Genomic DNA, 144,179 nt, shown 5'->3' with positions numbered 1-144,179 from the left:
TTAGAATTTAGCACTTGCTTCAAAATAACTAAAATCGAACTGAAAAAAAATGGTCAACAGCCTGTAGATTATTACTCAGACTGAGGAGTTGTCAATCATCAAACAAGATCATTCAGAATTATTTCATTCCTTTAAAAACCTACTGGTTCTTTCTCAAGGTTGCTAATTATAATCATCTCTGTAACTGAAAGGGATATGCATTGCAGTATGTTGCTGTTGGCAGAGATGTTTATTAGGTCATGCGTGGAGAGAAGATGATTGAAATTTTCATCTGGTGTGACACTTCCTCAATGTTGCATCATGGGTAGTGAGCTGTGTTTCCTCAAAGTAGCAAATGTGTATATAATTTCATTTCATAAAACTTAAAACTTGCCAAACAATTAAAAAATAGCTAAAAAAGAAATATCAGAAGCTTATTATTTTAAAGGGATTGTAAGCAAAGGTACAATTATTGGAATATGCTTCATAGCAAACACAAATAAGAAATCAGGTCAATATTTTATGATGTTAAGAGTTCACCATTTTGTTTGTAGTGCAGTAAATCTTGCATGTGCATTAAGATTAAGGTCAAGTTTTGGGGATAAAAGAATTTCATTCCTTGAATGTTAACAAATTTCAAATGTTTCTAACAAATTTGATGAATGGGATTCCAAAAGGCTGAAATATTTGATAAATCAAATGCTGCATGTACTTTCAATTTACTAATCATGGTCTTGTCAGGTGTTTTTTGCACAAGAGTCACAAGCTTCTGGATACTTTTGACAGATGAAGACTGGAAACCACACTGTTGAAAAATCAAATGAACATACATTAGCATTTTACATTATTTGCAGGTATGTGCTTCAACAGGACTCAGAGTCACAGTTAGAGTCATAGAGAATTACAACATGGAAAGAGGACTTTCAGCACATCATGTCTGTGCCAGTCATGAAGCAGCTATCTATTCTAACCCATTTCTGTGCACTTAGCCCATATGCTTGTGTGCTATAACGTTTCATGTGTTTGTCTAAATATTTCTAAGATGTTGACATGGTTTCTACCACTTCACTGTATCAGGCAGTAAGTTCCACATAACCACCATCCCCTAGGTGAAAAAAATTTACCCTAATTCCTCAATTTAAACTTAAAATCTATGCTTCCTGTTAATTTACCTCTCTGCTCAAGGGGGGGTGTTGGGGGTGGCAGAAAAAGCTAATTCTTATTTACCATAATCGATGCCCCTCATAACTTTTTAAACCTCACTCAGATCCCATTAGGACTCAGTACAAGCTTCTCCCCTCAGGTTCTAGTTCCATGTAATCTGACATCATTCAGCATTAGTAATGATGCGCTCTAGTTATCAATATAACAGCAATTAACCCTTTAAGCCAAGCTACCCCACAAGTCATTCATTCTCCTCCGCTTTATACTTTCCCTCAACTCAAGTCTCAAAGTGTCTTTTGGCTAGAAGTGTCAATCTTGAACAGTATCCTCAACTCATTTTGAAGAAGAAAGGGGCATTCGCATTTCATTATTTTCTCCATGGAATGCAAACACATTGACAGACTGGGCTGTTGGCCTTCTGACAACAGCTGGGCTCTGCTGCTGATGGCAATTTGCAGTCAAAAGCAGTGAGGTCTGATCAAAGAACTGATTCAAAAGGGAAATCTTGAACAATCAAAAGTCATCAGGAGGACCACAAACTGAATTCCTCTTTCACCTTCTGGTTTTTCCTTCCCCTTTACACACTGGGGAAAGTTAAAAATGCTGGCTGGCGAAAATGAAGGACTCTCAGCTCCCATGAAAATCTTCACAGCTGTATCGTTTCCCAATTACTCCAAGAGCGGACATTTCTCTTCCTGTAGGTAGTGGTACTATTACCACATTCTCTTCACACTGACACTGCTCTTCTGCAGACAAGGACCACTCTGGAATTCCAGCAGAAAGCAGGATTTCATCTGTAATATCAACAACAATAGAATAAATTGAAGATTTGAGGAATTTAAATGCTCTTTGACAATTGTATCAGGATTGGGAACTATAGGAAGCTCCTCTGTGGTGTTCTTACTTGATGTAATTTTAATGTTTGCATCAGACATTTTCTCCACAAGAGTTAAACTGTTGAGAGAACGAATATCCTGCTTCGGTACTTTTGATACTTGGTCTATAACCAACATTAAATTGATGTCCTCTTAATTTCACTGCAGGAAGAATGGCATTTACACACTCCTGTACTGCACCTTGTTTCAAGGATATAAGAGGGCTAAAAGGGGTCACGAAATATCTTTAGCAAACAGGGTTAAGGAAAATCGCAAAGCCCTTTATTCATACACAAGGAGCAAGAGGGTAACTAGAGAAAGGGTTGACCCACTCAAGGACAAAAGGAGGGAAGTTACGCAAGGAGTGAGCGAAATTCTTAATGAGTATTTTGCGTTGGTATTCACTGGGGAGAGATGTTGAGGTTAGGCATAGATGTTTAATTACTCTAGGTCAAGTCAGAATTGGGGGATGGGGGAAGTGTTGGGTATGCTAAAAGGCATTAGGGTGGACAAGTCCCCTGGTCCAGATGGAATCTATCCCATGTAACTGAGAGAAGTGAGAGACGAAATATCTGGGGCCTTAACAGATATTTTTGCAGCATTCTTGAGCACGTGTGATGTCCTGGAGGACTGGAGAATTGCTAATGTTGTCCCCTTGTTTAAGAAGGTTGGCAAGGATAATCCAGGTAAATACAGACCAGTGATTCTGACATCAGTGGTGGGGAAGCTGCTGGAGAAGATACTGAGGGACAGGATCTATTTACATTTGGAAGAAAATGGGCTTATTAGTGGTAGACAGCATGGTTTTGTGCGGGGAAGGTCATGTCTTACCAACTTGATAGAATTCTTTGAGGAAGTGACAAAGTTGATTAATGAGAGAAGGGCTGCGGATGTCATATACATGGGCTTCAGTAAGGTGTTTGATAACGTTCCCCATGGTAGGCGGATGGAGAAAGTGAAGTTGCATGGGGTACAGGGTGTACTAGCTAGATGGATACAGAACTGGCTGGGCAACAGGAGACACAGTTGTAGTGGAAGGGAGTTTCTCAAAATGAAGAACTGTGACCAGTGGTATTCCACAGGGGTCCATGTTGGGAGCACTGTTGTTTGTGATATACATAAATGATTTGGAGGAAGCTATAGATGGTCTGATTAGCAAGTTTGCAGATGACATTAAGATTGGTGGATAGCAGATAGTGAAGGGGACTGTCGGAGAATGCAGCAGAATATAGATAGATTGGAGAATTGGGTGCGGAAATGTCAGATGGAATTCAATACAGGCAAATATGAGTTGATGCATTTTGGAAGATCCAATTCAAGAGTGAATTATGTGGTAAATGGAAAAGACCTGGGGAAAATCGATGCACAGAGAGATTTGGGTGTTCAGGTCCATTGTACCCTGAAGGTGGCAACACAGTTTGATAGAGTGGTCAAGAAGGCATACTGCAAGCTTTCAATAATTGGATGAGGTATTAAGTACAAGAGTCGGCAGGTCATGTTACAATTGTACACGACTTTGGTTTGACCACATTTAGAATACTGCATACAGTTCTGGTCGCCAAATTACCAAAAGGATGTGGATGCTTTGGAGAGGGTGCAGAGAGGTCCACCAGGTTGTTGCCTGGTATGGAGGGTGCCAGCTATGAAGAAAGGTTGTGTAGATTATAATTATTTACATTAGAAAGACGGAGGTTGAGGGGGGTCCTGATTGAGGTCTACAAAATCATGAGAGGTATAGACAGGGTGGATAACAAGAAGCGTTTCCCCCCGCCGAGTGGGGGGCTCAATTACTAGGGGTCACGATTTCAATGTGAGAGGGGAAAAGTTTAAGAGAGATATGCGTGGAAAGTTCTTTACACAGAGGGTGGCACGCACTGCCAGCGGAGGTGGTAGAAGGGGCCAGACAGCGTCATTTAAGATGTATCTAGACAGATGCATGAATGGGCAGGGAGCAGAGGGATACAGATCCTTGGAAAATATGCAACAGGTTTAGATAGAGAATCTGGATTGGCGCAGGCTTGGATTTTCTTTGTTCTTCTTTGTTTCTTCCATACACCATTACTAACGTGTGGTGGCTGATCTCTTTCTTGATAGTGCTGTGTGACTACCAACTTCTGTGGAGGCACGTTCCTCTTGCACATGTTCCAACCAATCTTGCGGTGAAACAGTGCAGATTTTCTATAGAAAAGCTTTTGCTTCCTCTTCAATTAATGGGTGCAGAAGCTGTTGCTCAGTGATTTCCTGAAAGTCTATCAGTTCAGCGGAGAACATGTGACACAGAATGTCATTGGTTTGGCCAGCTGGGTCATGAAGCAGAACCATGTCACATAGTGGTGTAGGCAAGTTATTTCAAGCAATCTGTCTTCTGCTGAATGTCTATTTCTAGTTGCAGTAAGTGCTCTGAAACTCAAAGGAGCAGTGACACTTTGTAATTCAAACTCTGTGGACCAGAGGCTATTGTCAAATCAGCGTGTCAAACAATAATGTAATGAAGGCTTCATACTTAATTCTTTTAAAGATCTTGAGTTCTGAAGGATTGTGGAAAAATTAAATTAATTTTAAGTTCTTGGGATTCTTCTTTTGTTTTAGAAGTTCACTTTAGACATGGAAATCGTTTCTTAGCAGGGCATTTCTTGAAACCACATGGTATCATCGGATTACTTGGATTGATTTCTGGGAAACACATGGCTGGGTTTATGACTAGGAGAGAGAGTTCATTTCTGTTTGAACAGTGTTTTGTTGTTGGATAAGACTCAGAGAATGTTTGGCTCTCAGTTCGAGAGAAGCACTCTGAGGGAAAGTCTGCCCAGTTCAGCTCTCTGCCTTTCTGAAACCTCCTTGTGTGAGTCCAATGTAGAACTCAATTGCCCTCTTGAAGACCATCTGAAGACTTCTGAAAACTGTGTTTTCAAAACAAGCAATGTCTTCCAACTAGTGGCATATCTATGCTTTCCAGATTGCCAGATTAGAACCTTTCTGAATAATTCAACTGTTAATTTTTTTTTCCCTTCAAATACTGATTGAAGATAGCACTAATGTTCATGACTTACTGGAGGGGGAGCTCCTGCATCTTGCTTCACTCCTGGAAGATAGCAGAGATCATGTCCATAAAAGCCATCATGTCTTGGTTTAGGAGAGAGAGTTTCTTCCACTCTTTCCTGGATGAACAAACTAATGTCTAGCATGTCACCTTCATCTTTGTGCACCTCTCTTCTGCCTCAGTTCAAAATAATTCAACAATGCACAATGACCTCCTGGATTTTTTTTTGATAAGGCTGATTCACAGTATACAGAATCAACTTGAAATTCTTCTGGTGCTGAATAAGGAAGGTCGAAAGCCACACAAAAGTCTTTGTTTAATAAAATGGTGATTAGAAATGACTTTGATATTTTCTATGATCTTGCTTCAATTGTATTGAAATGTAGCGCATATCTGTCTTTTCTCCTCCTTAGTGGAATGGAATTGAAAGGAAGATAGTTGGAGAAGCTCAGGCTACACGGTATGATCTCAAAAAGAATGGATATTTCTGTGTGTATCCTGTTCAAAATTTGTGTTTCTGCCATTAACAATGATGCCTGCAAACTAGAAACACCAGTGGATCTACTGCTTCCAGTGATAAGAATGTCTTTTGCAATTCGGTATGATCTAGTCTTGGTCTCTTGCAGATTGGAGAGATTGAATTTTACATTTCTGCAAGCTTTCTGCTGCTCTGGCAAACCATCCTGAAGGCATGATGATGCTCAACATTAATGGCTGGGAAGCCAATATGGCATTTTCATACCACAACACAGGCAAACAATTGTAGTGGCTGTACCCTCTTCCTACTCGGTCCAATTTCTTATTGGCATAATAGCAGCCCTCTGATTGATAAACTGGTCTAAGTCGGAATTGACAGTTATGACCCAAGAAGCTATCCTGACCCTTATATTTAAAAAAAACATACAGTTTTGCTTGATTTTTAGTTCATTTCTAACTATCTCTAAATATTCTGGCTGTAGTGATTGAGCTTCATTCAGTCTATTATTGGGTTGTGCTGCAAACCAAAATAAGGTCCAAATTCTTAATTAACTTCTTCATATTTAGCAGTTTCTTCTGTGATCAGATGACTAATCAGAATGGCATTGGAGCAACTGCTGGCTGTGCAATGTAGCAGCACACTAGCCTAATCTTTGGCAGCCTCTGAATGACTCTTGGAGACAGTCCAGTATCCACTTAAATAGTGCTGCCAATTGATCCAGCATACACAGTTTGTTCAAAGCTGTCAATGTGATTCAGGGAGGAATATGGCATTTTCTTTGGCTCTGTTGGCTGCTTTGGGGCTCCAATAATGATTAGTTGAACTGATAAAATTGATATGGATATTGTCCTGAGTGTGCTTTGATGAACCCACGATTTTTTCACTTTCCCCCACTTAGCGGCTAGGATCCTCTGTAAATGGTTTGTAAATCATTTTTACAGTTTATAAATGTCACAACCACGATTCTGAATTGTTTTGCTGCAAGGCTGGATACCTTACTAGTGCAAACGAGTGAACACTTCTTAACCATTTACAGAGACATAGTTCAGTTGGACTCCATTAGAAACTTCTTTCCTTAGCTCCTGATTCCATGAGATCTGACATCTGGCGATGCACTCTAGCTATTAACGTAACAGCTCTTAAGCTCTTAACATTTTTAAACAGCATAGGGAAAAAAAAAGCACTCTCATGTAAATGTATTTCATGGCTGCCCAAAATAAAAAGAAAGCAAGTTACAGCACAGGTTCCAGTACTGCATGAAAATAACTAGTACACTATATAAGATAACATGGTGTGAAGCTGGATGAACACAACGGGCCAAGCAGCATCAGAGGAGCAGGAAAGCTTGACGTTTCGGGCCGGGACCCTTCTTCAGAATTTCTGAAGAAGGGTCCCGACCCAAAAAGTCAAGCTTTCCTGCTCCTCTGATGCTGCTTGGCCCGTTGTGTTCATCCACCTTCACACCGTGTTATCTCAGATACTCCAGCATCGGCAGTTCCTACTATCTCTAGTACACTGTATACTTGGGCAGATCTCCAAACATCCATCTTTTCACAAAAAAATTGCATGTCTACTAATTGTAACTACAAGTTTCCATAATACTCAACATAGATGGTCAAGAAAAATCATCATTCAGTAACAAAACGATGATAGTTCTATCCGTCTCGCTTCCATTGGTCTCAGTTCATGCATTCCATCTATTATCTCTAAAGCATCCATAGCTTTTAATGATATGCCTACAAGCTATCGTCTGGTATCTTCTTTTTCCTGGAGGGGTAATGATCTTTCCTTAGGAAGTGCCACACCAAATGGGGTGCATGCTTGATTAGCACAATATTCTTGTCTTTTAGATCCAGTATCTCTGCAGAACTGATGACTTCCAGAGCATGTTGAGCTGTACTTTCTCATTAAACCTAGAAGATTTCATTGTCTGTCTTAGCATCCTCAGCATTTTTCAGAGGAAAAGTTGCCCCTGGCAGCATATCAGTAATGTGTATTTTTTTCTCTTGTACATCAGTCATGTCTGCTGATATATCTGCAAATAGAATAATATCCTTTCAAGACTCTTTGGAGAAGACAGAAGATGATTTGACATGGCATTTTGTCGAAATCCACTGTTATTCTACAGGAAAGTGAGCTTGAGGATTAGCAGATAAGCTATGATCCCATTGAAGGGTGGATCAGACTAAATGAGCTGCATGGCCTACTTTTGCTCCTAGGTCTTTTGGTCTTGAGCATTCATAAAATTCCAAAAATATTGTCACTTCCTAATTTTCTTCCCACCATTTTAGATACAGTTAGACACAAGGGTTAAATACAGTGCACACATCATGCAAGTGTGAGTATTAAAATAATAAATAATACTTGTTGAATATTTGATTTATGTTTCATTTACTAATAGAAATGCAATTAGCTACATCTGGATTCCAAACTCCAACCTCCAGGAATCTCTCTCCCACTGCAACTCTCTTGTAATCTCCTCTCCACTTATATTCTTTTCTCTCCATCTTCGGTCCGCCTCTCCCTCTCTCCCTATTTATTCCAGAACCCTCACCCCATCCCCCTCTCTGATGAAGGGTCTAGGCCCGAAACGTCAGCTTTTGTGCTCCTGAGATGCTGCTGGGCCTGCTGTGTTCATCCAGCCTCACATTTTATTATCTTGGATTCTCCAGCATCTGCAGTTCCCAATATCACTGATACAATTTTAACCTCACTGTGAAGCATCTTCCAGGGATGCCTAACCTGAAGAAGTTACCCTCCTCCCTCTGGACCAACCTCAGGGAATCTCTCTCCCACTGCAACTCTCTTGTAATCTCCTCTCCACTTATCTTCTTTTCTCTCCATCTTCGGTCCGCCTCCCCCTCTCTCCCTATTTATTCCAGAACCCTCACCCCATCCCCCTCTCTGATGAAGGGTCTAGGCCCGAAACGTTAGCTTTTGTGCTCCTGAGATGCTGCTGGGCCTGCTGTGTTCATTCAGCCTCACGTTTTATTATCTAAGCTTTTATTGAATCGGACAACACTGGTAAAGATTGCATAGATCAAGTGGACAAGAAAGGGAAAAACAAAAGAGCTTTGAATGTTATTTCATGTTGATTAGAAGATTGTGGGTTCAAGCCCCACTTCAAAACTTGATTGTATATGTTTGGATGATACTCCAATTTAAAGCTGTATGTTGATTATCACCAATTCTGCCATCTGGAAGGACAAGGGCAGCAAATACTAGGAGCACCACCATCTGCAATTTCCCCACTAAGCCAGTCACCATTCTGACATGCAACTATATCATTATTCCTCCAGTGTCACTAGTCAAAATCCTAGACCTCCCTCTCCAGTGGCATTGTGGGTCCATCTACAGCACATGATTTAAGAAGGCAGCTCACCACCAGCTTCTCAAGGGCAATTCGGGAAGGACAATAAATGCTGACCCAGCCATTGATATTATCATTCCAAGAATGAATAAGAAAAAATACTGGTGTGACCAGAGATCATAATTCTGGATTACTTATGTACATTTGAATATTTAATTGCAATCTGTTTTAATTTTAAGAAAAGACATACAGCCAATGCATTACTGTGGATATGAATTCAATGGCTGTCTACAGAGGAATCCTGAAATGTCACTTCTGTACAGATTCAGGCAAACTTTAATAGACAAAAGCTGACTCCCAAAAGCAATCTCACATGCTGAGCCCTCTCCAAGAGACATTTGTGTTTTACCCTTCTAGGGACTTAAAAAACATTTGGTTTAAACCCTGTGGTTTAAACCCTGGTCTGTGTATGTTAGAGACCCAATGTCCAAGTGTATGGACTAGTATGCTATGAAGTTTGCAGGTTTGTGAACACCAAGAAAGCACCCCTGCATGCAGGTAAAGAAAGGTAAAATTCTCTCATTTTGAGTGCTGCCAACCAGTCACTATCAAAATTAATCAGGAAAGAGGAATTTCAGTCAACCTGCAAAGTTACAAATCTTGAAATCGACTGTTCAACAACCAAATTAACACTGAGAAACATCCACTGAGCTACTTCTCATTCTAATCTGTGTGCATCTGTTGCATGATTATTTCTCCTCGTGGTAAGCAACTAATAGAGTCAAACTATTGTTAACTCAAGAAAGCTTGATTAAGTGGTGTAGTGGTAGTGTCTAGGTCATAAGATCCAGGTTCAAGTCTCATCTGCCCCACGCATGTGTTATAACATGTCTGAACATGTTAATTTAAAACTAACAGCCTGGTTAAATTGGTTCCCTTTAAAAAATAAATTAACTTGGTCAAAAAGAAGGGGAAGGAATATTTTTGAAATTAACTTTGTTGCAACCAACTTAGGAGTCAGCTGGATAAACAGGAGCCAGTTAATATTTTTTCACCAAGGAACTTAATTACTTGAGCTACCACATCTGGAACTGTAAAAAATTGGGGAACCTGGTCCAGGGATTGGCTTTAACAACACTGAGTTCTCATCTTCCTATTTCTTTGGTTCAAATTAAGGTTAATGCCGAAATCACAAATTTGTTACATGTTTCAAGTCAACTTGATGAACTTTGCCACAATACTTTCTACATAACAACTGAGTTTGGATAAAGTACTATATCAATGTAGGTTACATTAACACACTTCAAGACAGGACGTTTAAGCTTTGAATCTTCATGAAATAAACTCATCTGTGTAATGCTCACTAAAATGGAAGGAAGTGAATTGTTATGAAAAATAGTTTCAGTCTTACCAAAAAGAATTTGAGAATGTTTTGCTGATTGATTCTTGAAATACTTTGCCAACTGATCTTGAGATTTATTTTTAAAATCTAAATTATTGGTTTTCTTTTAAATACTACTTGGGAAATTTATTTCGTTTCAATCAATCAGGTCATTAAAAATTCCAGTTCACTTGAGAGAAAATTCCCCAACTGTAGTAAAATGTAGCCAGGATTAATGTGGTCGCCTTTCTACTTTCTAATAGGTTGAGTGCTGACTTGGCCGACACAGGGGAAAGTGTCGGGAAATGCTCCAGATGAGATGACTTTCAATTCAACAGCCTCCAGTTTCATGTCAGACAAAGGCAATCATGATACGAGCAGTGTGGGGCTGTAGGCACGTAGTGTCCCAGAGTGACTGGGGCAGCCCCAACACTGACTAACAGCATCTCAGCAGCCTTTGAACATCTCAGGGGCAGAACCAGGGGATTTCACCCAGCTACAACTGACGTATTAAAAGCTTGGATGAAAACTGCTCATAGAGACTGATGTACAGGAGAATAGCAGACTGGCTGACGGCTAGTGAAATCATGTTGCACAGAAAGACACATGACAGCATCTCTGCTGCCTCCTGCTCTGCTCTAAATAAGGCTTGTTTGCATCTACAGAATAGTCTATGTTCTGAGTTTAAAGCTTGCCTAAAATCTGTGAAAACTCTAGCAACTGTTTCACTGAATGCGAACAAAGCAGTTCATCACTGGTGTCAAGAGTGAAGATACTATCTTGAGGTGAAGACAACTAGCCCTGAAACAGGTACGTTTCGTGGTTAATACTATTTCAAATACCAAACATTGTTAAAAAAATCTATAAGTTAAAAAGATGCATCCAAGTTTTGGTAAAAAAAGTGAGGCTAAAATTGAACTGGTTTATGCTGGACTGATCAGTTTTGTCTCACTATAGCAATTTGCTACATTAGTAATAGACTTTCTATTTGAGTTGCATGAATATAATTTTTAGCTTAACTGCTTCAGAAGTAATGTTTGTTCTGCGCAGAATGCTGTTCAGTCAATATAGCCTCTGCGTATTGTACTGCTTAGTCCAACACCTCAATTGACATACCTTTTAAATTGCTTAGTTCTTCAATATAACACTTGTCAGAAAATATCACTCCTTTGCAAAGACACTTTCCAATCAACACAATTACCTTTCCAATGAATTTTCTTTATGTTTGGGTGCTTAGCTTTATTATATCAATGAATGGCTCATTGCTTATTAAGGTGCGCTGATTTGGCATACGTATAAAACAGTTAACAATATTGGTACAGAATTAAATCAAACGAGTAAACATGGGCAGCTGTTTTTTGTTTGTGCAGCAAGTTGAGGAAACAGAAGGGAAGCATTTTCAATGAAAAGCTATATCACACGTCTGCCTCAGATGGCCACATAAACCACAAACAGCATCTCAACACCTGCTGACATAAACAAAGCATTCAGCAGGCTTGCTTCGTGCCTGATTAATGAGATGCTGTGCAGCCATGTATCAAAGTAACTAGAGTGCAATCTACTGTCCCTTCAAAGTATACGCTTAGGCACGCAGCAAGTTTACAGTTAAGGAAATATAGAAATTTCATCATTGATTGAGAAATTCCACTACATCAAATTGTGATGACACTTTGTGACTATGAAAGTTAATCAGCAAAATTGGGCCAATAAAGGATGATAAAATGCTAAAAAGTGTTTCTGGAGATGCACAACGATGGGGATCCCACATTGTTTAAAATCAGGAAAAGGCTTTTTAACAGTGTATACAATTATTGTTTTACTATATAATAAGTTTTGTTGATAGAATGCTGTAAGTGACACGAGATTCCAAACATTGGCAAAATATTTTGCCAGAACAACTGCTTTTGACAATTTTCTCTTAAAGTAAAGTAATTCTGTTAGTCTTACATTGAAATGTACTGGATGTTCTAAAAGAAAGAGGTGTTAAATTATATCTTTCAGAAATATTTGTGCTGGTTTTATTTACTTGAGTATTTTTTCAGTGTGAGAAGATTATTTTTATTACAATGTTAACTAGTCAGTGGGTAACAACAGGTTGAAACTCAACACAACCAGCTCAGGGTAACATTTTTCATCTATGCCTCTACATCAGACTGGCACGTCCTATTGGGAGACATTTACATAAAAGAACAGTTTCCCAAAATGGAACAAAACCATTAATTGCAGTATTAGGGCAAAGATCCACGGGATTCTGATCAACATTTTCATCTTTTTGTGGCATTCCCAGAGGAATGAGACACGTCAAACAGAACAATACTTCCTGTATTGTGGGGATTTCAGGAGGGTCTGGCAGTAGGCACAATGAGTGATGGTGGAAGTGGCAGATAAAAAGGGACGCCTAAATGTTACTTTTAGCTGAATAAGAAATATAAAGCTGTTTCAGCCTTTCCCTGTTCACACTTACAACAGTTTCCCAACTGAGGCTAGTTTTTAAATTGTCTTTGGAGCTCAATGACATCATCAGACCCTGTGACCAGCATATTCATTGACAGTCCCTATAAGCCCCTTTGGCCGCTAGTTAAAGGAAAAGACTGGTTAAGTCTCGTGATGGTTTAACAACCTGGGTTCATAGAGTTAAAATCACTCCTGTAATTACTTTGATCACTTTCCTTTGTGCATGGTTAAATCATCAATGAGAGGAACCAGCCAATACACGCATCCTGTTTTCATTTTCTATCGGCACTTTAAACGACATGTTATTTTGCAACTCATATGTTTTTGATTTGCAGTGGCTCATTACCAATATTGCATTTATGCCCCAAGAATTTCCTTTGCAACATTTCCTGTGGTAAAATTGGTTCCTGCAAATAAACCAAAGCACAAATGAAGGAATTGATATTTGTTATTTCCCATTAGAATTAACTGGGTTTCATTAAAACAGAAAGTGATGCAACAAGTGAGTAGAACTATAAACTAAGAAAAGGAACTGCTGTATTTGAATTTTGGAGCTAACAAGATGCTCAAATTGTCAGGCAGTTCTTGGCACTTTCCTATTGTCATCCTGTGACTCTGGAGGGGGATTCAACTTTCACAGCCTGAATGGCTGGTTAATGTTTGTGAAGTTGCTCATGTGTAAAGTTTGAGGGCTTATTTTGATCGTCATCTTCCAACTTCTGTTGGATTTTGACTGAGATGATCTTATTTGGCCAACGGGCTTTGGTTTCCTACACCATATTAAATGCAGCTTATGTATGTTTTATTCTATTACAGGATGAAATGAAACTCCAACCTGATTCTGCAGAAACCACAACATGACGTTTCCTAATTGTTGGATAAAAGATGTCAATCAGTTGCTCAGTAGCTAGTGTAGGATCTGTTTCACAATCGCTACAGCTACATCTGGTTACTGGGTCTCTGATGACATTATCAAACGGCAAATATTGCTCATTAGGATTAAGAAATCTCACAACTGTACGGCTGTTGGACAAAGGACAGTGTCATGCTGATTTAAGTTGAGTTTTGTAACTGCTTTTGCTACTTTGAGAACATTTAACTGCAATTCTGGCATTCATTTTATAACAAAACTGTCCAAACACCAGTTAATTCTAATTATCCCATGCACTTTGTTAATTATTGCAGACTTTTGATATTACACAAGCTACCAGATATTATTACAGCAATAATGGATTAAATTAATCAATGCAGGCAATGGAAAGTAAGAATAAATTGAGAAAAGTATGGAGATACAGCATATGAAGACAGAAATAGAAATATTCCAGAAGGGTGAACACAAGTGAATATATTTGGATCATTCAGTGTTATCTACTTCATGCTGAGACCAATATTTTCACAGGATGTTCAGGTATAGTTCATGAAACATATTCACTTTTATTTTTCTCTATTCATTTATGGGATGTGGGTGTCACTGGCTGGCCGGCATTTCTTGCAGATCCGTAGTTCCCTTGAGAAGGTGGTGATGAGGTGCCTTCATGAACCGCTGCAGTCCACCTGCTGTGGGTTGACCCAAACTGCCCAGGATTTTGACCCAGTGACAGTGAAGGAACGGCGATATATTTCCAAGTCAGGATGGTGAGCAGCTTGGAGGGGATCTTAGAGGTGGTGATGTTCCCATATATCTCATGCCCTTGTCCTTCCAGATGGAAGTGGTCGTGGGTTTGGAAGGTGCTGTCTGAGGATCTTTGCTGAACTTCCACAGTGCATCTTGTAGATAGTACACACTGCTGCTACTTTGTGTCAGTGGTGGAGGGAGTGGATACTTGTGGATGTAGTGCCAATCAAGCAGGCCTCTTTGACCTGGATGGTGTCAAGCTTCATGAGTGTTGTTAGGGCTGCACTCATCCAGGCAAGTGGGGAGTATTCCAATACACTCCTGACTTGTGTCTTGTAGATAGTGGACAGGCTTTGAGGAGTCAGGAGGTGAGTTACTTGTCGCAGTATTCCTAGCTTCTGGCCTGCTCTTGTACCCCCTGCGTTTATGTGGTGAGTTCAGTTGAGTTTCTGGTCAATGATAACACCCAGGATGTTGATAGTGGGGTATTCGGTGATGGTAACACCGTTGAATGTCAAGGGATGGTGGTTAGATTGTCTCTTAATGGTGATGGTCATAGCCTGGCATTTGCGTGGTGCAAATGTCACTTGCTGCTTGTCAGCCCACTTTGTCTTCTTTTGGGTGAGGAGCTTTCAACCATGTCAAAAATAAATCAACACGAAATGCCATTCATAATAAAACAACAAAGAACAAAACTGCAAATAATTTGATGTTGGAATTATATTAGTATTGTTGGAATACAGATGATTTATTTGATTCCTTCAATGCTGCACTGATCTCATTAATCCAATGTGTTATTGATGCAATACAATTCTGCACTGTGCTCACTAACACCTATGGCATTCCTAATGCAAAGCAATCTTGCACTTAGCTCTCTAAGCCATTTGGCATCACATCATACGTCAATGCATCAATTTGATTCTAAACAAAAACCAAAACCCACGTAGTTATCAATGTTCTCTTGCATCAGACTTGCTATATTCTGCAATAACTTTGTGTCACAGTAATCCAGAACTAAGTTCTCATAATACCCACATTTTAACTGCATTATCTGCAATATTGTACAAAGCTCCCTCACTGCTACCATTAAAGCATCATTGCAGTGCTGTACATATGTATTAATTACCCATGTTATGCAATCATTGTTACTGTGGGCACAAACGTCTTTGTCTTGCAAGCCCATTAATGGCCATTAGACCTCGGGAGTATTCCCTGGATAGACCTATCTGATTCCTCCCCAGTGCTTACTCCTGAGTTCTGATGGAATGACTCTCCATGTTATTGGGCAACCTACATTCTTGGGCTTATGACCCTTGATATTACTAGATAGACACACCACTTACATACAAACAATAGAAATTAAAACTCATGTGATGTAAGATTTACCTAATAACAGCATTACGTTCTGGGCTACCACTGTATATGTACAAACAATCATTCTTTGCTGATAAAAATCACAACTTCCACGTATATCATGGTAAGGAAAACATTTCAGTGGTGAGGTGAGGCAATGTTTGTAAGGAAATATATTCAGAAACATTTAAAAAACTATATCCCTCAATAAACTGAATATGCTTGGTGATGTTCATTTTATTTGGAATAAATTTTTGAAAATTCCTCACTTTCAGTACAATTCAGTAAAATTCTTGTCTCTGTCAGTTTTTGTTTCCATTTGGCTCTCCCAGTTTTACAGCGGATGCAGGCATAATGGAACGAATGGCCTTATTCTGGATTATAAGACTTCTGAGATTTTTTACTCATGTTCATTTTCTGCAAAGTGATAACATTGTTGGAAAATAGCGCAAAGGCCTATTAAAATGCATTTATTTCCGAGTGCACATTACTGCAATGTTCACTGGTATGCCTGAGGTTTCAAATCCAGGGAAAAAGAAATGATAGAAATGAGCCATCTCCACAACATAATCTAATAACCAGAAACAGGTGATAGTGAGCTGCCATCTTGAATCTCTGCAGGCAATGTGGTTGACCCATAATGCTGTTAGGAAGGGAGTTCCAGGATATTGGTGCAACAGTGAAGGAACAACAATATATTTCCAAATCAGGATGGTGAGTAGCTTGGAGGGAAACTTGCTGGACATGGTGGTCTCAAGTGTCTGCTGCCCTTTCCCTTCTAGATAGTAGCACTCATGAGCATGAAAGTTACAAAGGAGCCTAAGTGAATTTTTGCACTCCATTTTGCAGATGGTATACACTGCTGCTCCTGTCTATCAGTGGTGAAGGAAGTGAATAGAACAAAGAACAATATAACATAAGAACAGACTCTTTGGCCCTCCAAGCCCGCGCCCACGCATTTTGCACTTCCATACTAAAATGACAGGATCCATATCCCTCTATTCCCTTCCTATTCATGTATTCATCCAAGTGCTTCTTGAATGCTGCTGTTGTGTCTTCTTCCACCACCTCCTCTGGCAGCACACTCCAGGCACTCACCCTTGTATCATCTGCAAACCTACTAATTAGACCACCGATGTTTTCCTCCAAATCATTTATGTAGACCACAAACAGCAGAGATCCCTGGACTGATCTCTGTGGAACACCAGTAGTCACAACCCTCCATTCCAAAAAGCATCCTTCCACTGCTACCCTCTGTCTCCTATGACTAAGTCAGTTCTGTATCCACATTGTCAGCTCGCCACCAATGCCATGTGACTTTACGTTTTGTACCGGTCTGCCATGACGGACCTTGTCAAAGTCATTACTGAAGTTCATGTAGACAACATCAACCGCTTTTCCCTCATCATCTTTGTCACCTCCTCAGAAAACTCAATCAAGTTAGTGAGGCACGACCTCCCCGCACAAAATCATGCTGTCTATCACTAATATGTCAATTTGCTTCTAAATTCATATAGGTCTTGTCCCTGAGAATCTTTTCCAATAATTTCCCTACCACCAACATGAGGGTCATAGGCCTGTAATTTCCTAGATTATCCCTGCTATCCTTCTTAAACAATGAGACAACGTTGGCTTTTCTCCAGTCTTCTGGGACTTCACCTGTGGCCAAATAGGATACAAAGATGTCTGTCAATGCTCCAGCAATTTGTTGTTTTGACTCCCTCAACATTCTGGGATAGATCCCATCAGGAGCTGGGGACTATTTTACCTTAATATTTTTAAGATGCACGACACCTCTTGCTTTTAAGAGTACCAGTCAATATAGGGAAAGTTAACATCATCCACTGCAGCAACCCAACTGTTTTTACATCTTTCCAAACTCTGTCTACATGTTCTCTCCTCCATCTCTTGCTGGCTGTTGGGAGGCCTATAGTATACCCAAAGCATTGTGACTTCACCTTTCCTATTCCTGAGCCCTACCCATATTTTCTCGTTACATGAGTTCTATGGTGTACCCTCCCTCAGTACAGCTTTGAGATACTCCTTTACCAGTAATGCAACTTCCTCACCCTTTTATGTCCCCTTCTATAACACCTGAAATATCTAAATCCTGGGACATTCAGCTACCAGTCCTAGCTCTCTTTCAGCCAAGTCTTTTTAATCGCAAAAATGTCATAGTTCCAAGTACGAACCAAAGCTCTAAATTAATCTCCCGAGCCTATTATACTTCTTGCACTGAAACACATGCATCTCAGACCACCTCCCCTGTTCCTTTCAGCAGCAATTCCTTGTCTTGGTTTCTCCCTCAATTTCTGCATCTACTGTCCTATATATCTGGTTCCCCTCCACCCTATGAATGTTAAGCTGGTAGATTGTATATCAGTCAAGCGGACTTCTTTGTCCTGGATGGTGTCAAGACTTTTGTACATTATAGAAGCTGTACCCATACAGGGAAATGCAGAACATTCCAACGCACTCCAGATTGTACCTTGCACAGTCAGTCATTTACTCATTTGTAAAGTTTATCCTTCAGACTACATTACCAAAATTTCACCTTTCGTCTATTCAATTTAACTATTCAAAAACTCTCAAAAGTGATTAGTAATAATTTATTTGCATTTTGCTGATTTGTTTAAAGTCAAATGTGTTCGTGCAGAATCCTTGTAGAGTGCCTTTGGTGCACCTTTATTCCAAACCAACCTACCCCTTAGGCAATGGAAATCTCTAATGAAATACTATCAGTCTGGGATTCCTAAATATTGAAGACAGGAATGAAAAATACAGTTGGGCAGTACACTAATTAAGTCTGATATTCTTGTGAATATAAATGTTAAGACATAAGAGTGGAAGTAGGCCATTCAGCCCATCAAGTCTGCTTTGTCATTCAATAGCTGTTCCAATCGTTCTTAATTCTATTTTAATGCCTTAATTCCCTTCCCTTGAATATAGTCAAAAAATTAGCCTCTGCAGCCCTCTGTGGTAGAGAATTCCACAAATTCAATAACTTCTGAGAGAAGAAATTACTCCTTATCTCTGCCTTAAATAGGCAAATGGTTTGCACCCCAATCCTAGATTCTCCCAATAGGGGAAATATCCTTTCTGCATCTACCCTCTCAAGCCCCGTAAGAATCTTGCATGTTTCAACAGGTTTGCCTTGTTTTCGTTTAATGCTCAATGAGTATAGGCCCAACGCATTCAACCTATCCTTGGAAAACAGTTCCTCCATACCTGGTGTCACTCTTCTGGACTGTCTCCAATGCCAGTATGTCTTTTGTTAGATAAGGGGCCCAAAATTATTCACAGTATTCAGGTGTGGTCTGACTAGTGTTTTGTATAAGTTCAGCAAAGCTTCTCCACTTCCTTTGAAATAAAGGTCAATACTGCATTTGATTTCCCTATTATCTGCTGAACTAGGATGCTAGCCTTTTGTGATTTATGCACAAGGGTTCCTAAATCGCTCTGTGTTGAAGTTTCTCGGAAGCCTTTCTCTATTTAAATGATATTCAGCTGCTGAATTCCTACGGCCAAAGTGCATAACCTGATATTTTCCCACATTATAGTTTGTCTGTTAAATTTGTCCACCCTCTTGCCTACATCCCTCTGTAGATTTTTTGCATCATTCTTACCACTTACCTTCCCACCTACTTCTGTGTTATCCACAAACGTGGCTACATTCACTTCCCTCATCCAAATCACTGATATGTACTGAAAGTTAACTATGGCCCCATTTTAAAAATGTCCTCCTTATCCCAATTCTATGACTTCTGTTAGTTAGCCAGTCCTCCACCAATGTTGAAATGCTGTCTACAACACCATGGTCGCTTATCTTGTTAAGTAGCTAAGGCGTGCTACCTAATTATGTTCAATAAGGCTAAGAGAATTACTCCAAGACTAATTTAGAGCCAGATGTGTGAAAACAGACCTGCAGTCATGTGGCTCATAGCACAACCTCGGAACTTCCAAAACTTTTGACAGTCAAAAAGTAATTCTGAAAGGAGGTCACATTTATAACCATTTGTAACATTTCCTTGTATGTGTCAAAATGCTGCACACTATTTTAATTAACATGAGCAAGGCTACATACAATTTTCCAGGCTGCTGTGTATTGGTCGTGATATATGCAGCACTGAAAATGATGTTCAATATGAAGGTCCCAAACTCATGAGAGCAGCCAGAACAGCTTTTCTGATGAAGGGTCTAGCCCCGAAACATCAGCTTTTGTGCTCCTAAGATGCTACTTGGCCTGCTGTGTTCATCCAGCCCCACACTTTGTTACCTCTGATTCTCCAGCATTTGCAGTTCCCATTATCTCAGAACAGCCAGATAATCTGTTTTACTCATGTTGATTCAGGAATAAATGTTTACCAGCTAGAGAGCAAATGAAACATTGCCAAAATTTCTTGTCTGAGAATGGGACAATGGAGATGTTAGGAGGGGAGTTACAGGATTTTAGACTTAGCATCGCAGGGGCTGAAGTGTTTCATGCAGGCCACCAACTTCTCAAGAATAATTGGCAATGAGCTAAAAGATAGAAGAAATGTAGAGGACACTGGCAGCAACACCATGGACCCTTCTGTGCAATAGTATTCCTTTATAAATATTATAAACACCATGATGGACCACAAGAATACCAAATGTCCTGAAGGGTGAGGAAACATTTAATGTCAATTTTCATAATATGTATTACCGTAATATGTCTAGTATGATTGTTTTTCAGTACTGAGGGCAGAACTTTTGTTTCAGCATCCACAGTATTTTACTTTTGTTTAACTATACATGATGTACCTTGCCACTGATACTCACATTCCCAAAATGAAAAGAGGAAATAGTAGACAATGCTGCACTGTCAGGCCATTTCCAGTTCAGTTTTACTAATGGATAACTCAATGTGGGACTGGAGGAACACAGCAGGACAGGCAGCATCAGAGAAGCAGGAGAGTTGACGTTTTGGGTTGGAATCCTTCTTCGCAATTTTCCTAATATTTCTTGACATCAAATTTGGTTATTTGCTGTCATCTTGTCAAAGACAATTACTTCAATATCACAATGTTCTGAAGAAGGGTTACTAGACCTGAAATACTAGCTTTGCTTTCTCTTCACAAGTGCTGCCTGACATGCTGAGTTTTTTCCAGCAATTTCTGATTTTGTTTCCAATTTCCAGCATCTGCAGTTTTTGGTTTTTTTTTACTTCAATGTCACCTCTGGAATTCAGCTCTTTCAGCTATTTGAGATCTAGAGCTGTAAAGCTCCCTACAGCAGCGTATGTTAGGTAGTTTTTGATGAGTAGGTGCAGCTTTGCACTTTCATTTGATGACACATTCCATAAATCTGGTAATGACTGAAAGTAGACTGATGGGGTGTTAACTGGTCAGACTAGACATGTGCTACATTTTTGGAGGCAGAACATACCTAGGTAGTTTTTGATTGCGTAGTATAAACCATACTTGTAGCTATAGAGGAGCAAGATGGCCAGAAGCATGATTAGATGTGGAGCACAAGTCTATATGCTGTCAGTACTCATAACCTTTGTTTTATCTAGCCATCTCTTGATATCACATGGAATGTGCCTACTCATCTGAATTCCAGTAACTGTGAGGCTAGGGACCTTAGGAGAGGGCTTATATAGGCCATTGAATTTATATGTCTAAATGAAGTCGGTTGCAAACCTTTCAACCTTATCTTTTGCATTGAATGCTGGACTGTGCCATCATGAAGTTTGTGGCGTTATGGACACTTCTCCAGTTAGTTGTTCAATTGTTCATCACTGTTGACGACTACAAGTGGCAGTACTGCAGAGTTTGAATCTGAACAATTGATTATAGAATCATTTAGCTCACTTTTTAGCCTGTGTCTTTTGCTATGTTGTAAGGCTGTAGCATCAGCAGGCTGGCACCTTATTTTTTGGTACTCACGGAGCCTCTCCTGGTATGCTGTCCAGCATGCTTTCTTCATCAAGGCTTTGTTCCTTGGCTTAATGGTAATAGCAAAAATGAGGGGTATGATGTAACTTAAGATTGTGGTAAATACAAATCTGCTGCTTCTACCAGTCCTAATGCTGGTTTTGAACTGTTAAATCTGTTCTGAAACCATCTCATTTAGCATGGTGGTCATGCTATATAACTTGATGGCACGTGTACTCAGTATGAAGAAGATTTTGTCTTGAGGATCAATTGATAATATTACACAACACAACATTTACTGAGGATGGTCAATTGGCTTTTTCTCTTTTAATAGTACCATGACCACCTGCTGCAGTACTGAGCTGGTTCAGTTAGTATTGGTACTGAGGCACTGTGAAATTTGACATTAAATGTTTCCTCACCCTTGAGGACATTTGCTGTCCACCGTTGTATTTATAATATTTATAATGTTGGAATACTATTGCACTGAAAGATCCATTGCGTTTTTTTGTGCTCACGAGGTTCTTGAATGCATTGGACGGTTAGTCTGCTTAATGCAGATCATGACTTTTTTCTCTTAATCAATCTGTTCAGACATTATTACACACTTCTGGAGCAGGTCAGGGAACTTGATCCTGGTCCTCTCGGTCCAGGGATAGGGACTCTACCACTGTCCCACAAGGAAGCGATCAGTTTTGCTAAAATGGCTAGATAAGCAGACAAAAAGAGGTATAATCACATTGGTTGAGCACCATCTATTTTCAAAATGTGATCAGCTATATGCTAAAGCCTAACAATTAAAATTAACAATTTTCAGTGAAAGAGAAGAGGGAGTGGGTAGAGTGGACATGCCCTTGGAGAGTTAAGACCAGAAGACTATAAGACATAGGAGCAGAAATTAGGCCATTCAGCCCAACTAGTTTGGTCCGCTGTTAAATCATGGCTGATAAAATTCCTCAATGCTATTCTCCCACTTTCTCCCTGTAACCCTTGACCGCGTGATCATCAAGATGTTCATGACGTACATTAATATTTTGAGGTTTATCAGATATTGATGTGTAAGTAATGCACATAATTACAGTTTTCAGCACTAAAGTTGAATGGCCACTTTCCCTACTGTATGCAATTTGTTTATTGTTCAGAAGAGGAGCAGGTCCACCGCAACTGCTCTAACAGAAGGCTGTGGAGGCCAGATGTTTGAGTACATTTAAGACTGAGGTAGCAAGGTGTGGAGCTGGATGAACACAGTAGGCCAGGCAGCATCAAAGGAGCAGGAAAGCTGACGTTTCAGGTCTAGACCCGTCTCCAGAAATCGGGGAGGGGAAAGAGACCCTCAAATAAATCGAGAGAGAGCGGGGACGTGATGACAGCAGGTGGATAAACCAGCAGATTGGTGCAGAGAAGAAGGGCAGGTCGAGGAGGGGGACGAAACCAGTAAAGGCGAGAGTGGGTAGGGAGTTGGGATGGGGGTTGGTGGGAGAAAAGACGGACAGGTGAAGGAGGCAGGGGCGAGAGGGGCTGCTCCTATGTCTTATGGTCTTATTAAGGTAGAACTAACACCAGATCTTAATTTGAATCAAGAAAATTGTATGTATATCTTGCAGTACTTATTAACAGAGCACACACTTACAAATTATATTCTTCTTTAACCAAAATGTACTACAAGTGATCATTTACAATCAACGCCCGTTGCACCACTGCCTGCACTTGAATGATTGACATCGCACCAAGCACGTGCACTCAGTTACATCATTTCCGCTGGCTTCGAAGGACTGTTTCCGGGTGAGAGGACAGGGCAGGATGGAGGAGGCGAAAGGTAAGTGTGTTGGAAATTAATGTTTGTCAGGCAGGCAGCGAGGGGGGCGAGAGAGGAAGAGCGAGCGAGCGAGTCTGGGGAGAAGCGTTAGACAGCGGCGGCAGGTATCGATCGAGAGGAAGGAGGGTAAGAGCGTAAGAGTGAAGTCAAGGTTAACACGGGCAGGCTGTCTGTTATCAGGGCTGGTGGGAGGGCCCACAACAGTGCCATCGCTGAGTGGTGGCGTTTATTATTGGATGAAAACTGTACGGTCATGTCAATATCCATTATAATTGTTAATGTTTTGTAATAATGTCAGTGTACATTCGTGTTTGATGTACAGCAAGTGTCAATGATGTATATTAACATAAAAAGGCTATACAGTAAAGTCAGTCTTTATTAGTGCCTGCTACTGTAATTATGCCAATGATGTCCATTATTAATAAAATCTACAGTAATGTTAATATATGGCATGCAGCCAATGTGATTATGCCTTTTTGTCTGCTTATCTATCCATGTATTTTATCAAAATTTATCATTTTCCTTGTGGGACAGTGATAGAGTCCCTATACCAGGACCGAGAGGACCACGCTCAACATTGGTGTCTATTAATAAACACTATTACTTGTCTGCTATACTATAATCATGTCATTGCCCTTCATTAATATAAAACACTACAGTAATGTCATTGTCTGTTATAGTGCATGGTGTAGTGTAATCAAGTCAGTGATATCCTTGTAGACAAACAGGAGGCAGGAAGAACACAGCAAGTCAGGCAGTATCTGGAGGAAAGGAGCTGTCAACATTTTGAGTATTACCCTTCTTCAGGATCACCTTGAGGGATGAAGTGGTGGCCAAGACAGGAGCTGAGGAAGGACACGTGGCTATATAGTAGCAGGTTTGTTTCATGGTGTGGTCAAATAGTTGAAGGGCTGAAGAGGCTGCAACAGTGAGAAAGGGAGTCACTGAGTTCACCTGTGAGGGGAGGCAGGGGACTTCTTCAAAGTGGACATCTTTGCAATTGTAAAACTTAGTCAGAGACAAAAAAACTGCAGATGCTGGAATCCAAGTAGACAAACAGGCTGGAAGAACACAGCAAGTGAGGCAGCATCTGGAGGAAAAGAGCAGTCAACGTTTCAGCTATTACCCTTCTTCAGGACCTTGCATGCTACAGTGATATCCTTCATTAATTTATAAGGATTGTCTCATAATTTCAGTGTATATTATTTTGCCTGATATACTGCAACAATATCAGTGACGTCCTTTATTAATATATAGAGACTATACAGCAAACACTTGGCAGATGAATTTCCAATGCAGAGGAATGTGAGGTAGGAGAAAAAAGATGGAGACAATACAGGCTCAATTAGACAAGTTTGAGGGGAGCACATAAGCAGAGGGACCTCGGAATTCATGTGCATCATTTTTGGTGGCCAGGCAAGTTGAAACAGTTGTGAAGAAAGCTTACAGGATCCTTAGATTTATAAATAGGGACATAAGAGTATAAAAGCACAGAAATGATGCCAAACCTCTGCAAATCTTAGGAGAGCCCACATTTGGAGTATTGTGAACAGTCTGGGCACCTTATTTAAGGAAGGATGATAAAGCTGTGGGGAGCAAAGGAGATTTACTGGAATGAAACCAGTAATGAAGGATTTTAGATACAAGGAAAGATAAGAAAAATTGGCCTTCTCCTTGGAGCAGAGGAGATTGAGGTCGCCTTATTGAGGTTTTCAACATTGTGAAAAATTTTGACAGGGTAAAGAAATATATTCTGTTCTCACTAGTTGGTATGTCAGTAATTAGGGGTCACAATTTCAAGTCTGTCAGCAAGACAGCTAGAAATAAGTTGAGGAGAAACTTCTTTACTCGGAGAGTTGTTCAGATTTGTAATGTGCTGCCTGGAAGAACAGTGGAGGTGTCATCTCTAAGAGGTCATTTTTGAAAGTGTTGAGTTTAGACGGCTGTGGATGTAAGGCTGGAGGATAGGACTAGCTGGGTAGCTTTTTTGGGAACTAGTACAGACAGTGAGTGGAATTAGCCTGCTCTGTATTATAAATTTCTATAATCTGGTAAGACTATAGCAACTTTATTTTTATTTTTACCTTTACCTCTCTCAAGTGGTGTTCAGTGTGGAGGGTACTGCTTTTCCAGATGAGGAAAAGTAGCCAACGTGAAATTTCCTTTCCCATATTTGACTTCATGGCATCAGAATTCAATGTTGGGGACTCTTTGGGCAGCTCTTCCTGACACTGAAACTATTCTGTTGTCACTTGTGGTGTATCTAACCTGCTAATGGGACAGGATGTGCCCAGAGATGGTGATGGTGGCCGCTGGACTTGTCAGTAACGTATGATTCTGTGAGTATGATGATGTCAGTCTGATGCTGGATGGGTCTGTGAGGCAGCTGTCCCTGTTTTGGCCCAAGCGCCCAGACTTTTGTTAGGAGGATGTTGCAGTGTTGATAGAGCTGTGTTTGATGTTGTCATTCTTGCTGCCCAAGTTGATATCAGGTGGTCCGTCCATTTTTCATTCCTTTGAGAGTTTGTAGCTACTTCATAAAATGCAATGGCTTGTGATGCCATTTCAGAGGTCAGTTAAGAGTCAATTGACATTGTTGAGAGTTTGGAGTCAGAGTCTGACAGCAAGACAACAGACCTTTTGCTCCAATTCATTCCTGCTGACAAAGTTTCCCAAACTAAATTTGTCCTACTTGCCTGTATTTGGCCTATATCCCTCTAAACCTTTTCTATTCATGTATCTCTCCAAATGTCTTTGAAATGTCGTAACTGTACAGGCATTTACCACTTCCTCTGGTAGTTCATTACAAACATGGACCACCATCTGTGTGAAAAAGTTGCCCCTCAGGTCCCTTTTAAATCTTTCTCCTCTGACCTTAAAAGTATGCCGCCTAGTTTTGAACTCCCCCACCCTAGGGAAAAGACCTGTAAATCAGGAACAACAACAAAGTTGTTGGAAAAGCTCAGCAGGTCAGGCAGCATCTGTGAAGGGAAAAACAATTAATGTTTCGTGTCCAGTGACCCTTCCTCAGAACTAATGGTAGCTTGGAAAACGTATGCAGAGAAAAGGGGAGGGAAATGGGGTAGGGAGTAAATGACAGGATTCAGCCTAAAGAGAGAGAAGAGCACTTGGACAGACAGAGTTGATAACGATCAGACTGGGAGGGTGAATATTTGTTGACATGGACTATTAGTGACCAACAGACATGTTGGCCAGGGAACAAGGTGGTGCGTTAAAGTAACAGGCAGTGGGTAGTTCAGGGTCTTTTTTGCGAGCAGAACGCAACACCTGCCCATTTACCACCTCCCTCCCCAGTATCCAAGGGCCCCAAACATATCTTCCAGGTGAAGCAACACTTCACCTGCACTTCCCAGAATATATTTTCGCAGTCAATTATTAAGTCATTATTTTGACATTGCTGCAATTTTAAAAATGTACACATTATATCCTCTCAAATTTATACATTTGGATGTTTCACTTTCAAAAGTTCCCAGTGCTTTTTGGATACAGGAACAATTGTGCCCGGACATGAATGTAAGTGTCTTTGTGAAATGTGCTGTGATGGAGTGAGAAGAAAGAAAGGCATGAGTAATGTACAGGTTTTATAATGCTTGTTATGTTCTAAAATGTCTGATTCATTAGGTAAAATGCTCTTACAGGTATTTCAATCCAAAAAATATTGATTTTTTTTTCCCAGAAGTATTTCAAATCTGCACACCATGCCGCAATAATTAAGATTGTACCTGAGGAGTCACATCGTCACATTGTGGTTGCTTTATTTGTTCAGAATGACTGGCAAAATAAGCAGTGGTACTATTTGTACCAATGATAAATGTCCATCCAAAATTAGTGTCATAAGATGGCAATTATCAGTGTTGCTCCATGTTGATTCTTTTTTTCTAATGACTAGAAAAATATACCACAGATAGTGGATTACATATCTGGATAGACTCTATTTAAAAATGACTAAGGTCTTTCTTTCCAGACAAAACCAATGATAATGGCCAGTTTGAGGTGTTGGATTTAGCTGAGTATGCCAAACGACAAAGATGGTGGAATCGATTCTTTGGAAGAAATTCTGGACCAATTGCTGAAAAATACACGGTAGCAACACAGCTGATGATTGGAGGAGCCAGCGGGTGGTGAGATTTAACTTTTGATTCACTTTAAGCAGAGATTTTTTTAATGCTGTTTACAGGAATGGACAGAACTTGGTATTGGAGATCGTCTGAAAAAACTATCCTCAGTTATATGATTTACATTAGCTCATTTTAAACATGTATCATTGTAGCCAAGGTTACTTACTTTTCAAGAAACATTGAGACAACCTATGCAAATTCAATCTCATGACCTGAATTGGAAAGTTCCTTTTCTACTACAATATCCCAATGAATGGATTGCTCGTGTAATGTAGTAGCATATTTTTAAGTCTATGCAAGGTTAAAGAAAAAAACCTAGAATTTAACATTCATAATGAACTATACCAATTGAAATGGTCAAAGCATTTCAAATCACTATTGGCTACGTGAATAAAAAGGAAAAAGGATATTTTAATTAAACCAAGACTCCATATTTCCGGAGAGTCCCTGACTGTTCCTTAAACCACTTCTAATTACTAGTTTGTGTTCAAAGATTTCATTAGCGAAAGTGTTTGGAGCCAAGAGACTCAAGTTCAAGGTCCATTTACTCTCAAGGTATCATAACTTGTCTGTACAGATTGATTAGAAAATATCTTTAGAACAAGTTCCAAATCTTCAGATAAGGAGGAGCAATTTCAGTTACTTTTGTATTTAGTATAAGCATGAAGCTTCCTCAAGTCAAGTTCCCAATAATGTGATAGTTTTAACCAACCAATCTTAAGACCTCTGAATAAGCCTTTGAATTATTGTCAACCTTTGGATAGTAGTGTGAATTCATTTGGTTGTTAGGAACTAGGTTGTTTCTATTCAATTCATTTCTCCCAGGATCTTTATCACTGTTGGGTAACTCTCAAAACGTTATAAAAGCAAAATACTTGAAGTTTGAGGAAGCTCAGCAGGTCTGGCAACATCCGTGGCGAGAGAAACAAAGTTAACATTTCAGGTCTGATGTGACAATCCTGAAGATACATATCCAACTGAAAACGTGCTGAATTACCCCAGCATTTTCTATGTTTGTTTCATTCATGCTGTTAATGTAAGCTGCATTCATGAGAGCAGGAGTAAGCCATTCAGTCCCTTGAGCCTGTTCCACCATTCAGTGATATCATTGCTGATCTATGGTCTAACTTTGTATCCCTTTATACCTTTGCTTAACAGAAATTTATCTATATCAGATTGATCACTAACAACTGATCCTACATCTACTGCTATTTGTGGAAGTGTTCCAAACATCTACCACCTTTTGTGTGTAGATGTGCTTCCTAATAGTCTGGTCCAGATTCTCAGACTATGCCCCTTGTTCTAGAATCCCCAACAAATAGAAATAGTTTATCTTTATCTATCCTATCTTTTCCTGTTAATATTTTGAAGACTTTGATCAGTTCATGCCTTAACCTTCTAACTTCTACAGAAAACAGACCTAAATTGTATAATCTCTCTTCATAACCTAACTTCTGAAGTGTGGGTTATCATTCTTGTAAGACTACGTTGTACTCTCTTCAAAGTCAGTAAATATTTCCTAAAGTGTGGTGCACCATTCTGCTGTCAGTACTCCAAGTGGGATGTAACCAAGGGTTTGCATAACTGCTACATCCTTGTTCACCAATCGTCTAGATATAAAGATCAGCATTCCATTAGATTTCTTAATTATTTTCTGCACTTGATATTTTAAAGACGTATGAACCTGAACCCCCAAATCTCTGGGCATCCACTGCATAAAACTTCATACTGTATAGAAAGCAGCCTTTTTTGGTCCAAAATGGATAGTCTCATCCTTGCTTACATTGAACTCCATGAGCTACAGTTTTGCCTATTCACACAGTCTACCAATCTCCCTTTGTAATTTTACGCTATCGTCTACAATCTTTGCAATTCTGCCGAATTGAATTGAACTAATGTGAATAATTGAGGCCCTTGCACAGATCCTTCAGGGACACCACTGGTCACTTTCTGCCAATTTGAGCCCCAACCCATTCTACCCACTTCCTGTCACCTGCTGCTTAACCAATTTCCCAAATTCACTTTTAATTTTATACCCTGTAATATACGGACCAATATTTCATTGGTTTCTTTCGTAATTATTCATTGTCAACTGAATCTAAGGAAAGCAATCTTGAGGAGAGAGGTGAGTGAATCTGTTGATTTCTCTATCTGTCAATAATTTTAAAGATTAAATTTCTGCCATTTTGTTGTAGGTGTGCAGGGTTCCTGTTTCAGAAGGTTGGAAAATTAGCAGCAACAGCAGTTGGTGGAGGTTTCTTTCTGCTTCAGGTGAGAGTCAGTTACTGAGTTGGGAAATGTAAAGTCTTTTTGAGTGGTAGAATGAGAGAAGAGCTTTAACTGTAGAGAGGGACTTAAAGGCTGAGGTGGCTCATCACGATCTGTGCACCAAATCTATGCACATTTTGGGGTTTATGTATGTATTCATTAATTTAGGGATTTAATCCTGTAAACAAAATTCTTAACACTTTAATAGTTTTTTTAGAATGTGTTAAATTGATTTTGAGCTGATAATTCAGCAGATGTAAATGTAAAATGCAGCAGTTAGGCATCATACATTCATTTGTTCATCCCTGGCTGGTAGTGTATGATAAGTGTGCCGTTTGTTCACCTTGCTGTCTTTGAGCATTTTGCAATCAAGTGAGCTGCCTGAGTAGATGAACTAAGTTAGTCTGATTAATTGCTAAAGTATGATCCAAGTTATTGATTTCATTAGTTCACGAGTTTTTGCATTTGTTTTATGTCCCAACTGTCATATACAAAGGGGGTTGCACTGAATCTCTATATACAAGGGACTATATAAATATTGGCGAGTTTATAACTAATGTCCAACTGCCCCTCCCTAACCCCATTAATTCAAAATTACTACTCCTTGTGTCTGTATTCTGTTTCATTTCTCGTGTTTGATCTTACAGTTTTGTTGCTGTTCATTGGCAACAGCAATTCCAGTGTTCTTTCTAAAAAAAAACTGCATATTTTTCTTCATGCATGATGAACTGTTTTTTTGCATGCTGTAGTGTTTGTGCGGAAGCAAGGATAAAAAATGATACTGCTAGGGACCAGAAAACGGAGAGGCCAGCAAACTGAAAACAATAGTCTCTTACACACGGAAGGCCATTTAGCCCATAATCTCAATATTAGCTGTACGAAAGAGTTATCTGATTAGTTTTAGTTCCATGTCCCCTATCTTGCTGTTCTGCAAAGTTTCCCCTTCCAAATATTTACCCAGTTTCCTTTGTTAAGACCCTTTCAGGCAGTGTATCCCAGATCAGGACGATTCATTGCTTTTTTTTAAAACAAAACTAATCTTGCATTTGAGATAACACGATGTGAAGCTGGATGAACACAGCGGGCCAAGCAGCACCAGAGGAGCAGAAAAGCTTGATGTTTCGGTTTGGGATCCTTCTTCAGAAATCTTGCACTTGGTTCTTTTCATTTACCTTGAATCTTTGTCATGAGGTTGCTGACTATTCTGCCTTTTAAAAAGTTGTTCCTTATTTATTAAAACGCTTCATGATTTTGAAAATCTTTATCAGATCTCCCTTAATCATTAATGCTTTAAAGAGTGCAATCCCAGTTTTTCCAGACCTCATAACAGTTTTGGTCCAAATGCGGATAAAAAAGATCTTATTTCCTGACTGCCCGTGACATCAAGGTAGCTGGCATTTGACTTGAATGTGGCAGTACACAACTCTTGTATAATGTAAATCCATGGGAATCAGAGTACTCCCACTAGCTAGATGGTGTCATGCCCTAGCACAAAGGAAGGTTGTTGGACCCCACTTATCATAACCTTGGAACATTTTCTGCAGAAGTTTATCAGACTGTAGGCCCAGCCAATCCTCAGCTGCTTCATCAATTACACCCTCCCCCGCCCATCACAAGTGGAAATGTTCACTGATGATTATATAGTGTTTAGTTCCATTTGCAACCTTTCAGATTTTGAAATAATTCTTATATCTGCATTCAGTAAGGCTTGGCCAACAGTCAGACTTGGATTGATCAATGACAAGTATCATTTCTGCCGCACAAATATCAAGCAGTGACCATTGGCATCAATATTAAATGACATTACCGTCACTGAATCTGAAATTGGGAAAGGGGAATTTGCAGGATAATTGTACCATCGAGGAGAAGCTGGGTTACAAAAGTCAGTTAGATTATTCTGCAGTGTGTCACTCACCACCTGACTTTTGATTAATTTTCCACCATTTACAAGGAACACTCTCAACTTAGTGTAGCTCTAACCATACCCTGGGGGCTTGACACCATCCAGGACAAAGCAGCTCTCTTGACTGGCATCCTATTCATTTCTTAAACATTCACTCTTTCTGGTGTACAGTGGCTACAGTATGTATTATCTACAAGACGCACTGCAGTAACTTGCCAAGGATTCTTGAACGGTACCTTGCAGCCCCATAACTTCTACTACTTTGGCAGCAAATTATGGGAATGCCACCACCTACAAGTTCTCTCCCAAAAGGCACAAAATTTATCAGATGTTTCTTCTTCACTGAATCAAATGCTTGAACTGTCTTCTTCACCAACACCTGCTTGAAGTTCAATTTCAGCTGCTGATTTAGTCCAGTTTGCATGAAATTTCTATTGTGTGGTGATTATGCATGTCTGCATTCATGAATATGTACAATGTGTATACTGTCTACGCTGAATGGAGAAGTTAATCCAATTTCTATAATGCAAGTGAAAAGAGCTGTAATTTTGCTATTGCTGTGGAGATAGTGATAACCAATTTCCTAAGAACATCAGCTTGTTTCCACTCATTAGTGGGAGGAAGAGAAAAGCTATTTTGACAATAGTGTTTAGTAAGAAACATTTCAGATGATTTACAACTAAACAGCATATCCATTAGGAGAAGATACTGTAAATCATAATACAGAATCCTGTGAAAAGTAATGACTCTCAATGTGGATGGAGTGATGTTCTAGTTTTTCTTTCAGATTGCCAATCATACAGGATATATCACTATTGACTGGAAACGAGTGGAAAGGGATGTAAATAAGGCAAAGAAACAATTGAAAATTGGCAAGAGTAAGGTTGCTCCAGAAGTACATGGTGCAATTGATGAGGTAGGAAAATGATGACATGGTGGTGTACTTGTGTTATTAGTTATTTTCAGTTTTATTAACCAAATAAAAGTCATGGTAACGAAAACATATTATTATCTTGGCACATTTTTTCCGTTGGATGATATTTGAAGGATTTATTTCATAATTTAGACATGATTGCTGACAAAAAAAATTGAACATTCAATAAAACTGAATGTATCATCTTAACAGCTGTAGAGACTGTCTTATTAGATTTATGGTTTGCAGTGATAGTGAAATTCTGTTTTAGGAACAATTTAAACCAGACAATTCTGTAATAAAAATAGAGATCGCTGGAAAAGCTCAGCAGCCTGGCAGCATCTGTGAAGAGAAAACAAGAATTAACATTTTGGGTCTAGTGACCCTTTTTCAGAACTTTGAGTGGATCCGAAACATTAACCCTAATTTCTCTTCACAGATGCTGCTGGGCCTGCTGAGCTTTTCCAGCAGTCTTTAGTTTTGTTTCCGATTTACAGCATTCGCAGTTCTTTTTGGTTTTTAAACAATTTCGTGCCATAGGTTATCCTTTGTTCCCCCACAACTGCTGTGAAATGGTAAATGCTAATTATTCTGTCCTTTCCTTCTACCCCACACAGGTGACTGTGTTTGTGAAGAAGAACATTGTCCTTACTGGGGGTTTTGTTGGTGGATTCCTACTTGGACTTGCTTCATGAGGATTGGTTGAAGATGTTACTACAGTTGATGAATTACAGTCCGTTATTACTTCTCTCCCTGCCCTGAAACCCTTGATAGATTGTACATGCTTCTAAGTTGGGTTTGCGTGCCCCAAAGACATTGCTGAGCTAGTATCTTCAATTTTACTTTATTGGAAGGAATTTGCATCACTGAATTGACTCTGTGACCTCAATCATCTGAGTCAGCATTACTTTTGCCCTGCTTTATAACGATAATTAAAATGGTGGTACAATGTTTCAGTATGGTTGGTTGCATTGTTTGAGATGTGGGTCTCACGTTTTAACTTGCTTCATTATGCAATCACAGATGTTCATCTTTTTGTGATACTTCATACTTCACATCTTACCATCTTCATATTTTACCATCATATGGAACTTCTGAGCTGACATCGACTCTGTTTGCATGTTTTTGGGCTATATGCTGCACATTACTAAGAATAAGTATTTCTAAATGTTAAGATTTTATGAAGGCTGGACACTCCCCTTAATGACACTTTAAATGGACTGGAGCTTATGCCATTTGTTTGTGTTACATCACATGCTGTAGTTGCCAGCTTGACATAGATATCGTGACAAATTCAGTGTGACATGGCATTACGAAAACTGGACGTGAGTGTTTTTCAAAGTTAAAACAATATCTTAAGAGATCAGGTGACTTTTTATATGCACTGTTTCTTGTTTTGCTTTGTCCTTTGAGAATCTTTATTATATTTGAGGTTTAAAAGTTACTTGCAGATGTTTTCTAACTTATTAATTACATTGCCATAAGTATTCTGAGATCATGTTGCTTATGAGCATAGCCTGAATCATACCTTTCCCGTACTTCATGTTTATGCTTTAATTACTGTAGTATACCCAGGGGTTAGAACTTGTTTGGCTTCAACAGTTGGCAATAAGAGATTCATCGTGTTGGAACCTCAAGAGCCCTGGTGTCCCAGTAAAAAAGAAAAGTCTCTAATTCTGTATGTGCACAGTGTAGGTAGGCACGACATAGTACTGATTTTTATGATGCCTTGTCTTTTCATACTTGAGCTGTTACATTATTACATCTCAAGTAATGATTTGCTTTTAAGTCAGAAGATTATAAATTCAAATCCTCCCCCATTGAATTCAGCATGAAATCCAGGTTCATACTAATGCCATATTGAGGAAGTGCTGCATCGCTGAAGGCAATTATTTTCAGATAAGGTGTTAAATTGGGACCTTGTATTCCTCTTTTAGGTGGATGCAAAAGATTCTGAGATAGTTTTCAAAAAATAAAGGAGAGTCTGATATTTGACTGTCAACTGGAATCATGAAAGCAGATGTCTGGTCACTATGAGACTTCAATGTGTGCAAATTTGTCTATTATGTTTGACAGTGACGACATTTCAAAAGTACTTCATCAGGTACGAAGAGTTTTGCAAAATGCTGAGAACATCAAAGGTGCTCTATAAATACAAGCTTATCTTAAATAGTATCTTTGAAAAGTGAGCTATCTAGTCATTGGGCAGGCTAAATTGAAATTTCTATTCACGAGTAAAAATGAAAAGTCGGACAGTAACGTCATTTTTGATGTATGTTTGTAAAACTTGTAGTGCAGTTATACATTTACATATCTAGCTTTCGGACAAACTGGTGAATTTGCTATTTTTTAATAAAAAGTTGCTGTCTACTAAATGCAGACGGGCATTTTTACTCCAAACATCACTCTCAATTGGTTTAACTTCTTTAGATCTGTTTTATTGAATATCTGTTAGTCTTTGGTGTTACATGTTCGCTAACTGACAAAAATTTAGATGGTCACTTTCATCATACAACGAATAGTACATTTTCTGTCCTTACTTGACTCTTTGTCCTCCAGTCTTGCCATGATCCTTTACAGACCTTGCATTGAAATATAAGCTCGGTCATGGGATGCTTGATTGTTTGTTTGTTTGTTTGTTTATTTATTTATTTATGCTTGTCTGTGAATTATGTCTTCAGTTTGAAGAAATTAAGTAAGTAATTAAGACCACAGAATAATTCTATCTGTAGCTCCCTCTTGTCCACCCAACAAATTGCTTACAATATTTGCAGTTAGTAAGTTGAGGACATTACCCTAACATAGAATGAGAAGATTACCAACAATACTTAGTCACTGCAATACATGATCTGAAATGAGAAGTCCATATATCTTAAAAATTGATGTACCTGGGCTCCTGGTTTTTTGGTTAAAAGCTCTGAGAAGGGTAATGATCACTGTAGCAAGGGTACAGAATGTGTCCTAGTCTTCAGTCACTGATTCTAAAAATTGTAATGGCTTTCAGATTAGTGTTAAAAACCTGTATAAATATTATTTTCTTCTCCTACCCTACCACTACAGTTACTTTTCTGTCCTATTCACAGATTAACATAATGGGAAGTGATTTTTATTTGGGTGGGAGGGAGAGAAGGGAAACTGGTATAGCAGCTTTCTATATTTTCATTCAGTGGAAATACCGTATAGTTTTTTTTATTGTTAACCGGTATTTGCTTGTTTTTATGGCCAAAAGGCAATATTTTTAAAGGCAGTTTTTGGCTGGAAAAGTTAATTTTGTTGTCTGTTTGATTTGAAGAAAGCATCTGATGTCTATATGTTGCAATTGTGTATTGTATTTAAATAAATTTATAAGTATACTAAGATGAAGGCCTGCAATCTGATATGTATTGAGAAATTTGATAATTTGCATTAAATTCTCGTGTATATAGATTTATATTTAAATACACAGTTACTTCACTCACTTAGTACAGTTATCTGCTTTACGGAATATTTTGCCAATTTGTGCCTCCTGTTTATATGTTCACTTTATGATTGTACTTTAGGTAAATGTATTGTTTCTTGAAAATTAATGCATTACTTTGATCACTTGGTATGGAGTAAGTGCTGCATAAAAAAGGTTTTACCAGATCTTATGTGTTTCATTGCCTTTTGTATTAATCCTCAGGCATGGTGACATTTCAGTGTGGCAAGATCCCATGTCCATTTTTAAACACAATATATTGCTGGGCTTTATCAGCATCACCAATGGGAAATCTGCCTCTTATCAGGTGCGACCTCTCAGCTAATGTAGACAGTAACCAAGCTAAGTTAATGTAACAGTTCCATATGAGGTTTTTGGACTACGGTGTATCAGGATGTTCTGAGGGATTTGACAAATTGGCAGAAATGCTTATTTCAGTCTTTTTATTGGTGATCCCTGTGAGCTATAAGGAATGTCAGTAAGCGGAGTTAATCCTTGAATGGTAACAAGGTAGCCATAGTAAAGTCGGGAGCATTTGTAGTAAAAACGCACACGTACCTCCCTCCCAGTGGGGAGGGGTGGAGAATTATAGAATAGTACACCACAGAAGGTGGCCATTTAACTGATCATATCTGTGCTGTCTCTTTGGTACTGCTCACCAAATACCAGTAATCTTTTTAGCCACTGCTTTAATTCTTCTTTCATGTATTTGCCCCAATGTGCTCAGGAATATATAAGCAATCCTGATTGCATTGGAAAATTGCATGTCACTCTGTTTTTTTAAGAAGAGTGAAAGAGGAAAACCAGGAGATTATAGACCATAGATAGTAGGAACTGCAGATGCTGGAGAATCTGAGATAACAGGGTGTACAGCTGGATGAACACAGCAGGCTGAGCAGGAAAGCTGACGTTTCGGGCTTAGACCCTTCTTCAGAAATCATTTGTAATCAAGGATATCCTGAAAATAATTTCAGTTAGTGTGCATGGGTTCATGACAGAGAAGTCGTGTGTGACAAACCTTATTGTATTTTTTTTTTGATGAGGTGACCAAGGTAATGGACAAGGGGAATGTCTATGGATGTATTTTATATGGGACTTGCAGAGTGCATTTGATAAAGTCCCACAAACGTGGTTGATTTAAAGTAGAAGGCCACTAGTGACATGGCTGAGAAATTAGATGAGCATCAAATATTAAACTAGGGATGACGGGTAAGCACTCAAATTGCCAGGAAATAATTATAAATAAATAATTGGGATAAAGTAATGGGCTTTGGCGATGTGGTAGGTATTAGAAAATAGAAATGCAATATAAATAGTCATTTGGTAGTGCAGAACTTGAGTATGCTGAAAAATGACACGTTTTGTTCAATTTTCTTTGTATTGATCTTATCAGGACAATTCACAAGAATTCAATAGGAAAGCTCCACCTCATGGCATTGCCACGAATAGTCACAGTCTATGTGCTAAACAATCAGTGCACTCCCCTCAAGTAGTACTTTTTTTTTGTTATTCATTGACAGGATGTGGGTATCACTGGCTAGACCCGCATTTATTGCCCATTCCTAATTGCCCAAAGGGTTCTTAAGAATCAACCATGTTGCTGTGTGTCTGGAGTCATATGTAGGCCAGACCTGGTGAGGATGGCAGTTTCCTTACCAAAGGACATTAGTGTGTCAGATTAGTTTCTCTGCCAATCAACAATGGATTCATGGTCATCAGTACACTTTTAATTGTAGATTTTTACTGAATTCAAACTTCACCATCTGCCTTGGTGGGATTCAAATCTGGGTCTCCAGAACATTACCTGGGATGCCTGCCGATTAAGGGTGGTGCTGTTGTAGTTTAACGTACTGACCTTCCAACTTGCAGAGGCCGAGTGCGTAAAAAAGGTTTTACCAGATCTTACGTGTTTCATTGCATTTCGTATTAATTTCTTCAAATTGAAGGCATAATTCACAGACAATTCTCATTTACCTCCTCCTACCTTCCCCTGAACCATGAGCCCCATGGCACATCAGGCCATTGTATCCACTACCGTAACCGATCTTGTTTCATCCACACCCCACTTCCTGTAAAGACTCCATCCCATTCTCTCAGTTCCTTCGTCTCCATTGCATATGTTCAGATAAGGCCAACTTCGACAGGGAGCCTCTGAAATGTCCACCTTCCTCAACTGAGGATTCCCCAGCTCCGTTGTTGACAGGGCCCTCAACCAGGTCTGAGTCATCTCTGTACTTCTTCCCTCCCAGCAACAGTAATTGGGTTCCTCTTCTCCTTACCTACCATCCCATCAGTGTCTACATCCAGAAGATCATCAGATGCCATTTCCACCAGCTACAGCGAGATTCCACCACCAGACCCATTCCCCTCCCTTGTCCGCCTTCTGCAGGGACCGTTCCTTCTGCGATACTCTGGTCCACACTCCCTTCACCCACAGACCTATGGCACCTGCCCCTGTAACCAGTGAAGGTGTAACACCTGCCCATTTATCTCCTCCCTCCCCAGTAGCCAGGAGCTCAAACATACCATGCACTTCCCAGAATCTAGTCTTTTGCATTTGCTGCTCACAATGTGGTCTCCTCTACATTGGGATAACAAAGCGTAGACTTGGCGACTGCTTCGCAGAACATCTAGTTCTGCTTGCAAAAAAGACCCTGAACTGCCTGTTGCTTGCCACTTCAATGCACCACCCTGCTCCCTGGCCAACATTTCCATCTCTGACATGCTGACGTATCCCAGCGAAGCCCAATGCAAACTGAAGGAACAACACCTCATTTTCCACCTGGGGACCCTACAGCCCTCTGGACTCAATATGAGTTCAATAATTTTAGGGCTTAAACTCTCCCATGCCTCAATCCCCTAACCCACACACCAGGCCTTTTTACCACATAGCCTGCCATTACCACCCACTGTTGTTAGTCACTAACAGTCCCCATTAACAACTATTCACCCTCCCAGCCAGATCGTTAGCAACTCCTTTATCCAACTGTCTTTCTCTTTGGACCCTATCCTATCGTTTACACCCTACTCCACCCACTTCCCTATTTTCTGTATATAATCTGACGTTTTCCCAGCCACTGTAGTTCTGAGGAAAGGTAACCGGACCCTAAACGTTAACTCTGTTTTTGCCTTCACAGATGCTGCTAGACCTGGGCTTTTCCAGGTTTTGATTTACAGCATCCGCAATTCTTTTGGTGTTTTTTTTCTGGATTAATAGTCTAATGATAACACCACTAGACAAATGCCTCCCATGAAATATGCTGATGAGTGCAAGATGAAAAGCTTTGACAAAACGTCGTTTCTGCAATCCCCAAGAAGCAAAAGCATTCTGTTTTCATGGTGGAGAATACAAAAATCATTTCAGTAATAGCTGTGGAAGAGAGAGAGAGAGAGAGAGAGAAATTTAGGGAGGAAATTACAATCACTAGGAAGTGGTACTAAGCAAGTTTGTGATCATAAGACCATTCTACTGGAGGAGAACAAGTAGGTCATTTGCCTATTGGCTCTGCTCCATTATTCAAGGAGATTTGATAATCATCAACTCCACTTCCCTGCCTTTTCCCCCTATAACTCGATTCCCTTAATGATTAGGAATCTATCTGAGCCTGAATATACTTAATAAATCAGCCTCAACAGCCATCTGTAGTCAAGAATTCTACGGATTCATGACCCTTAGAGAAACAAATTCCTCCTCATCTCTATCTCGAATGGGTCACACTTGACACAGATTATGTTCTTTGGCCCTCGACACTTTAACCAGGGGAAACAACCTCTCAGCATTAATCCTGTCAAACCCCCTTAGAACACTATTTATTTCAGTAAAGTGGTCTCTCATTCTTGTAAACTTCAATGAATACAACCCAACCTAGGCAGCTTTTCCCAAAAGATGTCTGTATACTGAGGATCAACCTAGTGAACCTTCTCCAGGCTGACAAGTCTCTATCTCTGGATAGACATCATCCTTCCATCTTAAGAGGTTGTTAATGAGGTAGTAGATGCAGTGGTGTTAATTTTCCAAACTTTTTAGATCCTGCAAAGGTTTAATCAAACTGAAAAGAAGCAAATATAACCTCTCTCTTTAGGAAGGCAACAGGAAACTATAGGCCAGTTAGCTTGATGTCTGTTATGAGAAATATGATGTAGAAATGTAGGAAGTAAGAGTAGGAATAGACTATTTGGCCCTTTGAGCCTAACCACCATTCAACTGAATCATGTCTGATCATCTTAGTACCCTGTTGCTGATTTCTTACCCTGTACTTTTTAATCCCTTTAGGCCTAAAAACTATATCTCCTTGAAAAGCATTAAATGTTTTGCTTTTTGTGACAGACTTCCACCAGGTTCACCAGTCACTGGGTGGAGGTACTTCCACTTATCTCAGTCCTAAATGGCCAAACCCATTTCCTTAATTTGTGACCTCTGGTTCTGGACTCCTGGTCATCGCATACACCGTTCCTGTGGTTTACTCTGCTCACTCCAGTTAGAATTTTATGGTTTTTTTTAATGAGTTCCCTCTCATTCTTTTAAACTCCAGTGAATATAATCCTGACCAATCCAGTCTCTCTTCATCAGTCCTGCCATTTTAGGAATCAATCTGGTAAACCTTTGTTGCCTTCACTTCACAGCCAGAACTTCCTCAGATGAGCATATAGAAACTGCTCACCTGTACAACTGCAGTGAGACATCCCTTCTCCTGTATTTAATACCTCTCTCCCTATGAAGGCCAACATACCATTTGCATTCTTCACAACAGCTGCACTTGCATGCTTACTTTCAACAATTGGTGTGTTGGACATCTAGCTTTTGCAGCTTCCTTTTTCCCAATCTACCACCACTCAAATAATCATCTGCCTTTGTGCGTTTGCTACCAAAGGGGATAAACTCTCATTTATCCACATTATGCTTCATCTCTCATGATCATTCACTCAACTTGTCCAAATCATACTAAAGCATCTCTACATCCTCATCACAGCCCACCCTCCCACCCAGATTTGTGTCACCTGAAAACTTGGACATATTATATTTAGTTCCTTCATCTAAATCATTAATATATATAGCAAATAGCTAGTAGCCACCTACCAAAAACCTTCTGAAAGACCAGGTAAATTACACCAACTGGTTCTCCCTAATGAACTCATCTTCAAAAAATTTCAGATGAATGAAGCATAAATTCCCTTTCATAAATTAATGCTAACTCTGTCCAATCCTGTCACTGTTTTCCAACAACTCTGCTATTAAATCTTTTATATTGGTTTCTAGCTCTATTCCACATCCCCCGCCCCCGCCCCCCACCCCCCACAACCATGACGGATGTCAGGTTAACTGGCCTTTCTTTCCCCTTTTCCTTTCCACCTCTTTTTTTCAAATAGTGGAGTTACCTTACCTACCGCAATTCATAAGAACTGTTCCAGAGTCTATAGAATCTTGAAAGATGCAGACATTATTGTAGGGCCACTTAACTACTCTAGGATATTATAGATTGTCAGGCCCTGAGGATTTGTCAGCCTTTAATCCCATCAATTTTCCAAATGACATTGTGGTCCTTAAACCAAAATACCTATTTAACTAGTCTACCATCTCTTTCTTCCGCAAATTAACTTCTCCTGTTTCTGATCGTAGAGGACATACATTTATCTTAACTAACCCGTTTCTCTTTACATACCTATATAAACTCTTAGAATCGTATGTATGTTCCCCACTTATTCTCGCACTCTATTTCCCCCATCTTAAATAATCACTTTGTCCTTCTATGCTGAAATCTAAATTGATCCTAATCCTCAAGTCTGCTGCATTTTTTTGGCCACTTTTGTTTGTGCCTCTTCTTGGATATAATACAATCCCTAATTTCCATCATTAGCCATGGTTGGGCTACCTTTCCCATTTTATTTTGTGCCAGATGGGAATGATCAATTATTACATTTCTGCTGCAGCGATATCCTACAGCTATTCAGAGATGTTAGAACTGTTGTGAATAAAAAAAAATACAGATTCCAAACAGAGATAGTAAGAACTGCCAATGCTGCAGGAGGAGATAGTAAGGACTGCTGATGCTGGAGTCAGAGATAACACAGTGTGGAGCTGGAGGAACACAGCAGGCCAGGCAGCATCAGAGAAGCAGGAAAGCAGATGTTTCAGGTTGGGACGCTTCTTCAGAAAACGCATGGCTTGTTGGTCTAGGGGTACAATTCTCACTTAGGGTACTATAGAGCGTGTGACATGCGAGAAGTCCCAGGTTCAACTCCCTGACAAGCCCAGATTTCTTGCTTCACTTCAGGGCAGCACAGTGGCTCAGTGATTAGCACTGCTGCCTCACAGCACCAGAGACCCATGTTCAATTCTGCCCTTGGGCAACTGTCTGTGTGGAGTTTGCACATTCTCCTCATGGGTTTCCTCCAGGTGGTCTGGGTTTCCTCCTATAGTCCAAAGATGTGCAGGCTAGGTGAATTGGCCATGCTAAATTGCCCACAGACATCAGGGATGTGTAGACTGGATGGGTCTGGATGGGATGCTCTGAGGGTCGGTGTAGACTTGTTGAGCCGAAGGGCCCGTTTCCACACTGTAGGGATTCTATGATCCAGGATGATGATTACAACAGGTGGATACATTCTTGTTAGGCAGGGGATCAAGGGTTACCAGGGACAGATAAGAATGTGGAATGTGAAGCACAGCCAACTCAACCATGATCTTCTTGATTGGCACAGCAGGCTTGAGGGGTCAAATGGACTACTTCGACTCCTCATGTTCTATGCTCTATTTTGTAAGTTCATATTTGTGCTCTCAATTTGCATTCAAATACATTAGTAGCGCAGATAACTTTTCTTCTCCATTTCATCAAATTGCATGATAGCAATGAAACGCTTGTGCCTGTTGAAGAATATGAAAGTAACTAATGGTAGGAACAATCCCATTTTGCCAATCTGTCCTTGCAAATGAAGTCAGAAATTGTTGGAGCCATTCTCGAGAATCTTTTCTGAACAGATCTGAATGCCTTCAAATCTTTCCTGAAATGTGGTGCTCAAAATTTGTCACAGTTGAGACCAAACTAATAATTTGCAAAGGATTCCCCACAAATAAAAGGAGCAGGAGTAGGCCAGTTAGCCCTTTGAAACTACTCCGCCAGTCAATGTTATCACAGCAGGAAATTCCACAGGCTCACTGCTGTCTGTGTGAAGAAATTTCTCATCCCAATTCTAAATGGCCCATCCCTTGCTTGGTTTTGTAGTCTATGCCTCCATTAATGAAGCCCAGGATCCTGTATGCCTTATTAACTACTTTTTCTTCCAGTTCTGCTGCCTTCAACAATTTATGTACACATATTAACAGGTTTGTCTACTCTAACACCTTTGTGAGCTCACACTGTGTTTGATCAAAATTAATAGATAGTCTCATTTTCATTTTTGCTAACATTTAATAATTAAATATCTTTCTATTTACTGAATCTTAATACTGTAAAAGTCAACTAGACAGTGAATGACAACATTCTGGCAGTACGTTACCAGACTTAATTAGAAATCAGAATTACATAATTATCTATTTATGGATTGATACTAACAAAACAAAACAAAAAAAAGTCAGTCAATAAATTTCTGATGGTCTTGTACATTATGATGTGTGGTTTGTGACAATAGTGATTACTGCACTTATTGCATCCCTGACCACATATAAATAGCTAATTATGTTGCTTAAATACCACACACAGTCTGCGTCTATTGTGTTTCAAAATTACATTCACATCCGAGAATTAAATAACTGATACCATTACTAGCAGTTTACCAAAAAAAGTTGAAAGCCAGACCATCATCCAATGTAAAATTATAGTATGTTATTTAATTCACATTTGTGCCATTCTGTATTCTTCAGATTTAACATTTGCCCGAGAGTAGATTTAAGGACCTCACTGTGTTTGTTATATCCTCTTTCCAAATCCTCATGGTTAATAGTGATACAGCCAGAATCAAGGTCTGATGCAGTACTTTGGCAATCTTTAAAAGTAAGGTATAACCAAAGGGTTTGTATTCACTGACAATTGTATATCTGTAAGCTTTTTTTCTCTTCTTCTTTCAAAAACCCTGAACAACAAACAGATATTTTTGCATATGTCTTACAGCACTTGTGCATTTCTTCAATTACATGCTGGCATCTGCTTTCTTGATAATGGTGAGCTGCAAAGAACACACAAAAAATGAGAAATCAGTCAAAGGCCACTCGTGTTCATCCAGTTCAGCTTTCATACAGGACCATCTGCCACTGACCAAAGCTGGTCCTTTTTGGCAGCACAGAATGGAAAGCAATAACCACTTTCCTCTAGGATTTAATTTTTCAAGTATCATTAATGAACTGAACTATGTGATGGAGGTGAAAAGTGTTCTCTTAGTCCATTCTTATGAAATTACTGACTTCAGATTTTAGAAGTGCAAGTGGCCAGTCTCAACATTATGTAACAGGCTACTGCCATAGTGGGGAGTTGAGTGGGTGGGGGAGGTAAAGAGACAGAGAAAGAACTGGCTAAAATATGCAGGGAAAATTTCAGGTAAAACCCTACACAACATAATATTCAGTTATTCACATTAGCAATTCCAAATATTCACAGTAGCAACTTCTCTTTTTCAAAAACTAAAAATTATATTGTGAAGTATAAAAGAACTTTATGCTATTTATCTTTTGGAAGCTGAGTCAGCTTCAGATTTTTGCTGATAAAGACAAGGCACAAAAACTCCAGTTCAGAGTTGCTATATTAATATCTGGAATTGGCAGGTTAACTTATGCAGAAGGGTTGGACAAGCTGAACTTGTATTTGCTTTTTAGATATTGAAGGTGTCAAAGTGTATGAAGAGAAAGTAGGAACAGGCAATGAGATAAAGGATTGGCCATGAACATACTGAATAACTGTTAACCTGTTCCTGTTCCTTGTTTCTATGTATTGTATTATAATTATAAAATATCAAATACTGTGTGAAGCTGTTTAATAACAGTAGCAATCAAGTTGCATTACTTTAGTGTCTCAATAAAATTTAACTAATTCAGAATAGATAATAAAGGGCAAATAATGAGTGTCAGAGATTTCAAATTAAGAACAGTTGAAGGAAAATGTAAACTTAAATTTCACCTTGTAAGCACTTCTGTATTTCACAGGCCTGTTTCTGACAAGGGTCCTTAGTTGACATAGCAATGTTCCTGAAAAAGAAATGAATATATTGGCTTTTCTGTTTGCAGTTTTACATGGAATGGAACTCTGGCATCAAAGCAGTGGGATATTTTTAAAAACCTATGTGCAGCTAATTTAAATATTTTAACAACTGACAGAAAAGGGAACATACAGAAATTTATGCTAGGCAGCAAAAACAGAATTAATAATTACAGCCATACATTTTCATTGTCAGCAAACTAGGGATAAACTTGTTTTATTTAGGGAACTTGTCTAAGTTTTTGAAGACATTCTAAATTCAAAATTGGTACCCCAATTTTACTTCTTAAAATACTTTAATGTCTTGTGCCGATAAAGACATTAATTTTTCAAATGTTGAAAAGAAATCAGAGACAGAAATATTAAATCCCAACTTCTGATCCTTTCCCTGTTTACCATTAGTTTTGAATGCGGCATAAAGTTTCAACTCTGTTCTGAATTCAGATTCCTAGAACAAGCACTTTGAAATCTATGATAGGCCTAATGCCTCAATGTTTGGTCAATCCCTTCCATCGATGAAATTCTACTCCCAAATATTTGTTTTAAAGATAACCATTTTGGTGTCTCTTAGATGTTACAGATTACAGGTCAGCAATAATCAAGATTAATGTTTTGTTCTATTTTATTTGTACAAAGCTTCCTTAAAGCTCAAGGTACAGACTTAATTCGGCTTTTTCAGGAACCTAATCAAATTGGTGTGGACTAAGTATAATAAAAATAGCCACGCGGATGTATTTTCTCACAAAAATGACCAGCCTGTCCTCAAACCTTTACCTGTCCTGAAAAGGAGAGCCGGTGTCACCTCCTAAACTGCTCGGGTTCAGCTGCCAACGAACTGATGAAAATTAAATATTGACATTGTCAGCGTTGCGCTGTTACAATCGATACCCACGTTGCGAGTTCCCTCTGCCCGAAATTTTAAAACTGCTTTTATCACTCGTAATTTTATTTTCTCTCTCTCTGCCACTGCCACAATTTTAACTCGGAGAATTTTCCGGAACCTAGTTGCGACGCGTGCGCTTGTCGCCCGGCGCCGGTTGTTGTCCCTGTTTTTGTCGGGAAGGGGAGAGGATCCGGTTCGGTTAAATCGGGTTTTAGGTTTCACTCCCGACCGTTGAGCGGACATGGCGGTGTGTGGGGTTCATCTGGACTCGGATGCGTTCCTCGTCTGTTTAAATCACGCCTTGTCCACGGAAAAGGAGGAAGTGATGGGACTGTGTATCGGAGAGGTACCCGCTCGAACCTTCCCTTAGCAACCGGGCCGGAGACCGTCACCCTGACAACACCCCCCCCCCATCTCAGCAACGGGGCTGGGCACTGTTACCCCCGGCAACCAGGCCTCATAACCCTCCCGGCCAGTCCAGTCCGTGATGAGGAAGCCTCAGCTTGTCCCCTCTGAATGGGAATTGGTGCATTGCCTCAGGAATCAGGTTTGGGGCTGTCATTCCAGAGATTGCTCCATTCTGTCACCAGCACAGGTTCAGCTGGTACTGCCTGCTGTTCTACTGGAACCTATCACTTTCCACAGAAAAGAGTTGAGTCCACGCCAACACTCTAAAGAGCACCCGACCCTGACCCACCACTTGTCCTATCCCTGCATTTCCCACCCTAAACACTATGGGTAATTTAGCGTGGCCAATCCACCTCACCAGCGCATCTTTGGACTGTAGGTAGAAACCAGGGTATCCAAAGGAAACCCCATGCAGAATATGGGGAGAACGTGCAAACTCCACACAGACAATTACCCGAGGCTGGAATTGAACCCAGGTCTCTGGTGCTGTGAGACGAAATGCTAACCACTGAGACCTGTACTTCCGTAGGGTGATGCTCTTTACAGGCTGATGGAGCACAACAAACGTCCCTTGCTGTGCTGAGGCATTGAGAGAGTTGATCTAATGAATCCTGAGTTAATTGTTCTCTCAACAAAACATACCTCAACTCAATATAAATCCATTCTGTGTGGAATTGTTACTTCAGTTTCAATAGGGTGCCCCAGCAAGAAAATGGAATCATCTTATTTCTTTCAGAAAATGTTGGTATACGGTGTATGTGTTATCTGCATGTGCTAAGTGTAAGTTGTTTAGGAAGACCAAATATCATTGGACCTATACTTCCCCAAGTCTCCTCTACTTGGATTTTGCCTGCATCATCTTATGGAGTAATTCACAGAGTTGCTACACTGCAAGAGGACTATTTGACTCATTGAGACAGTGCTGAGTCTCTATTGGAGCAATTTGATGAGCTCCACATCCCATCTTCTTTTCATGGTTCTGCCTTAACTTTAGAATTGTACCCCTCCTTTCATATTGTCTCTTTATCTTCATCCTACCACACTGAATCACTTCAGACTTCTTTGTATTAAATTTCATTGTTTGCCTGTTCCGTCAACCTGCCTGTTTTGTCCTGTTGAAATTCTGCTGTATACTTTTCACAAATCCTCGTTTTCAAGTTTTGTATCATCAACAAATTTTGAAATCACTGACACTGACTCCTGGAGAACTTGACCGCTAAACCCTTCTCCAGTTTGAGAATCATCTATTACCCACTACTGTTTGTTTCCAGTCAGTCTGCATCCATGTTGTTACTGTCCCTTTTACTCTATGAGCTAATTAATGACATCACATCATTAATGACTTATCAGAAATAATGTACAAATTAAATAGGCTACCCAACTCCAAAGGTGTAATCCAAAGTAACCACTGAAAAATTCAGAAGAAGCTTCTTAATCTGCCACAAGGCGTGTTGATACAAATAGCATCGATCTTCAGCATTTTAGTTCCAGGAAATGGATTTGAGTCACCATTATGTCAACAACAGGTCAAGGTGCTTTTTCCCCCATTTCTAACTGAACTCCACAAATAAATAACTCAACCCAGAAACTATTAGTTAGGCCCTCATTGGTCATAATTAACAGAAGGGAGAACAAGCGCAGTCACCTAACTGTTCATCTGTCTGCTTCTTGAATCATCTGGAGTAAATCAGCTTTTCCTTAGCTATTTGCAATTCTGTACTTGTGTGGATACTTTCATGTTTTGAAAGCATTCAGATATTTCACAAGAAAATGCAGAGTTGACTGTGAAAGCTGTGTCTTTTAAAGATGTGAAATGGATTATCAGTTGTCTGTTGCAGTCCAACGGTAAATGAGCTCTGCTGTCAATAGCAAAAACAGTTTTAGGATTAGGGTTGGATGGAGGTTGTTGGAAGAAAATTAATGCTTTTACTTGCACTTTATGTTGTATTAACAATTCAATTCATATTTAGGCCCCAAGGCAGATGCCCATCTGTTTTTAAAAAGAAAACTGATTGTTAGTCAAAACACAATGGTTTCTGGAGACACACCAAAATGTCCTCCATTTGATAATGTTTCTGTAACGTCTTGTTTTGTTTTAGTAAGGTGAAGCGTGTTATCAACAGAGAAACTGGACATTTTCTATCTTGTTATTCAGTGTCAGCGATTTGTGACAGTAACATGTTTCTCTATCCTGGAATTAATTGATCTCTAGGCAGATTGTGTTGTATTGCCTCACTGATATTTCTATTTCCATATTGGTCTCCGTTTCAGCATTACTGGGCAAGGACACTTTGTTGAAGCTTTTCATCTTGTACTCATCAGGGCATTTCACAAGAAGTGTCAAAGTAAAGGGAAATTAACCGTTATATTGTATAAGTGGAGGTGATATTTGGTTGGCAAATTGCCTCTGGTAGCAGCGCTGCCATGGAGAGGGTCTCAATTAATGACTAAACTTAACTATCAAGCTTTGTTTAAATTTTAAACGAGGAAGGTTGACGCTGATTAATTAAGGCATTGCCGTTAGAAATAAACCAGAGAATGAAATTACCCGTATTGTTGATTTGATCCTTACAGTTCATTGCGTCCACAAATTTATGGCCTCATAAGGACTCTCAAGTCATATCCCTTTATGCCGTAGCTTTATGCAATTTCCTTGTGTGTCTTCATGAACTCTAATGTGGTGCAGTTGTGTAGTTACTGAAGTTAACTGTCGGCCATCATTAACAGTAGCCTGTCTAGAGGAGTTATCAAAGTCTTCTTGACAACTAATCAGAAATATCCTCAAATGCAATGTAAATATTGTCCTGATGGATGCGAGATGAAAAGCTTCAACAATGAAAATACTCAAGTTTTGTACTGCCAAACAATTATGCTTAGTTTGATGAAAACCACACCTTTAAGGCCCATTAAAGCCAGCAAAAAGAGATATTAATTTGTTCTGCCCAGTTGGATGTGAGCGTAGAGAACCCCAGCAGTGTGGGAGCAGGCCAGTCGTCCCACCAGGCCTCCGAAGATCATCCCACACAGACCTGCCCCCCTACCCTATCAACCTGCAATTCCCAAGGGTAATCCAAATAACCTGCACATCTTTGGACTGTGGGAGGAAACCCTTGTATGCAAGGAGTGAAAGTGTAAACTCCACACAGACAGTCCTCAAGGGTAGAATCAAACCCAGGTCCCTGGTGCTGTGAGGCAGCAGTGCTGACCACTTAGCCACCGTTCTGCCAGGTTCCAGAAATAAAAATTAATGCCCGAATCCAGTCTGCCACCAGTTTATTTTGACAAGGTAGGAAGTAAATGAAGTCAATTAACCTCTCATATTTTTCTTAGGTTGACACAAGCAGGATTGTTCATATCCATTCTGTCATCATTCTCCGCCGCTCAGATAAGCGCAAAGATCGAGTGGAAATTTCTCCAGAGCAACTTTCTGCAGCATCTACTGAAGCTGAGATATCCTTTCAACTGAGATTATTATCAAGATAGGTTGAGGAATTCACATATTGTCATCTTATTGTTAGCAAGCAGCTGCAGCATTAGCTACTTGAAAAGTTGTCAGATAATTGTTTTCATATTTTATCAGGATTGAGGCATCCATGTATGGGAAAGGAAAGTGGATAGTAAGTGGAGTGTAAAGTTTCCTCCCTCATCAGCTTGTGATGTCGACTCACATAACAGCATGTGTTACTCTACCTGGCCATGTACAAAGCAGACAACAATTTCCACACAAAAAATCCATGACTTCTGCACAAATTCAATGCTGTAATGTCAAAAGTTCCTTATGATCTGAATTTGCTCTTTCTTGTAGGTTGACGGATCCACAAGTACATTGTCTCTCATTTGCATTTCATACAGTACATTTTCATTAGTTTATTACTCAACTCCAATACTGTTGTGACAATGCAGTGACTTGATTTTGATGTTGACTCCTGTTGTTGAATTTGTATTTTTCCTTGTGTCTGTTCTGCTGGCTTTCAGAAAATCAGAATCAAAAGCCTTGACGGGGAAAATTGTCTTTAAATATCTCAGCATTGGAGTAGCAGTGCAGTGCTGACTGTAGTTGCTCAAAACACGTTATTAAAAAATTGCCAAAGTCCCAGATGGGCTACTCATTAGACAGAGAAAGCCGGTGATGAGCTTAATCAGAGGGTCACCATGACCCAGGCAGGACCTTCATGGCAATCTCAGCTGGCATAGGTATTGAACCCACACTGTTGCACCACTGTGCATTGCAATTTAGCCATCCAGCCATCTGAGTTAACCTACCCTCTAATGTATTATCATTCTGGTGAACTTAGAAACATAGAAGATAGGAAACAGGAGGAGGCCATTCGGCCCTTTGAGCCTGTTCCACCATTCTTCACAATGATGGCAGCTCATCCAACTCGTAGCCTATTCCTGTTTTCTCCATATAACCTTTGATCCCATTCACCCTGAGTGCTATATCTAGGCGCCTCTTGAATATATTAAATGTTTTGACATCAGCTGCTCCCTGTGGTAATGAATTCCACAGGCTAACCACTCTTTGGGTGAAGAAATGTCTTCTCATCTCCATCTCAAATGGTCTACCCCGAATCCTTATACTGTGACCCCTGGTTCTGGACACACCCACCACCGGAATATTCTCCTTGCATCTCTGCTGTCCAGTCCTGTTAGAATTTTATAGGTCTCTATGAGATCCCCCATATTTGTCTGAACTCCAGCGAAAACAATCCCAACCTCATCAATCTCTCCTCATACATCAGACCTGCCATTCCCAGAAACAGCCTGGTAAACCTTCACTGCACTCCCTCAAAAGCAAGAGCATCCTTCCTCAGAAAAGGAGACCAAAAAGTGCACACAATATTCTAAGTGTGGTCTCACCAATCCCAGTTTAACTGCAACAACACATCCCTGCTCCTGTACTTGAAACCTGTCACGATGCCACCACACCATTTGCCTTCTTTACCACCTGCTGCACCTGCATGCTTACCTTCAGCAATTAATGCGCAAGGACACCCAGGTCCCATTGCACACTCCACCTTTCCAATTTACAGCCATTTAGGTATTAATGTGTCTTCTTGCTTTTGCTTTTGAAGTGAATATATATCCAAATTATACTGCATCTGCCATTGATTTGCCCAATCATCCAACCTGTCGAGATCATGCTGAAGGATCTCTGCATCCTCGTCACAGTTCACCCTTCCACTCAACTTAGTATCATCTACATTTTGTTCCCTCATCCAAATCGTTAATAATAATTGTGAACAGCTGGGGTCCCAGTCCCGATCCCTGTGGCACCCCACTAGTTACTGTCTGTTAATTTGTAAAAGACCCATTATTTCCTACTCTTTGTTTCCTCTCTGCCAACCAGTTTCTTACCCATCTCAATATACTTCCTCCAATCCCACGCACTTTAATCTTGCACATTAATCTTCTTTGTGGGATGTTGTCAAATGCTTTCTGAAAGTCCAAATATACTACATCGACTGGCTCCCCCTTGTCAACTGTACACCTTCATAGAATTCCAATAGATTTGTCAACCACGATTTCCCCTTTATGATTACATGCTGACTGTGTATGATCCTGCCACTACTTTCTAAACGCTCTACTATAAAATCCTTGGCAACAGATTCGAGAATTTTTGTCTACTACCGACGTTAGGCTCACCAGTTTATATTTCCCTATTTTCTCTCTACCTGCCTTTTTGAATATTGGGGTGACATTAGCCACCCTCCAATCTGCAGTGACTGTTCCAGAGTCTATCGAATCCTGGAAGATGACCACCAATGTATCCACAATTTCTAGAGTTACTTCCTTAAATCCTCTGTGATGTAGATTATCAGGCCCTGGGGATTTATTGGCCTTCAATCCCAACAATTTTCCCAGCACCATTTCTCTTCTGATATTGATCTCCCTCAGCTCTCCCCTTTTAGTAAATCTTACCTTCTCCAACAATTCTGTGGTATCTGATTTGTGTCTTCTTTTGTGAAGACAGAACCACAGTATGTATTGAGTTCCTCAGCCATTTCTTTGTGCCCTGTTACATATTCCCACATTTCTGTCTATAAGGGACCTACAGTTGTCTTTACCAATCTCTTCCACTTCACGTACCTATAGAAATTCTTAGCATCAGTTGTTATGTTCCCTGCAAGCTTGCTTTCGTACTGTATTTTCTCCTTAATCAATCCCTTGGACCTTCTTTGCTGACTTCTCAACTGCTCCCAATCCTCAGATTTATTAATTTTCTTAGCTAATCTGTATGCTCCTTCCTTGGATTGGATACTATCTCTAATTTTCTTTGTAAGCCATGGATTGGCCCGCTTACCCATTTTGCTTTTGTGACAGACAGGAATAAAAAGTTGTTGAAGTTCCCTTATGTGTTGCTTGAATGTTTGCCATTGCCTATCCAGTGTCATCCCTTTTAAGTAACTCTCCCCAATCTATCAAGGCCAACTCATCCCTCATATTCTCGTAGTTTCCTATATTAAGGTTTAACACCCTAGTCTCTGAGTCAACAACCTCACTCTGCATCTTGATAAAAAATTCTAACATGTTATGGTTGCTGTTCCCTAAGGGGTCTCACAGAGCTAGATTGGCAATGATTCCCTTCTCATTTCACAGCATCCAGCCTAAGATGGCCTGCTGTCTAGTTGGTTCCTCCACATATTGGTCAAGAAAACCATCTAGTATCCACTCCAAGAATTCCTCCTCTGTCGCATTGTGACTAATTTGATTTGTCCAATCTATGTGCAGATTAAAATCACCCATGATCACCGATATTCCCTTATCAAATGCATCTCTTATTTCCTGTTTAATGTCATTCTTGACATCACTGCAGTTTGGGGATCGATTCGTGATACACACTAATGTTTATTGCCCCTTGGTATTTCTCGACTCTACCCATTCAGACTCCATATTGTCAGAGCTAATTTCCTATTTTACTATTGTGTTAATTTCCTCTTTAACCAGTCATGCCACTGTGCCACCTTTTCCTTTTTGCCTGTCCTTCATAAATACTGAATACCCTGGGACATTCAGTTCCCATCCCTCATCACCCTGCAGCCATGTCTCCGTAATCCCAATGATATCTTACCTGTTTACATCTATCTGCGTGAACTGTTAAACAAACAGTGATATAAAGATAATATCACTGCGCTAGTAACCCATAGCCCCAGACTAACATACTGATTGAGGGAGAGGTGACAGCTTTGTGGTATTATCATTGGACTGTAAATCCAGAGATCCAGGTTCAAACCCCACCACAGAAGATGGTAGAATTTGAATTCAGTAAGAAAAAAGTCTGGAATTAAGAGCCTAATGATGATCACGAAACCGTTGTCAATTGTCAGGGAAAACCAAATGATCCACTAACATTGTCTAAGGAAAAAAATCTGCCATCCTTACTTCGTCTGGCCTACATGTGACTCCAGATCCACAGCAATGTGGTTGGTTCTCAACTGCTCTGTGGGCAATTAGGGATGGGCAATACATGCTGTCCACATCTCATGCCTGAATAAAAAAAAGTTACATGGGTTCGAATTCTACTACAGCAATGGTAAGATTTGAATTTAGTACAAATCTGGAATTAAAAAGCTAGCAAGTATATAAGTGTCATAACTACCCATTTAGTTTACTAATCCCTTTAGGGAGGGACAACTACCATGTTCACTTGGTCTGACTCCAGTGTCTCAGCCATGTGTTCAGCTCTTAACTGCCCTCTTGAAGACCCTAGCTGGCCACTTGGTACAAGAACAGTTAGGGGCACACAAGAAAAGCTGGTCCAGCCAATAATGCCCGCATCCCATGAACTAACTTTCTTTTTTAAAAAAACATTGTCTTTAGTAAATTTGCTTCACAAGGAGGAAATCAAATAAGAATATTTTCTATTTATATCCCACCTCATCCCTGTCCACTCTGCCACCCGAAATTCATGGTTCTAGATATGTACATTAAATTGTTAGCTCTATACATGAGCTTTTAAGTTAGATGCAAAATAACATTTGCTAGGAGGCAAAAAGCAAATTTCCTTCTTTCTCAAAAATGAAACTGGCAGATTTAAACATTTCTTTGTTCATTCAACTGAAAGGTACTTGGGTGAAATAGGAAAATGCTTTTTTAAACAATCATAATATACTTTCACAACATTATTTTTCTGTATTATTTAGATTAGGAGGAGTTCAAATGTTTTGGTGGTTTGATATCAGAGAATTCTGGTGAGGATTGCAATTTATTGACTTTGTGGGTTTGCAGTGTTCTGGGAAAAATGCATCACCTGCAGATTATGTACTAGAGATTTGAATTACATACAATCTTTGACGACTTGTACAGGTTAGCTGAAATGACGGGTCGCCCAATGAGAGTGGTAGGATGGTATCATTCTCACCCTCATATCACTGTATGGCCTTCACATGTAGGTAAGTACATGACTGAATTGGGTGAGCATCAAGTAATAGTGAAGTTAACCTGACTTATGTGAGCAGTTATGACTTTTCTCCTGTTTGTCCCTGATAGTCAAACATGAGGAAAGATCAGTGATGTGTAGCGAATGGCTTCTTCAACATGCAAGAGATTGTAAGAACTGCCGATGCTGGAGTCAGAGATAACACAGTGTGGATCTGGAGGAACACAGCAGGCCTGGCCAGAACTTCTGAAGAAGGGTTCTGACCCGAAACATCAACTTTCCTACTTCCCTGATACTGCCTGGCCTGCTGTGTTCATTCACCTCCACACTATGTTCAAGATGCCATCTCTTTTGACACTTTCCAGTGTGTTTTCAGGTCAGTTGACTGTCAAAGGCATCATTTCTGACCTCTGTTGTATTTTCACGTGTTGTCTATGGCAGCTACTGTTGTGATTGTAACGAGGTCAGTCAGGTGGGCCGTACAGAATCTGGAGCTGTTAACCTGGACGAATCAGGAAGCCCTGGCTGACTGCTAAGAACAGGAGTGTCAAGTATTCTTTTCACTCTGAGACCTGGCTCTGAGGGAGCTGGATCAATGTCAAGGACTCGCCATATGTAAATAAGGGCTGTCTTGGTGACAGGATACCGTGCTCTTAGCAGCTTGGATCTCTGTAGGAACTCTGGCTGGCATTTTTAACTTCTCCCCTTCCCCCTTGGTTTTGTGCTTTAGATTCCATTTGGAGCATTCTTGTTTATTTACTAGACTGGAAAAAGCAGCACAGAATCTGGAATATTGCCGTCAAAAGGCGTCAAGTTACTAAAGAGATATTTGAGTATTGTTATAGGGGAGCTATAAGCTCCACAAATTGATGGGCCTTTCACATTTCTATTTAATATTTTGGATGATTTGCACTTCCCCGTAAGCTGTCAGAGAGTTTTGTTTTCCATTTGTCTAGATTTTGTAATCTAGTATTTGCATGATATATGTCTATCTGTGACCTCCTGTTGTTTTGTTTAAATCTGCTTAAAAAAGAAAAAAAGATTTTTTACTGTTCACTGTGTGTGCAATAGATATTTCTACTTAAGGCTTTTCCAGTGATTTTCTATGGGAGGTATACCTACCTCCCTGTTATATTGGCTAATGGGATCTTGTGTTTTTGGACAAAATAAGAGTGCTCCTTGCTGTTAAAATTTGAATTATGTCCAAAAGTATCAATTTAGATCATCAATGTTAAGCTCTTTCCATTGGAAGAGTTTGGAGTCTGTTTTACTTTCCTTGCTAGTGCATTTAACATGAAGTAGTTTGTTCAAGAAGTAAAGCTTGATCAATGCCATTCTAAATCTGCATTATTTCTGTCAGATGTCCGTACACAGGCAATGTACCAGATGATGGATCAAGGCTTTGTAGGGTTGATCTTCTCCTGTTTCATTGAGGACAAAAACACCAAGGTCTGTACCATCTCTTTATTGTATTGTGTGTTCATTCCTTTGGTGGCATTTAGTAGTGGTTTACTGCTTCTTCTTGGTGTGATGAGAAAAAATCTCTAGGGTGATTTTCCCCTTTTAGCAGTTGTTAACAATTATGTGCAACTTTTATGGGACAGACCAAAATGATAACTCTGTCAATAATATCCTGTAATGGAAGTATATTACCATTCCTTCACTATCACTGAAATCACCAACCTAACAGCCCTCTCTGTGGTTGGCTTAAGAAGGTAAATCGCCAGCATATTGTCTAGGTAGATAGTAATGGTGAAAATACATACCTTGCCATGGTTATCCATGTACTTTGAATGAAGTTTTAAAAATCCAAACTAAAAAGACTACTATCTGCTGCAATTTTTCCAATTCCAGACAATGCTGCCTTTTTGCCATGATGACTGTAATTGCCAATTTGCTGTGACTTATCAGCAGTTTTGTGCTGTATGCATAGGTTGCTACCGCATCGAGCTCATTTTATTCTTGTCAGGAGGAAACGTCACATTTATCCCTTTAGTCTAGTTTAGGTTTAAATATCAGGTTTCAGTGCTTCATGACAGAGTTATTGCAATTTTAAGAAACAGCATACTTATTTGAATAGTTAATTATTATATTCCACCCAGATTTTGTAGTAGTTCCTATCATTAAAGCACAGTTTGAAGGGCTTGCTGGTTATATTAAGAGGTCATTAGAAAATTGGGAAACACCATTAAACAACTACATTTTGCCTTTTTACGTCTTTTCTTCAGACTGGCCGAGTTCTGTATACCTGTTTCCAGTCAATTCAGGCACAGAAAGGTTCTGAGTAAGTATAATGCAGTCTGTTATTCTTGTGAAAACAATATAAACTAAGAGTTTTTTTAATATGAGGTGATTAATTTTGCTATTATACAGAAATGGCAAATGGAAAGTTTGCAAAATTGTCCCATCCATGCATATGTCCTTGCATATATTTGAGTACTTTTCTCATAGTCTGGGAACTGACGGCAATCCTTCGCTGTCGTGGTTTGAATTTTGTATGAGTTAATTGGTTGGTGGAGACTCGTGCTCAAAATTAATAGATAATGGGTAGGCCTCTAATTCAATCTGGATTATTAAAACATCATAGCCTAAGCTTATCGTTTAGGAGGTCATCTGAATGTCATTAACATTTTGATAACTTTGTTTCAGGTATGAACGAATAGAAATCCCTATCCATGTCGTGCCTCATGAAACTATTGGTAAAGTGTGTCTGGAGTCTGCTGTGGAACTTCCAAAAATTCTTTGTCAAGAGGAGCAGGATGCCTATAGAAGAATTCACAGGTAAAGTAAGAAATGAGGTGTAATTTTGTGTTTGATGCATTAATTAAATAATGAATTGGTTGAAATAGTGAAGGTCCAATGAGACTTTGGTTTCAAACTATACCCAAGTCAGAAAGTCATGAACAAATACAAAAATTAATCAAAAATGCTAGTGAAATGCTGGTCTTTACACCTAGAGGATAGAGGAACAAGTGGATAAAAATCATGCTTCAATTTTTTGAAACTCTGGTTGGATGACATTTGGAGTACTCTGAGCGTTTCAGGGCATAAAACTTTAATATCCATACATAAAGGCCATGGAGGGACTGCAGCATAAACTTATTAGAATGATATCTGGATTGCAGAAGTTAAAAATCATGAGGAGATATTATACAAACTGTTTGTGTTTCCAGAATTTAGAAGGTTAAATGTTGATTTGATGGAACTTTGCAAGATATTAAGAGGACCAGATAGAGTAGGTTGAGAGTAACAAGTTCTGCTATTTGGAGAATGTTGAGCTGGGCATTTATCTTAAAACCAAACTTTTCAGGCATGAAATCAACAAATATTTCTTTGCGCAAAGGTTGATAGAAATTTGCTAAATGCTATTATGCAACTGCTGTTGATAGTGAATCAAGATAATTCTTCATTGCCCACAGGGGACCATAGACATCTCTCTATGTTGGAGAGACACAATTGATCATATAGCTCAAGGAAACTACTCTGCATCAAGAATTACCACAGCCCTCAAAGGGAATGAACCTGCACCATTGGTATTTAGCTAACTATGCCAACCAATCCTCACAAGCCAATTCCATATTAACTTTAAATCTGAAATTGATCAATTTTTGGTAACCAAAAACATTATATGATGTAAAGGTGTGCTGTTGTCAACGAAGTCATGGAATTTTGTTGCCACCATTTTCTCCTTTGAACACGTGATCATTGTAGATGAAAAACACTGAGGTCATAGCAGTAAAGGAATCTGCATTCCAATGCAAATTGAAGGTAATCAATTTATTCCTTCCCCATGTAAAATTGGTTTGCATCATGCTTTTGTTTGTCAAGTAGCTCTGCTGATTTGATTTTTTTTAATCTAAACATTCGTATTTAAAATTATTTGCTTTCCTTTTTACAGTACTGTACTTGACAGGCAGGTGGCACAATGCCAGAATATTAATACTTCTGCCTTTGGCACTGGCATCACTATCAAGAACTTAAAAACCATGCACTATATGAGTTAGATACAGTTATTTTATCCCAAGTGTGCCAAACCAAGACTTAAAGAGAATGATCTATGACATTTTTGCAAGCTATTCATTTGTATAAGCTACTTTAAACTGAAATTAGTCTGGAGTTGAATTCAAGTCTATGTCAGATTTTGCATTTGTTTGGCTGAACCTAAGTATTTTTTTTCTCAAGCTTCATGCTCACATATGGAGTTGAAATTGCCAAACCCAATTTATTTAAGACTTTTGAAGATCCTCAGACTGATTAAAATTTGAGTCCCTCTGAGAGGTGAAAGAGCAGCCAGCAGTTCTAGTTTTACATCCAATCTTTGCATTTCTCATGATGATCAATGTTGCAGCATTTTTGTTTTAAATGATGTACAAGCAGTTCTCCTATAGTTGCGTTCATGTGTGACCTCGCGCAATGGAAAATCACATTCCGGGAAATTGCTGTGACAATGGCTATACCTGTACAGCAGAAAGGTTATGTTATCCAAACACTCTTCATCAATTACATTACAGCTAATTCATGTTAATGAAATACATGTTATAGCATATATGTTGTGTTATACCTATAATCACAACCAGTATATTTTAAAGAAGTACTACATGGCTGTAACTAACTCATTGTTGTCCATGTTAACAAAGCATTTTTCATTATGAAATTCCTATGCTTTTCTCAGAATACTTTTATTGAAGCCATTATTTAGACACAGTTCTTGTTCTCATACAGTGGCATTTGACCTTAAGATATAGGAACAAAATTAGGCCACTCAGCCCTTGAGTCTGATTTGCCATTTGATAATGCCTGATATGTTTCTCACTGTCATTGTCCTGTCTTATTCTTGTAACCTTTGATCCCCTTACTAATCAAGAACCTATTTATCTCTGACTTGAATACAGTAATAATGCTGTAATGGACACGAGCACCAGCTTTGTTTATCGTCTTGATATATACAATTTTTAGCATTCCTCCACCCCAGAGGCTGAAAATTCAGTTAATTTACTGATACTTATTTAAATTCTCAACTTAAGTTTACTTTTTGTTCATTGGCATCGTTTTTATTCATTAATGGGATGTGGGTCTCACTGGCTGGCCAGCATTTATTGCTTAGCCCTTTGTGGGAGGCAGTGACATGACAATGTCACTGGGCTAACCGAGAATTCCAAGACGAACTTCCAGGGGACATTTGTTCGACGGCAGATGTTGAAATTTGAATTCAATAAATATTTGGGATAATAGAGCTGTTTAATGGTGACCATGTAACTACTGTTGATCGCCTTAAAACACGTTGGTTTCATTAATGTCCTTCATGGAATGAAATCTGCCATTGGTACCTCATCTGGCCTACATGTGACTCCAGACCCAAAGCAACAGTTCTTACCTGCCTTTTGAACTGTTAGGGATGGCCTATAACTACTACCTTATCTAGCAATACCTGCATCCCACGAACACATTTCAAAAAATGATATTAGTTGCTCCTTGGTTAGGTACTTTATTGAACCCTCTGCAGTCTATTTGGTGTAGGTACCAACACAAAGCTGTAGGGAGGGAGTTCCAGGATTTTGACCCAAATTTGAATGACAGGTATTTCTGCTATAGTCTGTGTTTCATCGATGTGAGTTGGCTATAATGTGATTGATGAATCATGGATGCTGTTTGGGTAATGCAAACTTTCGGCTGTACAGTATAGCGATTTTCTATAGCATGATGTTGCACCAGAATACAACTATCATGTTAAAAGAGAATTACCTGTTTTGGAAGGAGAATAACCATTGTCTAGTGCTTAAGTAGATTCATCTGTACTCTTCTCTATTCTTTGCGAGGATAAGATTTGTTAATCTAGTTCACATCTTGTTAACAATGAATGTTTGTATTCAACAGAAGGTTGAAATAAACATAATCTGTGACATTTTATCTTTGTTTCAGCCTTACACATCTGGATCCTATAACTAAGATTCACAATGGATCAGGTAGATGATGCCTCAATGTTTTAAAAGCCCTATTTGTAAGAAAATAGTATGTACGCTAAGTGACATACCAGAAGAGTAGAGTTGAATGGTTACATTTATGATCCTGATGAGTGCTGGTGAAACAGAGTTAAAGAACAAGATATAGAGAATTCTGTGCAAGACAAAGATACCTGTTTCATGAGTGAACTCCTTTTCCCACTCTTTATAAAAGGTTTTTGCAAGAAATATTAACTATGTGTTTCACCCGTGTAAAAGACATAGAATTACAGACAACAGCACAAAGTTGACATTTAACACTTAAACATTGGTGACCTTTTGAGTTTTGTATTGGTAGAGGTGGAAAATCTTTTTGTGTGGAATACAGAAATGAAGTTTTTCAATGGAAGAGAAAAATAATTAAAGGGAAAGAGATTTCAAAGATTCAAAATTTTCCAGGATATTGTCCTTCCGGGTTGAGTGCTTCACCATCCCAGAAATGCACATGCCAATAATGAGGTTGGCATAGGAAAATAAATTTTAAATTTTTTGTATACCACCTTGTTAAATTCTATTTTGTGAATTTTGTACAGCATTGGAAAAGGTACGCCTAGAAGTAACAAGCACATGGTTAGGGGTTTCAATGGCAGTTTGACCAGAGAGATGACAGAGGAGGAAATATTACCTGGAATGAAATGGGTGCTTTTTGTGATTGATGGGGAATGTGGAATGTGATAAGGTTCTGAAATTGTGTACCATAAGGTGCAAACTCTGTGTATTGTGAAATGTATGATCTTATTCCCCCGTCACAAACAAATTGATTCAGTAAATTTATTTGATTTTAAAGGGCAGCATTACCGAAGTTAGCTTTCTGTTAGTTTCAAACAGAAAGAAGGGTTGACAAACCTGTTTGGGAATTCTGAAATCTGGCTGACTTTCCTACTATCTGCTTTTGAACAATTTTTTCTGCATGCCTATTATGTAATAAATTGCAATAAGTGAATTAAAAGAGAATAATGGGAAAAGGGAGAGGTGTCTTATCCGAAAATGGAGCATTTATATCATACCCTAATATTCCCATTCAATGTTTACAATTATTTGTTCAAATTAAAAATAAATGATACAAAATGTGAACAAACTGATTGGCTCAACATTTGCCTAGATATAAGCAAACTGAGTAATTTCTGAATGTTTTTATAAGGACAGGCTAAGCTAGGGCTTCTCCAAATTACCATTTTGCTTTGAATTAGTCACATACGATTCGATGTTTATTTTTTGGATGCAACAATATTCATTTATGTAGAATATATCCAATGTGGTTTTAAAAAATTTAAAATATCTTGACTGACCAATATCTGCCTGTTCATTTTATTTCTCCAGTTTTCACAAAGAATCTGTGTAGCCAGATGTCATCCATTAGTGGTCCTTTGCTACAGTGGCTGGAGGACCGCCTTGATCAGAATAAACAGCATATCCTGGAACTTCAGCGGGAGAAGGAACAGCTCCTCCAAGAGCTAGCAGCCTTAAAGTGAAAGGAATCATAGGACCTATGGGAAGAGGGACAGAAAATTGCACTCCAGTTGTTCTTCTGTTACTGATGGACAAGGAAGCTATTGGATTGTAACAAAGATCTGTAACAAAGCTTTTGGGTCATGTTAAAGACCCCTCTTTTGTTGCTCTTCATTTTACTTGCTTATCAATCCACACTTATATCCTGACAAATGGAAATGGACACATTATAGCTTTGATCAGCTTTTGTGTCAAAGGGAGATTGTTCTTGTCCTTTTTGGATCCTGAAGCCCACATTTCAGGTGTCCTGTACTGGAATTTGTGGCTCCATTTACATGAAGTTGTTGGATAGATTAATTTTCTATTGATGTTTTATCTAATCATTGTTTCAGTTGCACAGTGTGATTATAGAAGTTACTTCAATTGATATTATTTCTTGAAACCAGGGAATTTGTTGACTATTGATAAATTTGTCAACAAAGTAATGGCTGCTTGTGTTTTTATTTGTGGCTTGCATATTGGATAGCCTTTAGCCAATAGATGTTCTGATTACTGTAAGTAATCGCCAGCTGTTGGAAAATTTAAGTGAATACTGGAAAATACCTTTCAACGCCACAAAATGTCAGCTAAATCTAAAGTGGTGAGACTGTTGATTTCTCACTGTGTTCCCTGTGAAAGTAAATAGTGAGTAGAGAAAAAATTCTCTGTTGACAATTTTCTTTTTGACTTCAGTAGATTTATGATGGTTTGACATCATTGCATCACCAACCTGCATTTTATTGACCAATTCAAAAGTTTGGACTGTTTCAATGGCATCTTTGATTGTATCATTAATTTACACAAGCAACATATCTGAATCTTCAGTAGGAGAAGGACCAGTTCTTCCAACGCCTCTAACCAAAGAGGAATGACAGGAGATGTGGAAAGAGGATCAAAAAATTGTGTGCAAACCAAACATTTTTTTTTAGAGATGAGAAGGGAAGCCATTAACCTGCAAAGATACCTAGATTGGCTGAATAAATGTGACAGCACTACTTTACAATCTGTTATCGCTTCCAGTACTTAAACAGTCTTGATTGTGTCTTTTAATTTCTTTGTATGGCACAACTATTTTCATTCAGTTCCATGTATTGGTATCTGAGATGAAAAGGAATATACACGTTATTCATATACATCTGGTCAACTGTTAGGCTATTACTGCCACAATACAATCTGTAATACAGTGCGATTCTCAACAGGATTTGAATACATTCTTTGTGGAATTAATTGATCCATATCCCACAATGACTGGTGTTCCACTTGTCAAATTGTAGTTTCCAAGCATAATAACATTTTTGACCTGGACACTAATGTTGTTCTAATTGCCCATTTGTGATTTCTGGTATAGTTTATTGACCTCTGCAGATAAACCAAAGCAGCCTGTTAGTTTTCAGCATAGATATGCACTGATGTGGGTAAGGTTTGAATTGGATGTTTATGTTCAACATGTAATTTGTAATTATACATAATTAAGAATAAAGCCTGATTTCTACTGATCTGAAATCAGATGTGAAAACACTTTGATAGATATTTTCCAGTTGTACATGTTTGTTGAACTCTAAAAAGACTTGACTAATGGATGTTTTAAAAACATCAAAATTTAATTTGTTGTTACTTGCCTTTACAGTTTATAACTGAGTCTTTGTAATTTCTCTCATATAAACATTTATGTACACTACACATCAGATTTATGTCACTCTTTTTTCATGTGCAGAAAGACTAATATGTAAAGAATTGAAAATGCCACCAGAAACACAACAGCAGTGTTTGAAGACTCCTGATGACTTTCCCACAAACTAAATCAGGCTGCTGGCCTGAATACTGATTGACCTTTTATTTTTCGACTTATTCCTCAGCCATATCTTCTTGTGCATGTCTGTAATTTGCTGGACAGTTTGGTGGTTGAGCTGGGAACCTTCAACCCATTTAAAAGGAACTTGGATCTCCACCTGTAGTGCTGTAACTTGCACATGTATGGACCAGGTGTTGGAACGTAGGATTAGAATGGGAAGTTGCCATGGACAAAGTGGGCTGAGTGCCTCTCTCTTTTGTATCATTTTAAGATTGAATAGAAACAAAACAAAACCCAATGCTATTTTACTATTCTCTTGTATCTTTCAAAAAAAAGAGCACTTTTGTCATAGGATTTCTAACATGATAAAGATGCAAATTACAAAATTTACAAATGGTTACATATTCTGTGCAATTATTGTTTTGTGCATAACCAGTATTCTTTGGGTGATATGTTGACATTGCCACACTTTCTTGCCTTGCCTATCTTGAGAAGTTGGAAATTTGATTTCTCAGGGCATCACTAGCTCTAATTTCTTAGTAGACAGCAGTCATACTAATGTTACTCTGCAAGTGTTCTGAATAATAACTCACAAAATGTTTGTGTTGCTGTATAATTGTCTCTCTCAATGCATTTTAAAACTATCTGTCCTCTGAATGTACTTAGCACTATCATATTTTGAAATGCAGATATATGTCACACTGTTGTTATAATTAGAAATTTGTTATATTTGCAGGATGTGCTATTAACTGTTATAATCCCCATCTGTTCTCGTTTTATCCCTGTCATGTACCAAGTGTTGCAAGAGAAAGAGGTTCAAGAAAAGTAATCCATCATCAAGGTGAGGCTAACTGACATTTTTAAACATGAAACTATCAAAACAAAGCAACATGTGAATCTTCTATATTTTACCAAAGTAATTCATTAGAAAAACCATGAACTATGTATAAGAAGTATACACCACCTTACATGTGTACACTGTTGTTTCAACTGTGATATACAAGAAAAAGCAAGAGCAAATGTACCTAAGTAAATTATCAAATCCCAAAGGTTTTCACCACCAGCCAATTACTTTTGAAGTGTAATCACTTTTATGATCAGAAAGATACTTTGGAATGTATTGGGGAGGAATTGTATATCAGAGTGCATAACAATTATTTTTTGAATAGTATGATAGGATTATGTTCACGATTCTCTGCAAGCAGAGGAACAGGCAGATGTCTAAATTTCAAAACATGTATAATTTATATTCTTTATTTCATAACCTCAGGATATCTCAAAGAGTTTTACTGTCAATATAAGCTAGGTATGTCACAGTTTATTGTACGGTGTAGATAAACATAACAAGCAATTTAACCATGGCAAGATGCCATGAACAGCAATTAAATAAATAACCAGGCAACCTATTCTAAATAATGTTGATTCAGGTATAAATGATGCATGATGCCAGAAGAGCTTCCTTGATATCTTCTTTTAAATAGTGCCACGAGGTCTCCAATGTTAAGGTGAGAGGGAGACTGGCTCTAAAAGACAGCAACCTTGTAGTTTCACTGAATAGGGCTGGATTTCAGCCGTGCTTTTCAACAATAATGGCTGAGCAACTGTCAGTATTTGCCATCATTACTCCTCTGAAACTGACAGCAACCTTTCAAGATTGCAGATGCATTGCTAAACCTGTAAGTCTAGAGATTCAATTCATTGTGAATGGTTCTACGCTAATCCTGAGAGTGGGCCACTGGAAGCAATTAGGTACCAGTGGACTGTCTTGAAAATCTACTCTTCAATTGCTTAGACTCCTGAATGTCCCAATTTTAGTAAAAAATTATATCTTTTAAATGTTTTTTAAAGGTTTATTTTTGAATTTACTTTAATCCCATCTCTATATCTAATCCATCATTTGTTTTTATTTTAATGTCTGTAAAAATTAAAAGTAGACGTTTAGTTATTATTAATTTACAGGCTTGCAGATTGCAGGTATACTTAGCTATTTATCTTAGTTTCTGACATTGCTGTTGTGTGATGCTTGGAGATTCCCTTGATATGATGCAAAATTCAAGCTAACCTTGGGCAAGAAAAGTCTGTGCCATGTAAATTTCTGGATTTTTCAGGGCAATTTTTTTCAGTGTCAGAAACCATTGCTGCATAACAAAAAAAGCCAAAGAACTGTGGATGCTCTAACTCAAAAACAAAAACAAATTGCTGGAAACACTCGGCAGATCTGGCAGCACCTGTGGATTGAAAGCAGAATTATTATTTTGGATTCAGTGATTCTTCTTCTTTGCTTCACTGTTGACTGCAAAATTCAAGCTCATTTGTTACTGAAATATCCTAAATCATCAACAACCATTCACAAAAACAGAGTCAAGATTAGACCCAAATTGTCATTTCACTGAGTTCCTTCATCTGAGCTTAGTCAGACCTTGCTATGTACAAATTTCCTGCCATGTTTTCCTATAGTCTAACTTTATCAGTTGCCTTTAAAGTACTGTGGGATGATAGGCCATAAAATCCTTCCTGCAAATTCATTCATAACTTTCTTCGCTCTCATAAAGAAAGATAAAATATCTTTAGAATATTTTTGATTACCAGTTGAATGCAACAATAAAAAATGCAAGGTATTAATTTTTAAGATTTCGGTGCCCATGAATGCTTTTCATTACAACATAGTTTTTAATCTAAATTTCGCTCATCTTTTGCATTCTGCTTATTACATATTATCACCTGTCTTAAATCACAATAAGATTTGGTAACGGTTACCATGGCACCTCATCATTGTAAGGTATGCAAATAATTTCCTCTGGCCAAAAGAATGAAATGTTTTATAATAACTAATTCTTGTACTCAACGAAATATAATCATCCTGGCACATTAAAATGGCACTGTTATTGTACATGGTAGAAACAGTGTTGCCAGCATACAGCTATTATTAGCTTTCAACAATATAACTTTTGATATATTTGCTTATGTAAATCTGCTAGGTCTATATTTCCATATAGAGCAATTTAATGCATACATTAATTTACACAACAATGAATCCTCAAGGATTTTAATTAACAGTGATGAGCAAGGTAGTTTCATGTTTTTAGTATCATTTTAGCCTTTATTTTTACAATTAATGCTCATAACCGTACACATTTGATTCTCATCTTTGATTCCTCAGATGAAATAATAAATACAGAACCTATAACAATCCTGTCAATGGTCCCTCCTCTTGAGCATGCTGGAGACATCACTCACACACACACAGATAAAAGACGTACGCCTGTGTTGGGCAGTTTAACAGATGAAAAGGTGCAGCTGAGGCTCTACAAGTGGACACTGGTTGATTTAGTTACAGCCTAGAATCCAACAGCAGCAGATTGTATAAAGGTAAAAGAAATCATCAAACAGCCACATCCAGGATCATCTGCACAAAAGACAGGTGAAAACTGACATGGCGAAAATGCCCATTGGGAAACAAGATGTGATAATCATTGGAGGGGGCTTGTCGGGTGAGTGTTGTGTGATTCTACCTTTCAGTTGTGTCTTCCCCCAAGTTGTCAGCACAATGTGTTTAGAGCTGGAGTCATTCAAAGGAAAAGCAGCTAATGCTTTCTGAATGAATGCGTTATGCCTTAGGATAATAATTTGGGAAGCAATAAACTGGATTCCGGTCATCCCACATTTGTACATAATGGAGTTTCAACACATATGAAAATAATATTGTAGAATTTATTCATTAGACCTGAAAAAAATTTTCTTCCAAATTATCCAAGTAACATTAAAATAGAAAAAGTTTTGGTTTTCTAAGCACTTTAGTCCTTATTTAAAATGCAGACTTCATATTTGTGGGAGCTGCACATATCACTGTACTGATTTATGCATTACAACATGAAGAATTATCTGCAGGGTTTTGTTGAAAGCAGAACTACAAATGATGGCTGTGCTATCAGAACATGTTATAGTGAGTACACATTCTATACAGATGTTTTATTAGTTGTCTTCCCATTTATGATGGGTATTTTCACAAATTCTATGGATCTTCAAACTAATCCCTTCTGAACCTCTCCTCCAACAAGGCCATCCTTTCTTACTGTTCAAACATACAATTATTTTATTAGATTAACTGTTAGAGGTCACTGTTTTTGGTTCCCACTCCAAATTCCACCTTCTTGCTGACAACAGTCTGAGATCAAACAAATGTGTTTGCTACCTTGTGTCCTATTTGACCCTGAGATAAGCTTCCAACCACGAGGTCATGACATTACCAAGCCTACTTCCTCCCATAATGTCACCAAACTTCGCCCTGTCTCATTTGATCTGATGCTGAAGACGTCAACTATACCTTCGTTATGTCATGTTTGACAATTCCAATACACTGCTAGCTAGTGTCCAACATTCTGACATTATTGACATCCAGACTCTTCTGTATACATCTTGATGTGTAGCAAATCCCACTCCCTTATCACCATTGTGATAGCTCACTGGCCTCTTCTGGATCCCAATTCAAGTCATGTCTTGATTTTAAAACATTCATCTTTGCTTTCAAATTCTTCCATGAGCCCTTACCCCTCATTAATCAAAATTTCCAGCAGTGTAGCTATTCAAGATGTGTGTGCTGCTCTAATTCTGGCCTCTTGAGCATCCCTGATATGAATATATCATCATCGGTGGCTGAGCCTTCAGTTGCCTACCCCCTTTTCCTTTAAGACCCTCTTTAAATCTTGCTTCTTCAACTAAGCTTTCGTTCATCTGATACCTATTATCTTCCTATGTGGTTCAGCGTAATAGAACATAGAACATAGAACATTACAGCACAGTACAGGCCCTTCGGCCCTCGATGTTGTGCCGACCTGTCATACCGATCTCAAGCCCATCTAACCTACACTATTCCATGTACCTCCATTTTAAGTAATATCGTGTATTCTAGGCTGTCCTAGAATCCAGAGACAACATTCTCCTCACAAAACTTCTATTGCTTCCTCATAGTCAAACACAATCTATCTATCTTTTCCAAATCCATGCTGGTTCTCCAGAATAAACTCAAGCTCCTCAAGAATTGGCGATTATTCCCTGATTTGTGTTTTTAAAAGCAAACCCATACTGATGTTAATCTGACAAGCCTGCAGTTATCAGACCTCTCTTAAATCTTCTATTATCTCCTCAGTATCTAGGGAAGATTGGAATATTACAGCTAGCTCTTCCACTGATCCCACTCGAAGCTCTCTAACCAATAGGAGTTGCAAGCTAAATTGCTGCAATTTTGATGGTGGCAAAGATGGGGATGGGAAGGATTAAGCATCTCATTTCACTTCATGAGGGCTTTTTCTAATGGGCACTGGTATTTGCATTGTAACCATCTGTGATAGTTACACTGCAGATTTAGAAAGGCAAAGTGTCAGTTAATATTTTGTAATTCAAAGTTCATGGGAAGCGTCTTTGTGTGTTTTATTACATTAAAAGGCTCTGTATAAATGAAAGATGCTCATTTTAGATTAGAATGTTTTTTGAGGCAACACGCCTTGGTTCCAGATTCCAATCTCTTGTATGAAAGAAAAATGCCAAGAAAATATTGTGGAAATGAAGCCTTCTTCAGGAGGACTGATAGTAGCAAGAAACCAGGTTCTAACCTGCATCATGATTTAAACAGCTTGTAGAAAATGTAAACATTTATATTGGGTCATTATGATGAACAGATTTGTAATTCATTGCTTCATTGGATATGGAGCAGTTTAAAAGATTTGTCAAAATATCTCACTAATTTCCTATCTTTCACTCCTGTGTTGACAGTGTAGGACAGTGTATCATCTTGACGTGGCAAACAAGGGGATACAATATTATGATTTTCAGGTATTAGAGTCTGGCCCATTTTTTTAAACCAGCTGGAGATATGTCTAGAGCATCTTAATTTAAACCAAGATCAAGAAATTTATTGAGTGAAAATAGATACAAGGATGCCTAGCTTTCTGATAAGGTATGATATACCTCAAATATGAAACTGGAAATGACATCACCAACCCAAGGAAACCTAACCAGATAAATAGAAAGTGGGACATAACACCAGCGCTTCGTCGGAGGCTCACTGATGATGTTACCTAGAATGGTGACGAAACGTCTGAAAACCAACCTTCCAGCTCAGCGAGCAAACTAACATCCAGAACCTCAACCTGAGCTACAAATCTTCTCAAAACTCGCTATAAAACCCTGTTTTCCTCCTAGATATCTTGTTTTAAACAATCTCACAGACCTGTGACAAAATCTCAGAGACTTTCACGGGCACTGGCCCGAAAAAGTAGCTCACAGGTGAAGAAGATATTTCCTGGCCAAGAGCTTGGTCTCTGACAATGCTTTTGTTGAGCACACAAGAAGTGTACACGAGGAAGCCTCAGTGCATTACCTGCCAGTTTTCCTTCATCCATTTGAATAAGTACTCGGGCTCTTGCTCTGATGATTAGTCTAACACTGAGAACTTGCATGTGAAAAAATATAGATGCAAAGTCATTTCCTGTTCCTTTGTAGCACAGCATATCAGCTTAATTTATCACATACATAGAAGAGATTGGGAACAGTTGAAGTAATTTCTTTGCTTTAGTGTGAATGCCAAGTTAATCTGCCAAAAGAATCAACACTGTTATGGTGGCCTGGCCTCAGTTATATTAATTCAAGTAATTTTTGGCATAGCATGTGTTTGCTGAGGCAGCTGTCTGATCTGGGGGCAAGTACAGCAGAATTTTGTAAAGCTTTTGTCCTAAAATTTTAATGGATTCATTTGGAAGCAGCAACTCTGAGGAGTAAGAAAAGATTTTGCAGCACATTTCCAATCAATGACATTAAATGTAGAATGCTTTGAGCTTTGGAATCCACTGTGACTGACATATAAATATACACCAGATCTGGAAGTAGCTTTCCTTGTAACTTTTCTGCCATGTCATCGCTCGTCATCAAAACTCTAGCTGTCCATTTAAAAAAGGCGCTAAAATTATTTGCAAGGGTTGAAATTATGCTCGAAGGATATTTTATAACGTTTTACAATTTTGTTAATATTCTCGTTTGCATTTTACCAAATAGTAGCATTGGCTTTAGAAAAAAAAGTAGATAAATTGCGTAAATTTGACTTTTTGACAGTTTTAGCTGAACTACTGAAACAGGATATTGCATCCTTAAAATGAATCAAATTAAGCAAGTTATATAATATGTAGACTCAGCCACAGCAGCTGGTGTTTAGTTGTTTACAGGCTTCTAGTCGAGGCGTGTAATTTCCTGCCCTGCTGCCGTACGTTGACGTGTATTGATTTACACCTCAATAGCTTTACGAAATCATCTCAGAAACCTTTATTGTACTGTCAGAGCCGATCGGAAATGAGTGGGAGACAAGCGCTGTTCTGAATGCAGATGGATGGCTTTGAATTGATTTATATCAGTGAAAGATCATTAAACTCAAAGGTTTACTGGTAGTGGAAATGAAAAATTCTTGCATCGCAGACAGATTTATTTTGGAATTGAATTTGCTGGTATTTAGATTTTAAATAGAGTTTTTAAAAAGGAGGGAGATTCAGCAGCGCCAGTGGGTGAAGACATGAAATGATGGGAAGTGCACCCAAATTTCTTGATCTGGATCATATGCATTTGATATATTTCTCGTGTTTCCGTCCCCGTGAGTAGGAGATAAGAAGCTTGAGTTCCACGTCTTTTTTAAAAACACTGTTTAAGTTCTGTAAAAACCAAGTAATTACTCATACGTTTAAAATGGCACTTGATAAGAATGTCCCAACTTTTACTAAGTCAAACTGAAGGCTTAGCTAGTCCATTGACTAGTCACTCTCAGTTTTAACACAAAAATGCGTTCCTAGGTGGCCCCTGTACAATTTAAAGGATCACAAAGGACTGATCAGAATGAGACAGGAAAGGATAGAGAAATTTAACAAAAACAACATCACCAAATCAAGGAATAAGGATTTAAAAATAAGATTAAAGGTTATTCATCTAAATGTGCAGTAAGTGTACTAGTGGTACAAATTGAGCTAAATGCTTTGATTAAATTGCCATTACAGAAACATAGTTACAAGGTGATAATTTAGCAAAGTAAATATTCCGGAGTGCACAGTATTTCAGAAAAATAGATGACGGGATAACCCTGATAGTAAAGGATCACATAAGGATGTTAGTGAGAAAAGAGCTGCCTTTAGGTGTTCCTGACGTAGAATAATCATGTGAGGAAATTGGGAATAGCAAGAGTGGAGGACTTTAATCTTCATATAAACTGTAATTATAAGATTGGTAAGAGTGGTCTAGAAGAGGAGGTGGTTAGAATGTTCTTGTTTCTTGGAGCACTGTATTGTGGAACCAGCCAGGGATATAGCTATCTTAGATCAAGATTTGAGTAATGAATGAGTAATGAGGATTAATGTCACAGGATATGTTCCCCTGGGAAATACTGATCATAAAACTGTTGGATTTAGTGATCGATTTCAATGCAACATATCCCATCACAAACAAAAATCTTAAACAAAGCCAAATTAACAAAGGCAAATTTAAGGTTTTGAGTGGACAACTGGCTAAGGTTAATTGGGTAGGTTGGCAACAAGAAAAGTATGGCTGCAAATGGATAATAAAAAACATTTAAATAAACAATTCAAATTGGTCAAAACATGAGTACATTTCATTGAAGTGCAAAAACTCAACAAGATCCACTAGATATACATTTAGAAAGTTAAGCATAGTATTAAATTAAAAGAAGAGGCTTACAATATGAAAAAATGCAACACCAAGTGTCAGCATTTAGATTGTTATGGAAATGGTAACCAAAGTCGAGAAGAGAAAGAAAAAATACAATAGAGGATAAACTAGCCAGAAATATGAAAACAGATAGAAAGAGATTTGACATATGTATAAAAAGGAACAGAATAGCTCAATTCAAGTTCATTGGAAGCAGCATCAAGAGAAATTATTAGAGGAATGAAGAAAGTAGCTTTGAACAAATATTTTGAGTCTGTCTTTGCAGTAGAGGATATGAGTTTTATACCAGAAATAGATGCTAATGTAGGGAGTTAATACTTTAAAGAAATTAATATCATCAGTGAAGAAATATTTGAAAATGTATTAAAAGTATAAGGACAAAAATACTGACACATTCCTGAGACCTGATGTCTCACTTCCTAGGGTTATAAGATGTAGCCACAGAGACAATGGATGTATGTATTATAATTTTCCTAAATTCCTTAGATTTGGGACCACTCCTATGAGATGGGATGTTGGCAAATATAACTAAGATAGCAGTTAGAAAATGGGAACATCCAGTGAGCCTAACATCAATTATTGGGAAAATGCTGGAATATGTTATTAAAGAGCATTTAATAGTATTATTAATGTTAAATTATTAATATTTAATTATTATACAAATAGTAGACCCCCTCAAGCCTGCAATGCCATTCAACAAGATCGTGGCTGATCTGACCCACGTGTCAACTCTTCATTCATGTCAGCTCTTCGTAGCCATCAATGCCCTAATATTCCAAAAAAGTAGTCTAGGTCCTCTTCATATACTTTCAGTGATCTAGCCTCCACAACTCTCTGCTGTAGAGAATTCCAGATATGCACTACCCTCTGGGAGAAGAAATGCATTCACACCGCAGTTTTAAATAAGTGTTGAGGTTGGTTGGCTTCCTTCCTGTTTGTCCGATGCACTGTTTCTCGCAAGTCTCTGCAGGGGATCTTGTAGATGACATTGGCCCTGTCCATGGTGGGGACCGGGTCTTTAGTTTGGGTAAGAACTTGTCGTAGGGTTGACGTGGGCTTGTGTGCCACTCTGATGTCCAGTGGTCGTAGAAGTCTTGTGGTGAGTTCTGATGTGTTCCTGATGTAGGGTAGTGTGATGAGTGTGTTGGGTGTGTAGAATCTTTCTGATGCTGTTCCTGTAGGCATCTCCTGACCCAATTCTTTGAATATCCATTATCCTTGAACACCTGGAAGAGGTATTCCTCCTCCTCTTGGCATAGTTCCATGTTGCTGCAGTGTTTTGTTGCCCTTTTAAATAGTGTTCGCACGCAGTTTCGTTCGTGTGTGCTGGAATGGTTACTACTGAAGTTCAATACCTGGTCTCTGTGTGTGGCTTTTTGGTGTACTTTTGTTTGCAGTCCAATACTTACTCATCTCAATCCACATGGATAAGGAGAACCATGACTTCGACTGGGACAACACCAAGATCCTGGGACAGGCTAGGCAGAGACAAGCACGGGAATTTCTGGAAGCATGGCACTCCATGAAGCAGTTTATAAATAAACACATTGAACTCGACCCCATGTACATTCCACTATGGAGGAAACCTGGAAGTGAGGCAGCCCATCTCAACGGACCCCAGAGTTCAAAAGCCAGGCGGGAAAACACACCGATGCTTCATCAGAGGCTGCACTGAGGATGTTACCCAGCACGGTAACGAAACGTCTACAGAACAACAAACCAGCTCGGCAAGGCAACCAACCTCAACACCCACAACCCGAGTGACAAATCTACTCCAAAACCTTTAAATAAGTGTCTCCTCCTTCTATGACTATGTTCCCTAGTTTGTGATTCTCCCACGAGTGGAAACGTTTCCTCAGCACTTACTGTCACGAGCTGCCTCAGAATCTTGTATGTTTTCAAAAATGTCACCCCACATTCTTCTAAAGTCTAATGAATAAAAGCCTAAAATGTTTAACCATTCTCAATAATTCAACTCCTTCAACCCAGAAATTAGCCTGGTGAGCCTTCTTTGAACAGCCTCCAATGCCAATACATCCTTTCTTACATATGGGAACCAGCACTCTGTACAATTGTAACAAGATTTTCCTTCTTTTAAACTTCGATACTGTTGCAATAAAGACCAAAATTCCATTTGCCTTCCTAACTACCTGCTGCACCTGCATGCTCACATTTCATGCTTCATGTGGAAAAACACCTAGACTCTGTTCCACATCACTGCCTTTTGACTTTTCCTACCAATGGGCAGGACCTCACTCATTCTTACATTTAACTCCATCTGCCAAGCTTTTTGTCTATTTATATATATCTACATATACATATTTATGTTTCATTAGAACATGTGGATAGATTGCACTCTCCCCCAACCAGCATATGAATATATGAATACGGATATGTATATATAATTGAGTCCCTAGGGTTGTTCCTTCTGACACTCCAATAGTTAAGTCTTCCCAACCTGAAAATGATCCATTAGTTCCAACTCTCTTTACTATGTTAACTAAAATTCAGTTCTGGTAATGCATTACCACTATTTGATAAGGTTCCCCATGGCAGGCTGATGGAGAAAGTGAAGTCGCATGGGGTCCACGGTGTGCTAGCTAGATGGATAAAAAAAAACTGGCTGGGCAACAGGAGACAGAAGGTAGTAGTGGAAGGGGGTTTCTCGAATTGGAGATCTGTGACCAGTGGTGTTCCACAGGGATCTGTGCTGGGACCACTGTTAGTGATATACATAAATAATTTGGAGGAAGGTATACGTGGACTGATTAGCAAGTTTGCAGATGACACGAAGATTGGTGGAGTAGCAGATAGTGAAGGGGACTGTCAGAGATGACAACAGAATATAGATAGACCAGAGAGTTGGGCAGATAAATGGCAGATGGAGTTCAATCCAGGCAAATGAGAAGTGATACATTTTGGAAGATCTAATTCTCGGGCAGATGGAAAAGCCCTGGGGATAATTGCTGTACAAAAAGATCTGGGTGTTCAGGCCCATTGTTCCCTCAAGGTGGCAATGCTGGTCGATAGAGTGGTCAAGAAGGCATACGGCATGCTTTCCTTCATCGGACAGGGTATTGAGCACAAGAGTTGGCAGGTCATGTTACAGTTGTATAAGACTTTGGTTCGGCCACATTTAGAGTACTGCGTACAGTTCTGGTCACCACATTACCAAAAGGATGTGGATGATTTGGGGAGAGTGCAGAGGAGGTTCACCAGGATGTTGCCTGGTATGGAGGGTGCTATGAAGAAATGTTGAGTAGATTAGGATTATTTTCATTAGAAAGATGGAGATTGAGGGGGGATCTGATTGAGGTCTATAAAATCTTGACAGGTATAGACAAGGTGGATAGCAAGAAGCTTTTTCCAAGAGTGGGGGATTCAATTACTACAGGTCATGAGATCAAAGTGAGAGGAGGAAAGTTTAAGGGAGATATGCGTGGCAAGTTCTTCATTCAGAGGGTGGTGAGTGCCTGGAACGTGTTGCCAGCGGAGGTGGCTTTAAGATGTATCTGGACAGGTACATGGATGGGCAGGGAGCAAAGGGATACAGACCCTTAGAAAATAGATGACAGGTTTAGATAGAGGATCTCGATCGGCGCAGGCTTGGAGGGCCGAAGGGCCTGTTCCTGTGCTGTAATTTTCTTTGTTCTTTGTTCAATTCCATGACCTCTCTATTGTTTGCATTTACCTTTCATGTGGCATCTTTATTAAATACCTTCTGGGAAACCAAACACTCTAAACCTACTGTGCTTGTTGTATCCTCAAAAAACACTGCAGATGTGTGAAATATCTTTTCCCTTTTATAAAATCATGTTGACTTTGTGTGATTGCAAGAGGTTATTTATTCCATAGTCAGGGACTCTAACATTTTCCCAATGACAAATATTAAGCTACCTGGCCTATAATTTGTCCCTCGTGAGAGACTGTTACAAGATCTTTATTCCTGTCAGCATTTTGCTTATTTACTATCTTTGAGGTGTTTACAGTGTCGCTCGCTGTGAAAACCGACGCAAAATGTTGCATTAAATTACCTGCTGTTTGTCTATTCAATGTTATCAGTTCTCCAGTTGCAGACTGAGGTGTCCCCTTCTTATTTTAGCCACTCCCTTTATATATCCATAGAAGCTCTTGCTATTTGTTTTTATATTTCCTGCCAACTTATTTTCACAATCAACAACGTTCTCTGTTTTATTTTAGCTTTTTAGCTATCTGCTGTTGATTCCTGAAAAAAATCCTACTCCTCTGAGCTACAACTAATTTTTACCACTTTGGATGTCTTACTTTTTAGTTGGATGCCGTTCTTGACCATCATTGTTAACTGAGGGTGGTTGATCCCTCTCATTGAGCCCTTGTTTTGGCCAGAAAAAAATTTGGCTGAATTCTATGAAATGTCTGCCTAAGTGTCTACCTTTTCCCTTAGTCTATTTTCCTAATCCACTTTAGACAACATTTTCTTCATGACTCTGTAACTGCTCTTATTTACTATTGATGTGCAATATCATAATATTATTACATGTTATAAAGGATGTAATAGTAGAACATTTAGAAACCTTTTTTCACTAGAGGCCAACATGGGGTCGATCAGTTAGGACTAGGAGAAATTACTTCATGGAAAAGATTGTTAATCTTTGGACATTTGAATCCCAGATGGTTATAGATGAATTGTCATTGAATACATTTACTGTTGAAGTAAATGGAGTTTTGGTCTTTCAGAGAATCAAGGGAAGTGGTGGCTGAATCTTAGATAACAAAGTGTGGGGCTGGATGAACACAGCAGGCCAAGCAACATTTCAGGAGCACAAAAGCTGACGTTTCGGGCCTAGACCCTTCACCTTCAACGTCAGCTTTTGTGCTCCTGAGATGTTGCTTGGCCTGCTGTGTTCATCCAGCTACACATTTTGTTATCTTGGATTCTCCAGCATTTGCAGTTCCCATTATCTCTGGTGGCTGAATCTTATTTTATTTGGCTGAGTCAGTTTCAACCGGTTTCATGGAGGCTTTCACTCCAGACCTAATGAGTATTCTCAATGCTCCTGCCAAACTTGCCTCTTTAACTATCTACCCCACCCCTTCGGCACTCCCTCACCTAATTCTAGCCGAATTCTATAACCCACTGTTCCCAGAAGAATTCACTATTCATCGTATATCCCCAAAGACCGAGCGTTCCTGACAACCACTCCATATTTAAAAGTCCATTGTCTGCTCATTCGAGCTCAGTATTCAAAATCTGCCCTACTTGGTAGCGGAAATCCTTCTGAAGATGTGGGACAAGGCGAAAATGGTGCCACGAGTCTCTGACAGTGATGCAACATCCTGCTGGAAGGGATGGACCAGAGATCGGCTGTACTCATCTCAGAGGACAGCGAAACAATGGTCCGTTCCCACAGACTATGGCCTCATACCAGCATTAACAGCTGTGCAGAGCCAGGGTGAGTGGAGGAGTGCCTGCATTAGCTCCTCCTTGCAAAGGCAAAGACTCTGATGCCAAGATACCCGTGTCGCACCAATCGGGTAAGCACCACTCTTCATTCCACTGCAACTCTCACAGTAACTCACCGGAAATGCCATTCCTGTCTGGTGTCTTACAGCTGCCAATGGGATGGTCATAGCCCCCGCGGAGAAGTCAACCTCAACCTCTGAGAACGAGAGACCAGAGACTTCAGAAGAAGTTTGGGCAAGACTGCTTCCTGCACTCCCACCAGCTCCGATACTGACTCCATGGTGAGAATGTCAGGCTTTGGAAGTCTGCGAGCACAAGCTGGTGAGCACTGCATTGCGATAGCTCTGTAGCTGGCAATGGTGTCAGCAACTGGGGACTTCTCCAGGTTCCACAGGAGCACCAGGCAGGTATGTGGGAGGCAATGGCACTCAGCAATATGTCTAGCCCACTAACTGCGGACTGCTGCCCAGAAAGAAAAGCTGCTCTAATTAGCACAGCAATGCAAGACAGGGCTAGGCAGGGATGCTGTGAGAACGCAAGAAAGTGGTAAGTGAGCAGGCGCTAAGAGAGCAAGTGATGAGCCCTATGACGGAGCCTGGTCTGATGTGTCAAGCTGGGCACTGCAGGACTGCAGACTGTCCCTGCTGCAGTCTTTCAATTACAGTTAGCAGCTTAACCTGAAGTAAATGTCTCAGCATCCTAAATGTCCTGCGGGTAGATCAGACAGGTGCCATGAAGATCCTGAGGGCAAAAAAAGTCAGAGGAGGGGTATGTGCAGCTGGTGCCCATCGATTATGCCCTGAAATGCTGTCATGTGGTGACCAGCATGGAACTCTTTTGGAGCCAAGCACAAATTGAAGTCACCAGGAACCTGCTTAGTCTTCTATGTTGAAAATTCTCAGCATCCGGTTTACGTGAAGAGGATAGAAATATTAATGAGGTGAATTTCATATTTAATAAGGTCGATAACATGCTGTCTGGCGAGAATCTTGTCTTGAGACTTGGAGCATCATTAAAGGTGCAGTGAATTGTTCCCAATGTCGAGAAAGGCCTTACTGAAGTTCTCATGTGATTCTACCACATTGCACGCTATTACCCATTTTGTTCAGAACTCGATCAGATTCTGCCTAGTCATTGGGCAGGAAAATGAAGTTGAAGCCCAAGGTGAGCTATGGTCATATTGAATGCTGAATTGCCTGATGGGCCATTTTATCTATTGCACATAGTTCTTGTGTTTGAGCTTATTTCTGAGTGCGACCATCAGCAACATTTTACCATGTTGTGCCTATATGAATGTAACACAGTATCAACATAGAACAGCACAACACAGGAACAGGTCCTTTGGCCCTCCATGAAAGCGCCAGCCATCATGCCATTCTAAACTAATCTTATCTGTCTATTCTTGACCTTCATGTTTCTGTCTAAATGGGTCTTGAACTTTGCTATTATGTCTGCTTTTACCACCTCCCATGGCAGAGTGTTCCATGCACCTACTACCTTCTGTGTAAAAAATCTTTCCTCACTTATCTCCTTTAAACTATCCCCCTCTCGTCTTAAACCTATGCTCCCAGTATTTAACATTTCCATTTTAGGAAGAAAAAACTATGCCTATCCAACCTACCTATGCCTCTCATTCTTTTCCACACTTCTGTCAGGTCACCCTTCAGCCTCTGTTGTTCTAACAAAATCATTCCGAATTTGTCCAATCTCTGCTTATAGCAAACACACACCAAAGGTAAACCTCTTCTGTACCCTTTCCAAAGCCATGAGATTCTTTCCCATAGTTTGGTATCTAGAACTGTGCACAGTGCTCCAAATGTAGCTGGACCAAAGTCTTATACAGTTGCAACATGACTTTCCAACGTTTATACTGATGAACATGATGTGGAGGTGCCAGTGTTGGACTGGGGCTGGATAGGATCAGAAATCACATGACAGATTATATTTGAAACACAAGCTTTGGGAACCTCAGTCCTTTTACAGGTGTTATTGAAAAAGCTATTATCAGACACGGCATTTATTAATAAAAGATTGAAGGTTCACATCATTGATGAGGATGTACTAAACAAACCTAAGATGCTGTTAATTCTTTGATCAGTTAGAAGATTTTAATTGATTAATAGAACAGAGAACATTACAGCACAGTACAGGCCCTTCGGCCCTCGATGTTGTACCGACCTGTCATACCGATCTGAAGCCCATCTAACCTACACTATTCCATATACGTCCATATGCTTATCCAATGACGACTTAAATGTACCTAAAGTTGGCGAATCTACTACTGTTGCAGGCAAAGCGTTCCATTCCCTTACTACTCTCTGAGTAAAGAAACCACATCTGACATCTGTCCTATATCTTTCACCCCTCAATTTAAAGCTATGCCCCCTCGTGCTCGCCGTCACCATCCTAGGAAAAAGGCTCTCCCTATCCACCCTATCTAACCCTCTGATTATTTTATATGTTTCAATTAAGTCACCTCTCAATCTTTTTCTCTTTAATGAAAACATGCTCAAGTCCCTCAGCCTTTCCTTGTAAGACCTTCCCTCCATACCAGGCAACATCCTAGTAAATCTCCTCTGCACCCTTTCCAAAGCTTCCACATCCTTCTTATAATGCGGCGACCAGAACTGTACGCAATACTCCAAGTGCGGCCGCACCAGAGTTTTGTACAGCTGCAGCATAATGTATCTATAAACCTCTGAGCTCCTTTCAAGTCACCAGTCCTGAGGGAACTAAAGGTTTTATCAGTGTAAAGAAGAGGTGACATTTTAGGTCAGACAATGCATGTTAGGTGAGAGACCTAGTTTAGAATCTGTGTACGTTTTAGTCTGGAGTCAGAATGGTTTTATTTCTAAAATAGGAATTTATTAAACACCATGTTGACTGACTATGTACAAATCGCATGTTTTTTCACAAAATAAAATGTATCTGCAAAAACAAATTCACCCCCATAGATTTATGTGTGATTGTGTATGTGTGCGCACGGTGGCTCAGTGGTTAGCACTACAGCCTCACTGTCTGACTGGGCGACTGTCTGTGTGGAGTTTGCACATTCGCCCCATGTCTGCATGGGTTTCCTCCGGGTGCTCTGGTTTCCTCCCACAGTCCAAAGATGTGCAGGTTAGGTGGATCGGCCATGCTAAATTGCTGATTATGCTAAATTAGATCTCCCCTCAACCTTCTAAACTCTAATGAGTACAATCCCAGGATCCTTAGCCGTTCATCATACGTCAAACCTGGCCACAACATTATGAGCCATCAGATATAACCGTCGATAGCACCTGTCTCAAAGCTACAGAAGAAAATCTCAAACCCTGGTGGAGTGACCTCTCAGGACGCCATTTTTGATGAAGATATTCCTAGTGTTCAGGAGTGTGTGAGTTATAGGGGGATAGGTCTGGGTGGGATGCTCCAAGGGGTTGTGTGGACTTGTTGGGCCAAAGGGCCTGTTTCCACACTGTAGGGAATCTAATCTTAAAAATTCCTACTTTAGAAATAAAACCAGTCTGACTCCAAACTAACACACACAGATTCTAAACAAGGTCTCACACCGAACATGCATTGTCTGGCCTAAAATGTCACCTTTTCTTTACACAGATAAAACCTTTAGTTCTTTCAGGACCATGACGCAAAAGGAATTCAGGGATTTACATGTGCATATTTATCAATTGAAACCTACTAACTGATTGAAGATTTAACAACATCTTAGGCTTGTTTAGTACATCCTCACCAATGGTGTGAACTTTCATGTTTTAGTTATTCTGTGTCTGATGCTACCTTTCTCTCTAACTACCAACTTAAGAAGGACTGAGACTCCGAAAGCTTGTGTTTTCAAGAGTCTAGGCCTGAAATGTCAGCCTTCCTGCTCCTCTGATGCTGCTCGGCCTGCTGTGTTCATCCAGCTCCACATCTTGGTATCTCAGATTCACCAGCATCTGCAGTTCCTACTATCTCTGGACTACGACCCAGAGTTGTGTAATTTCTGATCTTGTCAACTGATGAAAGCAAGCATGTATTAGCGAGTTTTGAGAAGCAAGCATGTATAATGCAAGATAATGCTATAGGAAGGATGTGATTGCACTGGGAGAATTGCACAGGACATTCACCAGATTGTTTCCTCGGTTATAACAGTTTAGCTATGAAGTGAGGCTGGATAAACTTGGGTCGTCTTCCTTAGAACAAAGAAAGCTGATGGGTTCGGGGGAGGGTGCACGTGGGTTCTGGAATGAGTTATATAGGATTATGAAGGACATGGACAGGGTAGATAGAAAGCAGCTGCTCCCCTAGTTGAAGGGTCAGTAATGAGTGTTTAATTTCAAGGTGAGGGGCAGGAGGTTTAGTTGCAATTTGAGGAAAATCTTTTCACACAGGAGCTGGTCGGAAACTGGAATGCACTGCCTCGGAGGATGGTACAGCTGGGAAATCTTCAAACCTTTAAAAAAAAGATGAGCACTTGAAATATAACGTGAAAGCTATGGACCAAGTGTGGTAAAGTGGGATTAATGTGGATAGGTTTGCTAATCACTGACAAATCTATTGAATTAATATGGGACGACATTTAATGCATAATTGTTTGCATTTGATACAATTTATTTTCTGGTCAATTCCAGGCTTTTCCTTGCTCTGTCGGCCATTCTATTCCCATCTTATGCTGCTGTCTTTACACGCCAGGTCTTTCAGCTGCCAAACTCCTCACAGAGAGGGGCCTCAATGTGGTGGTTCTGGAGGCTAGAGATCGTGTTGGAGGAAGAACATACACTGTTCAAGTAAGTCATGAAAACAACTCCACCTTTTACACTTTTGGATTGCAGAGGTTTTGAAAATATCAGTTTGCATTTTCGCCTATCAAAAGGAATCCAAAGAATCCTGGCCCTATTCTTTAGAGGAGCACTTTATTACTTAAGTAAAATGGAGAAGTTTTTTTTGGCGCTATTTTCATGAGGCGTACTCACGATAATTGCCACGAAATGAGTACTGCAAATTCTGAACTTTTTTACAGAAAGCTGAGGTGAATTAGAGGCAAGTGAATATTTGAACCCTATGAGGGCAATCATTATCTGTTTGATTGATAGTGCAACCTACTTGCTCAGTGTCATGCAGGCTGTAATTAAGCATTTCTTTGAAGTATATATTTGAAAGTTAAACATCATATTTCCATCTCTTAGTGACTCAATGGGGCAGACAATATGACTAACCGCTTTTGAAATGTTGTTGATCTTTGTACAACAGAACCTTATGTGGAGAGTACAGGGGTTTCGTCATCACTAATATTTTTACCACCCTATGGTGCATTTCTGAAACCATTATGAAAGCACTGTAAGTAAAGGCTCACACCCTTACTGCAGCAAAGCTTGCTTGTTATAAATATGTCCTTCAGAGAAGGATAATTCTCAATAATTTCCTGCTCGAGTACAAATATGAAAATACTATGCAATGACATAAATTGTCAAGCCTGCGATATACAGTCTGTAGAATAGTTTCTCAACAAACATTGCCAAGAATTAAACTTAATGAAGTATAATTGAGCAGAAGGGCACTAGAACGCAGACAAACAGGACAGTAGACAGGAAATTGAGAAATAATGCCACAGATAATAATACCATTGATTTAATTATTTCTTATAGGGTCCAGAGTTCCAGTATGTTGACTTAGGAGGAGCATATGTTGGGCCCACGCAAAATCGGATTTTGCGTTTAGCAAAAGAGCTGGGTATAAATACATACAAAGTTAATGAAAAAGAACAACTGATTCACTTTGTGAAGGTAAATGTTCTACTTCATTTTAGTTGTTTTGAACTTTTTTCTGTTACTGATGTTACTACATGTAATTAAGAAAGCGAATGTAATGTCGTTTATCTCAAGAGGGTTGGAATATAAAAGCAGCGATGTGCTTCTGAGGATTTATAAGGCTCTAGTTAGGCCCCATTTAGAATACTGCGTCCAATTTTGGGCCCCACACCGCAGGAAGGACATACTAGCCCTGGAGCGTGTCCAGCGGAGATTCACACGGATGATCCCTGGAATGGTAGGTTTGATGTATGATGAATGGCTAAGGATCCTGGGATTGTAGTCATTAGAGTTTAGAAGGTTGAGGGGAGATCTAATAGAAACTTACAAGATAATGTATGGTTTAGAAGGGGTGGACGCTAGGAAGTTGTTTCCGTTAGGCGGGGAGACTAGGACCCATGGGCACAGCCTTAAAATTAGAGGGGGTAAATTTAAAACTGAAATGAGCCAGAGAGTGATGCGCTCATGGGATTCATTGCCACGGAGCGCAGTGGAGGCCGGGACGTTGGATGCCTTCAAGGCAGAGATCGACAAATTCTTGATCTCAGAAGGAATCAAGGGCTACGGGGAGAGTGCAGGGAAGTGGTGTTGAAATGCCCATCAGCCATGAATTAAATGGCGGAGTGGACTTGATGGGCCAAATGGCCTTACTTCCACTCCTATGTCTTATGGTCTAAATGTTAAGTGTAGCAAATTAATAACATTAGGTATAGTATTAGATGTAGAATTTATAATCTCTCCAACTTGTGTTCCTCCACCAAAGCACAGAGCTTCTGATGCAGATGATTGTACCCCTCCTGCAGACAACAGGGAAGGCAGCAAGCCCTTGACAGGCACATTTTTGAGAACTACTAAAACATGTTGATTTCCAAATCAACATATTCAAGACTGATGTTATGTTGTGGCCACAACATTATGAGCCATCAGATATAACCGTCGATAGCACCTGTCTCAAAGCTACAGAAGAAAATCTCAAACCCTGGTGGAGTGACCTCTCAGGACGTCATTTTTGATGAAGATATTCCTAGATGCATCTAGAAAGCAAGTTCTGTCAATGGCTGACTCACTGATTGTATCTTGACGCAACATGAAATTAATCTGAAATTAGTAAATTAGTCCCTTGCCCTGATCAGAATCCTGGGTCTGTTGTAAGTGCCACATCCAAGCTCTGAAGCACTTCCACCAAACACTCTTGAAATCTATGGTGAGAATTTGATGACAGGATAAAATTATAAAAAAGAAGAGTTTCTCTGTCAACAAATGGAGAATACCCTCCTGAAAATTCAACTTAAATATGAAGCCTATGTTTCCTGTATGAAAGACTATATTTAAACCCCACTAGTGAGTCAGAGGGAGAGTGAGTAAATGAGTGAATGAGTGAGCGAGTGACTATATCTCCACTGGGGTAGTACATTGGAGGTCAAGCCCTGCTATTCCTAGTGTCATCACAAAAGTTAAATACAGTCTCCTGCATGAGTGACCCCAGGTTGGACAAACAATGTCAAGGTGGTCAGAATAAAGAAATGTGGACAAAAGAACCTTACAAATGTTTACACTGTAGGTCACCCCTGTTGGGAAAACACTGTAGCTAATTGGCCCTTGTGGAGGCTAGCATTGAAATTTGCTTCAGCATTTTGAGGATGATCTACATCAGCAATGCAGCACAAACATGTCTAGAGGAAAGACAGAAGTGGCATAACTGTGGAAGCTTTCACAAGCAGCAACAAAGATAGCATGAACTGTGAATGCCCATCAAATGTTTCATGAGAGGACTCACAGAAGACTCACAGGTTAGACATAAACAAACAATGAGAAGTTTGCCAAAGAAGGTACATTACTTAAAAGTCGATCGCAGACTTAAGACATTGCATGTTGTGGAGATTGCCATGAAGTTCTTGCAAATAAAAAAGGAGGCGGCACAGTGGCGTACAGTACCAGGGACCCAGGTTCAGTTCCAGCCTCGGGTGACTGTCTGAGTGGAGTTTGCACATTCTCCCCGTGTGCACATTGGTTTCCTCTCGGTGATCCGGTTTCCACCCACAGTTCCGAGATGTACAGGTTATCTGGATTGGCCTTAGTGTCCAGGGATGTGTAGGTGAAGTAGATTAGCCATGGGGGAAATGCAGGGTTACAGGGATGGGGCGGGGCTGTGACCCTGGATTGGATGCTCTTCAGAGAGTCAGAGTGAACTTGTTGGGTCCAATGGCCTTTTTCCATACAGTAGTGATTCTATGAAAGTTATCATACAAATGCACCTAAAGCTGCTTCAGAAGAATAATTTATCATGTTGCTAAGATTTATGCCTTCAACAAAATCGCAGACTACTTTGAGAGTTTTGTTAATAATGTTTTGGAGTAGATCTGTAACTCGGGTTGTGGGTGTTGAGGTTGGTTGGCTCGTCGAGCTGGTTTGTTGTTCTGCAGACGTTTCATTACCGTGCTTGGTAACATCCTCAGTGCAGCCTCTGATGAAGCGTCGGTGTGCTTCCCACCTGGTTTTTAAACTCTGGAGTCTGTTGAGATGGATTGCCTCACTTCCGGGTTACTTCTGTAGTGAAAAGTATATGGGGTCAAATTCAATGTGTTTATTGATAGTATGCTTCATGGAGTGCCATGCTTCCAGGGATTCCCATGCTTGTCTCTGCCTAGCCTCTCCCAGGATCTTGGTGTTGTCCCAGTCGAAGTCGTGGTTCTCCTTGTCCACGTGGATTGAGATGAGTGAGTATTGGTCGTGTCCTTTTGGATCCAGTTGGTGTTCGTGTGCTCTTGTTGCTAGTTTCCTTCCTGTTTTTCCAACAAGAGAACATGAACGCCAACAGGCTACAAAAAGACACGACCAATACTCACTCATCTCAATCCACACGGACAAGCAGAGCCACGGCTTTGGGAAATCACCAAGATGCTAGGCAGAGAGAAGCACAAGAATTCCTGGAAGCATGGCACTCCATGAAGCATGCTATCAATAAACACATTGAACTCGACCCCATATACATTCCACTACAGAGGAAAACCGGAAGTGAGGCAATCCATCTCAACGGACCCCAGAGTTTAAAAATCAGGTGAGAAAACACACCGACGCTTCATCGTAGGCTACACTGAGGATGTTACTAAGCATGCAAAACAACAAACCAGCTCGGTGAGCCAACCAGCCTTAGCAGTAATGCTAATAGTCAGAGTTGTCGTCGGTAATTTAGTAAAAAGTGTTACCTTTCACCAAGATAAATCCTTTGGGGTAAATTTCCTTACAGGACCTTCCAATGTTCTGTGGAGATGGGCAGAAATCTCAGGGAAATAATATACATAGCCATTAAATATTGCCAACCTAAGATACCTTTGTTCGAGAGCACGTGGATCTTGACTAGAGATGCTAAATAAATTAAAATGGAATGCATTAAGAAGCAGTAAAATTGGGAGCATCCTTTCGATTGATGGGAATGTTTGCTACATACACGTTTCTAAAATGTAGTAGACAATAAAAGTTTTGCTTTCGAAAACTGCATATTTTATGACTTAATTCCTAACCTTTGATGCTGTGACATTAATTCTCAAGGTTATTGATGAATCATCGAGGTATGTAAAATATTAAAGTTCAAACTCGAATCCCAGTGCCAATGATTTCACATCCTGCTCTCTTGAGTGTTAATCTTGAGAAAATGTACATATCTTACTTTAAGTACTAAAACATTTCAGAATAAATGTAATGTTCAGCTGCATGTTGAAGGGTGTCAATGGAGGCATTGTTAAAGCAACAGTAATTAAACCAGTTACAAGCAATGTATGATTTTAAGTTGAATTTATCTTTTTTTCTTAAGAAAGGGAAGACATGGTTCATTTTCATTTTAGATTTGTGAGCCTGATCTGTATGGGTCAATGTGTCTGGAGGTCTGTTTCTTATTACATGCATATCGATGAGATTTTACAAACTTATCCTGCTCACAACCCCTTTCAGCTCTTCAAGTTAACAGTTTAGTGCAATATTCTCTCTAATTTTAGCTGTTCCTCTATGGACTTCAGAACTCTTGGTACATGTAAACAGAACAGAATTCATACGATGGAGGATGAGCGATAGTGCATAGCTGGTTCTCAGCTGCTACATGACCACCAACTGTGCAACCTCAGGGAGCATTGGTTCAGTGCACGACTAAACAAAAGAGAGAAAACGAAAGGAAAATACAGCCCTGTTGCTATAGCGACATAGTTGCAGATATACAAAGACATACATTCAGGAAGACTCTCAATCAAAGATAACAAAGTGTGGAGCTGGATGAACACAGCAGGCCAAGCAGCATCTCAGGTGCACAAAAGTTGACGTTTCGGGCCTAGACCCTTCATCCTCTGGAGGGAGGAGGGTAACTTCTTCAGGTTAGGCATCCCTGGAAGAGGCTTTGCAGTGAGGTTAAAATTGTATCAGTGATAATGGGAACTGCAGAAGCTGGAGAATCCAAGATAACAAAGTGTGAAGCTGGATGAACACAGCAGGCCAAGCAGCATCTCAGGAATACAAAAGCTGATGTTTCGGGCCTAGGATGCACATTATTAACAGGCAGCATTGACTTTGTTATCTTGGATTCTCCAGCATCTGTAGTTCCCATTATCACAGACTCTCAATCAATGTGGCTGTGTTCTAGAGAAAAGACTGGTGGAAACTGAGTTTAGGAACTCATGTGTTTATTCTGATCTAAAATGACTTTTGTTTGGAGTTTATTTTAGGTATTTTGGGAAGGGAGAACATTCCCAAAGGAAGGAAAAGAAAAATCTTCCAACGACTGCATTAATTCACCTGAAGGAAACTTGTTGCTGGAGTCTGAGATAACAAGGTGTGGAGCTGGAGGAACACAGCAAACATTCCACCTTCAGGAAAGTGTCACCACCATCTTCACTAAAGCTCCTTGCTCACTCTCAGCTGGGATAGCTGCAACAAGTTTCCTTCAGGTGAATTAATGCAGTCGTTGGAAGATTTTTCCTTTCCTTTCTTTGGGAAGGTTCTCCCTTCCCAAAATACCTAAAATAAACTCCAAACAAAAGTCATTTTAGATCAGAATAAACACATGAGTTCCTAAACTCAGTTTCCACCAGTCTTTTCTCTAAAACACAGCCACATTAATTAAGAGGCTTCCTGAATGTATGTCTTTGTATATCTGCAACTATGTCGCTACAGCAACAGGGCTGTATTTTCCTTTCCTTTTCTAAAGAAGGGTCCAGACCTGAAACGTCAGCTTTCCTGCTCCACTGATGCTGCCTGGCCTGCTGTGTTCATCCAGCTCTACACCATGTTATCCGAGTGTGAAGCTGAATCTTTTTCACATGTCTGTCATGAAATATTTCCAACATTTCCAACAGGGTGATATATTAGTGTACTTCTTGTTTAATAAACGTTCTATTCTTGTGCTAAATGTACACTGGCAGTCTTCTGTGAATGCATTGAGTGGAGTTCTTGGTTTTAAAAAAGTGCTGGGGTCTAATAAGACAGATTTCAGTTTGGGATCTGACTTGTCCAGTATTAATGTCTGTTAGGTTAATAATAAATTCATCAGGAAATTTTCTTGTGTCTACTTTAAGTTTTTGTACTTGCACTTTAGAAAAAAGACCCTTGTGTTTTCTTCTGTCTGATGTAAATGCCAATGTGTTTCTATCTCTGTTTTCCAAAGAGAAGTTGCCCTTTCAGATCTTGTATCATGTTTTGTTGTCACGGATACACTGTAAAAGTAAACGCCCTGCAGCTAGGCTCTCATCTTTAATATATCAGTTTAGATGTACTGATATCCAACAATAATTCTTAAAAAGTTACTTACTGCAAGAGTGAGGGGCATTTTGTCATTGTATTTACTGTCTCTTACAGGATTATCTCCTCGAGTAAAAACAGCCCATAACTACATCTATTATATGTCGGAATTTATATCAGGGTACATGAGATGATCATGTAACACCAACTGACCTCACACATGTAATGTGACAATGTGTTGAAGCAGTAGGAAAATATGCACATTATTAACAGGCAGCCATTGACTTCTGAGGATAGCCATTCTTGCATTTCCCGCAGCTCTGCCCTCAAGCCCCCTCCCCCAACAACAACAAGGATAGAGTCCCCCAGTCCTCACAAAGCACCGTACCAACCTCCGAATTCAACGCATCATCCTCTGCCATGTTTGCCACCTGCAATCAGATGCCATCACCAAGCAGATATTTTCCTCCCCACTCCCTTTGCTTTTCGTAGGGACCACTCTCTCCGAGACCCCCCCCCCCCGCCCCACCGTCTGATCCACAGTCCCCACCAACCCCACCACACCCTGCAACTTGCCCTACAACCACAGGAAGCACTACACTTGCGCCCACACCTCCCCCTCACCTCCATTCAAGGCCCCAAACAATCATTCCGTATCTGACAGGGATTCACCTGTATGTCTTCCAACCTGGTCTACTGCATCTTTTGCTCTCGTTGTGGTCTTGTCTATGTTGGACAGATCAAGCATAGACTCCGTGACAGACTTGCAGAGCATCTGTACCCTGTACGCTCCAATCAGCACCGCCCTCAACTCCCTTTCCCACTCCCTTGGCAACATGTCTGTCGTGGGCCTCCTATGGTATCACTAAGAGGCCACACCAAAATTAGAGGAACAACACCTTATGTTCTGCCCCGATTGCTTACAGCCAAATGGCTTCAACATAGATTCTCTAGCTTCAGAATCTCCCGCACCCGGCCTCATTCCATGACTAACCCTCCTTCTCATTCCCACCTCCTTGGCCTGCCATAACCTGTCCATTTTCTCTCCCGCCTATCCGCTGCTCCCAACTCACTGACCAATCCCCACCACACCCTACCTGCACTCACCTTTCACTGTCCCACCTACCTTTCCCAGCCCCACCCCCTCCCTCTATTTATTTCCAGCTCCCTTCCCCCTCCCCAATCCTGATGAAAGGTGCTGAACTGAAATGTTGACTCTCCTGCTCCTCTGATGCTGCCTGGCCTGCTATGTTCCTACAGCTCCACACTGTATTGACTCTGACTCCAGCATCTGCAGTTCTTGCTATCCCTACTCCATTACTCCTTTCTTGCATGCATTGCATTTCTTCAGCCAGGGGTAAACCTCATTTCTGCAGAAGACTGTGGAGGCCAAATCATTCTGTGTTTGTAAGACAGAGATAAATAGGTCTTAATTAGTGAGGAGATCAAGCATCACAGGGACAAAACAGGAGAATGGCAATGAGAAATATACCAGTCATGATTGAATAGTAGACCAGACTTGGTGGGCTAAATTGCCTAATTCTGCTCCTGTACCTTATGGTCATATTTGATTTGATTTGATTTATTGTTGTCACATGTACCGAGAAATAGTGAAAAGTATTGTTTGCATGCTATCCAGGCAAATCATACCTGACATAAGTATATCAGAGTAATAGAACAGAATGCAGAATATAGTGTTACAGCTACAGAGAAGGTGGAGAGGAAGATCAGCTCTAACATATAAGAGATTTATTCTTAAGTCTGATAACAGCGGGGAGAAAAGCTGTTCTTAAATCTGTTGGTACGTGTTTTCAAACTTTTGTATCTTCTGTCCAATGCAAGAGTGGAAGAGAGTGTAACCAGCTGGAAGAGGTCTTTGATTATGTTGACTGCTTTCCCAAGGCAGCGAGGAATTTAATGAAATGATTGCAAGGAAGGTTGGTTTTTGTGATGGATTGGACTGTGTTCACAAGACTCTATAATTACTTGCAGCCTTGGGCAGAGCGGTTGCCATATCAAACTGTGATGCATCCCAATAGGATGCTTTCTGTGGTGCATCTATAAAAATTGGTAAGAGTCCTACGGACATGCCGAATGACACTGCGGGAAAAATTATTGTCTTTATGCCATGCTACTAAGCTGTCTATCTCTTTCCTGTACTCTGTCTTGTCATTGTTTGAGATCTGACCTACTTCAGTGGTGTCATCAGCAAATTTGTAAATGGAATTTAGAGCTGAATTTGGCCACACAGTCCTTAGTGTTTAAGGAGTAAAGTAAAGGGCTGAGTACGCAGCATTGCGGAGCACCAGTGTTGAGGATTATGGTTGTAAGATACCAGCCTATCTGTAGTAATCTGCCCCCAGTGCTTGAACAAGCAGCAGCGTAAGGAGCACTTAATTTTCGGTAGCTTATCCCCCTTTCAGAATCCTTGATTTTGAAAACAGTCTTTTTTCTTTTCAGTCCCCAGTCAAAAATTCACAAGAAATGAAAGGATTCAGTCTTTACAAAATCAACAATGTTATTATTGAATGGCAGGATGGGCTTGAGCGGCTGACGGCTACTCTTGCTTGTAATTTATTTGTTCATGTATACTATGTTGAAAGCATAGAGTATGGGAGTTTAAAAATGTAACTCCATTGATAAGGGGCTGACCAACTTTTCATAACTATGCAATCAATAGTGGGAGAATTGATTGAACCCATAAGTATTTGAGACCATTCGTGAGGAATGAATTATGGTCATTGTTTTGTGAATCATATTGCATAACACTACCCTATTGTACATGTGTCTATTGTTGACATTTTGGACAGCTTCCCAAGGGATGGATCCATGCATCAGTATTTGTGTGAAAATCTGAAAGATATTGAGCTGTTTGGGGGCTATTTGGATTAAAAAGTGTTTTTGCCAGTAGTTTGAAGGGACCCAAGAGACGTTGTAGAAATGATTTCAACAGTTTAATGTGGGCTGTGGTCAGCCTGCTGATGACAGAAAGTCAAATAACTTTGGAACACAGTCGAACAAAGTTTTTAGGGTGATAAGAGATGGAGTTTATTGCCCTTATTTGCTCGAAAACCTGTCTTTGGAAGACCCTATGGATTCTCTGTCCCAATGGTTGCGGAGCAACTCTTTCTGAATTTAGTTCCTGTTCTACAAACCTGGGAGATTAGAAGGAAAGCCATAGTAAGACTGCATGTCTCACTCTCCAACTCCCTTTCTCAATGAAAGAATTTGGAAACTGATAAAGTTTTCACATCTCAGTATTTTGACTATCTTGTAGACTTTGAGAAGCTGATCTGTGACCACGATCCAAGGACTTGGATCCAATTTGAATGCTTTTTTGGAAGATCTGCTGTCGCTAAGACAGTTTGGTCAATAAGAAACTAAGTGGACTATAAGAATTCATCAAATTCTATCTTTTGCTTCTCAAGCCATTGGTCAATAAGGGTATCTTTTATTTGCCATTTTAAAAACATCATCTGTAAAAAGTCTTTGTTATCTGTTTTGTGGTATGTAATTAAAGGGGGATCTCGTTGTAATTCAGGGTTATAGCTTAGATATGAATCAGTTTTGCTACTGTATTTAGGGATGAGTTTCATTTTATGTTGAGAATTCATTTTGACACTTTGAGACAATGTGAAAAGAAAACTGTCCAGTATACTCTGGAGTGAAAAAGTTTTTTCTCGATATGATTTCTAGAAAATGAATCCAAGGGTTTGATATGTGTTGTGGTTTCCCTGTTATTCACTGAAAATCAAGTCACTTAGAAGAGAACAGCCAAGCAAAGCTTAAAAGGAAATAAGAGATTGGCTTTATCACCTTAATTAGTGGAAAAGTTGGCTTTAAATGGACCAGGGGCTTCTCTGCTAATGGTTGCCTGTCAACACTTTTCAACCCACAGAAGTTGAGAGTCAAATTCTTTTCTCAGTAGAATTTTATGGGACCTTAACAAAGTTTAGAAATATCAGTGTTACTGTTGCCTGACAATTCCAGAAGAAGTGGTCTGTGACTAATGCCCAAAGATTCAAATCTGAGTTTGTTAGATTCAGATATAGACATCTCACATTAGTCTATGATAACAAAGTGTGAAGCTAGATGAACACAGCAGGCCAAGCAACATCTTAGGAGCAGGAAAGCTGACGTTTCGGGCCTAGAGTTCCTGTTATCATCTCACATCAGTCTATGACTGCCAGTAACTCAGCTTCATCAACAGGAAATCCATAGGACATAAGAGGTCATCACATTTTAGCCTTTGTTTCTCTTTATCTCCTTACACTTGGCCTATAAAGGTCAGTCTTCTTTGGTTTAGACTTTATAAAAACGCATATTTTCTGCAGCCACTCATCTTATTGTGTTGTTTGAGTGTATCTGCATTTAGGATTAAGGGGATATATTTTAATTCTGGATCACAGCTTTGGTGTTTAGCAGTGTTTGCAACTAGTTTTAAGAATAAGTGTTGTTCAGAATAAATTGATTATTTTGTGATCTTTAAAGAAGAGCGGTGGGCATTTCTGCATCTTTTTCAGGTTAAAAGTACATAAGAGAAGCTATTGGATGTTTTGGTAACTGAATTGAAACATTTGCACTGATGGTGTGACTGGTGTTGTAGTGCAGCTTGATTATCAGCTCATTCCTCCCATCACAGTGATAGTATTCATAATTATTTGAGTATGTTGAGTTCATTAAAAGAAGCTTGGTGGAAGTCTTTGTATTTTGGATAGCAGTACCAAAGAGAAATAATCGACCATTTTGGTGATTGAGTAAAAAGCATTAATGCCAATGGTATACCTCATGGAGATCTAGCACTTGATTATTTGTGTGCTCTTCCCATCGGAACTGAAACAGTTAATAAAAATGGTTATATCTCCTTGTCTACCTGTTACACAGATCCCAAATGGAAACAAATTCAGTAACAAAGATACTAGAATGAGTTCCTGCCTCCTGGACATGTTACTTCAATGTTACTGACCAGCACTGTGATATTTGGTAAATACAGACCTATAGCATGCAGGGACTTAAAATCTGCCTGTCAGCAGCAGAGAGTGGAAGACACAGGTACCTGCTACAGAGGACTAACCATGACCTTTAAGATTTGCTAAAAGCTAAATGACATATTAAGTGTGAATTATGACTATAAAATGAAGCTGAAAGCACTAATTAATGTAAAATCAATGAAGTTTTGTGGAGTATTATGTCCAAAGATCCCTAGAATTCATATCTTCAATATTTACAATTCCTTTAAACATTTCACACCCTTTTCTCTCCCAGATCCTACGAAATATGTATCACAAATTTCAACAACGATGTAACTGTAATTGCCCTGCCCGTTTCCACAAGTGAGTTCTTGCATTCAGTTTTTAAAAATGTGATTGGCTACCTCTTGCTTGTTTCCCAGCTTAAACCACTGTTTTTAAACTCTCTGAAATCTGCAATAATAAAAATTGACCATTTGAACTTGACAAAAAGCGTATTGCTATGTGGCTGACTGATAAGTCCAACAATTGTGAGACCCCGTCACCGTATGATTGAGTAATTGAACCAAATAGTATTTAGATTCCATTGTGTTGCTGACTGAAGAGTTCTGCATGATTTATTACATCTATAATAGCGCAGCCCAGTAACTGTGTGGCTGTTCGATGACCCATGATAATGCGGCATCGATTAAAACTTTTTAAAAATCTATTTCCTGCATCTGAACACGAATAAGAAACCTTGAACAGAGACGTGTAACTAGCCTAAGTGACAGGATGGCACCTTTCTGATAACGATTTAGGGAGTAGACCAGACACAGTAACTAAATTAGGATGTGGATTTATATTACAGCAGTAAACACAGGGATTGTTCTCCCTTATGAGTTACTGCTTCCCTGCTGTGTACTTATGGAGTCCTGTTTCCAGGCAAGACAGCGTTGGCAAGGAGCCTGAGACTTCCTGCTCACTGGATCCACTGATAAGATGCTGTTGCCATGTCACATATGGTGACATTTTCGATGATAACATTGTTGAAATTTCTGATAGATTAGCGTCTGTATCCTGTTGCCTTTGGAACAAGCTGTTGTTCCTGTTTGAGAAAGCATGGCATACATTTGTTTGACCCATGTTCCAATGGTATCAAGGATGAAGTTCTCAAACAATAAATACTCTCCTTGCATTTTCTTACCTTTTTAGAATTTACAAAATAATGTGACAGAGAGAAAAAAATACTCACGGCAGAATTTCCCACTTTCTGTTAAAGTGCTATGCCGAGTTCGGTGGGTGGAAGCTGGTTCATCAAGTCTAGGAGTGAGTTTTCTCGGGCATCTTCATCTCACTCATTAATCTTTTGGACTTTTGTTCACCTTTTCTGGGGAATCATGCATCTGAGCTGGCCCCTGCCAGGACCGCACCCTCCCGCACCGTTCCCATCTCTAGTGCCATATTTAATGCCAAGTGATGCTCCTGTTCAGATGTTGCATGTTAGGAACTGGCCCGCACACTGTAGAGCTTGTGCTATCAATGAGGACATGGCTCAGAAGAACGGAACGCTCATCCCCTGCTTCAAGAACTGAGACATGGAGGCCTCGCTCTCAGGCTGGTGCAGAGGAGGGCAGTTCTTTTTCCTGCAGACTGCAGCGTCTCCAGGATCAATTTGGACACAACTTGGAGCCTGGGTCAGTGCAGTGTCCTGGGTGAAGTGGATGCCTAACAGTGCGGGTAGGAAATCAATGCCCAGTTTGGGTAGATGCCACCTCACACTCCCAAGGCTACCACTTCCTCTACCTCTGCCACCGCACATGCCTCTCACCAAGTCTCATTAACTATGACTCTTACACATCATGTCCACTCAACAGCTCCTACACACCGTATCCTTCGTCCCTGCCTGCTGCACTTCTAACACACTTACCGGAGACACAATTCCACATCTCCATGTGACCCACAGGACTACCCAAGGCCCAATCCTTGGACTGCAAGGACGCAGACCCCCAGACTCTAGTAGCACTGAGTTCTCAACTGATTGTGGTGGCAACCCTGACTGACTGGAGTCTCCCATCTTCGCCCCACGGAAGTTTTCTCCCCTTTCCATTTCACACAAGGCCATTTGGTTGAAGTACTTGCATGTACTTACCATTTAATCTGCCGGCACATGCTGTAGGTGTGGATTTGATACAGCGCAGTGCCTCACAGCAACATGTCTACCCTTTTGAATGATTGGTGCACCCCCACTGTGACAGATAGCCTGCCTCTTCCTCTGTGTAGAAAAGCAGCGCAGGACACTGAGCCTGTAAATGTCCTCTAAAGACCTGTGCACTAGAGCAATGTGAGCTGCACAGGTGAAAGGTCAAGCAGGATGGTCGCCATAGACGATGTGGTGAAATTATTGCAAAAAAGTAGTTTCGTGATAGTCAGGAAAAGTATTCAGTGAGTTGCAGTTGCCAGGTACCCACTCTGATTAATGTGTTGGGAATTTGCTGTTTCCCAGGGAAGAAGTAGAGAATTGGAAATGGTGTAGAAATAGATGAATTAAGCACTCAATTATGGTATTTAAGTTGTCATCAAAGTAGCCTGAAACTTTCCCTTTCCCAGCTTATCCTCACCTTTAAACAACATTCTAACATTTATTTCATTGTTGGGGACCACTCAGTTAGACTCCAGATACATACAGCCTTCAGCTACCATTGCCACCTGACCTGGTTCCTCCTGGGAATTAGGCCAGAGTCCTCCTTAAATTACTTTGATGGGGCCCAAAGTTTTCCGGATGTTATAGCCCTCACTAATTTTTCATTATTTTTATTATATTCATTTATAGGTTTTGGTTTGAGCTAAAGGTGACTTTTGGACAGTGGGCAACAGCTTGTGACTGTACAAGCTTTTGTTTACTTATGAGGCCAAGCTTGGAAGTTGATTGCAGGTTGGTACCTGATCAAAAAAGCTCTGGAGACGCTTTGTCACTGGGGAAGAGCGTTATGTTTGAACAGACAGCAAAACATGGCTATTAACGAGGTCAGAAAATAAGAATTGGTCCTGGCAAATCTTCAAAATACCTTGTGTTCCAGCAGATGTTGAGTGGTAACTTGAGGCCTTGTGGTGGAGATGGTCAGTCTGTCAGAGAGTGGTCAGAATTTGGATTGGTATTTGAACTGTGTTTACAGTGAGAAAGAATCTGGCTGTTGATGCTACAGCGTGAAGATTTAAAAACTCCCTGCTAAACCCCACTTATCAGCTCACGGAATTTCAGAGAATAGAAAACTGAGATATAAGTATTACTACCTTTATCTGAGTGAATTGTAAAAGTAATCCTAATAGACATCTTCAGAAAATCAACCAAGAAACCTTCATCTATGCTTGTGGAACAATTCAGCATGAAAATTAGGTAAGCAATCTGGCTAGTTTTATTATTTTAATTTAATTAACCCTTGATAGTGTTTGTTTGCCTATCTGACTTTTGTATGGATGGGGCTGAAAACATATGTTTTTGGGTTTATACCCTAGACCAGATAGATTACTTTGTTGTTTATTTTTTGCTCTGCTGAAGTTATTGTGTTGTTAATAAATCATTAAGTCCTTTGTTTAAAATATAATCGGTGCCTGGAATTGATTATTTGCAAAGCTTGGGATTGGTTATTTTAAAGTCTGGTTAGGAACTATTGGCAATTTTCTGTGCCTTTGAAGTTTTAATTGAACTGTATTGCAAAAGCAGAGGTAGACAGTCTGATTTAGTTTGCCTATTTGTCTCTCTGTCGTAACAGGGCCTAAAGGATTCCTGTTTACTTTGGTTCTCAGTTGCACTGATCTTGCTCATCTTTAAAAGCACTGTGATTATCAAACAATTATACCAAAGTCATAATTGCTTACATGCTCCCACACTTTTACATCTCATTACATGCTCTGTCTCATTTCTTATGACTAGATCCCATTGGGAATCTTTCCTTGTTGGGTATTTTACAAATTGGGTTAAAAATGTTCCGATACTCAATTGTAGGACCTTTATTCCCACATCTCCTTTACCTATCTCTTTTAACACTCACCAGTTAAGGTCAGATTGTTGAAATCCTCCATGATTATTATTCCTGTATGGTTAAATTCCTTAAAATTTCTGCATACTTCCTCCTCAATGTCCCATAGGTTGTCTGCAGACCACATCTATAAACGTGATTAACCTTTTATCATTTACTTGTATGCTTATGGGTTATATTTTGCCTTGCTGAAAGTTATGCTTTTTTTTGACTGCCATTATGTTATCCTTAAGTATTGGTGCTCGATCACCATTTTTTACTTTGCTATCTTTTCTAAATAAGGCTGTAATTCACAATGTTTAATTTCCAGCTGTAATGTTTTTGCAGTCATGTCTCAGTGATCAATATCTCGTTTCTCCCAATGTCATTGTCTCCAGCTCCCTTATTTTATTGTGAACACTGCATATTGCTTTAATTTATTGTAATAAGATTTCTATCATGTTCTATCTAAGTATATTAATATACTGCTGTTCTATAACTATTCATATGTTTGCCATTGCTGTCCACCCTTATTTGAGAAGAAAATCTTTAGGATGCATAGGATGGGGAAGGAAACTGCAGGGGTTGGGCACAATTGAAATGTGGAGCTTGTTCACGGAACAGCTACTGTGTGTCCTTGATAAGTATGTACCTGTCAGGCAGGGAGGAAGTGGTTAAGCGAGGGAACTGTGGTTTACTAAAGAAGTTGGATCTCTTGTCAAGTGGAAGAAGGGGGCTTATGTAAAGATGAGGCATGAAGGCTCAGTTGAGGCGCTTGAGAGTTACAAGTTGTCCAGGAAGGACCTAAAGAGAGAGCTAAGAAGAGCCAGGAGGGGACATGAGAAGTCTTTGGCAGGTAGGATCAAGGAAAACCCTAAAGCTTTCTATAGGTGTGTCAGGAATAAAAGAATGACTAGAGTAAGATTAGGGCCAGTCAAGGACAGTAGTGAGAAGTTGTGCATGGAGTCCAAAGAAATAGGTGAGGCGCTATATGAATATTTTTCATCAGTATTCACACATGAAAAAGACAATGTTATCGAGAATACTGAGATACAGGCTACTAGACTAGATGGGATTGAGGTTCATAAGGAGGAAGTGTTAGCAATTCTTGGCAAGTGTGAAAATAGATAAGTCTGCTGGGTCAGGTGGGATTTATCCTAAGATTCTCTGGGAAGCTGGGGATGAGATTGCAGAACCTTTGGCTTTGAATAGTGCCAGAAGACTGGAGGATAGCAAATGTTGTCCCCTTGTTCAAGAAGGGGAGTAGAGATAACCCTGGTAATTATAGACCAGTCAGCCTTACTTCGGGCGTAGAAGGATGGGTTAGTAAATTTGCAGATGACACTAAAGTCGGTGGGGTTGTGGATAGTCCGGAAGGATGTTGCAGGTTACAGAGGGACATAGATAAGCTGCAGAGCTGGGCTGGCAGGTGGCAAATGGAGTTTAATGCTGAAAAGTATGAGATAATTCACTTTGGAAGGAGTAACAATACAGAGTACTGGGCCAATGGTAGTGTGGATGAGCAGAGAGATCTCTGTGCATAGATCCCTGAAAGTTGCCACCCAGGTTGATTGGGTTGTTAAGAAGGCGTACGGTGTGTTAGGTTTTATTGGTAGAGAGATTGAGTTTTGGAGCCATGAGGTCATGCAGCAGCTGTACAAAACTTTGGTGTGGCCACACTTGGAGTATTGCGTACAGTTCTGGTCGCCGCATTATAGAAAGGATGTGGAAGCATTGGAAAGGGTGTAGGGGAGATTTACCAGGATGTTGCCTGGTATGGAGGGAACATCTTATGAGGAAAGACTGAGGGACTTGAGGCTGTTTTTGTTAGAGAGAAGAAGGTTAAGAGGTGACTTAATAGAGACATACAAGATGATCGGAGGATTAGATAGGGTGGACCAATGAGAGCCTTTTATCCCGGATGGTGGTGTCTAGCATGAGGGGACATAGCTTTAAATTGAGGGGTGATAGAAATAGGACAGATGTCAGAGGTAGTTTCTTTACTCAGAGAGTAGTAAGGGTGTGGAGTGCCCTGCCTGCAACAGTAGTAGACTCGGCAACTTTTAAGTGCATTTAAATGGTCATTGGATAAACTTATGGATGATAATGGAATAGTGTAGATTAGATGGGCTTCAGATTGATTTCACAGGTTGACGCAACATCGAGGGCCAAAGGCCCTCTACTGCGCTCTAATGTTCTATGTTCTGCTTTTTAGTAGATTCCCCCTCATCCTGTCTTGCTCGCTTAAAGTATTTGTTTCCTTTTCACAGTGTACAGATTCCATGCCATTAATACAAATTCTTCTTGTCCCAGAGCTGGTTCTAAATTTTTTTTTGTAAAGGACTTTCTCTTTCCCACCCCAGCCCTTTAGACATTTACCAATTCTCCTGATCTGTCTGTTCCAGACATTCCTTGTGATTTGTGGAATAATCCAGGGAATAATATTCTTGAGATTCTGCCTTTTAAGATAAAATCTAACTTCTCTTTCAAAAGGACCTCCTGTCTGTTCCTACCCGTGACATTAGTTCTAGAATATACCACAGCAACTAAATTTGCCTCTTCCCTTTCCATGATCCCCTCCAGTCACCGTAACATACCCCAGGATGACAGTAATAGGCAGTATGCCCTTTGGGATTCACATCCTTGACTACTGACACCACTCTCTTTCCTCCTGCTACCTTCTCCCTGTTAATACTACATTTCCGTCCTGCTGTTCCCTGCCCTGGGCAGCCTTCTCAGCCATGGTGCTCTGGTCTGCAGTGGAACTTGCCCTCTGTAGTCCTTCACCTGGCCCTCACAGGTAGTGACTACATTGTATTTGTTGGACAGGTCAGTATCTGAAGAACCTGCTACTCAACTTTTCCTGAATTTCTGTCCCTTGTAACTCTGACCCTTTTCTGAACCTGTGTTTTCCTCTGTTGTGTGACTGGAAAAAAGCTCTTCGGAAATTTCTCCCCCTCCCTTATCTGTTGGAGTCTTTCCAATTTACTTTCCAGCTAATGGCTGTGAACAGGAGAGATTCAATGTGAAGCCATTTCCTGTGGACATAGGTGCTCAGGACCATCTCCCACGTTCTGCTGTCTAAACACACAACTTGCTCTGCCATAACTTAGACTTGCCGTAATATATCAAAGTCTTTATTTGACAATCATACTGTGTAATTATATGATGTAGTTTAACTAGTTAGGTTATAAATTTATGCCTTTAGAAGCACTCAATCTGCATTTTTGAGCATGTGGTTAGATGGATTAGAAACTATTTAAACAAAAACTGAAAGAACTGCAGATGCTGTAAATCAGGAACAAAACAAAGTTGCTGGAAAAGCTCAGCAGGTCTGGCAGCATCTGTGAAGGAAAAGACAGAGTTAACATTTCGAGTCTGGTGACTCTTCCTCAGAAACTGTTTAAAGCTGATTTGACCAGGTTGCCAAAAAATTCTGTGTCATTGAGTGATGCATGGATATTCGGTTCAGTAGTGAGAGTCTCTGATTAACAGGTATTTGTTCAACATTGTTTCTGCCTCCCACTGTAAAAGATGCATACCTGATGCAATATTACGTGGCCTGACTAACAATGATATATCCAGTGCTGTGTTGAGAATCTCTGATTAATGAATAAATTCTGCATCTATGGGTGTTCATGCATAACTGCACATTTCCAGCACAGTTAACTTACTTAATGAAGACACCTAGTGTTGCTATTTATGAGGGTTGGATATTTGGATATTTCCTTGAACTTCCCAACATAGTAACGTATAACTGAGTAAAACGGCATGTAACTGAGCACAATACTGTGTTTCACTATCATGCACGTATCCAGTACAGTGCTGTGGATGTCTGAGTATTAGCTGTGTGCACTCTCAAGGTATCTCTAATTACTTATATTGATCTAGCACTTTGAATTCAGTTTCTATTGCATTTATTGTCATCTTTCGCAGGGAAAGTCTTACCCATTTAAAGGGCCATTTCCTCCTATGTGGAACCCTATTGCTTACTTGGATTACAACAATCTCTGGAGAACTTTGGATGAATTGGGAAAGAAGGTAACAAAAGTTTGCTTCCTTCCAGAAGTAAGAGTCACCACAGTTCCAATCTCTTGTAAGAGAGAGATGACAGGTGATGGCTTAACCTGAGAATCACCCTTCTTTGGGCAGGGGAGAGGTTGAGAAGGAGGGATCTTCATGATGACTTTAGCTGGTGCAGGAATTGAAACGACGCTGTTGGTATAACTCTCTGTCATGAAACCAGCCATCCAACCAATTGGATTAACCAACCCCCAAAGTATTCTGTGTTGAAAACGTTCAGTGTCTTTTTTACTGCCTGCAACACTGTGATTCTTAGCTCTCTTGTGGACATGCAGTAAACGAGATGCGAAGATGCTTTCTAAAAGCTGTGCAGGCCATCAACTTCACTAAGACACTCCTGGTAGCTGCTTGAAATCTTTCTGATTGATACAGATCTGGGGTGTACAATCTGGCAGACACAATGACATAACGTTGCAGCCACCAATCCTGGAAACCTCATGTGATCTGAGAAACATCTGATGGCCCAGTCATTTGTTTGAACAGTGCTTTTATCAAACCATGTGGATTGAGATGCCCTGGCATGGTGGAGATGTTGTTGCCTTGTGTTATGGAGGAATGCATAGCAGATTTGCTGAGCTGATGAAAGTAAAATAAAAAATTCTGCTGAGGCTTTCTGGAATGAGGATATTTGCATACATGGCGGTAGTCCTGATCTGTGGCACAGTGAGAAGTGTTCTGTGATTGAAATCCAATCTCCTGAGCCACATTGCAAAGAATTTAAAAAGCATGGATTGACATATAGGTCCTAGGATGATCATGGTCTTTCCAAGTGCTACCTGATTTATCTATTTTCTATCACAGTCTCCGACTAATCTTCCACTTCAACATATAGTTCCACTAAATCGTGATTCCCACTTGGAAACCTCTCACACAGTCATCCGATTCTGGCGCAGTGACTGTGTTGAAATTAAATAATTTCGAAGGGTAATGGAAGTTTCCTGTGTACAAAGTGCGTAAAATTCTCCCAAGCCTGCTGCAGGTCTCGGGGCATGGCTATAACCTGGTTTGAACAGTGTCTTTCCAATCAATTACGATTATTGCGACAAAATGGTCCTGCCAAATTGTGTTTCTATTTGCATGCATTCTCAGGGGAAATAGACATATAAACGTTATACAAGCTTGTCCTAGCTCTGTTGTTGCCTTTGGCTGCTACTGAAAAGACAGGAACTTCCTTAACCTGTCTGAAACTGAGCAGAATGTACAGCAGTGCCAACGTAATCTCAACCCTGCCAGATATCCCTAGCCTGACCAACGGTTAACTTATGACTTTTGCCTTCACACGAACCTACAGTTTTGAAGCCAGTTGGTTTCTGCCTTAGGCATGACTTACATTCTAGGGAAGAATTTTGTAACTGGGCAAAGAGTCTTTGTCCATCCTTCTGCACGGTTGGATCTTTAAACAAATCTCAGAAGTGAAGAGACAGTGTTCAAAATAAGCCCCATATTGTCTGCATATTGGAATGATCATGAATTTAATATTATTAGATTCCTGCAGATGCACCATGGAGTGCGGAACATGCAATGGAGTTGGACAACATGACCATGAAAGAGTTAATTGATAAACTTTGCTGGACAAGGTAAATAGCTCCTGATGCCGAGGCTGCCTACAGTTAGTGACAATATCTTAACTTTTCTAGTTTATATGTAAATTAAAGGTGCCCATTCGCTTTACTGTCCCTTTAACCCAACCACCCAATTTTTCTTAATGCGTACATTCTCCTGCACTGTGGTTACTGTTAAGGAACCTGTAGGCCACTCCCAATTGTAGCTTCTTTCCCCTATTATTCCTCATCTCCAGCTGATCCAGTCCTACATCTTGATCTCCTGAGCTAAGCTTAACCCTAAGTATTGTTTAAATTTTATTCATGATTAACAGTGTTACCCCTTTTCATAGACATAGCATCCCTTTTAGTAGTCATGCGCCTTTTAATATTCAGGACCCAATCTTTATCATCCTGTAGCCACATCTCCATGAGATCAAATGAGATTTATTTGTCTCAGTTGTATATTTATCGATTTGTTAACTTTGTTAGGAACTCTAAGTGCATTCAGACACAACGTCTTTAGTTTTGCCATGTTTTTAATCTTTGTAACATCGAGTCTTGATTATGTGTGTATTCCCCTCACTATACTATACCCTTCTACTAATAAATTTCTTGATGCTTACCTAATGTCTGCAGCATCTTGTGCCATAATGCCAGGGTTAGTTTGCACATCTCCCATGTAGGCTGTACTGTCATTGAAACAGGCTAAGAATATCTGTTACCAGTTATCATTCGATAACTGTGGAGACTGGCATTCTTACCCTCTTGGTCCACTTAACTGCTCCATTCATTGTCACACCCACCCATCCCTGACCACTGACTAAATTAGGAGATTTCTACAAAGAATTGGATAACTTTCTGCCTTCTTGATGTATCACTGTGTCTACAATTCAGCGTCCAGCTCATAAACCCTAAACCAAAGCTGCTCCTAATTCGATAACTTAACTGCAGGCATGTTTGCACCGATTACTACCACCTTGAGACTCACCAAGCAGTTAGTTCATTTGTAGTAAAGCAAGAACCAATTCTAACCATATGTAATGCATCTAGCTCAGTCTCTGTGATAATGGGAACTGCAGATGCTGGAGAATCCAAGATAACAAAGTGTGAAACTGGATGAACACAGCAGGCCAAGCAGCATCTCAGGAGCTCCTGAGATACTGCTTGGCCTGCTGTGTTCATCCAGCCTCACACTTTGTTAGCTCAGTCTCTGTTTGTCTCGGAATCATTTCCTTAATTGTTCCTCTAGGTGGTGCTGCTGCCTGTCCTGGTGTCCTTGCCTCTCCAGCTCACCTCTTCACCCAGGAACTAATCTAGTGTTACTTCTTCAACGTTATTTTAAAAAATTAGTGGCAGATTAGGTATCCCCATTAGCCTCATGAAGGATAAAAGACACCAACCCACATTCCTTTAGAACGTAAGCTAAATTAGAATCGAAACTTGAGACATAGGTCTACTCACAGCTCATGGACTGCAGCAATTCAAGAAGGCAGCTTACCATATCTTTTCAAGGGCATCTAGGAATGGCTCATAAATGATGGTCCAGCAATGCCCATATCCATCCCATAAGTGAATTTAAAATATATATATAAAATGTCAGGGCTCTCAGTTTGGAATTGTAATAATGGGTGAAAATGTAGTAAGGAAATAAAAAAAATGTCTTTTCTATAATTCCCACTTTTATTTCTACCAACTTTTTGGTGCTGTTTAACATGGCATCAAGCTAATAGTAAAGTGCAGTGAAGGTTTATTTTATAGACGGGAGCCTTATTCTACATGTTTAACTGCAGGTTGGCGAGAGAATTTGCAACACTCTTTGTCAACGTGAATGTAACTTCAGAGCCTTATGAAGTCTCTGCTCTTTGGTTTCTGTGGTACGTGAGACAGTGCGGAGGGACAAGTCGGATATTTTCCACCACCAATGGAGGCCAGGTTAGAGAGCCTGATATTTAACCTTTAGAGTTTAGGCTGTATTTAAAACAATTAAAAAGATTTTTAAAATGGTCAGATACATTCAGTAATTTTATACCATAGTGGTAATCAAGGAGTCCAATCATCAGTCTTGAAATTCAAATGTGATAAACACTTAGCTTAAAGCTATAACTTTTCTTCCAAGGTTAAATAAAAAAAAACTTTACAACTGCATTTTGTTTCACACCTAATTTATGATCCTATTTCAGCATCATTGCTCAATGTGTTCACTTTAGAACATAGAACACAGAACGTAGGCCTGTACAGCACAGCACAGGCCCTTCGGCCCACAATGTTGTGCCGAAATTTTACCCTAAACCTAAGGTGTATCTAACCTCCACCCCTACCTTATACTATCATCCATATGCCTATCTAATAGCCGCTTAAATGCTGTTAATGAGGCCGACTCCACTATCCTTTCCGGCAATGCATTCCACACCCTGACCACTCTTTGCGTAAAGAACCTACCTCTGACGTCTCCCCTATATATACCTCCACTCACTTTAAAACTATGCCCCCTCGTAATAGCTACCTCCACTTTAGGAAAAAGTCTCTGGCTGTCCGCTCTATCTATACCTCTGATCAGTATGTACACCTCTATCAAGTCACCTCTCATCCTTCATCGTTCTAAAGAGAAAAGCCGAAGCTCTCTCAACCTTTCCTCGTAAGACCTTCCTTCCATTCCAGACAATACCCTGGCAAATCTCTTCTGCACCTTTTCCAATGCTTCCACATTATTACACTCATTACCTTCTGTTATGTGAAAGGACCTTATATTAATTTAAATCAGTGTGAGACATTATATCAATGGCAATTACTGGACTAATCATACAAATAATTAAAACAAACCTCTGTGGTTTAAGATAAATGAATTCACACTTATCTTAAATAGCAGTCAGTGGAATATTGTATGAACACATTAACTGTTTGATTACCAGCATCTCCAAGAGTAATTTCTATACTATTGATTCTTCATGAAGTTAGAGAGTAAAGAATGTTTGCATGAAAACAGCCACCTAAATTGAAATTCTTAGTCCTTTTGTCAAGAAGTTCAGGAAATAGTTTTCAAGTTGTTGAGATGTTGAATGTTTGATCACTCTCTTAAAGGGGTGTAGATCTTGTTCGTGTGCAGGAGCATAAAATAGATAGCAGTCAGAATCTCCCCAAACCAGCTGGCAATGTCTTAGCCTGTTTTTTTATATTTTGCGCTACTTCTTCAGCTTTGAATTTACTTTGATGGTGAAGCACCTTGAGCTCAATCTTTCATTTCTTCAGGAAAGGAAATTTATTGGTGGTTCGGGACAAATCAGCGAGCGCTTAGCTGAGCGAATGAAGGATTGTGTGAAGTTAAACAGGCCAGTGGTGAGAGTGGAACAAACTAAGGGAACCATCCGTGTGGTGACATTATATGGAGAGGAATATGAGGTGTGTGAGCGTATGACTATATGTAAGTTCTACACTCTATAAAGTCAAGTGTGACCATCAAACCCCAAATCCTTTGCTCATGTTGCAAAAAGAACTATTGCTACATTCAAATTACTTGCTTTAGTTGTTTCACCAAAGTCAGAACTTGTCTACTGACACAGTGTGGCCCATTTCGGAAGAAGGGTCCCGACCCAAAACATCAGCTTTTCTGCTCCTCTGATACTGCCTGACCTGCTGTGTTCATCCAGCTCCACACTGTTATCTCTGACTCCAGAACTGGCAGTTCTTGCTATTTCATTTGTCCATTAATTTGTTTTAGTACAGAATATTCACTTTCCATCTCAGCTTTCCACTATCCCTTAAACGAGATTCTTAGCTTGCTCACCAAGCTGGCTGGTTATCATACAGACGTTTCATCACCATGCTAGGTAACGTCATCAGTGCGGCCTCTGATGAAGTGATGTTTTTCTACTCCGCTTGGAATTTATATGATCCGGTCTGTTAAGTTGGGTTATGTCATTTCCGGTATTGTTCTGCATGCGTTTGTATATTGGATCCAATTCCAAATGTTTGTTGATTGTATTATGTGTTGAAAGCCAGGCCCCTAGGAATTCCCGTGTATGTCTATGGTTGGCCTGATCTAAGATGGTCACATTGTCCAAGTTAAATTGATGACCTTCATTATCCAAATGCCAGTGCACTGAGATGAGGGAAAGTTCATTGTGTCGCTTTGCTGCTAGCTGGTGTTCATGCATCTTGATGGCTAGTTTCCTTCTGTTCGGGCCTATGTAATGTTTGTTGCAGTCATTGCGAGGTATTTTATAAACTATGTTGGTCCTGTATGTCATGGGTATGGGGTCTTTGTCAGTGTTTGTCGTAGTGTGGCTGTTGGCTTGAGTGCTACCATCATGCTGAGTGGCCGCAGGAGTCTTGTTGTCAGTTCTGATATGTTCTTGATATAGGGTAGTGTGCCCAGTATAGTGGGGTGTATTGTGTCCTGTTGGCATTGTCTGTCTAGTAGGCACTTGCAGATGAAGTTGTTGGGATACCCAGTATTAGCAAAGACCTCGTATACGTGCACTTCCTCCTTCCTATTCAGTTCTGGCTTGTTGCAGTTGGTTGCATTCCATTTGAATAGTGTCCTAACACAGCTTTGCTTGTTGACATTGGGGTGATTGCTGTGGAAATTGAGGATGTGGTCAGTGTGGGTTGCCTTCCTATATTCTGTGGTTTGGACCTTCCCATTGGTCACTCGTACTACCCTGACATCTAGAAACGGAAGTTGGTTGTTGCCTTCCCTTCTCTCTCAAATTTGATCCCAGTGAAAACATTGTCGATGAGGTGATGTGTCTCTCCTAACTTGGTGTTTAGTTATGACAAAAGTGTCGTCCACGTAGCAGATCGACACTTTTGGCTATATTGTGGGGGTGGGGGGTGGGGGGTTGGTCCAGTCTTTGCATGACTGCCTCTGCAATAAGTCCTGAGATGGGTGACCCCATAGCTGTGCCATTAATTTGTTGTATATTTGGCAATTAAAGATGAAGTGTCTGATGAGGCATAGGCCCAGTAGTCTCATTATGTTGCCCTTGCTGATTGAACTGTTTAGAGTTGGTGTTTCTGCTGCATTCGATAATGTGCCAAGTGTTTCTTTGGCTAGTGGTATGTCGATGGACATGGATTGTTCTGTGACATCAAAGGATACCATAATCTCATCGTCGTTGATTTTGATGTTCTTGAGGTTTATAAGGAATTCCTGGGTTGAGTGGATGGAGTAGGGTAATCAATCGACCAGGTGTTTCAGTCTCTGTTGTAGATCCATGGCCAGTTTGTGTGTAGTTTTGCCCGGTAGGGAGGAAATGGGTCTGAGAGGATGTCTGGTTTGTGTACTTTGGATAGTCTGTAGAAGCAGGGGGTGTTTGAGCCTTCTGGATTCATTTTTACTTAGTCTGTCCTGCCTATGTGTCCTGCATCTTGCAGTCTCCTCAGCATTTGGGTGATCCTGTTTGCAAGCTACAGTGTTGGTTCTATCGCCACCTGTTGGTTAATATGTGTATCTGCAAGCAGTGCCTGTGCTTCCTCAATCTAGTCCGCTTTGTTCATAATGACAATCATATGCCCTTTATCTGTCTTTAGGATTATGATGTTTCTGTGTTTCTTGCATCCTTCAAGTGCTTTTTTTCTTCAATGTATTGAGGGTGTCTCATTCATTCAATGTAGACATCCACTTCAGACCCATTGTCACCCTACCAGGCAGAAGTACATACTAGAACAATGAGACTCCTGCGACCACTAGGAATGATGGTAGCAAACAAGCCCACGGCCTCACTCCGACAAACACTCACAAGGACTAAAGACCCCATACCCATGACACGCAGGACCAACATAAATTACAAAATACCTTGCAACGACTGTAACAAATATTACACCGGCCAGATCAGAAGGAAACTTGCCATCAGGATACACAAACGCCAGCTAGCAGCAAAAACAACACAATGAACTTTCCCTCGTCACAGTGCACTAGACAATGATGGTCATCATTGGCCATCAATTTAAATCGGACAATGTGACCATCTTAGCTTAAACCAACCACAGACATACATAGGAATTCCTAGAGGCCTGGCTTTCAAACCATAATGCAATCAACAAACATTTGGAATGAGACCCCATTTAGAAACACATGCAGAACAGAACTGGAAATGACACAGCCCAACTTAACAGACCGGATCATTTAAATTCCAAGTGGAGTAGAACAACATCGCTTCATCGGAGGCTGCACTGATGACGTTACTTAGTGTGGTGATGAAACGTCTGTACAATAGCCAGCCAGCTTGGTGAGCAAACCAACAACATCATCCTCAACCCAAGTGAATAATCTTTGCAAGAACCTTGAGCCCTTAAAGCATTACTGCTTCCACTGGTGAAGGAAGATGTGCTAGTCTCTTGGCAGAACCCAGAAAAGAACAGGGAGCCTTACCTGTGTCTTGGCCAAAGATTGATTGTTTGATGTACTGAAATATAGTGAAAAGCTTTGTTTATGAGTGATACAGGCAGATCATAGGAAGCAAAGGATGTATAGAACAAAAAGATTGACAGATGCATACAGGTTACATTGCACTGGGCATGTGCTAGGCAAGATCAACATTAGCACGATCAGTTATTTGAGGCTAGAAGGTCCATTCATCAGTACGATAATGGCCGGAAAGAAGCTGTTCCTGGATCATGCCTGTGTTCAGGCTTCTGTATCTTCTGCCTGACAGCAGACATTGTAGAAGATCATGACTGGGGTGTGTGATGAGTCTTTGATGATGTTGGCCGCCTTTATGTAGCAGTGTAAGTGGAGTCCATGGATGAAAGGTTGGCTTCCATGATTGTCTGGGCTGTGCACAGCACATTCTGTAGTTTCTTATGGTCCTGGGCAGAGCAATTGCCATAGCAGGCCGATATGCGCCCAGACAGTTGGTTTCTATGGTGCATCTGTAGAAGTTGGTGAGGGACCTTATGGACATTCCAAATTTCCTGAGCTGCCTGAGGAAGAAGAGGCTTTGTTGTGCCTTCTTGATTGTCACATCTACGTGGGAAATCCGGGACAAATTGTCGGTTAATGTCACTCTGAGGAGCTTGATGGTCTTCATCCTTTCAACCTCAGGTCTGTTGATACAGGTGGGGGCACGTTCTCCTCCTTTCTTTCTGAAGTGAATGATCAGTTCTTTAGTTGTGCCGATGTTGAGAGTCAGATTGTTTTCATTGCACCAAGTCACCAAGCCCTCTATCTTCCTTCTGCAGTTTGACTCACCATTGTTAGACATCCATCTCACTACAGTGCAGTTGTCAGTGAACTTGTAGATGGTGTTCATTTGGAATTTGGCAACACAGTCGTGGGTGCACAGAGAGTACAGTAGGGGGCTGAGGACACATCCTTGGGGAGTCTCCAGCATTGAGTGTTATTGTGGAGGAGGTGCAGTAATCTGTCTACACTGATTGTGGCCTGTGGGTCAAAAAATTTGCAGAGGGTGGAGCCAAGACCAAGCTCATGGAATTTTGAGGTCAGTCTGGAAGGGATACTGGTGTTGAAGGTGGAGCTGTAGTCAACAAGTACGAGTTTCAGCTAAAAGGAAGGCACATAGTCAAAATGAAGAATGGATCACTGGGATTGTCCCACCATCTCTTCCTCACGTCAGAAAGTAAAGTACTGAGGGTGGAGGTGAAAAATCAAAGGCTGAAGTTTAGTCCTTATAACAAAATGTGACAAACTTGTTCAGCATGCTGGAGGTTGCGAGGGGCTTATTTGAATTGCCAAGAATGAGTCCAAAAAGGGATATCAAGATAAAAATGCCATTGATCAAATTGTAGCTATAAATACAGATAAATAACCAGAGAAAAGCACTGCAGAGGGTGAACCAGATACACAGGATGCGTCATAGATACAAGAGGTTTTTGTCTCAAGGAAAGATAACCTGTTTTTCTTGAAATGATGCAGCCAAACCCATAAAGTTATGAAGGAATACTGGGAGTACTCAAACCGTTCTGCTAGGGAAGTATTTAGTTTTTCTTCCAGGTAGTTCAATGAAAGCCAAAGTATTGGTACAGAGGAGAAATGGTGTGTATTTCCTGGTTCCAGTAATTTACATGGCCAAGGTTCATAAAGATACAGGGCAGTTTGATAAGATGTGTCATACAGGTCAGGTGGTAGGGACACCTTAACATATAATTAAACTAGCATCTTTCATACTCATACACGATTTTAAAGAACCATTTAGTCACATGTAATTTGATTGTGTAGGACCTATACTGGACATCAATATATCCTTACCATTACGGATATGACAACCCAATTTCCAGAAACTATTTCTTTGAGGACCATTACAGCTAAGATAGTTGTGGAAAAGTAAACTTAGTTTTTTATATTTGTTATGAATGATTAATTGAGATACAATCTGATCAAGTTTAAAACTTTGTCTAAAGCTTTCCAAGACATTAGCAACAATTTAGATATAAAACACTGAAGTTCCAGTCTTAGAATGGATAGGGCAATCTATCTCTATTGATATATGTATATCTAAGTGCATTAGGTACAGATTTGTCTTAAATACCTACAGACTGGTGACAAAAGATTAGATCCCTTATTATTTGCAATCAGAAATTACCTAAATCAATCTAATGGGTTTAGTCGATTTGAATTAAGTTATGACCGTGAGATTAGGGGTCCATTAGAATTGATCAGAGAAAGTACGTGAGACAACAGGATGAATCCTCAACATTCTATTACGTGGCCCACATTTCTGGAAAGCCTTCAGGAGCACTAGAGCATTTGAAGGTTTCATAAGCCCTAATGAGAAAAGGTCCAGTAAACATTCAGCAACTAGATCATTTAAAGCAGAAGATGAAGTGTTGGTATTGTTGCCTTTGCAAGGTGAACCGCTGTAAATAAAATTCAGTGGCCCATACAAGTAGTTTGGAAGGTAGTAGGGTGACTTATCTGATAGATGCTCCTGATTGTAGGAAGGCAAACAGCTATTTAGCATAAAATGTTGTAACATTATCATTGAGTCATGAAGTCTTAGGGTTGTACAGCATAGAAACAGACTATTTGGCCCGACTTGTCCATGCCAACCAGATATCCTAAATGAATCTAGACCCAGCATTTGGCCCATATCCCTCTAAACCCTCCCTGTTCATGTACCCATCCAGATGCCATTAAATGTTATAATTGTACCAGCCTTCACCACTTCCTTTAACAGCTCATTTCATACATGCACCACTCTCTGTGAGTGAAAAGTTGAAAGAAAGAAGATAAAGAGGAGCTAGGCGTCAAGTGGAAAGAGAAATGGAAGTTAACAGAGATAATTAGAGTGATGTGAAAGGAAAGATAAACAGTTTTCACAGCAAACCTCCTACAATTCGATTACCCAATATAGAAAACTGGGACAATTAGACACTGAGTTTTCATATTTAGAGGAAGGACAATGAGCAGATCACGTAAGACTACCTAGGAAGCAGAAAGTTATCTGTACAGATACACCTGGATGCATCATGTTAGTTTGTCATGATGTCAGTACAAGAAAACAGCATCCTTATTGGGTGAGCCCACATAAACAAGCTCAGATTGAGACAGTGAACCATGTACAGAATAAAACATAGTCAACACAGATTTTCCAGCAGACTGAGAATACAAATCTACTCACACGGATTAAAGATGAGATGCATACAACTTGATGAAGGCCACCACTGATGTGGGATGACCAATGTCCACAAATTCAGCATACGATCCGAGGGAAATCATCTGGTTCAGAGATGCTGGATGCTGCAAAACAAAAAGGCCTGATCAGCAGGGTGGTTCTCCTCCGTGAAGGATATTAATCAGATTAAAGCCCTACAGATTCTGCAATGGAGCAGAAAATATATCCACCATGAAGGAAATCCAAGCAATTAAAGATTGCCCAATTTAAAGGGATTTACAGACTTCACACTGTCAACAACAGAAATAAAATCATCAGTCTTCAACCCAGAGCCATACCAAGTTTCCAAAACCAAAGAGAATGCAATCTGGGAAAATAATGTAGCCACAGACTGTCTGTATTTGTGAATTAGGCTGGGGGAGTTGGAATACTGATAAATACCATTATATCCATCTATTTATAATGCTACTAATGGGAAAAATGCTTGGGGGGAGATTTTGGATAGGAAATTAAAGGGCTGAAAAGGTTAATACGGAGGTTTGTGCTATGCACCATCCAATAAAATGATGTCATATGCAATCGGTAAATGGGGGAAGCAACTTAGGATCTTGAAGGACCAAGATCTAACATCAATGTCTTTCCTTTACTCTTAGTAGCAATGTCTTTCATATAAATGATGCTATTATACAATAAACTAAATCTTGTCCAAGACCTCTTCTCATTGGACTTTCCTCTACTACACTAGATGAAGCAGGCTTTATTCAACCACGAAAGGCCGTAAAGGTAGTAACCTGCCATCATTTCAGACCGTGATGAGTTGTGTCGACGATACACCCAACAACATAAGTGAAACTCTTTCTCAGCTTGGGGACCCAACATCAATATTGCACATTTCATTGACTTTATAACCAATTGTCAGAATTACTCATACTTCAGTAAAGTATTTGTTTACTTGTGAACTCCTTTGTGGCCTTTCTTCGTTTGATGGCTTTGGTAGCAAATGAAAAAGTTTTGTGCTTTGTGTTTAGACTCATTTAGTGATAAAATGTGATCATCCCAACAATTCATTTCACAGCAATCAGACATCAAAATGTTCCAACAGTTTATTGCCAGCTCAGATTCTTGAGGTGGCAGCATTGTGCATCAGCTATGAAGCTGCTCCATTATCTTAATTTTTAAAAATGTTGTGTCAAATAATCAGCATTATTAAACAAAAGGATGAGGAAGCAAAAATCATGTTCTCAATGTTCTAAAGTTCCTGACCATGAGAGCTTTTCTTCAAGCGAGACAATGAAACTAAGGAAAGGCTTGAGAGCAACTGAATCATGGAATAGAAAGAGTCTAACATTTGCAAATTCTACTCTTCCAGAATTGCATAGTAATTACAACACATACAAGTTCAAGATAACAAATTGTGGGGCTGGATGAACACAGCAGGCCAAGCAGCATTTTAGGAGCATACAAGATCAAAGTTATAGCCTTCAGCATTCATGACAAGCTCTGCTCTCTTCCCAATGATTCCATACCCTTTCCGGGTCGTTCTCAAGTTGAACCAGATTTCTGTGGTCTCAAGCTTTGTCATTGTCAAGATTCACGTCCCATATTTTCCATCACGAATACTGCTTCATTCTGCCTGCACAACATTGCCCATTCCTCCTACCTAACACTGTCTGTTACTGAAAACCTTTCTCCTGCTTTTGAACCCCTCCACATTTGTCCATTTTAACGTTTTCTTACCTGATGTCTCATTCCTTAAGCTTCCATAAAATCTAGTTAGTCAACAAAGCTCCGTTATCTATTGCTAAGTCTCTCAATCTCCTCAACCTTGCAGTACTTTACTTCTTCCTTATCCATGATTTGAAGATCTTTTCCCCTTCTACAGTAATTTGTCAATTATTCTCAAGCATTCTCCAGTCTTTTCCGCTGGTTGTTAAAAAATGTTCCGATTAATTTCTCTTGTGTTATTTCTAGGCTGATTATGTCATCAGCGCTATCCCACCAGCCCTCATTCAGCAAATTCACTACAGTCCTCCCCTGCCTCCATTGCGAAACCAGTTGATCCAGCGTGTTCCAATGGGATCCATCATCAAGTGTATGGTTTACTACAGCCGGGCTTTCTGGAGGGAGAAAGGTCAGTATCTGTTCACAGATGCCCAATGGCCAGAGATAGAATCCAGACTTAATGTATGCACCAAGATTAAATAAAAACTTGCATTTGTTTTGTGTCTTCACATCTGCGAATGGCCCTAAGACGTATAGGTAATAGATTGCTAAGTAGTAGATTATCTTTGAAGTGTGATCATGGATATTAAAAATAGCAATCAGTTAATTAACCAATCTTATTTTACTGCTGCAGTCTGAGAGAGGAATCGTAATCAGTACGCTTGGGAGAACTACTCTTCCTTGAATACTACCGTAGAATCATTTTTTGTCACTGCAGTGGCGTATCAGGTTTAAGTTTCATATGAAATCCATTTCGGACAAAACTTAGTCGTTGTTTCAGACAAAAATAATCATCAAATATTCATTGGGTGATCTATATTTCAATAATGCTAAAAATCTGCTTGAATTTCCTTAAGATTTTCGTAAAAATGCATCATCTTTTTAATACCCGATATATAAAGCAATGCAGGGAGACAATAATAGGGCAGTCGACAACAGAGATGTAACTTCACAGGCCTTTTTATTAAATGGAAGTACCTGCTACTCCTAACTGCCATGATCCCAGATGACTAGAACACCACCAAACCATTCACTTCATCTATTTTCAAGAAGAATTTTTAAATAAAACAAATGGGCAGGACAACATTCACTGGATGGCTTTCAAGCACTTGACATTGCAATTATTTTGAACAATCAACAGCATTCCCGTTGTGCATCAGGGAAAGAAACTACTGCTTAGGTGAGCTCTTGGCCTAAAAATGCCATTTTTGAAATAAAATTGTGTAATACGATGCTCAACCCATCAATCACCAGTTCCAATGTGCTATAGCGAAAAGCCGTAATGACCTTCTCAGAAGACAGGCACAGGATATGTCCGATAGGGTATCCTTGTCATCCAGTATATCTGGGGAGCAGAGAGACTACGTCATGTTATTCGCAGCCTTCAACACATTATCGATGATAACGAACATCTCACCAAGGTCTTTCCTACGCCTCCACTTCTCGCCTTCAAACAACTGCCAAACCTTAAAGAGACCATTGCTTGCAGCAAACTGCCCAGCCTTCAGGATAATGTTGACCACAACACTATACAACCCTTTCATGGCAACTTCTGCAAGACAAGTCAGATCTTCAACATGGACACTACTGTCACACGTAGGAACACTACCCACCATGTACATGGCAGATACTCATGCAACTCACTCAACATTGTCCAACTCATATGCTGCAGGCAAGGATGCCCCGGGGCATTGTATTTTGGCGAAACTATGTAGATGCTACGACAACGGATGAATGGACACTGCGCAACAATCGTCAGACAGGGATGTTCCCTCTCAGTGGAGGAATACCTCAGCAGTCAATGACATTTAGCCTTGGATCTTTAGGTAAATGCCCTCCAAGGCAGACTTTGGGATACACAACACACAGAATCACTGAGCTGAAGCTAGTAGCTAGGTTCGGTACCCATGAAGACGGCCTCAACCAAGATCTTGGGTTCATGTCACACTACAGATGTCCCCACCGCACTATAGACTCTCTCTCTCTCTCTCTCACACACACACACACACTCTCTCTCACACTCACGTACGCACACACACGTACGCACACGCTCATGTACACACACGCTCACACAGATCCTATCTCATACACACAACTATCCCTCAAGTATGCAGACATGTACACATGCACACATACTCTCTCTCTTTCTCCCTCACATATACACTCTCTCTCCCCCCTCACTCACACACACATGTGAAACAATTAGCTGAATTTGTATTTGCAGATACAGTCTATTTTGTTCAAAAAGCACACAATTTACCGACAGACAGTCAATGTGGCATCAAAAATTTCCTGGTCTAAAAATAAAACCAGTCTGACTCCAAAACAAAACACAAACAGATTCTAAACAAGGCCCCACACCTAACATGCGCTGCTTGACTAAAACGCCACCTCTTCTTTACCCTGATAAAACCTTTATTTCTCTCGGGACACTGACTTCAAAGGAATTCAGGGATTTATATATACATATTAGTCAATTAAAACCTTCTGAGTGATTAAAGATGAAACAGCATCTTAGATTTGTTTAGTACACCCTCATCAGTGGTTAACGTTTTGATGAGGAGGAAAAAGTTCTAAGGCACCGAAAGCTTGTGTTTTCAAACAAACCTATTGGACTATAACCTGGTGTTGTGTGATTTCTGACTTGATGTGGATTTGTGACTAACTATCAGCACCCAGTGGATGCAGTGGAAAGTCACAGAATTGTTAAGATGCTGAAGGAGGCTGTCCAGCCCAAATTGTATACATTGGCTCTCTAAACAGGCATCATGACTTTGTGCTATTCTTCTGCCTTTACCTCCAGCCCTTTCACATTGTTTCTATTCAAATAATGATCCTCAGTCTTCTTGAATGACTCAGTTGAACCTGCCTCTACCACACTTCCAGGCACTGCATTCCAGAGCCAAACCACGCCATGTAAAAAAGGTTTACTCTTGTATCACTTTTATTTATTTTGCAAATCACTTTAAATCTGTGCCCTTTCATTCACATTCATTTTATGAGGAGGAATAGTTTCTCCCAATCTAGTGTATCCAGCCCATTCATGATCATGAAAACTTCTATTGAATCTCCTTCTAGATTTCCATTAATACCTGCTCCTACACTAACTGTGGAGTTCCCATGTCGCTTTCGGTGTCTGTAGACATTTTGCTCTCTACTATCAGTGCAGTTATGATCCAGAATGTTTTTTAGATCTCCATCCCCCTTATCAGCTGTTGAAACAGATGTGAAGATAATTGGAAGGCTAATGGCTAATCTCTATGCTAGTCTCCAGGAAGATTTGTCCCAACCCTTCCAATCTGCCCTCATAACTGAAATTTGCCATCCCTGGAACATTTCACATAAACCTTTTCTGCACTGTCTCCAATGTGTTCAAATCCATTATAGTATTGTGCCCACAACTGTACACAATACTTCAGATGAAGTCTAATAACCATCTTGCCATTGATCTCTATGTCCCTATTAATAAAGCCTGGAATTCTGTGTGCTTTATTAATTACTCTGTCAACCTGTCCTGCCACCTTCAATAATTTATGCACACCCATTCCTTCTGCTCTAGCACCCACTTAAAAATTTACCTCCATTTTGAATTGTTTGTCCATGTTTTTCTGACCAAAATGCATCACCTCACAATTCTCTGCATTGAATTTCATTTGCCAACTATCTGCCCACTCCCCCAACTTGTCTAAATCCTTTTGCAGTGCTACATTGTTCTCATCACAGTTTATTATGTTTCCAAGTTTCTTATCATCTCTGAACTTTCTAATCGTCCCCACCAAGATCTAGATCATTGATATCCATCAGGACAAGCTAAGTCCCAATACTGACACCTGAGGAATAATAACACAGTTGCAGCTTTACTGGGGATCAGGATACTGACAGTCAGGAACACAGTCTGCACACAATTTAGGGACCATGAAAAGTCACCCTCTCAGGCCACTTGTGGCCAGGGGATATGTCCGACTGCAGTTCGGAGGATACAGCAATGAGTCAGTGCTGTATAGCCATCACAAATAGTCCCAGGAATCATCTATTGACATGTCAGCAGTCAGGAGTCTGGTAAGTCATGACCAGGGACGGTTCGCCAAAGTCAGCCAGTCAGAGACCTGGGCCAAGTTTTGTACCAGAGATGCTGAACAGTGAAGAGGGTACAAAGTGGGGCAAAGGGTGAAGGTTAGTATTTGGGTAGGGTTGCTAAAAGAATGAAGCAGTCAAGGCTGGTGGTGGAGGGGAAAGCAGAGGCATGTTTTGAGGCGGGGCCAAGGGTGATAATGAAAGGAAGCTCAGATATATGGGAGTACTCAGAACAGTACCAGAAAGCATGATAAGTGATGGGAGAGCACAATGCCTACAACAATGGCCGCCACAGGAAGAGCATAGCGGACCAACGTTGACATCATTAGTGCGTAATGTTGGTGCTCAGGGGTCAAGGGAGAAAGTTGGGGAGAAGTTCAATATGGTGGACCTCCACGGGGCGAGGGGATGGTGGAAAAGGGCTGCCAGGGTAATGTAAAGTAAACCACAACATGAGGTCTGCCGGGGTGTACCTGGGTGGGCCCAGTGCTGACAGTATCAAACATGAACTTCCCATTCTCTAGGCACTACCTGCAACTAGGAAAATACCTGAGCAGAGTTTGAGGAAAGAAAGTGCAGGATTCATGTCTACTGGATACAACTAAGACACTGAAGGGGCAAATAAGTGAAACGTGTATGCAAATTCTACCTACATTTCATTTGTAATTGTTTCATGAACCTTTGACAATGCATGCTGAACATATGTGCTTAGAGGTTAAATCTGGCAAAAAAAACTGCGCCAAAATATTAATGCTGGCTAATGTATCAATGGCACCTCCATAATGCAGACGTTAGCAGTAATGAGGCAAAAGCTGGCCAAAAATGTCCCATAACTTGGGAAACTTGTAAGGATTCGGAAGGAAATGCAGACAGTCATGTCATCATCTTTCGAATTATGTGCAGTGTCTCAAATACCACAAGCTACCAGAATATCAGACATTGTGATGGAGCAATGTCAGATACTGGAGTGGGACCTGAGGGCTACAGGAGTGGGGGACCATCCTGTCCCAGTAGCTGGGAGGGTGACAACTGCTTTGAGCTTTTATGTGACTGGCCCCTTCCAGGGAGTGAAGGGTGACCTGTGTGAGATCGCTCAGTCATGGATCAGGACAGTGACTGATGGCATCAGCGCAAGGTCACACTGGGTCATTTTGTTCTCCCGTGACAGGGCCAGTGCTGCAGTCTGGGCAGTAAGGTTCAGGAATATAGCTGGATTCCCTCCTAGGAACAAGGTGAGAGAATGAGGTTGTACTTGCGAAGGTACTTATGAATGCCAGCTATATCCCATAAGCAGCCAGGCTTTGCCGCTGTCGTACTATGACAATGCTTTGGGGCAATGCCGCATTGCCAACAGTTGTCTGGGTGCAGAGCAGCATTCCAAACTTGGCATAGGTACCAACAAGGCTGGTCTTTTGACATATCTGGTGTGGTGAGTTCTATTGCGAATGGCACGTAATAGAGTGGGACTGGGTGAGGGGGCACCACAGGTGTGGCGTAGGTAGCTAATGAGGTGAGTCTAGTAAGATGCAGCAAAAAAAAACTCACTGTATAACTTTGTAACCCCATGAAGAGGCCAGCATTGCAATCTGGGCAGTAATATTCAGGAATAAAGCTAGATTCACCCAGGTGCAAGGCGCCATAGACTGTACAAGCATGACACTGAGCCGGGTCATGTCACAGCACTGCGGAATTCATCAGCAGGAAGTCTTCCTTCTGGTTAATGTTTATGGCTTCGTGCACCCTTGGGGGAAGCCATCTGAATCCCAAATCCTGAATGCTTCTATATCCTGCTACCCGGTCTGGTAAGCAGGGGGAAGAAAAGTTGAGGAGTTTTCTCACTGTATCTTACCAAAGTCACCTCATTAGCTATCTATCCCATACCTATGGCACCCCTCTCACCTGATTCTGGTCCCATCTGAAAGGAATCCTGGGTGAAACTTGCTGCAGTTGACACTGAGCCAAAAAGTTGCAAGATTCAGCCCCCAGTGTGTGTTCTATCATGTTCTCTGTCTGCATAATATTTCCCGATGCTCTGTAATAAACCATCTTTCTGCTGGCAGGTTACTGTGGTACCATGATGATTGAAGATGAGGAGTCACCTATTTCTCTGACACTGGATGACACCAAGCCTGATGGCTCCCACCCTGCAATTATGGGGTACAGTTCACAGAGCTGAAGAAAAGTTCGCTACAAATATATTGCTTTAAAAAGATCAAAATTAACACAAAGAAATTTTGAAAAGTAATTGGAGGAGACTTAGACTCATCACAAATTTGTGGGCACCTTGCTTCACTTAAATAGAACATCTGAACCACCATCCTGCATGCTAACCTCCTGAATTTGTTGATTGCTCACCTTCAACATTTTCCGTTTCTAAGACTTATTCACCCTCTATGATTTCTTTGCATTCGTAGCCATAGAAAAGCACTTATATTTGGGAAACCCTGCTGGGGCTTGTGTCATAACAAGTTGTAGAGCTGGATGAACACAGCAGGCCAAGCAGCATCAGAGGAGCAGGAAGGCTGACATTTTGGCCTGCCCCTCTGATGCTGTTTAGCCTGCTGTGTTCTTCCAGCTGTACACCTTGTTATCTCAGATTCTCCTCATCTGCAGTTCCTACTGTATCTGGGGCATGTGTTATTCTGTTTGCCAGCTTTATGGCATTATAATCTTCCCTACTACAATGGTGTGAGGTATTTGAGGCCTGAGACAAGATAATGAATTGCTTATCAATTACATTCTTTAGTGAAGCAACTTTAAAACCTTCCTCATTGACATTTCAGCCACCTTTGATCTACACTCTAACTGTAATAGTTTTCCAAATCTTGAACTGTGACAAACACAGAATAATATTCATGTGCTATGGATCAATGGGTTGAGTTACCAGTAATTAGACAATCCATGGTATAACTCAGTACTGTTATTTGTTTCTAGGTTTATATTGGCGAGGAAGGCTCGACTTTTACTTAGTCTCACCAAAGCAGAGAGGTGGGTATTGTGATGTTTGGCTGATGGTCTGTGAGCTTATCTGTGATAGTTTTAAAACTACCCTTGACATATGAAAGTGAGAATGTGTTCTCAATGTTCCTACAATGCATCTAACATGGAAATATCTTCATACATGTGTATTCTCAGCACCCCTTAGCTCCTTTAACAAGGCTACTGTATTTAAATAGAACTCATGTTCAAAGTCAGATGTGGAGAACTGTAAACATCATGGGTACTTCAGGCCTTTTGCTTCAAATACTTTCCCTATATGGCTGCAAGTACATACTGGTTATATTTTCACATTGGGCAGAGTTAATTCTGTGAATGAAGAAGTGGTGAAATGAATAGGCGGCATGGTGGCTCAGCGGTTAGTGCTACTGCCTCTCAGCACCAGAAGCCTGGGTTCGATTCCGCTCTCAGGCGACTGTCTGTGTGGAATTTGCACATTCTCCCCATGTCTGTGCAGGTTTCCGCCAGGTGTTCCAGTTCGCTCCCGCAGTCCAAAGATATGCAGGTTAGATGGAATGGCCATGCTAAATTGCTCATAATGTCAGGCTAGGTGGGTTGGCCATGGGAAATGCAGAGTTTCAGGGATAGGGTCGGGGGTGAGTCTGGGTGGGATGCTCTTCAGAGGATTGATGTGTACTCATTGGGCTGAATGGCCTCCTTCCCCAATGTAGGGATTCTATGAATTGATCCATGGATAATCGTGGGATGAACAGTTGAAGAGTTGCTCCATGAAACTTGAAGTTAATCACTGACTGGCTTCAGCATAGTAGGAGGCTATTCAACCCATTGTGCCTTCAGCCAGTTTTCTGGAAGAACTTTCACCTTACCACAGTTTGCTGGGCAGTTGATTTGCAACATCGAGGGACGCCAACAGTCCAGGTCTAATTCCTGCCCCAACTGAGGTTTCTCAGATGGGCTCTCCTTCTTGACCTCTCCCTTCACCCTGAGGCATGGCGATCCTCAGGTTAAAGCACCACCAGTTGTCTCTTTCTAATGAGAGAGCAGCCCCATGGTCTGGTAAAACACTGATCACTCCACTCAGCTGGTTGTAGCTATATGTACCCTGAACTTTTTTATCTCTTCAGATAATTATCCAATGTCCTATTGTAAACCCACAATCGAATCCCACCGTACCTTCAGGCAGTGTCTTCCAGATCCTGATTATTAGCTATATAGAAAAAATTTCCTGCATGTTATCTTTGGTTTGCTTTAATTACTGTCTTCAGACACTTCATGATTTTGAATGTCTGAATTAAATTTCCTCCCAACCTCCTCTAGGGAAAACAGCTTCAGCTTCTCCATCTATCGATGAACTGAAATCCCTCTTTACTGGAACCATTCTAAGAAATCTTTTCCGCATTCTCTCAACATGCCTTCACAGCCTTCTGAAAGGGTGGTCCTTTCAATAGGACATGATAGCTCCATCAAGGCTGAACCAGTGCTTTGTATAGGTCCACAATAACTTCCTTGCTTTTATATTCTATACCACTCTTAATAGACCCTAAAATTTATCTTTTTAACTGTTTTTTCAATTGACAATGATTTATGTACCTAAACTCCAGGTCCTTCTGCACCATCCCTGTGTACCCACTTTAGAATTGCATCCTTTACTTTACGTCTACTCTCATTCTTCTCACCGAAATGTAACACCACAATTCTTTGCATTCAATTCCATCTGCCATGTCTGCCTATTCCACAAATGCCGTATCATCTTGAAGCCTATCATTGTCCCCTTAGAATTCACAATGCTTGAATATTTTGTATCACCTGAAAATTTTGAAATTGTGCCCCGTGCACCTAAGTTTAGATCATTAATTCAGATCAAGAAAGACTGAACTCCTAATACAACTCTTGGAAACACCACAATAAACTTTTTTCCAGTCCGATCAACAACTGTTCACCTCTGATCTCTGTTTCTGGCCTCTCAGCCAAATTCATGGAAATAACAAAGAAGTGTGATGAAAAGTAGAGAGCTGAACCACTCTTATCCATTTCGCACCATCTCCCAAAGTCAAGGTCTCAATAATTGGTAGAGAAATCCAGCAGGTCTGGCATCATTTGTGTAGAGAAAGCAGAGTTAACATTTTGGGTCCAGTGATTCTCCTTCAGAATCCTAAGTTTTTACCAGCAACTTCTATATTATTATTTATTCCCAGCATCTGCAATTCGTTTTTTAAAATTAAGTATCTACCTAGCTCTACCTTAAAAATGTTCAATGGTGAGCTTGTTGACTTGCTCGCCAAGCTGACATGTTCTCATTCAGACATTTTGTCACCATGCTAGGTGACATTTCTGAAGAAGGGTCCTGACCCACAATGTCAACTTTTCTGTTCCTCTAATGCGGTCTGACCTGCTGTGTTCCTCCAACTCCAGACTGTTGAATCATATGAGATTCTTGACAGGGTTTTGACAGGTTAGATGCTAAAATGGTGTTTCACCTTCTGGGAGAACCTGTGGCCAGAGGGCATCATATCAGAAAAAAGGTTTATCCATTTATCGCAAAGCTGAAGAGGAACTTTTGTTTTCTTACAGAATAGTGAGTCTGTGGAATTCTTTACAGCAGAGGTCTTTAGAGGCTGGGTCATTAATTATATCCAAGGCTGAGATAAACAGGGATCAATGGTTATAAGGACAAGGCAAGAAAGTTGAATCGAGGATGATGATTTTATTGAACGGCAGAGCAGACTCAATGGACTGAATAGCTCCTGTATCTTACAGTCTTGCCAATTTTTGTACTTTGATTTGAATGTCAATAGTTTTGAAATGGAGGTAAGTGAGGTTAAAAAGAAGAGTTTTCTATTTAAGCCGTAGCAGTAGTATCATAGCGCTACTGGGCTGTAGGCATTAGAGAGAGATGACTGATGGTGTCTTAGTCTGAGGGCCACCACATCTCAAGTAAGGGGATGGGGCAGAAGATTGAGAAGGAGACTCCTTCATGGTAGCAGCCGCCAGCATAGGAATTGAATCCATCTATTAACATTATGCTGTATCACAAACTGGCTGCCCAGCCAACTTGCCTAATCAACCCTGTTTAAGCGGCCCTTAATACTGAAAGCAGACAGCATTTTATCTTCAATGATGTTAACAATCATGAATAAATAGCTTCTGAATAAGAGGGGGACTGTCCTATAGCCTTGTTTAACACCATCTGGATTTTGATGGCCTTTGCTTCAGATCTCATACTGAAGGCAGCTGCAGTTATATCAACGCTGAGCTGTTATAGGATTGTGATGAAGCTATTTGAACTTCCAAATCTTGGAGAAAAATTCACAGTCTTTCAATTTACTGAATTAACTTCATTGGTCAGGACAACGAATGAAATGAAGAGTTCCTGGTGCTCTTTTCCTCAGATGAGTCTTGCAGCAAAAGTCATGTTAGAGGTTCCTCTCAAAAGTCTAAAGTTGCAATCTGTCTCTGGTAGGGTTGCCCTAGCCATAGGAAGTAAGGGATTCAGGAGAATACAGGTCAGAACACCTCCATTGTTTCCCCAATATTTTATATTCTCCCTTTCTGAAGACAATTGCAATTGTCGGGTTCCTGAAGTCAGTGGGAGTGCCTTTCTCTTTCAAATCTGCAGGATGGGTCAATACTGAGAGTAGAGGATTTACCAGCTTTGAAGCTCTCAGCTAAAACACTACCAGGGCTTCTGACTTTGTTATTTTTCATCCAGTTGTGGGACTGAGACATTGAACTTCCTCCTGTTGGAATTTTTGCATCTTGTGATGTATTTCTGGCAGATAAATGTTCATTTTTGATCAAACAATTATAATGTATCAAAATCATAATTTAGAAGATGCCAGCAATTTGACCTAGGGTGATTTCTACTATGACCAGGCCCTGGGCAAGGTTGCCCAAGTTATACTTGTTCTAAATGGACACCTCAAATTGTTAAGCTTCCAGTGAGCAGGGATGAAATGGCTCCCATTCCTGATTCAGCTATGACCTTGGCTAGTCAGAGCAAACTTAGTTTAAAACAAAATCCCTCCCTTGTGGATCCTTTTCTCCCACTAAATGATTTTCTGCTTTAAAGTGAGCCTACTTAACAAGATTTTACCCTCAATGCAGGGATTACCTAGTCTCTTGTCTTTGACTAGACCATCACAGCACACTAGTACTTAATCCAGGCACAGGGCTACCTTGGTGTTCTCACTCACTTTCTTCAATAAATATACACAAACTAAAGTTGAAGTGTTTTTTGTACATTTCTATTATGTTCTCTCTCTGAAGTTTTTCCTGCAACTGCTGCTTTGAGATTCTGATCCATTGTCATGCTACTTCATGCAGTTTTGAGTTTGTCCTGCTGATGGCAGACACTGTTTGGTATAATGAGGTCATGCTGACCTCACTTTATCAGCAACAGATCTCAATTTGCATCGGCTTTACCTGTCATTTTTCCCAGTGCCCCCTCTCTATAACATCAGAGTCATGATCAACGCTGGCACTAACATGCCAAGAAGGATGATTCTTTGTTCTTCTTGTGGCATGCCAGTGAGGAGTTAAGCAAAGTTAAAAAAGAGCCTTTCCTTAAAATTTTCATTTGTGCCAAGTGTTAGGGCGTTAGCCCTTGTGGCTGTGGCTCTCTGATTGTGGCTCAGCTTGAGATGTAGTGTCATGAGTTGTTTCATTTATGGAATTGGGGTGTATATCCACCATCCTGTTTCAGTAGGCAACACCAACTGTTTGACCAGGAGAGTCACTATCAGTCTTGCCTTTGTGGTAGAAGGTGTATGCCCTGCTTTTTCCTTCCGCTGCCTGTCCCCAGGTAGACCATCTCCCTCAGGGCAGCAATGTCAATTTGGACTCTAGATGGTGCACATGAAATGACTGTGGTTCATCTTTCCAGAGAAAGCCCCCTTTGAGATTGTCCAATGAGTGTTCTAACATTCCAAGTTGTAAAATTGAAGTTTTCTTCCTTTAACCACGAAGATAGTGATCCTGCAGGGTGGTGTTCACCAGCCAAGAGAAAGTGGGAGAGCCAATTTTTAGGACACCTTTCCCAGCCCCTTTATCATTTAGGGTGAGCAACGAGTATCCTGAAGAGTCATAGAACCATAGAATAATACAGCATGGAAACAGGCCCTTTGGCCCAAACTGATCCATGCTGACCATGGTGCCTAGTCAGCTAGCTCCAATTGCCTCCATTTGGTCCGTATCCCTCTAAACCCTTTCCATCCATGTACCTAGTCAAATGTTGTTTTAAATGTTGCTACTGTACCTGCCTCAGCCATTTTCACTGGCAGCCCATTCCACGTACGGACCACTCTCTGCGTGAAGAAGTTACCCCTCAGATCCTTCTTAAATCTTGCCCCTCTCACCTTAAACCTATGCCCTCTAATTTTCAATTCCCCATCCCTGGGAAAAAGACTATATACATTCATTCTATCTATGTTCTTCATGATTTTATACACCTCAATAAGGTCACCCCTCATTCTCCTACGTTCCAAGGAAAAAAGTCCTATCCTGACCAACGTCTCCCTATAACTCACGTCTACTAGTCCTGGCAACATCCTCGTAAATCTTCTTTCCACGCTTTCTAGTTTAACTATGTCTCTCCTAGAACAGGGTGACCAAAACTGTACTCAATACTCCAAGTGCAGCCTCACCAATGACTTATACAACTGTAACATAACATCTCAACTCCTACACGCAATACCTTGACCAATGAAGGCCAGAATGCTAAATGCTTTCTTCATCACCCTGTCTACCCGTGATGCTGCTTTCAACAAACTATGTACCTGTATTCCTAGGTCCCTCTGTTCCACAACACTCCCCAGGACCTCACCGTTCACTGTATAAGTCCTACCTTGGTTTGACTTTCCAAGTGCAAAACCTCACACTTATCTGTATTGAATTGCATTTGCCAATCCTTAGCCCAGTATCCCATCTGATCAAAATCCCTCCGTAACTTTTGATAACCTTCCTCACTATCAACGCTACTTTCTAATTTGTATCATCCGCAATCTTACTAATCATGCCTTGTACATTCACATCCAGATCATTTATGTAAATAACAAAGATCCCAGCATTCAGCCCTATGGCACACATCTAGCCACAGGCCTCGAGCCCAAGAAACAACCTTCAACCATTACCCTCTGCTTCCTACCATCGAGCCAATTTTGAATCCAATTAGCTAGCTCTCCCTGGATCCTATGCAACTTAACGTTCATGATTAGACTACTATGCAGGACCTTGTCAAAGGCTCTACTAAAGTCCATACAGACAACATCCACTGCCCCACCCTCATTTATTCTCTTGGTTACCTCTTTGAAAAACTCTAAAAGATTTTTCAGATATGACTTCCTGCACACAAATCCATGCTGACTATCCCAATTCAGACCTTGATTATCCAAACGTTGGTTGATCCTGGCCCTCAGTATCTTCTTCAATAACCTGCCTATAGGATTTATCCACCTTAATGCACTTTAAGGCTACGAATGCCTCCTCTCTGGTAATATGTATGTGGTCCAAAATATAGAAACATAGAAGATAGGAGCAGAAGGAGGCCATTTGGCCCTTTGATCCTGCTCCACCATTCTTCATGATCATGGCTGATTGTCCAACTCAATAGCTTTCTCCCATAACCTTTGATCCGATTTACCCCGAGTGCTATAACTAGTCGCCTCTTGAATACATTCAATGCGTTGGCATCAACTGTTTCCTGTGGTAGTGAATTCCACAGCCTACCACTCTTTTGGTGAAGAATTGTCTCCTCATCTCCATCCTAAATGGTCTACCCTCAATCCTTAGACTGTGACCCATGGTTCTGGACACACCCACCATCAGGAACATCCTCCCTTCATGTACCATGTCCAGTTGTGTTAGAATTTTATAAGTCTCTATAAGATCTCCCAAATTTAGCCGAACTCCAGCGAAAACAATCCCAACCTAGTCAATCTCTCCTCATACAGCAGACCTGCCATCCCTGGAATCAGCCTAGTAAATCTTCTCTGTACTCCCTTGAGAGCAAGAGCATTCTTCCTCAGAAAAGGAGACCAAAACTGTACACAATATTCCAGTTGTAGACTTGTTTCCCTTATTTCCTTAGCATCCTTGATTCTCTTTTCAGTAAACACTGAGGAGAAATATTCATTAAAAATCTCCAAGATCTCCTGTGGCTCCACGCATAGGCAGTCATGCTCATCTTTAAGGGGACCTATTCTCTCCCTAACCACCCTTTTACTCTTAATGTAGTTATACAACCTCTTGGGATTATCTTTCACCTTTTCTGCCAGATCCATCTCAGGACTGCTCAGGCATGGATGCTGCTGTCTGAAGGCACCACTGTCCCAATGCAGATGCCCCGTGACCATTAAAAATCTGACACCATTGTACAGATCCTTGACTAGAGACTCTCAGGCTCACAAACATGTCCTTGTCACCAATTCTCCATTACCATTGGGCTTGGCAGAGCCCAGTGGAAGTGGGTGCGAGGAATCATTAACTGGTCTGCTATCATGGTCCACATAATCTTTACAGGTTGGTAATCAGATCTCAGTGATTGGGACTACCTTGTTGCTGCATCCTTGTTCCACCTTGTCAGCTGGTGAAATGTACACAATTTCTTTACCCTCAGCCATTCAAGACTTTTGAACTGCCTTTGTCTCACAGTATCCCCTGACCTTGCTACTACGGATGTCCTTCTCAGGTGCAAGGACTTCCAACAGCACTGGCTGAAGGATCATTGAAACACACAAACCCTTCCCAAAATCATGGTGCTGACTTACAGAGGAAAGAAATTTCAGTGTCCAAGAAACATTTTCAAAGAAATAAATTGCAAAGGATCTGTAAGATGCATGATACTTGTAATTTCAGTAATATTTTTCAATATCCAAATTGGTCTTTACAGTATTCTGTTGAATATTATTGGTGCAAATGGTGGTGCACCTTTGTTGAATTACATCGAATCTATGTGCAATGTCGTTGTTTTTCCCATTTATCTTTCCTTTCTCCCTCATATATACATGCAATTCTCCCTAATGAATACAGCTCCTGAAGTGACAACGAGTTCTATACCCCCCCCATCAATGCCTGTGTAAGAGGAACAGAGCTTAATCTGCAGCTAATCCAAAATACTTCTGTGTGGTACAGCATGTGACAGCACAGTATAAACTCCACATTAGTTGTGCTCCCATTGCAAGGGGCTACGTTAGCAATGTTGGCTGTGTTAGTGTTGGCTACATTTCTGGAGGGGATTGAATAAAATCTTGTTTTTTCAGGAAACAACGAATCTGTCAGATTTATGCACGAGTCCTAGAGACAGAAGAAGCTCTATACGTAAGCACCTTCTGATAGAAGACACCTCAAAAATCAATAATCTTGCATTTGTAGTCGGATTGGAATGATGGTATAAAAATGTATCTGACCTAATGGCTGTGCCTTCAATAATTTGGGCAAGCTCCAGAAAACTTGGAAACAAATGTCTGTTGTACTCATTAGCTGGGTCACGAAAGTGCCAGGAAGTATGGTAGGTGAGGAGAGGAGAAAGACGTAATTGCAGTTGGTGTCATCCTTCAGGGTATCACCTCCCTGCTCCTGATTCCTTTTAAATTGCTTTTGAATGTACTTACCACTTGCAGAGTGATTCTGTCATTTGGCCTCTCATGAATTGGGAGAGAGAAAGAAGTATGTCAACTTTATTGTCTGCAATGTACTGTTATGAAAGGGAAGGCTCTGAGATGCTGAAAGTGAGAGTCGCTTTTTTTCCTGTTATTTCTCAAAGGCGCTGGCCTGTGCAGCCAATCATTTTGACTGAGTCTAGAGCAATAAGTGGTGACAGACTACTAGGTTAATAAATGTGATGCCTAAGGTTCTCCCTGGCCACTCCTGAAATTCACAAACATTCCATGTCACTATTTGAAGAAGAGCAAAGAATACTCTCCTCTCCCTTAACAAATGTTGATTTTTCTGAAGAAGGGTCTAGGCTCGAAACATCAGCTTTCCTGCTCCTATGATGCTGCTTGGCCTGCTGTGTTCATCCAGCTCTACACCTTGTTGTCACAGAACAGATTAACTGGTCGATCAATGTTGTTTGTGGGACGTTTGCAATGCAGAATTGCTGGGGCAATTAGGGATGAGGAATACATTCTGGCCTACTGAAAGATGCTCCCGTTCCATGAGAAAGTATAATTTCAGTAAAAATTGAGACCTTCCAGAGCTCTGAGTGTAATGTTATTTAGCTCATATCGGTGATTTCTTCTTGTGCTGCAGTGGAAACTGAGAAGCCAAATCAGATGATACATCATGGTCTAGTTCTCAAATGCTCTTGTGGTGTTGACCCACCTCTTCTGTGCTGAAGGACAATGGTATCAGGATTTCTGACAGACTTGCCAATGTATCAGGTATTTCAGTGCATAGCCATCTGCCTCAGCCTATATGCCACCCCAGCGAAATGAGCCTTTATTTGAACCTTTTGCAGCAGAATGCATATATGACCTCAGACTTCTGGAGTTGTAGTCCATTTGAACCTGATTATTCACCAGCATGAAACTTGTGCAATGGACAGAGGTTAAGTTTTCTTCCCACACCCTGTGCCTGCTTTTGGGAGCTGTCCATTGATGCCCTATTTGAGCAGAAATCTCAGATTATTGACAATAGTTAACGAATAAACCATGCATAGCTAGTGATAGCATGTTTTGGAATTATTACTTTAACATTGAAACACAAGCCTTTCCTGTTCCCAGGCTGTTCACTATGAAGAAAAAGACTGGTGTGAGGAGCAGTACTCGGGTGGCTGCTACACTGCATACTTCCCACCAGGGATGTTCATTCAGTTTGGCAAGTATGTTCCTATGCACAATCAATCTAGATTCCTGCCAATGTTGTTGTTTTGTTTTAAGAGTGATGCCCATATAAGAAATCCAACATGCCAGTGGGCCTGTACCTGGATGTCATCACTTGTCTAGAGGCTACTGTCATTCTGCACTGTAGCGCTCAGGATGGAGGCTATGTCTAGACATGACTGTGTCAAGCTCATGCAGTATCCACCAATGCTCTTGATGCCTTTAGAGAATGGTGGGCATCACTGGAAATACACTGCTTTATTGCTCCCCCCAATTCCAATTTGATTTAGTCTCTTCCTGCTCTCCCTAACCCTCCCTTGCTTCTGAAGGTTTGCATTACTCACAAAGGGATTTACACGTAAATATTTAATTCACTGCATGACTGATTTACTGGTGATGGTCAATAGTTGGAAAAAGGCCATGGTAATTTGGTGGTGGGCTTAAGATGCAGTTGTGCATGGTAACACATAGAGATATTTAAAAAAAAGACTGTGTAAAGTGTGCGCTAGTTTATTTTTGAATAAACTCACCAGGGATCTTCAAGTAAACAGAATTCAGGTACTTATGTGCATTACCTTTAGATAGTACAAGAACATCACTACACATAGCAAATTATGTTACCTGCTGAATTTTGTTTTTAGTCATGCAAGGGATATGGATGTTGCTGGCTGACTGGCATTTATTGCCCATCCCTAGTTGCCCTTGAGAAGGTGATGGTGAGCTGCCTTCTTGAACTGCTGCAGTCCATGTCCTTTGGGCAGACCTACAATGCTCTTAGGGAGGAAACTCTATGATTTTGACTCGACAACTGTGAAGAAACAGTAATATATTTCCAAGTCAGGATGGTAAGTGGCTTGGAGGGGAATTTGCAGGTGGTGGTGTTTCCATGGATCTGTTTCTTTTGTCCCTCTAGACAGAAGTGGTCATGTGTTTGGAAGGTGCTATCTGAGGATCTTTGGTGAATTTCTGCAGTGCATCTTGTAAATAGTACACACTGCTACCACCGAATTGGGTATTTATACACCTGTGAGAAGCAGTTTACCTTTGGCTCAAAATCCCTACAAAGGTAAACTGAAGATATCAGGCTTCACCATCGATATGACCAGTGCCGCTCATTCTACAAACTGCACTGGCTTGATGATTTCTTCACTCTCCAGCCTCCTGATTTCCATCCCTACTTCTGGCTGCAAGGCAAATGACACCGGGTGGGCCTTGCAAAACCTCAGAATTGCTTCCCATGCCCCCTCTGATAGTCCCAAGCCCTTCTTGAAACCTCCTGGGTATTTCAATCAGATTTCACTGAAGCAGCCGTTTTCCAATCAATAAATGTTGAGCCAAACCAGGTGAATCCTTCTCAACCACTTCTGGTCCAACAGGCTTGGGCCCAAGTCTTGGGCTCGAGTCTCTTGCTGCTGCCAGTGGTAACTGCACCAACTGCATTACAAGATAATGTATGGTTTAGAAGGGGTGGACGCTAGGAAGTTGTTTCCGTTAGGCGGGGAGACTAGGACCCGTGGGCACAGCCTTAAAATTAAAGGGGGTAAATTTAAAAATGAAATGAGATGACATTTCTTCAGCCAGAGAGTGGTGGGCTTGTGGAATTCATTGCCGCAGAGTGCAGTGGAGGCCGGGACGTTGGATGCCTTCAAGGCGGAGATTGACAAATTCTCGATCTCAAAAGGAATCAAGGGCTACAGGGAAAGTGCAGGGAAGTGGTGTTGAAATGCCCATCAGCCATGATTTAAATGGCGGAGTGGACTTGATGGGCCGAATGGCCTTACTTCCACTCCTATGTCTTATGGTCTCATAGGAGAGCAGAACCAAAGTTGTGCCCTTCATCTACAACGGTTCCCCAGTGTATGTTCTGAACCTGGCTGAGGTTTTGTACAAATATAAGGGTTGGAGTTCTGAGCGAATCTTGTTAGAGATAGATTCCGCAACTACAGATACAGCTGCACCGGTATTGACCTCCATGGGAACTGGATGGCCATTTAACCGAACATTAATTTTAGTCGGTTCTGATTTGGGCGTCGGTAAGCAATTTAATTGTCCGAACTCATATATAGGGGGACTTTCCAGGGTATGCACTCTCCACGATACCAGTCTATGAGCTTTCTTACACAGGTAAGACGTTGTAGGGCTCCTTTGCTGCCTCAAGTCAACATACCGGCAGCAACTACAATGGTTTGCCAGCCCAGATCCTGAAGAACTGTTTAGCCACTTGCCCAAGGTATGACTTTGTTGTGGAGTAATGCTGTGGGCTGGCCTAAGGTCCCTCTGCTCATACTATGCTCTCTGTGAGGCTCTGCGATTGCCTACACTCAAGTGGTATTACCCAAACTCAGTCAGACAGGTGAGGGTATCCACTTCCACTGGGATGCCCTGTAATTCCCACATTCCACTTGTCACATTTTCTAATGATAAAGCCAGTTGTAGTGTCTGTTTTAAGTCCAGTTGGGTTTCAGCTTGTAGGCGCTTCTGCATGGTTATGTCATTAATCCCACAGACCAAATGGTCTCTCAGCTTCTCATTCAGGGTTAACCCTAAATCAGAGATAATGGGAACTGCAGATGCTGGAGAATTCCAAGATAATAAAATGTGAGGCTGGATGAACACAGCAGGCCAAGCAGCATCTCAGGAGCACAAAAGCTGACGTTTCGGGCCTAGACCCTTCATCAGAGAGGGGGATGGGGAGAGGGAACTGGAATAAATAGGGAGAGAGGGGGAGGCGGACCGAAGATGGAGAGTAAAGAAGATAGGTGGAGAGAGTGTAGGTGGGGAGATAGGGAGGGGATAGGTCAGTCCAGGGAAGACGGACAGGTCAAGGAGGTGGGATGAGGTTAGTAGGTAGATGGGGGTGCGGCTTGGGGTGGGAGGAAGGGATGGGTGAGAGGAAGAGCCGGTTAGGGAGGCAGAGACAGGTTGGACTGGTTTTGGGATGCAGTGGGTGGGGGGGAAGAGCTGGGCTGGTTGTGTGGTGCTGTGGGGGGAGGGGACGAACTGGGCTGGTTGAGGGATGCAGTAGGGGAAGGGGAGATTTTGAAACTGGTGAAGTCCACATTGATACCATATGGCTGCAGGGTTCCCAGGCGGAATATGAGTTGCTGTTCCTGCAACCTTCGGGTGGCATCATTGTGGCAGTGCAGGAGGCCCATGATGGACATGTCATCTAGAGAATGGGAGGGGGAGTGGAAATGGTTTGCAACTGGGAGGTGCAGTTGTTTGTTGCGAACTGAGCGGAGGTGTTCTGCAAAGCGGTCCCCAAGCCTCCGCTTGGTTTCCCCAATGTAGAGGAAGCCGCACCGGGTACAGTGGATGCAGTATACCACATTGGCAGATGTGCAGGTGAACCTCTGCTTAATGTGGAATGTCATCTTGGGGCCTGGGATGGGGGTGAGGGAGGAGGTGTGGGGACAAGTTCGTCCCCTCCCCCCACTGCACCACACAACCAGCCCAGCTCTTCCCCCCCACCCACTGCATCCCAAAACCAGTCCAACCTGTCTCTGCCTCCCTAACCGGTTCTTCCTCTCACCCATCCCTTCCTCCCACCCCAAGCCGCACCCCCAGCTACCTACTACCCTCATCCCACCTCCTTGACCTGTCCGTCTTCCCTGGACTGAGCTATCCCCTCCCTACCTCCCCACCTACACTCTCTCCACCTATCTTCTTTACTCTCCATCTTCGGTCCGCCTCCCCCTCTCTCCCTATTTATTCCAGTTCCCTCTCCCCATCCCCCTCTCTGATGAAGGGTCTAGGCCCGAAACGTCAGCTTTTGTGCTCCTGAGATGCTGCTTGGCCTGCTGTGTTCATCCAGCCTCACATTTTATTATCTTAACCCTAAATCACATGCCTCTGCCAGTCGTGTCAACCTCATCAAAAATTCCGGTACGGATTTTCCCGGTTCTCTAACAGCCAAATAAAACCAATAGTGTCTCAGAATTAGAGGGCTAAAGTTGTAATATTTCTTAACCAACTCCATCAATGTTTGAAAGGTTTTAGTGCCTGGTGCCTCTGGGAAACTTAAGCCCCTTATAACCAAAAATGCTGTGGGTCTGCAAGCAGTCGGAAGGATTACTCACTGCTTTTCATCTGCTCCAATGTTATTTGCATGGAAAAAATATCACATTCTTTCTGCATACTGGGTCCAGTCTTTGACAGCAGGATCAAACAAGCCAAGCTTCCCAAATAAAGGCATGATGCCAGAAATGGTTACCCCAACTCCAACATGACTGTTGCAAATGAATATTCTTCAGGCACACACTGTTTTCTCCCATCCCCACTGAAATAACTGCAGTGAGGCCAGTATCCCATTACCAACTCAACCTTTATTTACTTGTGCACAGTACACTGGCTGTGGTCAGCCAGTGAAGAGTTAGTCCCCTGAATGGAAGAGATTCTAGATGTCCTGGTTATATTGGTCAGCCAGGGTTTTCCTGATAGCCCAGGTTAACAACCCCAAACAAGGACCTCATAGCCAACAAGATCTTCCTGGTTCCAATCACTGCAGTAACAAAACTCACATGGTCATTAACATTGCTCCTCACACCATAGATGCTGCCTGGCCTGCTGAATATTTATGACATTTCTTGTTTGATTTTGGTTCAGCTCATTCTGTTGGAAGGGATTGACTCACACAAGCTGGTTTGGTTTTTGTTTTGTTCAGAGTTCTACGTGAGCCATTCGGACGAGTGTACTTTGCTGGCACCGAGACTGCCACCAAGTGGAGCGGTTACATGGACGGAGCAGTACAGGCTGGGGAACGTGCTGCCAGAGAGGTACCGTAGGATCAAACTTTAAAATCAATCGCCCCCACCCCCAACGCACCCATCCACTGATTCACTACATTTTAGCTTCTGTACATTTCTCTATTTGCGCCAAGTGCCTGAAGAAGAGCCTGGCCACACTGCTTGCCTGAATCATTGAATCCCTACGGCGTAGAAACAGGCCCCTCTGCCCAACAAGTCCCCCACACCAAACCTCAGAGCGTCTGACCCAGACCCATCCCCCCTATAATCTACACATCCCTGAACACTATGGGCAATTTAGCATGGCCAATCCACCTACCGTGCACATCTTTGGACTGTGGGAGGAAACCAGAGCACTTAGAAGAAACCCACGCAGATGTGGAGAGAACGTGCAAACACCACGCGGACAGTCGCCTGAGGGTGGAATCAGACCCGGGTCCCTGGTCCTGTGAGGCAACAGTGCTAACTACTGAGCCACCGTGCCGCCCCACACTATGCCTGAATAGAAGTAGTAGGTGCGTTGGGAGGTGTTGGAGTGAAGCACACTGTAATTATGTTGGTGACAATGTTTGTCTCGTGGGCAGTAGCTTTGAACTGTTGCATAAGCATCAGTATAAAAGGCAAAATATTATAAATGCTGGAAGACCAAAATATAAGAGAGTGGCGGATATACTCGATATGATATGCATTTGCTAGCAGTCCAAACTGTTGCTCATGATAAAGGTTCCTGACACAATCTACTTTCACTGTTGGAAACTACAGAGCTTGCTCAGTCTAGTGTAGTTGAGGAAATTTATTTTCTAGTCCAGCTACGAAAGGCTCTTGATGTTAATAAAGTGTAGTTTATTGAATATTGGCAGCTAGCTACATGTTATATGATAAGCATTGTTACAGAGACTTCGAGATGAACTAAATGTTCAGTCTCACTCCTGGGCTATTCTCCCCTGAAGCCTATATGACATCATTTTTGTGGGTGTACTATTGGTGCTCCTCAGTTTTAACCCTTTCAAACCCATGTACAGCACTCAGCTGGTCAGACAGTAGTTGTAGAAAGAGAAAAATATTTAATGGCACAGTTTTGTGGTGAATTGGTGCAGACCTAAAATATTAATTCTATCTTTCACTCTGGTCTGCTGGACATTTCCAACTTCTTCTATTTACCAGCATATGTAATCACCAATGTTCATTAAAAAGTAAAATTGGTACTGGGCTGTACCATTGAAGTTAAGAAATGAAAATTCAAACTTTAAAATCTTGCTTTCCATATGTTGTGATGCACTGACAGATAGAAGGCAGCATCTGTTGTCTTCTCCCGAACTAACAGATGTACAGAATGTGGAATTATTTACAGGCTGGGTTAATTTAGACATTTAGTAATGCTATAATATGGGCAATGAAGTCAATGAAATTGAGAATGATGTATACAAATAGGCTGAATTTTCATCAATTGTATACAAATATGAACTCTCTTCATTTGTATTTTGGTCCTTTTGATAAATCTAGATGTATGTGTATTTGGCTCTGTTCGATTATATCTAGCTGTGCATGTATTCACTCAACACTGCCTTACTTAATCTGTAATCTTTCTGTAGGTGATGTGTACCATAGGAATTATTCCAGAGACAGCAATCTGGACCCATGAGCCTGAAGTTCAGGTACATAGTGAACAAACTAAATTAAAATCCAATAGTTACTTATTTCAATGTCAACTTGATGATTAATAATAAGATTGATCTAGTAGTAAATGTAAATCCTTGTGAAATGCATTTGTTAGTCTAAAGTCTCACGAGGATACGTTCATGACAGCAAACATATTTTTGTGTCCAGAGGTGTTGCTAAGTTGTAGAAAATCAACCTGTTTTATTGAAAACTCAGCCTGCATCATTACTCCCACAGGACTGAATTGATTGTGTATTTATTTAAAAAGCTAGCAATGATTTACTCTCCTCTCCTGGATCCAGATTTGTGACCATTACATCATTACATTTTGCATAAGTCAGGGACTTTGAAGAATGAGATTGGATTCCATCCATTATGTTTTTATATAGTGTGAATGATGGGATGTAGATCATTGTGTGGGGATTCTGTGCCCAACTCATTCATCGGTTAATGTGGATTTGGAGTTGGTGCCACATCAGATCAACTAGAACACTATTAGGTCCTATTCTTTGTCAAAACTATTCAATGTTCAATTAGATTTCTTCCCTATCACAGCCTTATTAAAATAAGCTATTACACTGTTTGATTGTCACCACTATTCAATTAACCTTCATTCTTTTCAATCAGTCTGCAATCTGTAACATGATTGGAACGGTGGTCTACATAAACAAGTTGCTGCTGTAGTTGACTCCTTTTGCTTCCTCAAGCAAATTACCTTGAAGGTCTGAATTTGGAATTGGTGCCAATCATTACAACCCAACTTCTGGAACTTGAATGATGAACAGTCTAGATGCTTCAGCAACATTTATTTCCCCTGGAGTGAAGTGTTCCTAGAAGGCAGCATGTGTCAATGAATCATGACAATAGCATTATGGCCAAATTGCAAGCTTGGACTCCAGTTTATGCAGCTGCAGTCCAGGCATGCAACCTCTCTGAATTTGCTGCTTAGTGTTGATCACTTAAATACACAAATTAGTGACTTAATACACTGAGGATAAGTTACCTCTTTATTTTGAAATGAAATCAGATGCATCAATTTAGCTCAATTAACCATGTTCTTACCCCTATCAGAGGTTGTGGGTCAACTGTAGATTTCTTTTTCCATTTACCCTGATGACCTTGACAGAGCCCTAAAGAAAATTTTGCATTGACAAGGACCAGTCTTCTAGATAGTTTGTTCCCTTCTGCTGACTCAGTTTTATAAAATCTCAAAGCACTATTCAAGGAACAAGAAGATTCCCTGACCAACATTTCCACCACAACTAATGCTCCAAACAACAAATTATCTTGCCATTTATTGCAATGGGATGTGAATTTACAAACTTCAATCAAATTCAGAAAGGTTGTGTTCTCAGAGTGAAGAGTGATGTCGTAGAACTAAGTATTGGAGCATGATGGCTCTAGGGTTACACTTTTGGGGCGCTGCTTTCAAATTTACTCAGAATAGATAGTTGCAGTTCAAAACTAATCTTTTGGTTATAGTGTGCCTCAGAAGGTGCTGTAAATGTGAAAAGCCCTATCTAAATTCAAATTCTGTTTTATTTGAGTATTTCACAACGTGCTTGGTGCCAATGGCATTTACTGAAAGAACTTTATCCATACTCTTGTTGTACCAGTTTTCAGCCATAACTATTGCTGTAAGAACATGTGTTTGTTAAAATAAAAGCACCTGATGACATAGGAGGAGATTGTATTGTTGAACAGGACAAACTAAAGCTTATTCTTTATTTTTGTTCAGGAGGTTCCAAGTCGACCAATCATTACAACATTCTGGGAACAACATCTGCCCTCTGTGCCAGGATTTTTGGTGGTCCTCAGTGTTTCCACGTGTCTGACAGTTGCTGGTGTAATCATGTCCAGGAAAATTTGTCTGCCCAGGGCTTGAAGAAGGGCAGCGGATAGAAACTTGTTGTTGCAAAGAGTAAGTTTTCAGATCCATCAATGGTGCCATTTTGGAGCTGATGTCAGAGTTTGATATCCATTCAGGGCAGCTGAGGGCTGGGTTATGAGAGTACACCAGACGGATCACAGATATCAGATCTCACATTAAGGAGGGATTTATTACATTCAAGACCATTGAAGTTCAAAGTGTTTACCAAATCCCTTGATTTGTTTTCTTCTCAATGCTGTCACAGTGACCTCAAATCTGATGAATCGTTGTGAAGACAATAAAATACATCAAGTGGTAGGGTTCTGAAACTGAGGAGCTAGTTCGCTGAAATTAAATTGTTTAGAATTCAGTTCCCTGCAGTGAACATCCATCACTGACAAAAAGAGAACAATATTAACTCTTTTAATTTTCTAGTGAGTGGCCTCAATGTGGTTTCTGGCTCAATTCTTCACTTTACAAACTACTGTCTATATAAAAAGATATTATCTAAGAGGATTATGAAGTTCTCTATTCCACATTTAATGCATGATTATAAACCACTGACATGCTGCTCTCCTAGTCAATGATACAATCTAAACTGCTCGATTAAACTTATGGAATACAGGGTTATTTAGGTCTCAGCTTCCTTGGTGTAGGGAAAGGGCCATTAGACAGGATTCACACCTCCAATGGTCCACCTCTGCTGGACAGTACATAATCTGGGTATCAGATGAGAGCAAAGTCAGCTCCCACATGTAGAATGCAGACTGCTTCAGATTTGTAACCCTGAATCTTCAGGAAAGAATCAAAGAAAATGGTAGCAACCTAATCAGAAAAAATATTCTGAAAATCAAGTAACAAATGGCCAACGGTAATATTAAGCAGTTAAAATGTTATTTGAGATGGCTGCATGTTCCTTGAATGACCAGCAGTGATGAACTGGTCATCCAGATCCCCAGGTAATGAGCCTGGGCATGTAGCTTCAAATGTCTTCATGGCTGCTGGTGGAATTTCAATTTAATTAATACACCTGCACTATAGGGCTCACAATAAATCTCAGTAATCCATAAAACTATTATGAAATCTTGTAAAAGCCCACCTGGGGTACTGGAACCATAGAAAATTTACAATACAGAAAAAGGGCATTTAACCAATCTTATCTGTGCTGTTTAAATAAACACACCAGCCATTTTAATCCCACTTTTAATAGTTGCATCTGCTCTGTACCTTGACACATTATGTTACTTCACATATAGATCCAAGTTTCTTTTAAAGGAATTGAAAGTTTCTGCCCAAACTCTAGAGACCTATGACACTCTTCCTCAAGCCCTCTTTAGTATTTTTAAAAAATTTCTTAAATCAGTGCCCCGATAACCAACTCTCTGCTAGAGGAAACAGGCCTTGCCTGTCCAGTCAATCAAAGATCTTCATCTTTTTGCACACATTAATTACGTAACTCCTTAGTCTTCTCTAATCTGACAAAAATACGTCTGGTTTGTCCAAACTTCCCTCATACATGTAATTTTTGAGCCCTGGCAACTTTCTTGTAAGTCTCCTCTGTACTCTCTCTGGTACAATTAAGGCCATCCTGCCATGTGGTGTGCAGAACTGTACAAAAATCTCCAGCTCAGAGAGAGCAAGAACTGCAGGTGCTGGATTCAGAGTCAACACAGTGTGGAGCTGGAAGAATAAGGTACGTCAGGCAACATCAGAGGGGCAGGAGAGTTGACTTTTTGGGCCTAGACTCTTCATCAGGACTGATGAAGGATCTAGGCCAGAAACATTGACTTTCCTGCTCCTCTGAAGCTGCCTGACCCACTGTGTTCCTCCAGCTTGGCATTGTGTTGAAAAAATTTCAGTGGCCTAACCACAATCTATATAGCTCCAGCATTATATTCCTGCTCTTGTATTCAATACTTTGCTGTATGAAGGAAAGCATCCCTTTTGCCGCCTTTCTCATCTAGCTCCCTGCCCTGCCATTTCAGGTACACAAGACATGCAAGCCAAGTTCTCACTTCCTCTGCACCTCTCAACATCCTTCCAGCCATGTATTGCCTTGTTTTGTTTTCTTTCTCCAAGGACATAATCTCACACTTTTCTGGATTGAATCCCTTTTGCCTTTCTTGTATAAACTCAACCAAACCACTAATACCTTCATGTAGTCAATGCCATCCTCTTCCCTATCAATGATCCAGCTAATTTTTGTACGGTGTGAAAATTTGCCAATCATGCCTCCCTCTCACATTTAGTCTGAATCATTAACATGTACCACAAATTGTAGGGGTCCCAACATAGAGCCCCAGTGAAAATTGCTTTCCATTTGCAAATACACCTGTATCATATTGGCTTTTATTTTTCTGACCAAGTGGGACTCTATCAAATGCCTTACTCAGATCCATGTAAATGACTTCACCCGCACTTTTCCTCAAGAAAAGCTTCCATCAAAAAAATGGACTCCAGATCCATAGTACTTGTTTGACACTTTTACAACCTTCTGAAACGGCCTTGCAATCCACTCTATTGGATCTGTGCTTCTGTGTCTTTAGTAGTGATCAATTGAAGTAACACATTTAGTAATTTGGGGTAAGTAGAAGAAAGTAAAAATGATGATTTAACCTGCAACCAGCTCTCAGAATAGGACTAAATGATGCTTGTCTTAATAGTAAATGTGTCTGTCCTTATTTACCCATTAAACCTCCTTTATGTGATTGCTGTTATGGAAAATAAATAGATGTTGGTTTCTGACATTTTCCTGAAGCTCAATCCAGTTCTTACCTGAAAACTGCTGAGTCCCTGTTTACATTTTAAAAGGAATCAGTAACATACTGTGTGTATTGTACTACTGTTGAGACTTTAGAATAAAAGTATCAATGCAATCCACTGGGTATCTTCTTATAGTAATTTACCATAACTTTACTGTAAATCATTCTTGGATTCATAGCGTTCTTGTCAGACAATGGAATCAAAGATTATCACATGCAATGTAGAATTCAAGGCAAATATAAACACTGTCATTATTTTATTGAATGATGGAGCAGGCATAAGGTGCCAAATGACCTACTTTTGCCCTAATTTGAGGGGCCTTACGTTTATATAATGGCAACTTGGCTACAACTAAACTCCAAAATGAACCATCACTTTCATCAGTGTTCACAACTGAATACTAGGTGGAGATTGAGATGCATTCATGGGACTCTTGCACCCCCTGCCTATTTCTCCTTGTCACCTATTCCCTCTCTCCCTGCCTATTCCTAACTGTGGATGTCCATACGTATAAATATGTTATCCACAAGGCCCTCTGCAAGACAGATATGATGCAGTGGT

General features: G+C 40.4%; 4 protein-coding genes across 6 annotated transcripts; 3 read left to right on the top strand and 1 right to left on the bottom strand.

The window, feature by feature from the left end:
• The first annotated feature begins 23,302 nt into the window (after positions 1-23,302).
• fundc2 (fun14 domain containing 2) lies at positions 23,303-36,212 on the top strand. Its single transcript, XM_048544468.2, has 5 exons — positions 23,303-23,365; positions 27,351-27,507; positions 29,700-29,775; positions 32,463-32,591; positions 33,206-36,212. The coding sequence occupies exons 1-5, from the start codon at positions 23,350-23,352 to the stop codon at positions 33,281-33,283; spliced, it is 456 nt and encodes a 151-aa protein (XP_048400425.1). The 5' UTR covers positions 23,303-23,349; the 3' UTR covers positions 33,284-36,212.
• A 7,638-nt stretch (positions 36,213-43,850) lies between these two features.
• Positions 43,851-46,449, bottom strand: cmc4 (C-x(9)-C motif containing 4 homolog (S. cerevisiae)). Of its 3 annotated transcripts, none has more exons than XM_048544522.2 (3): positions 46,002-46,449; positions 45,150-45,217; positions 43,851-44,205 (listed from the first exon to the last, which is right to left on the bottom strand). In XM_048544522.2, exons 2-3 carry the CDS (start codon positions 45,205-45,207, stop codon positions 44,060-44,062), a joined length of 204 nt encoding a protein of 67 aa, XP_048400479.1. In that variant the 5' UTR covers positions 45,208-45,217; positions 46,002-46,449; the 3' UTR covers positions 43,851-44,059. The 3 variants fall into 3 exon arrangements, with proteins under 3 accessions (XP_048400479.1, XP_048400480.1, XP_048400481.1); XM_048544523.1 differs by lacking the exon at positions 46,002-46,449 and adding an exon at positions 45,971-45,996; XM_048544524.2 differs by lacking the exon at positions 46,002-46,449 and adding an exon at positions 45,624-45,949.
• brcc3 (BRCA1/BRCA2-containing complex, subunit 3) lies at positions 46,253-63,903 on the top strand. Its single transcript, XM_059651476.1, has 8 exons — positions 46,253-46,456; positions 49,849-49,969; positions 54,825-54,911; positions 56,259-56,347; positions 57,127-57,182; positions 57,548-57,679; positions 60,818-60,861; positions 62,218-63,903. Exons 1-8 carry the CDS (start codon positions 46,352-46,354, stop codon positions 62,367-62,369), a joined length of 786 nt encoding a protein of 261 aa, XP_059507459.1. The 5' UTR covers positions 46,253-46,351; the 3' UTR covers positions 62,370-63,903.
• A 1,879-nt stretch (positions 63,904-65,782) lies between these two features.
• On the top strand, positions 65,783-142,553 carry LOC125458828 (amine oxidase [flavin-containing]-like). The gene is made up of 16 exons (XM_048544538.2): positions 65,783-65,853; positions 67,338-67,668; positions 83,007-83,101; positions 83,960-84,097; positions 102,747-102,851; positions 104,379-104,470; positions 106,228-106,369; positions 107,684-107,833; positions 115,981-116,140; positions 121,866-121,962; positions 122,740-122,793; positions 131,019-131,076; positions 132,483-132,580; positions 137,245-137,356; positions 138,919-138,981; positions 140,724-142,553. The coding sequence occupies exons 2-16, from the start codon at positions 67,611-67,613 to the stop codon at positions 140,868-140,870; spliced, it is 1,569 nt and encodes a 522-aa protein (XP_048400495.2). The 5' UTR covers positions 65,783-65,853; positions 67,338-67,610; the 3' UTR covers positions 140,871-142,553.
• The last annotated feature ends 1,626 nt before the right edge of the window (positions 142,554-144,179 follow it).

This window comes from Stegostoma tigrinum, chromosome 15, assembly GCF_030684315.1.
Source record: "Stegostoma tigrinum isolate sSteTig4 chromosome 15, sSteTig4.hap1, whole genome shotgun sequence".
Lineage (NCBI taxonomy): Eukaryota > Metazoa > Chordata > Chondrichthyes > Orectolobiformes > Stegostomatidae > Stegostoma > Stegostoma tigrinum.
This window is presented reverse-complemented; position numbering and strand designations above follow the sequence as displayed.

Bases quoted from the DNA above. Each gene is read 5' to 3' on its own strand.
- LOC125458828 (XM_048544538.2), top strand. From the start codon at position 67,611: ATGGCGAAAATGCCCATTGGGAAACAAGATGTGATAATCATTGGAGGG. The intron at 131,077-132,482 runs GTAAGCACCTTC...TCCTGTTCCCAG, and splicing joins AGACAGAAGAAGCTCTATAC to GCTGTTCACTATGAAGAAAA. The intron at 138,982-140,723 runs GTACATAGTGAA...ATTTTTGTTCAG, and splicing joins CCCATGAGCCTGAAGTTCAG to GAGGTTCCAAGTCGACCAAT.
- cmc4 (XM_048544522.2), bottom strand. From the start codon at position 45,207: ATGTCAACTAAGGACCCTTGTCAGAAACAGGCCTGTGAAATACAGAAG. The intron at 44,206-45,149 runs GTGAAATTTAAG...TGTTCTTTGCAG, and splicing joins AATACAGAAGTGCTTACAAG to CTCACCATTATCAAGAAAGC.
- fundc2 (XM_048544468.2), top strand. The intron at 29,776-32,462 runs GTGAGAGTCAGT...TTTTTCTTTCAG, and splicing joins GAGGTTTCTTTCTGCTTCAG to ATTGCCAATCATACAGGATA. The intron at 32,592-33,205 runs GTAGGAAAATGA...TACCCCACACAG, and splicing joins TACATGGTGCAATTGATGAG to GTGACTGTGTTTGTGAAGAA.
- brcc3 (XM_059651476.1), top strand. From the start codon at position 46,352: ATGGCGGTGTGTGGGGTTCATCTGGACTCGGATGCGTTCCTCGTCTGT. The intron at 49,970-54,824 runs TATCCTTTCAAC...ACGACTTGTACA, and splicing joins AGCATCTACTGAAGCTGAGA to GGTTAGCTGAAATGACGGGT. The intron at 54,912-56,258 runs GTAAGTACATGA...TATTTCTGTCAG, and splicing joins TGTATGGCCTTCACATGTAG to ATGTCCGTACACAGGCAATG.